The 124,625-nt window shown below is 44.1% G+C and overlaps 1 protein-coding gene and 1 long non-coding RNA gene across 2 annotated transcripts; one reads left to right on the top strand and one right to left on the bottom strand.

Annotated features, from left to right (window-relative positions):
- Positions 1–30,625: 30,625 nt before the first annotated feature.
- On the bottom strand, positions 30,626–41,178 carry LOC101289532 (cytochrome P450 1B1). Its single transcript, XM_004265043.3, has 3 exons — positions 38,895–41,178; positions 37,280–38,317; positions 30,626–34,424 (listed from the first exon to the last, which is right to left on the bottom strand). The coding sequence occupies exons 2-3, from the start codon at positions 38,314–38,316 to the stop codon at positions 33,836–33,838; spliced, it is 1,626 nt and encodes a 541-aa protein (XP_004265091.1). The 5' UTR covers position 38,317; positions 38,895–41,178; the 3' UTR covers positions 30,626–33,835.
- LOC125960932 (uncharacterized) lies at positions 38,260–90,526 on the top strand. The gene is made up of 2 exons (XR_007471126.1): positions 38,260–38,350; positions 85,118–90,526. It is a non-coding gene; the product is annotated as an uncharacterized LOC125960932 (long non-coding RNA).
- Positions 90,527–124,625: the final 34,099 nt, after the last annotated feature.

The following is a 124,625-nucleotide window of genomic DNA, read 5'->3' as shown; positions in this document are numbered from 1 at the left end:
TTAAATTTACTGTTTGCTATCCCAAATGCACACTTACACACTTACACACTTACGCACTCAATTTCAAGCCTTGACTTAGTGATACCAGTTAATCAATCTGAGCTAGTTTCTCCCTCTTGTCTTTTATAATGGCCCATCGAGATACCGAAATCAATCCAACTGATTCTTGCCCAAACTCTGACAATTGGTCTAACACTGAAACTACTAGCTGGAAGGGACAAGAGTTTTACAGGTACCCTCATGGATACACAGTATCCGCAAGGCCATGGCTACCTCTAGCTTTCTCTAAACAGCTAGGCGAATGTGCAAGTCGAGACAGGTGATTCTAGCAGCAGAAAATAATGTAGAATCAACCACATTGTAGGCTTTGTAGGAGCAGCCCATTCCAGCAGAGAGTGGTTCAAAGACTTCCGCTAAGAATTCTGAGAAACAGCGGGAACACTCTTTGGTGATGGTGGGACTTGGGATCATAACTGAAACATAACAAGATCTAATCAATCTTGTTTTAACAGAATTCCCATTTGGTCCCTGTAGTCAATACGTTTTCAGTGGACAAGTTGATGTCCCTTGATTGAGTGATCAGTTTCTGAATAAGGACTTAACCCAATAGGAGTGTAACATTTCTAAAAGTTACTTGAATCTTTAAACTCTTGTTAATTTCTGAAACATTGGACAGATTTTTCAGTAGGAGGTTAATGGAGGAAATCTCCCTCCTCACCATGGTAATACCATATCCCCTTCAAATTAACATCAAAGCTGTGTTCTGTGCTCCGTTCCAGGGTCACGCCTGGTCATAGCTAGTCTTCATCAAGTCATAAAATCAAAGCATCTCTGTGTGATGAAGCCAGCTAAAGACGGTTTCCACATTAAATCCACCTCCCCACCTTTTAAAAGCTGAGTAGTGTTTTCGGATGGCAGCATTATATGTAAATTATTTCACTTACTCCAGTGAATTTCACACAGAGTGAACCACTGTGAACTCCTTCTGTAGTTGCTTCACTCACCACTCATTCTGCTGACCTGGGAGAAGACAGAATGGCTGCCGAGTGTTTTTGAAACGATTTCTCCTGGTGGGTCACCAAGGCCAAGCCAGTGGTACAGCCTGCACCACAGACAAAGTACACAAACTCCTAAACTTTCAAGAGAGTTCATGCACGGCTTTGGGAAGGGAGAGTTCCGATCCAGAACTTCTTGAATGTGTTTGATTTCAGAAGATAATAAGGTGCATGTTAAAATTTCTCATAAAACCTTCAAGAAGTAACGCAGTGTTCCACTAAAATTTTAACAATTGTCATGTCCATGTAATTTGCAATGTTAGTTATCTTTCAAAGTACTGAATATCCTTCATTGTAACATGAAAATCTCCGTTGTGCCTAAAAGTTGTCAAAAAGCTTTTCATCTGATAATTTTTTCATACTTCTGAATTATAAGTGGCCGTATAAACAGGTGGATGAGACCGTAGAGACAATCGTCTAGACCAGCCTTCTCGTTTTACCGGTAAACAGTTTAGTCTCTGATATCTAAGAGAACTGGTGAGTGGCTGAGCCAGGACGAGGTACCAGGTCTTGGAATCTCATGCCTTCGGAACATGTCTTTGAACCCAGGGCCTTTTCCATTTAACCGAGTGGAGTCCAATATGTTTGGCATAGATGGAGGGGGATGGGAGGGAAGGAAAGAGGTCTGAGAATGGTAACACTTGCATGGTTCTACCTGGTCTAAGTGTTTTGCCTATGTTAGCCCATTTATTTTATTTTTTTTAACATCTTTATTGGGGTATAATTGCTTTACAATGGTGTGTTAGTTTCTGCTTTATTAACAAAGTGAATCAGTTATACATATACATATGTTCCCATATCTCTTCCCTCTTGCGTCTCCCTCCCTCCCACCCTCCCTATCCCACCCCTCCAGGTGTTCACAAAGCACCGAGCCGATATCCCTGTGCCATGCGGCTGCTTCCCACTAGCTATCTACCTTACGTTTGTTAGTGTATATATGTCCATGACTCTCTCTCGCCCTGTCACAGCTCACCCTTCCCCCTCCCCATATCCTCAAGTCCGTTCTCCAGTAGGTCTGTGTCTTTATTCCTGTCTTAATCCTCACAGCAACCCTATGAGGAGGGAACTTCTGTTATTATCCCATTTACAGATAGGGAGCTGAAGCACGGGATATTAAATACCATGCCTAACACAGCATGAGATCTGAACTTGGGCAGTCAGCTCCAGAGTCCGAGCTGTGGTCTGAACCACCATGCAATCCTGCCAACAAATGGGGGGATGTAGGGAGTAAAAGACAGAAGGTGGAAGGAGAGCAGGAAAAAAAAAGAAGGAAGGGAAAGGCAGAAATGGTATAAAAATGGGGGGGGGGTTAGAGAGGGATAGTAAGGAAAGAAGGAAAAGAAAAGTAGAGAGCAAAGAAAAATCTTTCCTTTTCTTTTTGGATATTGATACCCATTTTCTGGTTTCACATCATAAATTCCCAACAACCTGTTGTGTATCTTGCCTTGTATTAAATCTGTTTTTATATTTCCACCTTCTCCGCCCAAGATAAGGAAAGAGAAAAAAAGGAGGATGGTGAAACCTGTTGTAAATGACTAGTTCCACTTGATCTGTGTGTGTAGGGAGAGCCTCATTATGGACTATAAGACCTACTGTTGGGCAATTAAGAAGAATATTTCACTGCACAAGTAAAGACAAGGTCACATTTAGAACCAAATATAGTTAATATCTTGATGTTCTATGATTTTTGCAGCTCCCAAACCTATATTTTGCTCTAGATGCCTAAAGTCAAATCATACGTTTTAAAAATAGCTTTATTGAGGTATAATTGACATACAAAAAATATACAGTTAAAGTGTACAATTTGATATGTTTTGAGATATATGTATATATCTCCATGAAACTATCACCACAAATAAACAGCAAAGTTTACTCCTTTGCAACCCCTTTTTCCTGACTCTCCCTGCACCTCCCATCTCCAACCTCAGGTCTGTTTTCTGTTACTAGCAATTGCATTTTCTAGACTTTTATATAATTGGATTGTACATTATGTACTCTCCTTTTTGTCTGATTTCTTTCACTCAACATAATTATTTTGAGATTCATTCATGTCATAGTGTGTAATAATAGTTCATTCCTTTTTATTGCTGAGGGGTGTTTTATTGCATACACCACAGTTTTTTTCCCCTCCATTCACCTGTTAATGAACATTTGGGCAGTTTCCAGTGTTTGATAATTACAAATAAATATATGAGTATTCATATAAATTATTCAAATTGACATACGCTTTCATTTCTCTTGGATAGATACTTAAGAGTAGAATGGCTGAATTATATAGTTGATTTATGTCTAGTATTTTTAAAAACTGTCAAAACTGTTTTCCAAAGTATGATTTTACATTCTGACCGGCAGTGTATGAGAGTTCCACTTTTCCACCTTCTTAACAACACTTGTTATGGTCAGTCTTTTTTTTTTTTTTTTAATTGAAGTATAGTTGATTTACAACATTGTATTAGTTTCAGATGTACAGCAAAGTGATTCAGTTACATATTTTTCATTATACGTTATTACAAGATATTGAATGTAGTTCTCTGTTATACAATAAAGTCAGTCTTTTTCATTTTTGCTGCTAGTCTATGTGTGTAGTGATATCTACTTGGGATTTTAATTTGCATTTCCCTAATGACACATTACGTTGAACATTTTTTCATGTGCTTATTTGCCATTCATATATCTTCTTTGGTGAAGTCTCTGTTCAATTTTTTTGCCCAATATTTTAATTGAGATACTTGTTTTCTTTTTTGTTGAATTTTGAGAGTTCTTTATATATTCTGGATAGAAGTCTTTTATCAGATGTGTAATTTGCCAGTGTTTTCTTTCCATGTGGCTTGTCTTCCCTAACAGCGTCTTTCACAGGACAAATGTTTTTCATTTTGATAAAACAATTCATACGTTCACGTATCTTGTTCTTGGTGCTGTATCTAAATATTTTGCCTAATCCAAGGTCATAAAGATTTTCTCCTATATTTTCTTCTAAAAGTGTTATAATTTTTGGTTTTACATTTAAATCTGTGACCCATTCTAGGTTAATTTTTGTATATGGTCTGAGTTATGGATTGAAGTCCATTTGTTGTGTATATGGATATACAGTTGTCCCAGCACCATCTGCTGAAAAGGGTGTCATTTCTCCACTGACTTGCCTTTGCACCTTTGTCAAAAATCAATTTTCCATATATATGTGGGTCTATTTATGTACTTTCTATTTTGTTCCATTGATCTATTAGTAATAATGCCAATACCACACTCTGTTGGTTACTGTAGTTTCCTACTGTCTTGAAATCAGACATTCCTCCAGGCGTGTTCCTTTGCTAACTCCTCTTGGCTATTCTAAGTTCATTGCATTTGCATATGAATTTTAGAATCAGTTTTTAAATTTCTAACATAAAAAATCTAGATGGGACTTTGATTGGCATTGTGTTGATTAATTTGTCTCCTCAACTGAAGGAGATGGTGGGACTCCTTTATGGTTTCCCTGCTGTGCACCGTTGCCTGGAAACTCTCTCCAGACAGTGATCTGGGGCAATTGTAGGGCTTAACTTTGTTCATTACCTGTCTCTCAGGGATCACTGTCCTTTCTTTCCTGCTGACCAATATCTTGAAAACAATTGATTCATATACATTGTCCATGGTTTGGATTTTGAAAGACAGAAATTGTAATTTGGAGAGTTGTAACTGCGGCACTTTCCAGTCCCATAAACCATGATTTTGCATGTAGCAAACTCTAACATATTGAGTTTAGTTTTTAAAAAAAGTTTCTATAATATTAAAATATATCCATTCTATAAAATAAAGCAAGTTGAGCAATTGCACTATGAAATTAGCTACTTAATTGGACTTTGGTTAGAACTCTGAGGTAATTTTTTTGTTTGCTTTTATATAGCATTCTTAAATTTTGGCCAATAAAGTTTGCATACAGAGAATTAAAGTATATCTTTCCTCCTTCTTAATTACTTTGTATTGCCATATCCTAACTAATTTAAATTGGGAAACCTGATTGGGAAAATAGTCTGCTGAAACTTACAGGTAGAAATGGCATTACATACTTTGCCTCTGGCAGAGCCCTCATTGGACAGCCCCTAACAATCGGGCAGACTGTGGTGCAGTGTGGAAATCGTCTGGCGCGTAACACTGTCTGTCCTAATTTTTAAAAGGTTCCAGTCATGAAGATAGTGATTTTCCAGCCAAGCTACCAAATCAGTTATTTATTTTGTCTCTTTGCTTGAAATGCATTTTATGTCCTTAATGTTCTTCAGTCCTAGGAGCTCAGGGTACCCAGCAGTCGTAAATAATCGCATGTATATTGAGCTAATATGGAGTCACCCAAGGACGGATCCGAGTTTGTGAGCCTCAAGCTTATACAATTTGGAGTATTGGTTAAGAAAAAGAATACAGAATTAGGTATGAAAGTAACTTTATTTCGAATGAGAGACATCACAACCGATTATAAAGTTTTAAAAGCTGACAGATGCCACAAACATTACAAAATCGAGAAAAATAACATATCATTATTACTTATTAACTCTGAGGCACACCTCTAGGATACTTTTTTCCTATGTTTTCTCACATACTCTTTGTTCACTTCATCTTAAGACGTTAATTTTGTTAACATCATTTTCTGTAGAGAGGATATCGGATAGATACATTGGTCTTTCCCCTAGCATGATGGATTGACGTTTAGTTTTCATTTCGAATGGTTTAGAAAAGCTCCTCTCAGCCTTGCTTGCTGTTCCTAACGGTGTGCAGTGACTTCCCCGGCTGCGCTGCTTCCCCAGGGTGAGTGCACCTTGGGAGGACCCCAGTCCCTGGAGCCCAGCTCTGCCCAGCCTCGTCACCTCCAGTTCCCAGCCACATCACACCCCAGGCGTGAGGAGGTCCCAGAAAGCCTGGAAGCCCAGATCGTGGTGGGCCCTGAGCAGGGGACCAAGCAGCACCCTGTTCATGTCCTTCTCTTTGGTGTCCAAGTCAGGGTGTAAAGCTCAGTGCAGGCCCCAGGAGCGAGCTGTCCCTGGGGCCACTGATGTGGAGGTGGAAGCGGCTCACTGGTCACCCTGCCCACCACATCCACTGCAGGCCGAGGGGCTCTTCAAGCCTTCCTGGTGCAGGGGCTGGGGTGCTCTTAGGGGGCGGGGAAGGACAAGGAGCGGGGCGTGGGGGGCAAGTGAGTGCCCTGAATAAGAGCAGACTAATACCAGTATCTCGCCGTATTCTTCCAACTGCCTGGAGCATAAAGGCTAGAGTCTGCAGCAAGGCCTTCAAGAATGCCCTGTGCCCCCCTGCTCCCACCTAGTCTGTCTTTCCAGCAGGCCTCCCTCACCCCTCACCGCATACATGCACTGTGTTCCAGCCAGACTGGACTGATTGTTGCTCAGACCTGCCTGGTGCTCTTCTGCCCTCTGGCTTGGGATTTTTCACCCTCTAGGGCCACCTCCCCTCCCCCGTGCCCACTTGCGGAAATCTCTCCCCGCCACTCCAGGCCTGGCTCAAGTGATGGAAGTTCTGCCACCAAACCTTCCTGAGCCACATGACTAGATGTGCTCTCTCCCTCCTCAAAACAGCAGGGCACTTTGGGGCTTCTTTCTTAGCCCAACCATCAGATCTTCAGCCAGGCGAGGCAAGGACCATCCATCCCTCCCCTTCGCGTTGCCTGTCTAGCTGTAGGGACTCGCGTAACAAGTGTTAAGCTAAATCAAACACCTCAAGAAAGAGAAAAACACTTCTCATATTCCCAAGGTTCCCAAATGAGAAAACGGAGAGTCATTTCTATCCTCAGATGTGATGTGACAGGGAGAGAGCAGAGAAAGAGAGAGAGGAGAAGTGAGCAAAGGGAAGGGAGAGGCAGAGCAGGAGATGGAGAAGCCCGGCAGGTCAGGGGCCAGACAAGAGACAGCAAGCCTGAGGCAATGCGAAGACCAGCCCTTCCACTGCAAATTCAAGATGCTCTCTTACTCGCCTAAAAGCAATACAGACGTCTTTTTTTAATTTTAATTATCTTGTTGGCAAAGCCTTCCTTCAATGAAATACAGACCACATACTAGGGTTAGTCATTGTGACATTTCTATGACTCAATTACTTTTTTTATTTTGAAATTTTATTCCATTTCTAGACTTTAGTTTTCAGTCTGTTGTTTTAGCAATAAAGTAACTCCTGCAATACTCTAGTGTGAAGCTTAAAATGATTTAAAGGACCATCCCTGACAACCTGGTAGGGGTGAGTATTGCTTTTGGGGGATACTTAGCCCTTGCGCTCATTGTTAACAGATTGGAAAATAAAAAGATAACCGAAGATTTTTATTGCTTGAGAGACCTGGTCCTACAATGTATACGTATAGTGACAGCACATATATCATGTTTCTAACATTTTCAAAGTTTTCTTTTAAATGCCAAACAAAGCCTGCTTTATATTCGTATTAAACTTTTAATTTTTCTAAGTGTTACCATGCCTACTATTTCAATGAACGCTTTTTACTTGCTGAGACGGGTTGAGAAAGTGCTGCCATCCTTCTCTGACCATCGAGGGGACTAGAACAAAGGTTAGATTTGCTGGAGGTCACATACCTAGTTCACGAGAGAGCAGGGACCAGACCCCGGTGTCCTGACTCCCAGCCCGGGACCTGTGCAATGAAGAAAGAAATCATATTCGGAGCCATACAATCAATCTTAAACCATGTAAGATTTTATGTCCTTCAGGAACTAACTCTTTGTTTCCTTTTCTTTTGTTTTCATTTACCTAAAAAGTGCTTAAGGCAGCTAAACAGCTTGACTTCTACAAACAAAGATAGACTTCTTGAAATTTGTTTGTTAACTTAGCCAACATCATACATGTGTCTCCCACAGTGGGGGAAATGGTTCATTGGACGGGAAAACAGTATTTAAGATGGGCTTTGGAGGGCTTCCCTGGTGGCGCAGTGGTTAAGAATCTGCCTGCCAATGCAGGAGACACAGGTTTGAGCCCTGGTCCAGGAAGATCCCACATGCCACGGAGCAACTAAGCCCGTGTGCCACAACTACTGAGCCTGCGCTCTAGAGCCCACGAGGCACAACTACTGAAGCCTGTGTGCCACAACTACTGAAGCCCACACGCCTAGAGACTGTGCTCTGCAACCAGAGAATCCACCGCAATGAGAAGCCCGCACGCTGCAACTAGAGAAAGCCCGCGCGCAGCAACGAAGACCCAATAAATAAGTAAATAAATAAATAAGATGGGCTTTGGATAGGGAGTTTAGGATCTGTACAAGACAAATTCATGGGAATGGCCTGGAAAGGTGCCTTTAGGGTACAATTTACTCACATCTGGTTGTGGTAATTTCTCCAAAAGACGTTGCTTATAGTCATACTTTGTTTCCCTTTTAATTTTGATGTAAATATGTGAATTTCCACTGTTCCGTAATTGTAATTTGTTTCATAACATACTTAATGGAGATTATGATCTTATGATCTATCTCACAGTTGAAAATCCCCCCTAAACGTGGACTGCTTTAATTGGCTCACAGAGTTGGCCAAAAAATTGCAGTGTGAGGGGAAAGTTTATATGGATTTTCCCTGACTCAGCTAGGTACGGTCAGCACTGGGCTCCTTCACAAAGGAGACAGCTCGCTGGGGCTGTGGAAGCGAGAGCTGCACATCCCCTCCTGACCTCTCTCCCCCATCTCGGGCTGGACATGCTGTCAGAGCAGGGACCCTCCTTGGGACACATGGGCCCCGGGAGGAATGCTCTCCTGAACACAGTTAGCTAGACCCCAACTGAAGTTCTTTTTTTTTTATTATTTTATTTTATTTTATTTTTTTGCAGTACGCGGGCCTCTCACTATTGTGGCCTCTCCCGTTGCGGAGCACAGGCTCCGGACGCGCAGCCTCAGCGGCCATGGCTCACGGGCCCAGCCGCTCCGCGGCATGTGGGATCTTCCCAGACCGGGGCATGTACCCGTGTCCCCGGCATCGGCAGACGGACTCTCAACCACCGTGCCACCAGGGAAGCTTCCAACTGAAGTTCTTGATCAAGAGAGGAGACAGTGAATGGAGTCAGGTCTCAAAAGAATCATCCAAACAAGCAGACTGTGCACCACATCTGCCAGCCTATGCGTCAGCCTCAGTCCCCTATTGGGGTATAAATTACACACAACCAAATGCAACCATTTCAAGTGTACAGTTCGATGAGTTTAGACCGAGGTTTATGCCAGTGTCACCCCTACCACAATCAAGGTATAAAATATGTGCATGACTCCAGAAAGTTCCCTCGTGTCCCTTCCCACTCAATCTCCCACCTGCACCCCAGGGTCAGGCAACCACAGATCTGCTTTCTGTCACTATAGGTTACTTGTTTTTAACAATTAATGAATAAGTGAGCTCATTCTTTAACTGAGCACATTTTGGAGATCCATCTGTTTTTATTAGGTGTATCAATGGTTTATTCCACTTCGTTGCTGTAATATTGCATAGCTGGAATATGCAACAAATTGTTTCTCAATTCACCTGTTTGGGGTTGTTTGCAGTTGGGGTTATTATGAATGAAGCTGATATGACTATTCAGGTACAAGTTCTTCTAAGGACATGTTTTTATTTGGAGGGTGGGGTAAAAACCTAGAAGCGGAATTGTGTCACTTGGTAAGTGTATGTTAGCTTTACAGGGAAGTGCTGTGCTGTTTTTTGGACAGTTGCACCATTTTGCATTCCCATCAGAAATGTCTGAGAGATCCACTTCACATCCTCACCAACACTTGTCATGGTCCGTCTCAGTCTTTAATTTTAGCCATTCTAATGGATGTGTAGTGGCATCTCATTGTGGTTTTAATTATGACTAATGATTTGAGCATCATTTCATGTACTCATTGGGTGTCTTCCTTCCGTGATTCAATTGCTCTGACTAGTTCCATGACACTAAATTCAATAATCCCACAGCCAAAAGCATCCTTGTCAGCTGCTGGCAAGTTTTTACTTTTTCTTTCTTGCCTTAACATGGGCAGTACATTAAAAAAATTCTGACAGAAGCTCTGATTTCCCCCCGTCCCATGGTGAGATCATCCAAACAGACCTTCAGACATCCCCTGCATCGAAAGTTGAGCAGGTAGATTTGAGCCTATGGCATTGGAACATTGCTGGGAAAAGGGAGCTGTAAACCACGTGTCCTTCCCCCTTCCTCCCTTATTCTTCTCCACTTAGAGGAGCCCCTCTTGATACAATCCCAATGACCAGTCCTGAGTTTTCTGACCTCTCACAACACAGCGTATGCTACTTATATTGTTATTTGTTTCTATATTTCTTTGAATTTTTAACTACTCCATATGCACATGTATTCATTCCCTAAATACATTAAAAGACACCTCATCTTATCTTGCTTCTGTGTCTCCATGGTGCTCAATAAATCCTGTTAAAGGTAAATTAAATTTGCAAGAGAGGGAGAGACGGAGACAGAGATTGAATTTAGTCGATTTCAGAGTAGTCATTTCATGTGAACCCAAACTTTTCATCTCTACGACTTTACAAGATTCCTCCCCACCCACTCCCTACTCTTGTTGACAATGTAAAACAAACCACAGTTAGCCTGGGAATTATCTTTACGAAATAAATCAGCATATTGTTTTGAGTTTTTGCCCTGCATGTATTAATTTTAGAAGAACACATGTCTTGGTTCAGTAAAAGTTTGCAGAAAGCCAGACATCCCATAAAAAGAGTTTGTTGGTTGGGATGTTTATCCCTCCAGCTATCTTCTCCCTTTTTATGACTACAGAGAACACTGGTGTTTCTTTACTTTTCAGAGTTATCTACTCAGGAAGACTTCTGGCAGTGGCCCTGACAGGAAGTCCCACTGTGCTGAAGCAGTGGGTCTTTATGAGGACTGGTTCCTTCCCGCCCTTTGACTGGTCTGCCCATAGGTGTGTCAACACCCACCCTGCCTCTGCCAGAAAGGGGATCTTTCAGTCAGGACACTCTACTTGCGCCAGGTGTGATCCAGAGAGGCTGGACGCAGGCCACACTGACTCATGCTCCATTCCTGCCTCTGTCATCCTGTGGTGCCTACGTGATGGGGAGTTGGGGGCCTGGGGGAACCCAGCATATTGCTGCTTCACTACAACTGTCTTACACAGTGGAGGACATTCAGAGGGCTACAAAGATCAAAGGTTTTCAGAGGAGAACTAAAGCCTTCTAATGACTGAGCCTCAGTTAACCAGTCTTCTATCAACCTGTAAGACAATCAGTATTCATAATGATGACCCTTAAAGCCTTCAAGATCCAGAAGTGCCTTCTGCATTAAAAGGGAAAGAAGAGTTCATCATGTGTGGTAAATGTTAATATTTTAATATAATTTTTTTAATTAATTTATTTTTGGCTGTCTTGGGTCTTCGTTCCTGTGCGAGGGCTTTCTCTAGTTGCAGCAAGCGGGGGCCACTCTTCATTGCGGTGCGCGGGCCTCTCACTATCGCGGCCTCTCTTGTTGCGGAGCACAGGCTCCAGACGCGCAGGCTCAGTAGTTGTGGCTCACGGGCCTCGTTGCTCCAAGGCACGTGGGATCTTCCCAGACCAGGGCTCGAACCTGTGTCCTCTGCATTGGCAGGCAGATTCTCAACCACTGCGCCACCAGGGAAGCCCTATAAATTATTTTATTATAATCTTCTAAGCCCATTGGTCTCCAAACTCTTTAATTGCATGCTTGAATTAGCTTTTAAAAATTGGCATCTCCCAATGTATTTACATTTATTTATGTATAAATTATATATATATATACACACACACACATATATATTCTACTAAAATGTTCATGATAAAGCACACAGCATGTAGAACATTTTAAAGGGTGAGATTACCTCCTTTCTTGATTAAAAAACTTCTTAGCAAAATGTAAATAAAGGGGTACTTTCTTAAAAGGATAAAAGATATTTATCTGAGCACATTATGCTATTAACACAGAATTTAGAATGATTTGCACTGAAGTCACGACCAAATAAGGATGACTTCACTACTATTACTTAATATTGTTTTGGAAGTACTAGCTGTAATTAGAAAAGACACTTCAATTACAATAGAACATTTGAAACTAATACATTAACAGGGCTAATAAATATCATTATTTATGTAGGTATATAAACTTGCGTGCATGAAAAAACCTGAGAGAATGAACTTCAAAACTATTTTCAAAAATAAGAATTTACTGAGATAGTGCAGTAAAAAATTAATGTGTAGAAATCAATAACCACTACAAATATAAATAACAACCAGTTAGAAGATGTAATAGAAAGTAATACCTCCTTTACCATAATCACAAAACAAAATCAAAACTCTAGCAGTAAACCTAAGTTTCATGCCTGATAAGCAGAAATCTAAGAATTCCAAGGGTTTGAACAAATAGAAAGACATAGTGTATTTTGACTAAGAAGACAGCATACTAAAAGTTAGCAAAAGTTCCTCAATCTATAAGGTTAGTGTAATTCCAGTTAAAGTACTAAAAAGATTCTTTATTGTGTTCTAAGATTCAAATGGAAAAACAAACAGCAAGCATCCTTGCGGAAATTCTGAAAAAGTCAAGTAAGGAAGGGCAACTGTACCACCCAGATGTGAAAAAATGTAGTATAAATCTATAATAATTAAAGTGGTATTGTGAATAAATAGATGTACAGATCAGTGAAACAGAATATAAATATCATAAATACATCCAAATACACATGCAAATTTAATATGTGATAAAGGTGGTGTGTAAAATGGATCATTCAAAAATGAACCCCTGGCCATCAACAGATGAATGGATAAAGAAGACATGAGATGTATATAACGCAATACTACTCAGCCATAAAAAAAAAAAAAGATGAAATCTTGCCATCTGTGGCAGCATGGATGGACCTTGAGGGTTTTATGCTAAGTGAAATAAAAGACAAATACCATATTATTTCACTCATATGTTGAATATTAAAAAACTTATAGGGCTTCCCTGGTGGCGCAGTGGTTGAGAGTCCGCCTGCCGATGCAGGGGACACGGGTTCGTGCCCCGGTCCGGGAAGATCCCACATGCTGCAGAGCGGCTGGGCCCATGAGCCATGGCTGCTAAGCCTGCACGTCCGGAGCCTGTGCTCCACAACGGGAGAGGCCACAACAGTGAGAGGCCGCATACTGCAAAAATAATAATAATAATAAAAGGATAAGTAGAAAAAGAGAGGAAAAGGGAGGGAGAGAATAGCCTAGCTGGGCACACACCCAGGGGACCCTTGTCGATGGAACCAACTTGAAGATGAAGAGGTGCCTATGCTAGACAACCATGGAGATCTCATCACGGAGAGATCTGATGTGTCATCCTGGACCATCCATCACCTGCAAGACATCCACACCAGGAGCCCAGTGTGGCTCCTGTGTGATCTTGATCTGCTGTGCCCAGCTCATAGGGTTCACATAAGAAGGACGTGGGTTTCCCTGGTGGCGCAGTGATTGAGAGTCTGCCTGCCAATGCAGGGGACGCGGGTTCGTGCCCCGGTCTGGGAGGATCCCACGTGCCGCGGAGGGGCTGGGCCCGTGAGCCATGACCGCTGAGCCTGCGCGTCCGGAGCCTGTGCTCCGCAATGGGAGAGGCCGCAGCAGTTAGAGGCCCGCGTACCGCAAAAAAAAAAAAAAAAAGAAGGACGTAAAATGACACATGTGGGTATACTTTGCAAACTTTGATCAGAGGTGATTGTTCACTTCGAGTTGAGTCTTACTTGTAACACGCACTCACCTCGCTGTTGTCACCTTTTATTTCCAAAGGAGCCACAGACTATGTATACCCAGCAAGAATCCAGATACCCTCCCCCAAAGGAAGTTAAGGTTAAGAGCCATGGAGTAATCAGCATCTTGCTGCTGTCCAAATGCAGGTCCTGGGAAGGAGCGTTTACCCTGAGAGCCCCCTGCTTCATTTGCCTTGATCTTGGCAGGCAGCAAGGCGTACCATGGAACTTGATGAAAGACACGGAGCTCAAGCCAGAACAGGGCAGGAGTGAGGGCTTTCCTGGATGCGGAGCGCACATCAAAGCGCTGTCCTGTGCTGACATATGTAACTCTTTAGCGGTCTGATAACACACACACACACACAGACTCTCAGATTCCTGTGGGGAGAAAACAGAGCCAGAAAGATGTGCTCTACTGAGCTGACACATGCGGTGTTCTTTCTGCAAAAGTCTGAAGGGAAAGCAACTAGGCAAAAAATCCACTGTGCTGACCGCAGTGCAAGGACAACCAAGGCTGCCTCAGGGATTCTGGTGGCTTTATTATCTATTTCTAGAGAAAGAGTAGGAAGGGATCAAGCACACAGCACATGGAAAAGGCACTGCTTTATCACTAGAGTTCATTTATTTCCCAGAAATGTAGGCTTTTGGGAAAGGTGGCAGGAGAGAAAAAAATCCTGGATTCAGACTCATTCAAATCCAGACCTTACTATGTGCCTGAACTTGGGCAAGTGACTTAAGCTCTCTGAGCCCTAGTTTCTTTGTTGTAAAATGGTGATAAAAATTCCTACTCTGCAGGATTTTGTTATGAAGATGAAATAAATGTGCTTAAAATAACGAGCATGTAGAAATGGAGAATATCTCTCAGCTTCCCTCCTGGAGGGACAGAGAATCTTCTGGCTCTTTATATCTTGCCTAGACGTTTCCACATTGCTTTCTCTCCCCACATCCCTGCAGCGCCACTGATACTGCTCACATATAAGAATCTGATAAGTGCTGGCTGACGATTCTGGTTGTTTAATGACTGTCTCCAGAGCAGGCCCCACCATGAGCTCCCTGCCCAGAATCCCAGAAGTGCATGGCAGCATCCAAGGAACGTCTCGTAAGTCCTGGGAGAGGAGCTGTCTTTCATTCCTACACATGTTTTATTGCCCCAATGCTGTGCTGCACACACACTGAATGGTGAACACGTGCCAGTTTTCTTGGCTTCACTGGGTCTTATGACATAGTTCCCAACCCGGGTGAGACTTTCCTGAATTCACATTTTTTATCTGGTGGTATTTTCTGTTTCCCACTGGGTCTGGAGAGCTTGGCAGAAACTCAAGGATGAAATCCCACAAACTGCTCGCAGAAGATACGGTGTGAAATTCTTTGCACCCCGTGGCTCTTTTAATCCTCCCACAGGGTCATTATGCCCATTTTACAGGTGATGAGACACAAATGCCCTGAGGTTAAATATCTCACACAACGTGACAGGGCTAGTGACCACACCCCAGCTGAGGATCATGTCCAGCACTTTCAGGAGATGGTGAGAGAATGAGAGTTTTAAGAAAATATAAAAATGCAATACTTTCAGGTGTTTGTAAGGTTCAGAAGCCTCTGGAACCTGGCAGTTGTTGACTTTCTTGCAAGCCTGATGGTCCAGGACTCTCCCTGCCTGCCTTCCCTCGTCCCATCTCTACTCTCGCTCGACCCCTTCTTCTCCTTCTTCCATTTCTTCCCCCAGTTGGACCCTCCCAAGCCCAGGGGAGGACCTTGGGGACTTCCAGCTGGAGGGTCTCGTGTTAGTGGCGGGCACCCGTCAGCAGCGCCAGGAGCATCGGGTGAGGCAAGGTGGCTGCTAATTCTACTCTTTCTTTGCACAAGGCTCTCTGCCCTTCTCTCCCTTGGGGTGTTTTCTTTGCACAAGGCTCTCTGCCCTTCTCTCCCTTGGGGTGTTTTCTGTTTCTCCCAACAATCAAATAAGCTGAGTTACCACTTCAGTGGTCTTGGTACCTGGGGGAAAGAGCCAAGGAGAAAACTGAAACCCGTGTTGTATACACTGTTTTCTAGGAAATTCAGGACCGTCTCCTGCATGGTGCAGGGCTGGTTACCACTGTCTGCGCCGCGGGGCCGTCTGAGCCTTTAGTGTAAGAGCCTCAGCGTTTGGGGACAGGATATGTGTCCTTTCATCTTCCTGAGCTGTGGTACAGCCAAGTAGAAGCCACACATCTTTGTATCCACAGCATCTATCGATAGAATAAAACCTGCCACATAGCAGGCACCCAGTAAAAGTCTTCTGGAATCAGTATGGAAGGTGAGTTGATTACACTGGGTGCTTCTCAGAAGCCCATAGGGTTGGGACCAACGGGTACATCATGGACAGGTAGGAGAAGAGGCACCTTGGTGTCCCCTGATCTGGAGTCCACACCTAAGGACATTTCTTGGCATCTCTCATACCAGCCCTGCCCTGAGAGGTTCTGCCCCTCCTCAGCACTAGGAGGGCCAGGCCCATGTTTCCCGTTAAGGTAAGCCCCCTAGATGCCAAATAGGGCATGGAGTTCCTTTGTGCTCAGCTTTGACTTGAGTTTCCTGATGATGAAAATAATTATACTTTGTAAGCAACCGTTAAAAGCCAGATGCTATTCAATACTTCATATATATGATTTTAATCTTGCAAAGGACAATCTTCACTTTAGAGCTGCCTTTTTAGGATTTTAGTCATTGGGATTTTTCTTATTTTACAAATGAGAAAACTATTGCCCAGAGAGGCTAATTAACTGGCCTAAGCTCACACAGCTAGAGAATCACAGAACTTTGATTTTAACTCAGGGCTGTCTGGTTTCAAAGTCCATTGATTGGCCATGGATGGAGGCTGACATGCAGTCTTTCAGGTTTTTCTTGAGCACCCGTGGGGGCACTGCATTTCCTTACTTCTTTGTTGGAAGCCCCGACTTCCTTTACTAAGAGGCATAGTCCCTCCTATCTACACACCCTGCTCCTCTGATATATTATTTCCATTTTGATGGAAACATTCACCCTCCCTTTCACTCCTATTTGTAACTAGAAGGTCCGGCCTCCACTCAGGGAGGAATTAGGTTTGAGGCCAGATGAGGGAAGATTCCTTTTCCTTCCTTACCAGAAAATCATCCTGTGTCTGCATCTCAACCATGGGTTCCCTGAGGGTTCAGGAAGAACAGCAAGAAGGGATGCTGGGCTGGTCCTGCCTTCCCATGGCCTTAACGTCTCCAGTGTCACCATCTGCCCCAGGATGCTAAAGATCAGGCCTTGCTGTGAGGATTAAATGGAACAAGGGACATGAGGGTGCACAGCACAGTGTCTGATCATACACACTGCAATCCCTGCTTGCCCCCTCCTCCCACTCATTAGCATCTCTGTGTCTCTGCTGGACCATCTTACCGTCCTCCCGGGCAGGCTCCCCTCTTTTCACTGCAGAATAATGTTCCAAGCAGGAGGAAGACCCCTGGGCTCTGGTACCCAGTGGACTAACAGAAAGAAGCAGGCTTTTTTTCTCTTTTTCCTGTTTCTTTTTTTTTTTTTTTTGGCCACGCCATGCAGCTTACAGGATCTTAGTTCCCCAGCCAGAGATTGAACCCAGGCCACCGCAGTGAAAGTGCCAAGTCCTAACCACTGCACCACCAGGGAATTCCCAAGAAGCAGTTTCAATTTTGGGGAAAGGCTATGTGGGCTGGGAAGACAGAGAATGCCAGGCCTAAAGCCCAGGGATGGGAAGGCAAGCTGGTAGTAAGATTCGGGATCTAGTTTTTTCACTGCATATGAATGACTGTGTGTGTGTGTGTGTGTGTGTGTGTGTGTGTGTGTGAGATTCAGGTGGGGGTGGGTGGGAAGAGAGAGGGAGAGAAATAATAGCTATAATTAACAGGCATCATTTTTGAACACCTATAATCTAGGTCTAGGCTTGAGCTCTGGCCCATTAATAACCAGCCATGTGACCTTGAACCACTCATTAAACTCACTAGGCCTGTATGATCTTATGCTTTACTGTTGTGAGAGAGGTATTAATATTCTGTGCTAATGAACAGACTGGTTGAAGTCACACAGCTAGTGTGACCACTATGATTACATACTATGTCCCAAGCTTCATAATGAGCATTTTTATGTACATTACTTAATTTCTTACTACATTACTTAATTTTCACAAAAATGCAAGAAAATGTTAATAGTCCCATTTTACTTGTTAAAAAATAGAGAGGTTTAGAGATATTAAGTAATTTGTCCAAGATCTCATATCAAATGAGCAGAAGACTTAAGGTGGAAAATGGAACAAATTATAATACCAGAGAATAATAACAATAGAATAATAATAGCGTCCACTATTTATATGCCTTTTGTAGTTGGCCTTGCAGTAAGCCATTTACACGCATTTTCTCACTTTGGCAATTGTGAGTAAAGCTGCTATCAATATTCGTGTGCAGGTTTTTATGTAGACATAAGTTTTTGGACTTTCCTGGTAGCTCACTGGTTAAGAATCTGCCTGCCAATGCAGGAGACACGGGTTCGAGCCCTGGTCCAGGAAGATGCCACATGCCACGGAGCAACTAAGCCCGTGTGCCACAACTACTGAAGCCCAAGCACCTAGAGCCCGCGAGCCACAACAAGAGAAAGTCCACGGGCAGCAACGAAGACCCAATGCAGCCAAAAATAAAATATAAATAAATTTATTTTTAAAAAATGTTTTCAACTCATTTGGATAAACAGCTAGGCATGTTGTTGCTGATCACGTGGTTAAGAAGGCAGTTTGATAAGAAACTGATGAACTGTCTTCCGAAGTGGCTGCACCATTTTGCATTCCTACCAGCAAAGGATATAAGATTGTCTGACCCAAAGTATTTGAGCACAGCATCTAACGCATCATTGTCTGACCACTACATTATGTTGTCACAGGGAAAACCCCAAGGAAACCAAGCTTAAGCATAAAAATAAGAATAATGTATTTTTTAATTAAGCAGAAATATCAGCAACAGAAAAAGGGGGAAATTATTTGAAGAAATAATGGCCAGAAATGTTCACAATTTGATGAAAAACATTAATCTACACATCTAAAAAGCTCAAGGTAGAGACTTTCCCCGTGGCGCAGTGGTTAAGAATCCGCAAGCCAATGCAGGGGACACAGGTTCAAGCCCTGGTCCGGGAAGATCCCACATGCCGCGGATCAATAAGCCTGTGTGCCACAACTACTGAGCCTGTGCTCTAGAGCCTGTGAGCCACAACTACTGAGCCTGTGCTCTAGAGCCTGTGAGCCACAACTACTGAAGCCCGCGTGCCTAGAGCCCATGCTCCGCAACAAGAGAAGCCACGGCAATGAGAAGCCTGCACACTGCAACAAAGAGTAGCCCCTGCTCGCCGCAACTAGAGAAAGCCTGCGTGCAGCAACAAAGACCCTATGCAGCCAAAAATAAATAAATAAATAGATTAATTTTTTTAAAAAAAGCTCAAGGTAAACACAAAGAAATCCACACCTAAGCACATCCTGGTCAAACCACTAAAAACCGAAAACAAAGAGAAAAATCTTGAAAGCAGCATGAAGAAAAAGACTCATTACATACAGAGGAACAACGATGAATATCAGATTCCTCATATGAAAGAATACAGGCCAGAAGGAAGTGGGATGACATAGCCAAAGTCCTAGATGGAAAAACTGTTAACCAACAATTCTATATCCAGAAAACTATTCTTCAAAAATGAAGGTGAAATACATTCCCTGTTAAACAAAGACAGAGAGAATTTATTGCTATCTGATCTTTCTTGCAAGAAATATTAAAAGAAGTCCTTCAGACTGAAAGGAAATGACATCAGATGGTAACTTAAGTCCACATGAATAAATAAAGTGCTCTAGAAAAGCAAATACCTATTTAAAAATAGGTTTATATAAAGGTGTCCACACATCAACTTCTATGGGAATGTCCATAGCAGCAGTATCTATAAGAGGTTAACAGTGGAAACAATCCAGTTGTCCATCAACTGGTGAATGAATAAACAAAATGTGGTATATCCATACAATGGAATGCTATTCAGCACTAAGAAGGAATGAAGTACCGAGAAGGCTCAGAACTGATTTATAAAAGCCTGAAACTGAGCTCCAGCTGTGAAGACAAAACTGATGACTCAAGTTTGGAGTCTACACATATGGGAAAAATAACAAATGATAGAACCACTGGGTAGCTATAAATCCTTCCAACTGAAAGTTGCTACCTCTGGGGCTGATCTGCATACGAAGCAAGTAGTAGAAACATCTAGACTACACCCTGGCCAACCCACATAGGTGATGGGGAAAGGGGGCTTTATTAGCACCAAACCCATTGCAACTTAAGATTCAGGGAGAAGTACAAAGCTATGAGTTGGCAGCCTGAGATCAATTTGCAGCTCAATAATACATTTTAATATATGGCCTTAATAGATTAACTCATTCCAATTATTCAACAAACAGGTAGTGAGGAGCTGCTTCCTCTCAGGCATGGTGTTAGGTGATAGGAATGTAAAGAAAATAAAATTTAGCTGATGATCTTAAGCAGCTTGCTTGTTGACATAAAGTACCTTGTGTGTTTTTTTCCTAGTCTGTAGAACGTGGAGAACACAGGTTCATCTCCTTTCTCAGAAAGCTGCTTATCAAATGGGGCTATAGCTCCTTCACACCATGAGAATTTTTGCTTATTATTCAGTCCCCTGGGCTTGAGCAAATCAGACCTGGAGGGAGTTCTCTGGTGGCCTAGTGGTTAGGATCCCCGGCTTTCACTGCCATGGCCCAGGTTCACTCCCTGATTGGGGAACTGAGATTCTGCAAGCCACACAGCATGGCGAAAAAAAAAAAAAAAAAAAAATCAGACCTGGAAAGTCAGCTTCTTAGGACAGCTGCCTTCTCCCTCTGCCTCTGTGGGGGACGAAGAAGGAGAGAGTTGGGGGAAGGAAGAGGAGTGGGTAGGGAAAGCTATGGCCATAGGTAGAGGCCTGGTAAGAGCCACAAAGCCCTGACAGTGGACTGACCAGTCCTGCTATAAAGGAGAAAAGAGGCACAACAAATGGGCACCTAGGGGCTCAGCCCAGCATCCTCAGGAACGACACCCACCTCCCCCAGGGTCCTCACTGGCCTCTGCATCCCTGCTGAGAGCAAAATGTGAAGGCTGTGGAAACAATGACTTAATTTTGCTCTGTATTACCGTCGTTTACCTATGTCTCTCACAATTCTCACAACTTTTCATTCCTTGCCGGCAGACACCATGATTAATATATTTTGTCATCTTGCTTCCCCAGCCTCTGTGCCTAATATTAGCAATAATAATAACGATTATTCCTATCGAAGCTAACGTCTGCAGCATGCTTACTCGATTCCAAAGACGGTGCTAAGCTTGTTGCATGCGTTATTTACTTGAATATTCGCAACCATCATTGAATTTGAGAGCTTATTCCCGTCATCTTACACACGAGGGAACAGCCACTTAAAGAGTTTAATTTGCATTGATTCCACACATTTCTACAAACTGGTAGAAACAAGATTTGAACCCAAGATTGGAGAAACCTGTTAACCTAACATTACATGCACTTCGTGTACTTAGTGCGTGAAAGCTGCTACCTCTGGCGCTGAACTGCCTAAGAAGCAAGTAAGTAGAAACATCTAGACTACACCCTGGCCAACCCACATAGGCGATGGGGAAAGGGGGCTTTATTGGCACCAAATCCATTGCAACTTAAGATTCTGGGGGAAGTATGAGTTGGCAGCCTGAGGTCGCTCAATGGTTGGCAAAAATCAGAAGACAACAATTAGTTTTAATACATGGCCGTGCATCCCACCCCCGGGGCCTTGTCAGGGAGTGACCCCTACGGTCAGTTCCTTTCTGCCCTGACTCACCCTTTCCTCGCTCCCTGTTGGACCATCATGTCCAGCAAACACACATGCCTAAGTATCGCCTACTTTGAAAAAATACCTCCCTCTACCATATAGCTCCTAACATGTAACCCCTCACATAGCCTCAACCTTTCTGATTCTCCTCGAATATTCCTGAAAAAGCCAGCAATATAACCAGCCCAGCACATTATTTTCAGATCTCAGATGTTTTTGTGGAGCCTTAAAAAGTCCATCGTGCTTCTGCCCTGCCTGCCTGGGATACAATCTAGTCTTTAGTTGGGCAGAAGAGCTGGCCTGGATATCCTGTCATGGCTCAGTTTCTAACAGAGCTCCTGGTCATGTCACTAAGAACTTGGAATTGAGAGAAAACATGATTCTGCATGAACTCCACATATATTTCTTTTTTTTTTTTTTTTTTTGCTGTAGCGGGCCTCTCACTGTTGTGGCCTCTCCCGATGCTGAGCACAGGCTCGGGATGCGCAGGCTCAGCGGCCATGGCTCACGGGCCCAGCCGCTCCGCGGCACGTGGGATCCTCCCAGACCGGGGCACGAACCCGTGTCCCCCGCATCGGCAGGCGGACTCCCATCCACTGCGCCACCAGGGAAGCCTGCACATATATTTCTTAATGTAAGAACAAAGGACCATTTCAGAGTATGGCTCTGAGTGATTACTTTAACCTCCTCATCTACTGAATTGGCGTAATAACATTCAATTTTATTGAATTATGATGATTTATGTTATTATCTGTAGGATCTATATAAATCGAAAATCAGGCAATAAAAATAAAAAGACCTTAAAAAGTTGGGAGCACTCTGTGAAGGCAAGGTATTGCTTAAAAGACATGAGCTTAAGAAATTGAAATGAGTTCTTATATAATGTGGGGTGATTTTTCCTACGGGTTTTATTTATGGTTTCCTCCTGATGTGCTCTAACAGAAACATCACAATTCAAATTTGGATAGTAATTCTTAACCTGCGTCTAGCTTCCTGGCTACAAGAGACATTCACTGAACTTTGGAACTCAAGTTGTGCCACCCCCTGTGGTTGAGAAGGAAATGAGAGAGCGAAGCAGCATACAAAGAAGGTTCTTGGGTAATCCTTTGCTTTTGAGAACCTTCCACCTGGAAAAATTACCTGGAAAGTGTTGTGAATGGCACATGATTTCTAAATGCCAGAATCGGAGTTGTGGAGAGGGGAGAACACATTGTAACGTGACCTCGTGAGGCTGGCTTGGCCCCAGGAACCAGCTTCTTCAGGAAAGACATCACCAACACCGGTGACAAGGATTAAGACTTACTTGAGGGCATGAAACCTCATTAGCTCAGGCTTCATTAACCCAGAATTTATGCCATTAGACTGAGTCTGGTTTGATGTTTATCTTTGATTTGCCAGTCCTTTCACGCAAAATCAAAATTGCAGGGGGAGTGCTCAAGGTACAGTCAACTCTTCATATACAATAGGGATATGTCTGGGGGCGTTTGTGAATGGTGGTGGGACTTTGAATTCCCTCCTTACGAGGCAGTCAAGTGGATATGAAAATTTTCAGTGAGCTTCATATTCTTAATGATTCTCCATAGGCATTTACAAACCTGCCTAAAGATCAGTCTTTGTCAAACGACTTCTTTCTCTTTTTACTGCCATAGCCAAAAGTTGCTGGTTTTTCTGGGTCCATTTTCTACAGACTTAAAAAAAAAAAAAATCAGTCCTTAAGAATTACAGGGTCTCTGAAGTCAAGTAGAAAACATTAACGCTACTTTGGATTCACGCCCACACTCTGGCTTTGTTATCCACGGGATTCGAATTTGTGCCTCAGTAAAATCGGATGGATCCCAAGTCACTAACTCCATGCTCGCCAAATCTGCAAACGTCAAGGCACTGTTGTAGCTCAAAGCAGTGCTTCTTAATCCCAGTTCTTGTATCTTAATTCATTGTGAGACTGAAAGTCATTTGTTACCAAAAATAAAGAGCCGACAATTACAAATAATGTCGCTTAAAAATAAATGAGAGTGATTGATTTAACGTTATCCCATGAATTGAGATATGCTTTTTTTAGTGAGAGAAAAAATCTTGCCTTCCAAATACAATTGCCAAAGACCCACAGCCTGTCTTACCTAAGACCAAACATTCAACAAGTGGCCACTATGACGTATCATTAACCGTTGGGTATTTCAATACAGTTAGCTTAAATGTCCTGGGAAGTTTTGGAGGTTTCACAGGAATGTCAAACACGTGCACGTTGTCTATCAGAGCAGGAGAGAGCTTCAGCAATGCTGCTAAAGAAAGAGTACAAGCTATTTCCAAGGACTCCAAGAAATGCCGTTTATATACCCACAGAGATCGGAAATATTAAACTAAAAGTCAATCTCGTCTAGTCCCTAGAATGGTACCCCAGTAGCATGTTATTGAGTGTCCATACACATACTCCCCTGCTCTTCCTGGATTATCGCCACCCCCAAGCACATCATATTCATTCATTCAACTGATAGCTACTGAGCAGCTATGAGATGCCAGCGCTGGACTGTGCACGGGGTTCCAGTAGGACCAAGGCAGACAGCCACGCCCTTCCATACCTCAGTGCCTCGTCCAGGATCTTCTCATCTCTCCTCCCCAGTTCTGTGTCTCTCTGGTCAACCCCTAAGCACCCGCCTAGGCCCAGCTCACATGGCACCTCTTCTGTGGAACCTTTCGTGATCCTCATCTCCCCACATTCTCTAGAAGAATCAGGTATGTCCTAATCTTTATTCCCATGGTGCTTGACACGTATGTCTGTTACAGCATCCGTCATGCTGTGTTAGGGGAGTTGAGTGTTTCTCCTCAAAGAGAAGATGAATGCCTCTGAATCAGGAAATGTTTATTTTTATAACAGTTTTATTTTTTAACAGTCTAACGGTGCTTAACGTTTAAGAAACATAAATCGGTTGCTGAATAAATGGTGATTTGGCTGACCTGAATATACGTGAAATTATACTTGATTTACTGTGCTCTGCATTTAAGAACTCTTCAAAAACACGTCTCAGAGTATCTCCTGTGACTGTATGAGGATGAATTTGTTTATTTGATTGTTGCATTTTCTTAGGCTATGTATAAGAATTGTGAAACTATGGTACACCCTCAAACAATATAAAATTACAGAGACCCAATGGTTCAGGAAGGAGAAAATAATTCAGCAAAGACTTCAGCTTCTGTGAAAAACACAATCTGTTTTTCAGTTTTGTTTTAGTGACGTTAGTACACTGTGTGGGTCTGAATTTTGACTGAATTTAACTGCTGTGTTCTCTAGTCTATGAGAAAACGCCCCCATTTTTCAAACAATTGGGAATAATGCCTTTGTGAAAAATGCCTCTGACCTGCTTCTACTTCCTAATGACCTCACTTAGGGTTTTGGTTTTGTGGGTTTGCGTCCCTCTGTGAGGCAGCGTCAGCCTGCCAGGGCCCTGGCACAGCCCAGGAGGACTCAAGGGAAGGGACATGGGGAAGGGCTTTGTCAACCACGAGTGCTAGAGAAGCATGAGGAGATTATTGTCATTATTAGTCAGTGCCTTGAGAAGCTGAGGGTATAGACCAGGGTTAGCAAACTTTTCTTGTAAAGGGCCAGATAGTAAATATTTTCCATTTTGCAGGCCATGTGGTCTCTGTCACAACTGCTCAGCTCTGCCGTTGTAACAGGAAAGCCCCATAGACATTAAGTAAATAAATAAATGTGGTTGTGCTCCTATATAACTTTATTTCTGGATACTGAAATTTGAATATCATAAAATGTTCATGTATCACAAAATATCAGTCTTCTGATTTTTGCCAACCATTAAAAAAAAATGTAGAACCCATTCATAGCTCACATAGCTGCACAAAAACAGGCAGTGGGCCCGATTTGGCCCATGGGCCATAGTTTGCTGATCTCTGCTGTGAACCATGGAAGAGTCGTCTACCAAGATGACCAGTGGCCAATAGAGCCCACTGAGACTATCTGAACAGCATCAGAACAAATGCTCAAAAGATACTGAACTTGTATTGGTGGCACTGGAAAGCCACCAAGCACTAGCTCTCAGCAATTTAATGTCTTTCTATGACAATAACTGTGCTCCTCATGTGCATTGTTTCTTCGACCTGAGTTTATTTTCCACTGAGAGTACTGGGTTCTCCAACTATGGGTGAAGGTCAGGTTAATATGAGTCAGCCCCTATGGGCTCAGGGGAAGGGATACATGAGCCCAGGTGGAGAATCTCAGGTGTCTGAAATTCACATTCAATCATTCATCATCCCTTAATATAACTCTTTAGGTGAAGATGTCAAGCTTTGTCCTACAAGGATAAGCAGCGTTAGGAGAAGATTCTCTTTGGATTGGAATTTCCAGACAGAAGGGAAGGATTAGAGAAGCAACCATCGAAATTTTGGTAGCCCCACCAGCTTTTCTCAGCTCTGCACAAGCAGAGGATGTCAGGACCAGAAGTCTGTATTTCTGCAGATGTGGGGACTAGTTGTCCCAAAGTGAAGGTGAGTGAGAAGTAAAAGCAGAACTCCAAAGCCATGGAACCATAGCCGTTAATCTCCTTGTTTGGAGTTAACTTTTCCACCAGAATATTACTTGGTACAGGTTCTCTCCTTTATCTGTCTTGCGGTGTTGAGTGTGTTGTGCTTCAGAACTGAGGTTATAGGCACTTTTCTGTTTCAGACTCACCTCCTCCAAGAAGCTTTCCTTGATTTTCTCCCTTGAAGTGGAAAATACAAATCTCTCCCTCCTTTGAATTTCTGCAGCACTTTATCTGTCTCTTCTCAAGGCTCTTGATATGTATCTTCATATTATATTTATCTTCAGACCCACTTGCTGAAGGAAGCAAGGTTTCTGAATCTTCCCTGCATAGCTATCACGGTGCCTTACTCAGTGTAGATACTAAATATTGAGTAAAAGTAAAAATCCATTAAGTTGACAAACTGATTCATCTATAGCAGTGCTGTCCAATAGAACTTTCTGCTCTGATGAAAGTGTTTTTCATCTGCACTGTCCACAACAGTAGCCACTAGCCACATGTGGCTACTGAGCTCCAGAAATACGGCTGGTGTAAGTGAGGAACTGAACTTTTAATTTTATTTAATCTTATTTAATTTAAATTTAAATTGCCACACGTGACTAATGGCTACCTTATTGGGTAGCTCAGGTCTATAGGACAATAAGTAATTTCTTTTTGGGAGTGGATTATTTAGGCAGTGATCACACCATCTGACTTTAAAATATAGTGCAAATCATTTGTTGGGGCTGTTGGGTAGGAAATGCAGCAGGATGATTGGATATTTCACTTGCCAAGCAACATAAAGATGCCCACCCCTGCCGCATTGACACCCTGGGAAGTGGGATCTCGTGAAGAGAGACAATAAACCATGAACCATGAATGAAATTAAAAGATTAATTTTATGTTATATTAACAGGAGATAAGTCCTATGAAAAAAAAACAGAAGAAGAAGAAGAGCAACGTAAGGGAGTTGAGAGTGCCTGGGGAAGGGGCCAGGCTGAGTATTAAACAGAGAGCTCCAGGCAGGCTTTATTAAGATGAAACCTGAGCTCTGACTACAGGGGGGTGATGGGAAGTTTGGGCAAAGAAAGTGAAAAAGGTACTAAACTCTGCAGAGCCAAACGGCAAGTCTGTATCATGAGCTGAACTGCCTGGCACACTGTCACAAAAAAAATGAGCCTGGTGGGGCAATGAGGAAGGAGAACAGTTTTTTGTTGGTGGTGGTTTATATTAACCAAGCTTCCACAGCAGTTTCCAGAACCATCTCTTGAAGTTAGGAATTAAAACTAAGTGGCAGACAGGCTCACCCTGCTTTTTACTGCAATAAGTTTCTGGAAACCACATTGGAAAACACGACAGTGAAAATTCAGCCTTATTCTCTCACTGCTTTATCCAGCCTGTTTCCCCACTTTCTCCCTCAATGTCAATGCCAAGTGCTAGGAAAGCAGAGTGCCAACTGGATCTGCTTGGGGGCTGTGGGAACTGCAGAGGCTTAAATTGAAAGGGTGATTGCTGGGAAGGGCAGTGGAAGGCCCAAGGTGCCTACTGAAGGCGAGCAGCAGTGAAATGTGAACGGGGGGGCGGGGGGACCACAGCAAAGAGTAGCCCCCGCTCACCACAACTAAGGAAAGCACACGCGCAGCAGCAAAGACCCAAAGCAGCCAAAAATAAATAAAATTAAAAAAAAAACATGTATACAAAACAATCATACACATTTCGTTGGAACGCGTACAAAAAAAGTACACATTAGGCAGTATTGAGATGGAGAGGGAAAGAAACAAAAGTAGGCAAATAGTAATAAAAGCAGAATTAAAAATCTTTTAAAGAAGCTGGAAGATTTTTCAGGCTGGTGGAGCGACTCCTAACCCCTGACCTGCAGGGCTCTCAGGGGCTGTTAGGTGCGTGCTGGAATATTGCGTAATTTGTGTAATAGCGTGCTGTTTATTTAACAAAATATATTTAGTTGGTTAGCTTATGTAGCCTTTCTATCACCTAAAGGGATCTCAAGTGGTCCGAAACCAGTTCCAGTAGCTCCAGTCACACTGTTTTCAAAGGTAGGCTTCCCGTCAACACACCTGTCTCATTCATGCCTTGGTTTTGCGCTCTCTCTCTCTGGCCTGAGAGTATCCTATTTAATCCTATTCAAGGTCTCTGAGAGCAGGAAAGGTTCTGATTAGTCACATGAGCCAATATCCAGTGTGGTGCACTCCTCCACTCCTATCAGAGAGGGTTCTCAAATCAGGCATCCGGTCCAACCTATGGATGGCCTTCAGGCAAAAATTCCTGGCTCACAGATTATGGGAGAGAAGTTTTAATATTATAAAAACAAAGCATGACACACACACCCTTCTTTTTTTCTTGCTTGAGGATGCTTCTCTCAGAAGGAAGGAGTATTGTGAGTCTTCCTAGCACTTCACACTGTCATTGTGGCATGTGGCCGAGACAAAGCAGGGGCACCGCTGCTGAAACTCCAGGAATCGCAGGAATTGAAAAACAGACGGACTAGCCTGTATACCCAAACATGGGCAGCTTGGTAAGTGACAAGCTCTCTAGTCCAAAGACAGCAGGCTTTGGAGTCAGTTCATCTCCAGGGAACATCCAGACACTGACACTTTTCAACGTAGAATTTTGGCCCGTGACATTACTGCCTCCCTCACAGGACTGTTGTGTGATGATGCATTCACGTGCTTAGCAGGGTGATGAAACATAATATTAGTTTAAAACATATCTGAGTTTCATTTCTTCCCCTCATACTTGGCCCCTGTTGAAAAGTGTTACTGAAGACCACGTAGCCTCTGTGTGAGTGAATAAAGGAGCTACAAACAAAGCTGTTGGTTACCCATAGCTTGCCCCTACCTGTTTAAACTAGATTATTTTCCTCCAATCTTTCCCATTAAAAATAATTGCTTCCAAATATATTTGAATATATTAATTTCTTTTCTTTCTCCTCCCTTCTCCAAGAATTATAACTAATAGATCAAAACTTGAGAGCAGAGAGTATGTGAGTCACTAAATCAAAATAAGGGCAAGTTAACAGCCAAAACTTCTGTAGCACTTGTGCAGGAAAACTGACCGATTTTGAGGTTATAGAAACAATCTCTATGAGTTTGCAACACTCACACCTGTTTTATGTCCAGAGCTGCATTCATTCCCCACCCTGCATTCTAGTCTTATATTCTACCAGATTGATTGGGTGGAATTCAACTCTGCTTAACATTTTTGCAAACACCTGACCCCAATTACAATTTTGTTAAAAAATATTTTTCCTACGAAAATATTTATTTCATTCATCCTGAACCTTTATGACCATTTCCAAGATCCTAAGTTAGGACATCTGGAAAACAAGTGAGTATTCTCTTAAACCAATTCCTAACTATACCTTTCGGCTTCCAAAATGATGTTCTCAAGTCAAAGGATCAATGACACTGTGTGCAATTATACCTTACAATTACTTTTCCTGATTTCACAATAATGGGAGCTAAACTCTGGAAGAAATAAGGGGCAGCCCCAGATTACTGCACGGCCCTGCCGTCTGTGAGGCTGGGGCAGTGAAAGCTTGGGAGTGCCAGCAGGGGCTCTGGGAAGTCAAGTCTTTTACCAGGTTAAAAATGTCAGCAGAAAAATATTTCCACATAGTGTATTAAAGAATACTCTCATCCATTCTATTTTATTGGACATTAACGGCACTTATTAATTAAGGCACACGGCCCTTACAAAATGAATGAATAAATGTTTACCAACCAAATTAAAAACAAAAGCTTTCCTGTCAAAAGAAAAAAAAAGAATGAATGAAATACTCAAGGAAAAGGACTGGTATGCTGCTGAGGGGGAAAAATATGTCCTGCATTTTTTAGATGAAGCAGAAATATAAGGTCAGAATCTTAAAATCTCAATCTATTCAATCTCTCAAAATTAGAAATTAATTGCCACTTTGCCAGGTGTTTGCCACTGATATTTAACTTCTGAGTTGGTTCTTATAAATTCAAAAATGTTACCACTTATATGTGGAATCTAAAAAATAAAACAAGTGAATGTATATAACAAAACAGAAACAGACTCACAGATACAGAGAACAAACTAGTGGTTACCAGTGGGGAGAAGGAAGGGGGGAAGGGCAAAATAGGGGTTGGGGATTAAGAGGTACAAACTACTATGTATAAAATAAATAAGCTACAAGGATATATTGTACAACACAGGGAATATAGCTATTATTTTGTAATAACTTTAAATGGAGCATAATCTATAAAGATATTGAATCTATGTACTACGCTGTACACCTAAAACTAATATAATATAGTAAGCCAACTGTATTTCAGTTTTAAAAAATAAGGAGAAATCAAGAATTTGGTAGGAGTCTGGATGTCGAAAGCCTATTTAAAAGAAAAAGGCAAGCTGCCTAAAATGTAGAATGGCCAAAGAAAATATTTACAATGCAACATTTTACGTCAAGCACTTATAAATAGTAGTTGAAATAAATAAATACATTAGACTGTATTTGCTATAACATAAAGTAAAACTTCCTAACAAGATTATGAAAGTGATTTTTATTATTTTGGTAATGGTGTCCTATTACAGGTAATTACAGGTGTAGAATTTTTTAAATTTGGCATATCAAACAGTAAAAGCCACAAATGAATGCTGTGTCCCCCAAATCTATTTCGGTTACAACTATGTATTACAGTTGCTATGTACAGATGGAAAGCATACATGATAAAATACAAAAACAAGAAAAGGTTAAATAAGAAGCTATCCTTGAATTATAAACATCTACTAAAGTATACCTTTGTATTACAAAGTTGTGTCATAGCTAAAAAACATACAAATTAATACATAATGCTGTGCAACTATTTGATCTAATATAGATGTGATATGAAAATATTAAGGCCATAATAGCATTTCACAGGTAAAGGCTAAGTTCTGAGACATGAAAGCTTTTAGATAATCCACAAAACAAACCTGAGACATCTTCCTCTTGTTTTGGAAAAAAAGCAGTTTCCTTACAAAGTCAAAGCTTTAATATATAAATGAAGCATTTAATAAACAATATACTTTAACTATTGTAATAACCTGGATTAGATGTTCTGAGTAAAATGGTGACCAGCAAGTACATTCTTTCTCTGGCAGAAATAATATTAGATTTTCTGATCAAGCTAGCAACCTGATTACCGTAGCCCCCGAATTTGGTTATTTTTATTTGTTTGTTTTTGGTTTTGCTTTCCTTCCTTTAACTGGGTTACAAACATATTAAATAAACCAGGAAATCTCCCACCTTACTTTCTTCTACCTCAGCCCACTGCCGAAAGTGCCAGATGAACCAAGCCTACGGACCTAAAAACCGGCTACAGCACGTCTGGACCCGGTTGACTTAAGCAGGCATCCAGATTGGTACATGATTACTTTTGCTGCCACACCATCTCTCACAGTAAGCAGGCTAGGGCAACGCCAAATTACTGTCTCAGCCCTGCAGGGGGTGGGGTGCAGGGAAGGGTGGGTAACAATGTTTTGAAATAGCCAGTACCCCCCAAATTGAAATGTATTGGGTAAGCCTGATTTCCACAGTTGACTTTAGTGCCTTTAAAAATACTGGCACAGTGTTTTCATATTCAAGAGGTACAGCTGTGAGATTTTATTAATTAAAATTATATCAAATTTTTATTAATAAAAATTCCAAATTATAAAATAGAGTTGCTATGTTGTAGATTTTTTAAAATCTACTTGGGATTCAACACTGGCACGTGGAACATCTTTCTTCTAAATATTCATACTTCAGACTAATTAATTTTGAAGGAGTAGGAGAATGTCTAACCATCTTTCTTCCTTTTCTTTTTATTTTCCACTCCTTTCTCTTACCAGACCCCACAACCATCATACACTCCTCCCTTTATAATTTTGATAAAAAGTTTCCTAAAAGCTTAATGAAATGTAACAAGCAGTAAGCTTTTAGGACACTGCACAACTTCTTTTGGACGTTTGCGAGCAAAAGACTTAAAACTCCAAACTTCACTTTGTACATTGTTAATCTTCCATCACTTTTTTAAAAAGGTTTTCAGGTTATTTACATAAACTGAACATACAGATTTTGTTCAAGCTTTATGTTTTCACAGTTACCAAAGTGACTGCTCGCTGGGTTGGCCATCTTAAATAGTACAACTGATCTGACTGGCTCCACTGAAATGCAATGCAATCCTCCAAACAATCTCCCAAAACTGATTCTGACTTTCCAAAACACAAACACCAATGCTATTTTTTGAAAATCATTTAAAAGAGAAACTAGGTCCATTATAATGGGAATTCCCCCCTTGTTATTTAATAAAGAACATGCAGATAATTCATTGCATTTTTTCGTTATTCCCCAGGCAGACACAGCTTCGATCTCTCTGCCTTTCACAGGCTAATGGTCAGATTTCCAGTAACTTCCTAGAACTCAATAATCAGAATGGCTTTAAAATAAAATTAAAATTTAAGCACGTCAAGAGTTTGGAATTAAAACCTATTAACTAGATCAATTTCAAAAAAGATTCTGTATTGTGAATATAATTTTAATAAGCATGTTGTAAAGTGATAAGGAACACATCTTGCAGATCTAATTTTGAGATTTTTCATTCAAATTTTGGATGAGAGAAGAGACTTTGTTTCAACTTGCTTTCCATGATGTCAAAAACAGTTGATTTAATCAAGTTCATACCATGTATTTGGACCAAAACTGGTTAAATTAGTTGTACTTTTCTATTTGCTGTGACATTATAAAAGATACTTTTCAACCCTTTCTTGACCAAAATAATTAATACTGTTTAATAATAAAATAACTAATACATATTGCTTCTGAATAATTATGTAATATATGTACCTATATTGAACACTACTTGGTGACTTTTTAACCTATGAGATTTACTGAAGTCAGTACATTACAATCACACAACTTAAAGCTTAGCTAAGCTGGTAACTTTTTTTTCTCATGATTGAAATTCTGTACTTTGGCAACCAAGAGCAGTATGACTTCAGCTTGGAATTTTTTACAATTTACACTTTAAAATTCATGAAATCACTGAAACCCACTAAATCAACTGCTATTAATTTCTTTCCAAGGAAATAACTTTATGACTCATCCAGAAAAGTAACAGGAAGCCCATCAGTTGGCAAAAAGATAAATCCATCCATAGATATTAGAGCCTAACCAAGCTATTTTATTGGAAAGGTGAGAAGGGAATTTCTGGTCTTTACTTTTTCCCTTATCACCCCAAATCACATGTCTTACACTGAAATTATTTGCCTTTGCATATTCAACAGTATTTCCTGAAACTTTGCTTAATATGGTTTTCGATGGAGCAGACTTCAGCACATCCATCTTGGATCCCACCCGACAAGGCATGGTTACTAATAGGCCTCTTTATTAGGTAGTTCTGTATACACGCACATGTGTGTTTTAACTCCAAAGAATGCTCCCTCAAGAAATTATGATTACCAACATTCAATATATGTATAAAAATTCTTTGGGTCCTTTAATTCTTTGACTCAAAATAGCTCCTGGAGCTCCTACACAGCCCACTGCTCATGAGATGCCATTCTGAGGACATGTGTACAAAGCACATCATCTGCGGGTCGGTTGGTTTATGCTCATTTTAGAGGCTAATTGAGAAAGTGGCACAGAGGAGCTAGGAAAAAGAAAAGCAAACCTTAATTTTACTCTCCATCCCCCAAGACTTGTGTACTTATAAAATTTCTGCTTGCCTCTGGCTTCTCACTGGCAGTCTTCCTCAGCTTGTAACTTCTGGACAGCACTATCAAGGAGCTCCATGGACTCTCTGAGAGTGACATTGATTTTAAATGACTTGGGTTTAATGGTCAGGCCGTAATTAAAATCCATTTTCGAAGGCTCGTCTGGATTGGCCCTGAAATTGCACTCATGAGCTAGGATGGAGATGAAGAGAAACAGCTGCGTCTTGGAAATCTCTTCCCCGATGCACCGCCGTTTGCCCACTGAAAAAATCATCACACTGCTGGCCAGGTCTTTATTGATGAAGCCATCCTTGTCCAAGAATCGGGCTGGATCAAAGTCTTCTGGGTTAGACCATTTCACTGGGTCATGATTCACGGACCACTGGTTAACAAAAACCACTGTGTCCTTGGGGATGTGGTAGCCCAAGACAGAAGCATTGGCCGTGGTGGCGTGAGGAATGGTGACGGGCACAAAGCTGGAGAAGCGCATGGCTTCATAAAGGAAGGCCATGACGTAGGGCAGGTGCGGTTGGTCGTCCAGGCAGGGCAGCCGGTCCCTACCCACCACTTGATCCAGTTCTGCCTGTACCCGAGCCTGCACTTCCGGATACCTGTTTGGTTTTTAATGCAGAGAGAGAAAATAAGTCAGGAACACTAATTCTTCTTTCATCTAGAAAGCCCATTACAATTTATTTTAATACCACTCTTCTTTAAACTGGCTATCTGAATCAGAAACTGAATTAAGATTTCCAGCAAAAAAAAAAATCTAAAATGGTTTCCTAATTTATCACTGCATTACAGGATGGAGTTTGTTATATTTCCTGTAATAAGTCTCCCATGGCTCAAGCTCTCTTTCCCATCATAAGTCAAAAAAAGGTCTAAGTTTTCTCAGCCTGAAAAAGCACAACAATGGATAAGGTCGACTTCTCCATGGGGCACAGCAGGGACAGTGCCTAGGACCCACAGCACTTTTGAGGGACTCATGAAAATTCATTTCTTATCAGAAGAAAATAAACTTTTAGGTCAACGAGAATGTTTCAATATATAATTTTAATATATTAATCTTTATACCAATGTAGTCATAAAATTTAATTTAAAAAATTTTTATTGAGTAAGATGTCTACAAAGGCAAAAGCCCCGGGGTCCACAAAAATTTTTTTAAAATGTAACCCTCAAAGTGAGTTCTTCTTTTCTCCTCATCTCCCTAGACAATTCCAGCAGACACACTGTTCTCATTTTATACAAAGATAATTGGTATCCTGAGAGATAAAGCTGCATATCTTCTAAATTTAAAAGCAAATCCCCAATGTTCACGAGATTACGGTACAGATTGTAATACTTATTCACTGTTGCCAATAAAACTAGTACAATCCTTTCGGAAAACAAAGCAAGATCTATAAGGGTAACTCCTCCCCACCCTTTTAAAACCCAGTGATCTAGAAATGTGTTTTCAGGAAATAACTTAGCAGGTACAAAAACATAACCACAATAGCTGAAATTTTAAAAATGCAATCAACATTAAAACACAAGAAATGATTGTACATAACAATCCGTTACTATGGCAAAATGTTATGTAGCCATAAAAAATTACTAAAATCAAGTTTAAAAGACAGGGAAATGTCCACTACAGTGAGTGGAAATGTCAGAAGTCAAAACATTTGTAAATAATTCTTGCGAATCTGAAAAAAAAAATTAAGCACACGTGGTGAAATTATGGGTGATTTTAAAAATCGCCTCTTTAGCTTCATACTTCAGGGGTCTGCAAACTTTTTCATAAAGGGCCAGATAGTATATATTTTAGGATTTGTGGATCAAACCCTCTGCCTCCCAACTATCCAACTCTGCCTTGTGCTGTAGTGTGAAAGCGGCCATAGACCACACAAGAATGAATGGGCATAGCTGTATTTCCATAAGACTTACATACAAAAACAGGTAATGTAATTTGCCAACCCCTGTCGTATTTTTTCACTAAAAAGAAGAAAAAAGGACTCATTAGCTATACCGAATTGAAAGTGATCCCAAAATTGTTTTACTTCTTTTTGCTGCCCAATTGGGGTACCCGGAGAACGATTTACAATTCGGTTTCTAGTGAAAAAAAGAAAGGCTGTTTCAAAAGATAACATGCTTATCGGGGGATGCAAAGGACTTATTGATCCCATTCTGGAATTGTCTTCTTCCTGACCTGTTATTATTGACTTCTCTTTATTCGATTTCTGCCCCTCCCCCATATGTGTTTCCATGATATTAATACTGAAAAGTGATTTTAAATATAACCAAAAAAAAGAAAGAAAGAAAAAAAAGAAGAAGGATTTGTGAAAAGCAGTTGTACAGTACATAAGGAAATATAGGATTCTAATGCAGTGGATTCTAACAACAAAAGAAGTTGTTTTTACCTTCCAGTTTCTAGGGGGCCAGCAAATTCAGCTTCTCCTATCGCTTTCCTGTGCGCCAAGAAATTGCACAACCAGGATTTCTGGTCTCTCAAGGCAATCAAGAGTTGCCTTGAATGAGACATTTACCCCTGGGGTAAGGTTGCCAGATAAAATACAGGCTGCCCAGTTAGACGTGAATTTCAGATAAACAGCGGCTAATCTTTTAATATAACTATGTCCTATGTAAATTTTATTTTTTATTTGCTCAATCTGGGGATACCGGGGACCTGTTTAATTCGTGCGTGTACAAATTTAGCAGAGGTCCGCGACTGGGGTCCAACTAACCGAGCCGAGCCCAAGGATCCTAGAGGGCTGCAGGTGCCTCCCGGATAACCAGTTTGCCTTTCTAGATGCCGCTCTGCGCTCGGTACAGTTACTGCTTCTCCCATTCTTTACACTGACACTTCTAGCGCGGCGGGTTTAGAAACCCAGCACAATCCGCTGGTTTCTGGCCGCTTTCCCGAAGTTTCGGATTAGCAGTCCGTGAGGCCCGACCGCCAATCGCTACCTTTGCCGGTGTACAAAGCCCTGACGAGAGGTTGGCTTTTGGCTCCAGGGCCGGGCGGCTTCCGATCCGCGCTGAAGACTGGCCGAGCGGATTAGGCTGCTGTGTTTATTTAACTTTTTTTTTTTTTTTACTGCGCTGCCCTTTCCTTCGGAACCGTTCCAAATTTGCTTCTCCTGTGCCAGTGCGGGAGATCGGGGATGATCATTGGGCACTGAAAAACAACTCTTGCTTTTCCAAGGGGTTTCACACAAATTTGCCCCCCCTCGGAGCCGGTAGCGACAAGATCAGAGATGCGGAGCCTTCCGGGCGCCGCTGGGTGGGGCGGGCGTGCGCACCCATCTCGGCCAGCACCGCGCCTTCCTGAGTCGCGCTTTCCGGACGCGGTCTCAGATTTGGGAGGTTGGGACCTGGAGCGAAACCCCAAACCCTCCCTGCGCGCTAGTCGCGACCTCAGCATATTCTAATTCCATTCTGCCTTTTACAGAGGAGGGGAGGAAGGCCATCCCAAGCCTCCTGGAGGCTTTACCTGGTGAAGAAGACGAGCAGCCACTGCAGCGCGGTGGAGAGAGTATCCTGGCTGGCGCCGAAGATGTCTGTGACGGTGGCCGGCACGTACTCTTCGTCCAGCCGCGCGTCGCCAGAGCCCGCGGCAGCTTCCTTTCCTGCCGAGAGCATGAAGGCGTCCATCATGTCGCGGGGAGCGGCCCCGGGCCGAAGGCTTTCACGGTGCCTCAGGAACTTGTCTAGGACGAAGCTGCTGAAGTTGCGATTGAGCGTCTCGAATTCACGGAAGGCAGTGCGCACAGGGTTGGGGAAGCGCTGCAGCCAGGGCAGCACGTCCACCAGGCTGCCCGCGCCCACCGTGCGCCCGAACTCCTCGTTGTGGCTGAGCAGCTCTCGGAACTCGGCGTCGTCGTGGCTGTAGCGGCAGCCGAAGCACACGGCGCTCATGACGTTGGCCACGGCCACCACGGTCAGCGGCCGCGGGTCGAGAAAGGCGCCGCCCGCGCTGCCGCGCACCAGCAGCTCCACCAACTCCCGCGCCTCGCCCAGCACGTGGCCCTCTAGCACCCGGCGGCCGCGCGGCTGGCGCGTGGAGAAGGCTCGCATCGTGCTGTACGCCGCGCGCCGCTGCGCCTTCCAGCTCTCCGAATACTGGCCGAAAGCCAGGCTGCGGCCACCAGACACCACGCGGAAAGAGGCGAAGGGCGGCCGGTCGGCGAACGCGGCGCCCTGCTGCACCAGGGCCTGGCGGATGGCGCGCTCGCCGTTCAGCACCACCACCGGGCAGCTGCCCAGGCGGATCTGGAAGACGTCGCCGTAGCGCCGCGCCAGGCGTGCGAACGAGACGTGAGGCGCCGGGCCCATTGACGCCGCATTTCCGATCAGCGGCCAAGCGAAGGGACCCGGGGGCGCGGACCCCGGCTGCCGCCGCCGCTGCCTCAACAGCCACTGGCCCACGTGCACCGCGGCCAGTACCGAGAGCAGCAACAGGAGCATGGTCTGCTGGGCCGACAGAGGGATAGGCGGCAGATGATCGTCCGGGCTGAGGCTGGTGGCCATGCTGGGGAGAGAAGGGCGAAGGCGTGACACTCAGGTAGGCAGAGAAAGGGGCGGGCGCCCTACGCCCCTACCCCCGGCCTCGGGCTACCGTGCACTGTTGGGTAGGGAGGGGGTCGTGCGTAGGTCAGGTCAGGGCTAGCTCACTGGAGACGCCGCTGAAGACGCCTCTTGCCATTCTAAACCTATTCCCCAAAAGCGAAGGGAAGGGTCGTGTTTCTACCTCTCTGTGACCCAGACTCCCCCCGACCCCGCCCCAGCCGCGTAACGGTTCCTGCAATTCAAGGCCTTGATGACTTTTCTCTCGGGGAAGGACGCTCAAGCCAGCGAGAGGGAAGGGAGGTCGTACGCTCGGGGCGTGGAGGCGCTCCCACCGAGAGCGCAGGGAGGTGCTTAGGCTGTGTCCCGGGGAAACTGTGCGGCCTCGATCTGGGGTGACTGCGAGGAAGAGTGCATCAAGGCTGTGGCGCTCAGTTCCCTCTAAGTGCCTACCACCCCGGCCCCTGCGCCCCCCGTCACCCCTGATCTGCGAGAACCCATCACAAGAGGCCGCAGGAACGCGGCTCCGCTGACAGACTGACCTGCAAGGCGGCGCGGTTTCCAGCAGCGCCAGACGGCCGGCTCCGAGGACGGATTGGGGCCTTTGTGGGATTCAAGACCGCAACCTAAGTGTCTCCAGGAAGTCGGAGGCCCGCCCTAGACACCTGTTGCCAGGTCTGGGAACTTCAGCGCCCACTCTGGAGTCTCTAGGCGTCGTCAGAGCCAGAGGCGCTTGGATTGGGATGGGGGCGGAGAAAGGTGTCTTCTTTGCAGAGCCCCGCTGCACCTGGGCCTCGGCAAAGTCAGGGTTTTCTCAGGGCGTGGGGATTGAGACTGCGGTCGATGAACAGAGTCAATTCCCAGCCCCCACGCCCCCCGCACGACTCTGACAGCTGGCGTCGCACAGGCGTGGCCCGTTTGCACAGTCACTAGGGAGAGTCAAAACGCGCCATCCCGCTTCTCTCTTTTTTAAGGTCTGTGTTGGGGAGGAGGCAGCGGGACCTGACGGGGGCGGGGCTTGCGGGGGGCGGGGCGCGCCGGGACAGTCCAAGCCTCTCGGACTACAGCTTGGGTCGCCGCGCGCGCGGGTAGTCACGCGAGGCGGCCCCGGAGCGCCCCGACGGCCTTGGCGCAGTAGCTGGCGGCTTTCCTGGAAGCACCGGTGTGAACTTTTCGTTTGCCCAAAAACCACTCTTCCTCGCAGTCACCCCAGATCGAGGCCGCACAGTTTCCCCGGTGCCTGAGCACCTCCCTGCGCTCTCGGTGGGAGCGCCTCCACGCCCCGAGGGTACGACCTCCCTTCCCTCTCGGTGGCTTGAGCGTCCTTCCCCGAGAGAAAACCGCTCGAGATGCTTGGGCGCCAGAACGGGGAAAGGAAACCTGTCAGTTTGGAAAAGCAAGTTCGGTTGTGGTAGCGGTTTGCCTTACTGCATCCCGAATTGTTTTATTTTTATTTTAACGTTCTCGCAAGCAAATCGGCCGGTCATGTCAGTTTTGACATGACCACGGCGAGATCGAGAATCCCTGAAGGACGCCGCTCCCCCGCCCCGGGGCCCAGAGTGTCCTTGGCACACAAAGGCCAGCTAGCGCTGGCGCACCGCAGCTGGCCCCAAGGTTTCCCTCGTAGAAACTCCTCCAGGTGGCGCCGCCCACTGGAGAGCGCGGGGCAACGCTGGCCGCGTCGGAGGCCCTGGCGCCCGGCGGGGGAGCCAAGCTGGGACGAACACTGGAGAGAGGAGGGGAGGGAGGGCACTCTGAAGATTCCTGGAGGGAGGAGGCGGGGGGTGGGGGGTAGAAGAGGAGGAGGCCAATCTCCGCGCGCCTGCGAACTTTATTGGGTTGAAAAATCTCTTCTGCTGTCGCCTCCCCCTTGCGTGCGGAGCTGTGCCTTGCGTGCGCCGCTTCTGGAAAGTCGGCTCCACTGATGTCCCTCGGCGCTTCTCACGGCACCTGACACGCCGAGGCAGCGGCGGGGGCGGCGGCCGAGGGCGGGGCGCGGACCGCCACCACCCTCCGCGGCGCACGCACAGCCGCGCCCGCCCGGGCCGCCACCCGAAGGCCGGATCTGGGCTCGCGTTGCTCTCGGAGTGGGGACTCTCTTGTCAAAGGGGAAGCCCAAGGCGCTTGGGGCCGCGGTAGCTTCCCCGGCCGCGGCGCCCTTTCCAGTCGGCTAGTACAAAGTATTTTAAAGACCCGAGAGAGAAATGGTCTTTTCTCCAAGGTTGGGGAAAGGACGAGCCCGGAGAAAGGGTGGGTTGTATAGTAGTTACCCAGGTAGGAAGTGTACTTCCGAGCCTCCGGGGTTATCAAGTGTAAGTAAAGAAGTTGGGCGTTTACCACGTGACAGCCCTGTGCTTTTTGAGCTTTACCGGCGCTGCGAATCTCTATTGTTTCCCGGTTTACAGTTGAGGAAACGGGTTCAGAGAGATTATATGACTTACCCAAGATCACACGCACTATAGTAATACATTTACAATCAAACGATATAATCTTAAATGATTTCTCTTTCCAAGTAAATGATTGAAATGCTTGCATGGGCAAAGTGGGGCGGTTTTCTACCCTCCCACCCTCCCTCCTGCTAGCTAGTAAGAAGTGGAGTCAGAATTTGAACCCACGAAGTCGCACTCCAGATCGATCATACAAGTTTACGCGGAAGGAAATCCTCAGATAAAAGGCACAAATGCCTTCTTTCCTACCCGCCTTAAAAAAAAAAAAAAATCAGCTGGGCAGATTTTTTTTAGTAGTTTCTGGGGTGTTTTGCTTTGTTTTGTTTTACAGAATAGAGGATTCTGAGGATCCTAAAGAAATAGTATGCTAACCTTCTGCAGGTGAATTGGTTTTGAATGAGGGAGGCCTGCTTCATAGCTGACTTTGGAATAACTGGTTAAATTTTAAAGAAAAATAAAGGGGCATCTTAAGAGTCTGACTTACTGAAAGGTTGAAACCAACATTAAAATATCTTATCTGATAAGAAAATGACTTTTTGTAAAATTCTCCATTCAGTAGCTTTTGAGAGGTTCTCTGGAAATGACTTTACACTTCATGATGGGGTACTCAGTTGCGTAAGGAAGTTAGTTTTTGAGCAACTGAGTAAATAAGCATTGGTTTCCCAGGGCTGTGCTGGCATATATAACCTTTGAAATGAATTTTGTAGCAACCTTACAATATCCAGCTTTAGTATGACCTTTGTCTAATCATTCAAGACTGTCACAATGTATCAGTCTCTTACTAGACTTCAGTAGATAAGAACTGTGTATGGGCTAATGCCAATTTTGAGCTATCGACATTCCTGAAAGCTTTTATCACAGTATCTCTACCAGAATCAGACGGATGGCGGTGCTTTTAAACCAAGTAAATTTCTATCTTAAAAAGTACAAACAAAGCTGTTCCTAAGATCTCCTGTTTAATTCCTGAATAATGTCATATAGTTTTTAGTAAACTAGATACATACCTTTCTGCCACAGCAAATAGTTCAAGCAAACCCTCCTCCAAGCCATAATGCCTTGGGCTCAGCACTTGTAGGACATGCCTTCAAAAGACAGAGGAACCAGTTGGGCAAATGCTGTCAGAAAGATAGACCTTATCAATTATGACAAGCCGAAGCCAAAATGACTGGCTATCGTAACGCTGGGCCTCAGGTTGTCCCAGGCTTTGCGGTGTAGACTTCTGTCAGAGGGTCCATCTGGTACCTGATGAAAACGCAGGGTAAATCCAAAGCGGCCTGTGGGTACCCCCGATCCAGCTCATGGTGGAGCCCTCACTCTAGTGAAAATCCACACCAGGCTTTTAAGTTATCTCAGTTCCTCAACCAAAGCCAGTGGCTGAGGCCTAGGGATCTCCTTTCAGTCAACAACACACAATATGGGGATTTTGCCTTCCCAAAACTCAAATTTGAATTGTTTGGTACAAATAACTTTCCAAAGAACAGCTAAGCTAGAGAGATAGTTCAAAGCAGAGGTTTAAAATACCCTGTATTGTATTGATTCCACAGAACAGAAATCCAGCTGAAGCTTGTTTAAGCAGGACAGGAATGCACTGGCTCATGTGCAGGGAAGGATAATGGTGGTACCTCACAGGATGGAAGGACTTGGGGCTGCTCGCCCCACTGTCTAGTATGCTGGTCTCTGTTTGAGCTTCGTTCCAGATACTCTCTCCATGTAGCGGGAAAGCTGGTCATGGGCAGCCTCAAATTAACCACCCCAAGAGAAAGAGAATATGTCTCTATCAAGGTCATGACCCAGGCCACTGGAAGAGCTCTGTTGTTCCAGGTTGGCATCAGGCCACCCTTGTGGCCAAAGGGCTAGTTCTGTTTTCAGAAAAAGAGAGATGGGGGTGGGGAGAACATGCTAGGAAACCAAAGATAAGAGTACCCTCAGTCCTCATGCATCCCACTTCTGTCCATCAGTCCCTTTTGGGTCAGTCCCAAAATAATAATAAATTAGCACATGAGACAGGTACCTTGTGCCTGGAACCCGTAGCCAAGAAAGCTCAGCCTTATGGGTTTTCTTCATGGGATTTCTCTCTAGCATAATCCCTGTGTCGATTTTATGGCTAAGCAATGTGCTCTACAGTGGAGTGGAAGCAGCAATCTCTGGCAAGTCTGACATGTGGGATGGGCAAGAATCAGCAATCAGACACGTGCTAGGAGGCAGAGAGACAGGAAGAAGGAGACACACCAAGTGGCTGCAGTGACTAAGGACATGGCAGAGGGGAGAGCTGTGGATACTGCACAGCTCCAGTATCCTAGAGCTTAAATATGTGAAGGGGAATTGAGAGGACAGAGGAGCTGATACCAAAACCCTGTGATCCAGCTGACTTGCTTCTGCATCCTTCTTCCTGGTAATACACAGGCTGAGAACCACAGCGCTAAAAATACATCTTATTTCATCTCATCTAAGCAGCTATCATTTATAGGATGCACCATTATTTTCTGTACTACTATAAAGGCTACAGGACTGCCAATTGTAATTACACCATTTGTTGTAAGACGTATTTTGATTTCAGACACGTTAAAATGGGTTTTTTTAAAGTGTGTTTTAGAGTCAGCAAAGCACAATGCATGTGAGCAACGATCCTCTGGATTCTCTGCCTTTGTATTAAGCCGTGGTGGCCCTGAGGTTTCTCAGATGGGGTAGTCCCAGGAGCGTGACCTTCCAAAGCCATCTCCCCTGCCTTTTATATTATTTGATATGGATAATTGATGTTTTCTCAATCCTATGTAAAGTGTGGGTATAAGTAGCTTTGGAAGATTTTGCTAATTTTATCAACCTAAATATTGGGTTGGCCAAAAAGTTCGTTCTGGTTTTTCCATAATCTTATGGAAAAAAAACAAACTTTTTGGCCAACCCAATAAATCTAAGAAGAAGATAGGCTCTTGCTAATTCAGTGTAGCTTAAGACAAGTTTCTTAGCCCTCCTCCCCTTCCAACCTGATTGCCCCATGAAGCTCTTTCCATATAGTCTGGTATTAGTGAAAGCCACAAAGCTATACTGTATTATTGTAGTTTCCCACCAAAATACTTTCACGTGTATTTATTAGAAGTAAAGGGGCATCAGTGTCTGCAGTGTACTTTCAAATGGTTCAAGGAAAAAAGACAAAGTGGGGGTAGGGAGAGAGAAGAAAATGATAAAGCAAACGTGGTAAAATGTTCATAATTGGAGAAGTTGGGTAAATGAAAGTTCTTTGTGACGTTCTTGCAACTTGTCTGTAAGTCTGAAACTATATCAAAATTAAAGTTACTACAAATAACAACATAAGAACGTAAGAAAGAAATATCTTCATAACATGATGATCTTTCATTATCCTTTTACTGAGAGTCTCTTAGAAGAAAGGACCATGAAAAGAATCTGGATTGCTATGTCGTTCAATGTCCCCACGATATGTTGCTGTTAGGAGTTCAAGGCTAAGAAAAAGTCTGTGCTCAGTTAACAGTAGTTTTCCTCAGCACTACCTGGTAGCACCTTTACCTTCTTTGTTGCCTTTGCTCTTGGAATGGTTCAAGTGTATCTGTCTTTTATTGTAAGCCTCCTTCAATTCCTTTTGAGAAGAGGAGGAATATAAGATGCAGACAATACCTGCTCTTTAGCTTCATTGTGTCCTTGTTTTAAGGAGATAATCCACTTCCAGTTTGAGGTACTTCATCAATGTAGCAAATGGTCCTGTTGTCTAAAGGCTTCTTCCTGCTTCTTTTAGTTTCCTTCCTTCCCTGCCTTTTGTCTTCCCCTGGCTCTTCCTTCTTCCCTCTTCCTTGTCTCCCATTCGCTTTCGTTCTCCCTTTCCTTGAGTCCACTTCTACCTCTTCCTCAACTGCACTGGCTGGGAGACCCCCACTCTTTTCTCTGCTTTCCATTGTCTCCCTTTCTCTCTCCATCCTCCTGCTGATCTTCTGCCTCTCACAGAAGAGTAAAGATTAGGGGCAAAGGAGACAAGAGAAGTGGGAGTGAAGAAAGGAAGAACAGGGGTCAGGGAGCCAGAACAACTAAGGAAAGAAAAGGGGGCAAAATATCAAACACCAAGGCTGAAAGACAACCTCAGTGATCATTTAGTCTAGTCGCTCAGCCACCATCTGAGTCCCTCCTGCGCCATATTTGTGGATGAAGCATTCACTAACTCAGTTGATGCTTTGCTTTAAAGCACTTCATCCCTTCTTTCAAAGCGAACACTATCATACTGCATTCTTACAGAGGATTTTGTCTAACCATATGCTGCCATGAATTAGCTCTCCCACCTTCCCTTTCAAGAATCAAAACCGGTTTGATTTGGGAATCTTTTCCTTTCCAAATGAAATAGAGATGCAGTACTTGACATTCTTGGTGTTTGTAGATATTGCCCTATGTATTCCCTTTAAAACCCCAATCTAGTTTGTAAAAAGATGGTGACGCATGTAAATAAGGCATCAATGACACTCAAAAATGATAATAATAGACAGCACTGTTTCTATAGGAAGGGAGGGGATGCCAGGTCTGTGGTTGCTTTTGCAAATATGTTCCACAGGCTCCAACTACCACCCCCGTCCACTTCCTGAAATTCACCTTTGTAGCAGTGGAACTGAGGGGCTGCTGTCCTCTACTTTGGTCAACAGAGAAAAACTTTACTTTCCTAATTCTTTGTTCAAGCACAGAAAATCTTTACGCAGATAAAGGATGTTGTTTTTCATTTTATTTCACAAAAATAAATATTTACCAGGTTACCAAGAAAATGCATAAAGCAACAGTAAGTACCAGGAAAAAAAAAAAGACAGAATGTACATTTGGGTTCAGCTAAGTCACAGTGTCTAGCCAGGACATGTTGACTGGTACAGCTTCCAGACTTGGGACGGATTCTTGGTTGAGCATCCAGGTTCCAGTCTTCTTTCTCTCCGTTAACTCTTATTTTTTAGGGTTAGATCTATATTCCCTTACAGGTTTTCTTCTCTTTCCACAAAGGGACAAAAATTCAGATCAAAAACTGTAGTCACATCCAGGGCTTGAGAAAATAATTGGTGGTTAAATAGCGAAAGCAGTTATTCCTACCCTACACATTCCCAAAAGAGAACACGAGGGCTGGATAATTATACATTGGCTTTTTGACCATCAACCCCCAGCAGGATTTTTCCATCCTACTGCTGAAGTGTTGATTTCTCAACACTGTCCTGTCGTGTTGTTGGACTGCTCTGGTTAGAAAGCTCTGAATGTTAGGAGGTTCTTTCCAACATTAAGAAAGAATCTGGAGTGAATGCTCTTGTCTTCTGCTGAACTTAAAGCTTCCGTTTGAAGTAACATAAACCAAGACTAGTTTCCCTTTCACGCAACAGCCATTCATGTGTTTGAAGATGGCTCTTGTGCTGCCACTGAGCCATCCTCCCATCAACTAAGAAATGCCCCAGTTCTTTCAATCATTCTTTGAATAACTTGATTTCTAGTACTTAATCCAGGTTATCTGTGCCTTCTAGACAAAGCAATTCTTCAATATGCCTAAGTGTGTACCTGAAACTAAACACAATACCCCAAAGGTGACATCCTGTCCAGCCCAGAGAGATGTGGTTACTTCCCACAGTGTTTCTTTTAATGCAGACTAAGTTTGGGGACTATTTTAAGGTATCTGCATCCACTGTTGTACCAAACTTGTGATGAACTAAAGTCTTTATCTTTTAAGACTTAAAACCATTCTGAGTCTTTAATTGCACGTATGCAATTGATTTAAAAAAACTAAATATGAGATTTTACATTTATTCCTATTAAACATATCTTGAAGCTTCCAGCCCATGGAGGCCATGTTGATACTGTCATGGGCTCTGAGGGCCAGAGACCAGAACAGGAGCAGGAAAATAATATGGGGAAAGCAAGTCTAGTGGCCAGGTGACCACTGGCCTCTGGACTACTTCTAGGCCCAAAATCTTTGGACTATGCTTTATATTATATATCCACATTATTATACATCCACAGTATTACATATATTTAATATATAATGTTATATATTATACAATTTGTATATATTATTTGTCTCTTTTGTAAATTCTAAAAACACACACATATGGTATATAAACAGACTCTTGTTGCAAAAGATTCAATCAGCATATAAGAACATATAGAAAAATAGGAAAGCCCATACTCCCACCCCTTCTCAGATGTAGCCACAGGAACCATGTGTCTTCCACTTATGTACAGCATATGTTTGTACATATGTATGTATTTTTAATACAAGTGAGATCATACCAAAATTACTGTTCAGTGATTTTTTTTTTCAACTTAACAATTGTCTTGGTGACCTCAACAGAAGGTATAGATCTACTGCATGCTTTTAAACTACTGCGTAATATGACTGTAACATAATTTATTTAACCATTTCTCTTCGATGGTCGTTTGTGTTGTTTCCAACTTATTGTAGACTCCTTTGCAGTGACTTCACTTTTCCGTGCAATTCTCTATACATTTGCAAGTGTTTCCCCAGTGGAGATGCTTGAACCAAGGGGATGTACATTTTAAAGTGTCTCGCTACCACCTCATTGCCTTCCAAGAAGGTGGCCAGTTTGCATCTTGAACCTGGGGTTTTGTACCAAGGAGCACGTGCCAAAATACTTTTCCTTCTACAAAGAACTGTGGCTGTAATTTAGCTTTGCAAATGGAGAATGAAAACAAAACAAAAATATTACTTGTCTTTCAGACCTGTACCTTACTTTAAAGAATATGTATGCTTGTATTCAGATCGTCTCCTCCTCTTGACAGATGAGGGAAATCCCCAGATTAAAGCCAGTAAGACATTAGGGGGAAACATTCAGGATTTTCACATTCTTGTGGAAGACATCACAGAAGCCAGGGTGGGAGAGTGACCTCAGCCCGCCTTGATATCCTCTCTGAGAGGATGACAGTCCTTTACAGGCCCCTGGGCCCAGGCCCAGATGCCTTCTGGGCTTGTCTAATCCTCCAGAGGAGATTAAAAGCAGTAGAGCCAGCGTAACACATCGTTAGGAGTTTGGCTTCTGGAGCCAGGTACTCCTGGGTGTGAGGCCCAGCTCTCTGACTTATCAGCAGTGACCTTGGCCGTGTGAGTTAACTCTTAGCCCAAGTTTCCCCATTTGTACGAGAGGGATAAGGCTACAGAGGGTCGTTGTGAGAATTAAATGAGATATCGTGAGGATACCGATCAGCATAGTTGACTGCAAAGGTTGAGCTCTCAATAGAAGTTAGCCGTTATATTGGAGACACGTGTATGTATGGCTGAGTCCCTTTGCTGTGCACCTGAAACTAGCACAACATTGTTAATCGGCTATCCTCCAATATAAAATGAAAAGTTAAAAGAAAAATGTTAGCCATTATTATTATTGGTACTACTGGTACTACTAGGTCCAGTACTACTGTTGCCCCCTTATTCCTGTCCAATACGTTTAGAGTCACACAAGGACTTGGACCTCACAGGAATAAACATAGTTTGCTTGGTTCCGTGTGAGGCTCCTGGGCTGACGCACCGTCACCCACCTGCCAGCTCCCGGAAGCCTAAGGTGATATGAGCCACCTCCTCGTTGTCTTTCTGAGGCAGCACTTGAGTGGTTAGTAGCGTCCCTCCAGAGCCTGTCAGGGTCCGAATGTGCCTCTACCACCCATAACTGAGTGACTCCAGCGCTGCAAATCTCTGGGTCCAGTTTGCACTTAGGTAAGATGGAGACCATACGGGGACCTATCTGAGGATTAAAGGAGCTAATACCTGTAAGGATTTCAGAACAGTGCCTGGCACCCGGGAGGGGCTCAGACAGTGTCAGCTATGATCATTATTCTGGGGGACGCCATTTGCTACTGCCTTTAAAAGGTCGACCTCAGCACCAACAGCCAGTGTGCGTTTCCTCCAGCTCCCAGAGGGCAGGCACACAGTACTTCTTCTTCACCTCGTTTCACCTCACCTGGACAGGCTCCACTTTAGGACCCTCAGTACAGAGGCAGCTCTTTAGGCAGGAAGATGCCATGTTCCCAAAAGATCCTGGGTGAGGCCATGCGGGGTTCCTTCCTCCAAGCCAGGCTCTGGGCCAGTCCCTCCTGCAGGAATGAGGCTCCGGGACAGCACTCAAGCAACTCGCTGCCAAGGAGAGTTGAGAAAACGCCACTCTACAGAGTGCAAATGGGAGAGGACCCAAGGGAGTGCTGTTGTGGGAGGACCTCCCGGGGATTCTTACAAATGAAGAAATGCTCCCTCGCTTCCCAGAAGATACCGCCTTCTTTCCTCCCAGTACAAATCTGAGTGAAAGTGGACTGTGGGTCAGACCAGGGGCATCCAGAACATCTAATAACCGAAGCAGCTCAGGCCATGTGGGGAGCCTGGACCAAAAGGCAGGGCAAGGAGCCTCTCAGCTCTTCTTTCTTAACTGCCGGGGAGGAAATGCTCCCCTATCCACTGTGGAAAGTCAAATGTGTACTTTGAAGGTGACTAACGTTCCTATTTCCTTTACACGCTGTGCTCAGTCCCTGGTGGCTTATTTATTTTAACGGTTTGATTGCAGAAGAAAGGATTTGATTAAGAAGAAAGGGGCTTATCAGGTTCTGAGCTGTGGCAGCACGCGCTGGGGCCTCTTACCAGGCCCCTTGCTCTCTGTCCGCCGTTTCAGGGAGCATCTGATGCAGTCACCTAAGCTCCCAGGTTGCCAGTTACCCAGTGGAATAGCTGGGGCTCTGGGGTAAAATGGAAATCTACTTCCCCAGCAAGAACACATGAGACGCTCTGGACTAGCGGGAATCCTCGTTTCTGTGCTCTCCTACTGCTGGGCTCTGAGTACGATACCTGAGGCTCCCTGAGGCAGATCAGAGAGGTGAAAGTCAGGTTACACGTATCATTTCATTTAACAAGGAATAACCACTCCAACGATTTTGAGTGCCATGTGCAGAGCACCATGCCCAGCGAAACGGGAGGACGATCCTTCCCTCGGACGTTACAGTCATAAGGCTGGGCCCATGGCCCATACTCCTCTACCCTCTTAAAGCACCGAACACCACAAAGCAAGTTGGGACAGAGAGAGGAAAGGAGTTAATATTCCCTCCAAGTGCCATGCACTGTGTTCTGGGCTTTACATCTACTACTTCATTTACTTCTGATCATCCTGAAAGTATAGCTATTGTTAGCCTACCTTATGTCTAAGAGGATTAAGGTTCAGGGACAAGGAACTATTTGCCAAAAGTCTCACGGGTTGCAAGTGAAGGGGTCAAGATTTGAACCCACGTCAGCAGGTTCCAAAGCCTATCCAGACCACAGCGGTAAACACTCCTTAACTGATTGCCTATGGTCATGAATTATACAGAAGCCCCTCCCTTCTAACTCTACACTGAGTGTACTCTTCTCTGGCACTAGCATGCCTGTTAAGGACCTGGGTGATCCCAAGCCTCTGCCCCTCTCCCCCACTCCCCCAGGAGGCCAGGACCCCAACAGGCAAAGCCATCTTGGTTTCAGTGCGAGATGCGATTCAAACCTGCCCTCTCCCCTCCCGGTGGAGAATACCTCTGGTATCTGTCCTGCACGGTTCAATCTCTGTAATTTACAATCCAGTCTTGGGAGGGTTTCGAAAAATTTCCTTTAAAACAGTGGCTGGGACATGCAGAGAACTGGAATGCAGCCTCCACATGGGCTCCATGACTAGATCTGCTACATTCAAATGCATTATATTGAACTTACTATAAAATTCACGCTATTCCAAACTCCCAGAAATGATAGTTTTATTTAGAAGTAAGTGAGCAAAGAGATGACTTCACAGGCCCAGTGCCAAAGTCTTAGCTCAGTGCTTCTCAAATGTTTTGTTTTCAGGACCTCTTTATACTCTTAAAAATTATTACAGAACCCAAAGAGCTATTGCTTAGTCTAAGTTATATCTAACAGTATTTACAGTTTTAGAAATGAAAATGGAACAAAGTTTTAAATATTTATTCATTAAAAAATAATAAACCTAATACATGTTAACAGAAACAGCATATTGAAAAATATCTAAATTTTCCAGAACGAAAAATATTTAGTAGGAGTGGCATTGTTTTACATTTTTACAAATCTCTTTAATTTCTGATTTAACAGAAGACACATGAATACTCATATCCGATGCTGCATCCAATCTGTAGTGATATCAGATGTCATGTAGCCCCTGAAAGACCGCTGGTAGACTTGGGTTTGTTTTTTTTTTTTCACATTCACATAACTTTCATTACAGTATATTGTTATAATTCTTCTATTTTCATTATTAATTATTCTTGTTAATCTCTTACTGTGAGACCCCTGGTAAACTTGTGAGAGTAGAACAGGGAGAAAGGCAAAGAATATCTTATGACCATGGTTTTAACCTTGTGGATTTCCTGAGAGGGTCTCAGGGACAACCCACCCTCCCAAGAAGTCCCTGGACCACATTTTGAGAACCATTTTTTGAGACAGATCCATCCAGAAGCATTTAAAGAGCTATGGTCTTGATGTAGGAAGTTGGTGGGAGTGAGGGTAGATTTCAGAGGCAGTCATGCCCCAGCGACTGATTTTAAGAGCAAAGCCCCTTAGACACATGTGGGCACATTCAAACAGTGCTGCAACCCTGCTGCACTATCACAGAGGTACCACCCCCAGATGGTGGGTCTGGTGGGGATGATGCACCTTAACCCCCACGCAGGGCCGGGAAGAAGGGGCAAGCAGAGTGGTACCCACACCTCTGCTGCCCGGAGCCCAGGCGGCATCTGAGTCAGTAGCTGGGAGAGCGTGGCTCAGGGGAAGAGGTTGGAGAGATCCTGCTCAGGCGTAGGGCCAGGAGGGCATCTGAGCCACATCCTGAAATTGCAGCAGCTCTTTTGTTAGCAGCTCTGCCAATAATAACAAGCGTGACAGTAATAATATACAACTAATAATGGAAGAACTACCGTTTATTGAACACTTTGAGCCAGGCAGTGTGCCAAGCACTTGACATGAATCATTTCGTGAATCCCTCACAACCAAACCTTTAAGGTAACTATTAACCATAATCCCTTTTCTGCAGACAAAGCAAGACAGGAGGAGTTGGCATTATCAACCAGGGTCACACGGCTCCTGTGGTAGCTGAGCTAAAATTTGAATTCAGGTCTACCAGATTCCAGAAACACTCTGCTCCTTCCCAGTCAGACTAGGTAAGCAAAATCCTAAGGGCAGGAGACATGAACATTACTGCTTGCCATTAGAGGAAGCATGGGGACAGAGTGGACACCCTTTCCCACTCCAACCAGCCTTCTGGAGGGTTCAAAGCTGAATTGTAGTGGGGTCTTCAAAAGAGTGAGGGAGGGCGTCCCTGGTGGCGCAGTGGTTGAGAGTCCGCCTGCCGATGCAGGGGACGCGGGTTCGTACCCCGGTCTGGGAAGATCCCACATGCTGCGGAGCGGCTGGGCCCGTGAGCCATGGCCGCTGGGCCTGCGCGTCCGGAGCCTGTGCTCCGCAACGGGAGAGGCCACGGCAGTGAGAGGCCCGCGTACCGCAAAAAAAAAAAAAAAAAAAAAAAAAAGAGTGAGGGAGGTGGGGGGGGGGTGACAGCTCTTGGTGCACAGCCCGTCCCCTTAGTTTCAGGCCCCATCCCATGCCCCTCCCCGTCCAACTCTGCCCCCGCAAGCCTTCTTGCCATTGTTGCCACCAGCCAGGAAGTGCAGGCATTGGCGTGCCCACCTCTACTCCCCTCCCTGAAGGTCTACGAGAGCTGCACCCCTTCAAAGCTCCGACCTGGAGTCCCGCAGAGCCCTGCTCCCAGCAGATCATCTGGCACAAGGCCACCTCCACATCCCGCCCCTTCTGAGCTCAGCTGCCCAGCGGTGCGAACTTCCCATAAGAAGCTCAGCCCTCCACCCTCATCCCTGAAAAAGTAAACACGGAGATTGTGTGAGAATTCTCTTCCAGGGCATCATACCTTCTCCCTAACCAGCGGCTCCGAGGAGTTCAGCTTTGCACGAGCTTTTAATTTGCGTGCAGACAAGCACAAAAGACCCAACCGGATATACCTGTTATTTCCCAATGACCTGAGAGCCCGGAGTTTATGTTAAGCCCCTGGGTTACGGCTCAGCTTGCACGCAAGGCTCCAGGACTCCTGCAGGCACTTGAGAGGTGGTGGTGGAGAGGACAGAGGAACAGCTCTGAAGTGACCGCACGTAATTTAATTCCCCCTAAGCTTTCCAAGCATGCAGACTGTTCCTTTTTTGTCAGCGTATAACCTAAGTGATTTGTTCTACTCAGGCAAGAAATGTCTAATTTAAACCATATTGCAGCTAAGCCTTTGGTGGAGAAAGAGAGCTCCCTGCAGCTTGGCTTGTGCGTGGTGGAGCCGGATGGCAGATGAGGCAAAGCAGACTCCCGCAGCCCCCGTCTTTCTCACCCAGGTCGTGATTGGAGAAACGTGCCTTCTTGGGCTTTAATCACCACACTCACTCTTCTGTCTCGTGCTTCATCCTCGTGAATGGGTTTAATTTTAGTAAGAATGTTTACAGGAGAGTGTTGGCTTGATGACTCTAATGTCCTTGGTTTGAGATCCATCTGAGCCGCCAGCGGCTGTGGGACTTCAGGCAGCCCTCTTAAACTCCAACCCCTGCTTCACTGCTTTTTCTTCTCTGAAAAATAGCTGGGAGGGTGCAGATTGACACATTTGACTGGAAAGTGATCTGGTTTAGGAAGAAAGATCTGTGCTCCAACCCTGCTTTGCCCCTAACTAGCTGTGGATTTGAGACAAGGGACTTTTCTCTGGGCATCAATTTCCTCATCTGTTTTTAAAATAAGTGGGTTAGAGGAGATGGGCTTCAAAGTTCCTTCCGCTCTAAAAGACTATGTGTGTCCTAAATCGCTTCCAGTTGGACCAAATCACCGCCATTATTAGTATTATAACTATTACTATTATTATTATCATTATCTATAGATTCCCTTCTCTAATTCCAAAGATTTCCTTAGCCAGGCAAATATTCTTTTAACTTAAAAAAAAAAACACAAAACTTTTATTTGCCTACATCCCATGGAGGATACTCACTGCCTTCCACCCCACCCCCCATAGGATTTGATGTGGAGGTTCTGTGTCTGTCTCACCCCCCCCCCATAGAATTATCGAATTCCCCCCCACAGCCATGCCAGGCTATTACAAAGTGGTCTCTGAATACAGACTCCATTTCAAGGCTGTTCTCTCAGCCAAAAATGCCCTCTCCCTTTCCCTGCTGTGAAAATTCTCCTTCCCTTTTTCCTCCTCTCCCCAACATGGAACGAATTCTTTTCCCCTCTGGATCCCTTGAGCAATTTGCACTATTATTCCATTGACTTTATTCTATCTGGTGTTATTTTTGTTTTCATATCCAACATATTTCTGCTTAGCTAGACCCTCAGGACCTGGAAAGTGGGGACTTGGTCACGTGTACAGCCCAGTCTCCCCGCTCTCCTCCTCCCCTCCCCCAGCACCTGGTATACATTCAGTGGTCATAGAGGAATTAAATTGTGGAAGCCTGTGGATTTCATCATAATGGGATAAGAAGCTCCTTGGGTTAGAAGTTCACAGCCAGAACTGAGCCGCGCAGATCCCCATCCCCCAAGGAAGCCCAGTTAGGCTAATGATCAGAGGGAAGCCGAGGGCTCGGGGAAGGCTTGGGGGTCCCAGGAGAAAGCGGGCTTTTTGGTGGTGGGCAACGTTGATCTCGCCTCACTTGCTAAGAGGGGCTGCATACTCCTTTCTCCTTAACCAGGCTTAGAACCAACCGGGTGACCCTCCTGTCACCGTGTTTTATAAATAGCACCCAGCTCAAAATTACTTGGGAGCTTTTCTGAAACCTTAAAAACAATTGCTCTCTAGTTGTAGTTGCCCAGACTCCGCTTTCTTCCAGTACTTGGTAACTTTCTTTTGAACATCTCCATCTGCCCTCCTCTTTCTCCACGGTGGACCCTTGAACGCGCCTTTGCTTTTGTTGCCTTTGGTGTAAAGTCCTGTTTGGAGGCATCACGTTCTGTGTGGGTTTGTCTTTTCTTACTGAATGTAAATTCTAATTTAAAGTAAACTCCTTGGTTTTTACTAAGTAGAGATTTTGCAGAAAACCTGATTCTCATTTTATTTATTTTTTTAAATTTTATTTATTTATTTTTGGCTGTGTTGGGTCTTCGTTTCTGTGCGAGGGCTTTCTCTAGTTGTGGCAAGCGGGAGCCACTGTTCATCGCGGTGCGCGGGCCTCTCACTATCGCGGCCTCTCATTGCGGAGCACAGGCTCCAGACGCGCAGGCTCAGTAGTTGTGGCTCACGGGCCCAGTTGCTCTGCGGCATGTGGGATCCTCCCAGACCAGGGCTCGAACCCATGTCCCCTGCATCGGCAGGAGGATTCTCAACCACTGCGCCACCAGCGAAGCCCCTGATTCTCATTTTAAAATGAATGAGGATTCGAAAAGTTAGCCTAATTAAGAAAAGTTTAGGTGCAGTGCTTTTAAACACAGTGGTAGAGAGACAAGGAAGAGCTATTTTATCGCAAAGGTGATTTTAGATTCAGCAAAGCTTTTACGACAAAATCAAACACAAAAAATTTGTCATGAAGAGTGGCCAAAAAAACCCCGCAAGAAAACAGGTTGTGAAGTCCAGCTTTGGTTGTGGCCCTCCCGTGGAAGATGGCGTTGAGGACGCTGCACATTTTGAGCAATGTCTTCAGAAAAGGATCAAGTTCATTGCAAAGCTGATCATCTTGCTAAAAATATTATAACTACTGAAAGAACCAAGGGCTAAGATAACTGTGTCCTCGGAGGTGCCTTTTTCTTAAAGTATGTGAATTATCTCACCAAAGATACCTGAAGAAGGATCTGCATGGTTGCTGCGTGTAGTAGCCCCCAGCTCGCTAAAAGCCAAAGGAGGAGAAGAGGTCATTTCTGGTGACCAGGAGGGCACTAGGTTGGGAATTCACTGGATGGTAGTTAATGTCCTTTTTCTTTAATAATTGGGATAAGCATGCCAAATGCAAATTTACAAAACAGTCTCACAGAGTGAGAAGACAGAGAAGGCTGAGACAAGTTAAATAAATGCCGGAGAAATGAAGCAGATAAAACCTGTTTGCTGCCACAAGTGCAATGGGGGAGCAGCATTCCTGAAAAGGAGAGGAAATGAATAAAATCTCAAGTCCCAGAGGGGAGAGGCAGCTAAACGCTGACCTTTCCCCTCCCAGCCTGGCTGGAATGCCGGCTTAGAGAAAAAGGAAGGGTTGGGGGGCAGTTTTACTTTTTACTAAGACATCTCAGAAATGATCACGAACATGGCAAAGTTGACTCTCAAAGATAAGCAGGGGAGTGAGGAAGGTAGTGGCGTTGGAAGCTGGTAGGTGGGGGAAGAAAGTGTCTCCAGCGTTTAGGTCCATAGACCAGAGCAGAAAAATGAAAGTGTAAGAAGAACAACCTTGGGGAAAAGGCAGCTGGTTGTTTTCCTTTCTGAATTTCGAGCCCGGGAAGGGCATGGGGGAAGGAGAGGAAAGAACCAGGAATGCAGGGGAGCTATGCAATATCTGACCTCATAATCTCCCCCAACAATTTCTGCAATGATTGTGACACCGAGTGCGCAGGTGTAGGTGTTGCTTCACCTCTGCTCTAAAGATGCCATGAGATAAGTGTCTGTTTATCAACACTAGGCGAAGTTGGCTTTGGTTGCAGAATTCCACGACTTGCAGGGTGTCTGTGATACAGGGAGAAGCAGAGCCTTCCCTGAGTCCCCAGGGCCCTGGAGACACTTCTTTGGATTTAAAACCTCTCCTTAAAGGTCTTGAGCATCGTGAAATGGGGAAGAACGTTTATCTTAGAGTCAAAATAGCACCAACCACAGCCCCAGTGCCCCAAAGGCTTAAATCCTCTGAGTAATTAGCCTAGAAAATTCTTGAGTCAAAACAGCCCCACAAAATCTGAAGGGGAGGGAGAGATGAAGCCAGAAAGCCAGTAGAATAAGTGTGTGTACAGGAAAAACGTTCCTCACCTGTGGTTGTTTGGGGGGGCAATAATCTATGCATGTGTATACGTGAGATCCTTCTACATATTTGGTACAACTGTGTGTTAAGATATCTGAAAACAACTCCAGAGCAACCCCCGGCCCCATCTTCCTTTTATCCTGAAGGCAGTGTTACACGGATATCCAAAAGTTCTGAGAGGAGGATCTTAAATACACGAAGCATTTCCCAGCTGATCACCACATGCCTGACGTAAATAATCACCTACAGTACGGAGTTGGGTAATCTCCTGTTCACGAAGAATTATAAGTTAATTCATGGCAGTGGTCTTAGATTTCAGACAGTAGTTGCAGCAGATTGTAGAGGAGAAGCAGGATGGTAGCATTCATAACCTAGAAAGAGCAGCGACAGCTTCTAATTTCCATTTATCCTCTGAGTCACGTGATATATTTCAGAATCTCACTTAAAGTTGAGAAAATAAGCCATTCCTAATTGTGCTTAAGTAAGGAAATAGCTCATTTATGAATCAAAGGAGATTAGAGAATCTTTCGTGTGTTTGTTTAGAATCCATGCCAAATTGTTTTTGCAGAGGCACACACACACACACAAAAACCTCTGATAAAGCTAAATGTTTAAAAAAAACAAAAGAGGGCTTTGCATGCAATAACCCATTGAAGAACCTTGACAGTGAACTCACATCTGCCTTGAGTGGGGGATTTTTGCACTTTATGGTATGTACCTTTGAGATGGCTCTTTTTTAAAAAGTGAATACATCATTGTATTATTGGAGTTTCATGTGACTCAGTTAAAAAAAAGAGATCATTTTCCAACTAGTCATTTGAATTCCCATAAAACTCAATTTCCACAGGTTAGCTCAAGAGAATTTTTAAACATTAAGTTCTAAGCATGCTGCTTGAAACTCGTTAACACATTCCCAACGAATTCACAATACATCTCCACCCCCTAACTGTGGCCTACCCCATCTAGACCCTTCCTACCTTTCTTCACGCACTGCTCTCCAGCCACTCTGTGGTCCCCTTGCAGTGCCTCAAATGTCAGAGTTCTTTCTTGCCTTGGACTTTCTGGGCTTGCTGTTCTTTTCTGCCTGGAAAATTCTTCCCTGATCTTGGCACGGCTGGCTTCATCAGATACGTTGTCTTAGAGCATCATTCCTTGACCCTCCTCTCTAGAGCAGTGCCCCATCCCCACCCCATTGCTCTCAAGCCTATAATCCTCTCTGTGTTCTAGCTTGCATCCATCTCAGTCTGCTTATCTTGTCTCTTGGTTATATCTATTGGTTGGCCAAAAAGTTCTGTCGGTTTTTCTGTAACATCTTAACGAACTTTTTGGCCAACCCAACATATCTGCCATGGGATTTTCAGTCTCTTGAGAACAGAGAGCTTGTCTATCTCATTCACCATTCTCTTCTCGCACTGCCTGGCAAATAGTAGTTGTTCAGTAAGTATGTATTGAATGAGTGGATGAAAGATATGACATTGATCTCTATCTATTTTTCTTTCTGGGTTGTCTGTCAAGTTTTGGTATTGATTTTATGTGCCAGGTACTGAGAAGGAGAAGAGGGGATGGGCTTAGAGGGCCAAGGACTGAGCCCTGGGGTGCTCCAACCTTCAGTATTCACGTGAAGTGGGAGGAGCCAGGAAAATAGTCTGGGTAGGAGGAGCCTGTAAGTTAAAAGGGAAGAGCGGGGAGGGTTTCAGGAAAGAGTGGTCAGTTGTAGACAATGCTGCTGCTACTGAGAGTCAATTAAGTGAGAACCAAGATGTGTCCATTAGATTTGGCAACATGAAAGGAACCAGTGATCTAGACAAGAAGAGTGCGGGTGAGTGGTGGGGACTCACTGGGCGTGGGTAGAGAGTGGATGGCAATGAGGAATTGGAAGCAGGGAGTGTAGGCACCTCGTTCAAGAAGTTTTGCTGGGAAGGGAACCCGAGAGAATGGAGTGAAGGCTGGAGGAAACATGGGCTCAAGAGAGGGTTTTCTTTCATTTTGTTACTTTTGATTTGTTTGTATTTTAAGATGGGAGTTGACAGATTTTTTTATGCTCTTGAGAATGATCCAGGAGAGAGAAAGAAAGAGACGATGATGAGGATGTGGGAGAGAAAGAGAACATTGCAGAAAAGTCCTTGAGTTGTTGGGCCGATGTGGTTCAAGGAAAGCGTTGACCATTGCTAGACTCTGCCATGGTGAAGGAGGAAGGGGTGTGTGTGTGTGTGTGTATTGATTGGGGGTAGACAGATAAGAGTGTTGCCCTTGGAAATTCCCTGGAGGTCCAGTGGTTAGGACTCTGCGCTTTCACTGCCGTGGGCCCGGGTTCAATCCCTGGTAGTGGAACTAAGATGTCACAAGCTGCATGGGGCGGCCAAAAAAAAAAGAGTGTTGCCCTAGATGGCTTCTATTTTTTTGGGTATGAAACTAGGACAACAGCTGGTCATGTGAGAGAGGGAAGGGATGTGGAAGGGTTAAGAAGAAATGAAAAGATTTAAAAGAATTATCTTAAAAAGTGGGAAAGTAAACGGTAGGGATGTGTAGAAGGATGGTAGTGCTGCGTGTCCATTTCAGTTTTATCATCATGAATTTGAACTGAGACAGCTGGACTTGGAGATTTTCCCAACACTTGGAGTGGGAATGTAGATTGTTACCACTTTTCTGGAGGGCAGTGTCCTTTGACCCAGCCATTAGGAATTCATCCTAAAGATAGTTGGACAGCTTTTGAGAAGATGTATATACAAAGATGTTCAACAAAGTACTTATAATTGATAGCAAATTATTGGAAAATATCTAAGTATTCAACAATAAGGGGTTGGATAAATAAATAATGATATATTCATACGATGGGATATTTTGTAGCTGTGAAAGACTGTAAGCGTGTATTCATTGATAGAGTCATAGACAGATAACCGTAGTGAGTTACTGAGTGAAGAGAAATGCAGTTTTCAAAGCAGCGCAAAAAGTAAAACCCCATCTGTTGAATTCTGATGCAGCTGATCCTACGGGGTGTTCTGGAGCGGGGATGGCCCTTTAAAATTGTCCAGAATCAAAGCAAGGGCCCAGGAAGGGTGAGGCAGATCCCTTGCATAGAGGACAGTTCCCAGTGAGGGACTCAGTTGCGGCCAGCAGCAGCCCACTCCCCACAGCCAGGGGAATGAGTTCCTCTCTCCTGAGGGCGCCTCTGAGTGGCAGACCACAGCATCCATTGCAGGCCTGCAGTTCCTAGTCTGTGGTCATCCAGATGACCAGGATACCGGTTCAGTCTTCCTCTTCAGGCTGTTGTGAGGAGCTGAGGTAAAGGAGATGAAACTGCTTTGTAAACTGTAAAGCGCTATCAACTGTGATGTGTTCTTGGTCATTATTATCTGTTATATTGGTTCCCATCCTGCCTTTCCTCACCTTCCCTAGGCTTACACAATTACATTTTCTCTTTCTCCCTAGGGTTATTGACCCAGAGAAAGAAATAAGAAGAAGAGAAAAAAAAAGGGGGGTAAAATTCTGAAAAAGAAAAGGTCCCGTGTTTTTCTGTCCAGAGTATGTACGATCCTCAGGGGGTCATGTCAAGAGCTTGGGTCTCCGTGACCCAGAGGTGGGCTCCCCACACCGACCGTCCCCGGGGCCAGGGTTGAGTAGGTTGGAACTGTGTGGGTCAGAAGAATGACCCCGTGAAGGACTCGAGCCATCTCTTCCTCCCTTCTTCCCTCACTAAGACATGGACCCATGGATTTTGGGGGGAATGAGAACCAGGGCAGAAAAGAAAAGGCACCTCGGGCAACTGCATTTCACAGTAGCAAGAGGAGGTTGTGAGGAAAATGTTGAAGCCCAAGGGAGAGACTGAGGCACGGTTTACAGAGGCCACAAATACCTTCTTGTGGAGAATCAGACAAGGGAAAGCAGAGAAAACGGAGAATGTCTTTTCAACTTTTCTAAGAAGATTTTTTTCCCCTGTGTGGCTAGTAAACATCTCTTTAGAGAATGTGTGTGGTCACAAAGTTGAAGGCCTGAGCAGATCGCCTCCCTGCCCCCAGATGGTTTTAAATGGTAGCAGATAGGAGGAGGGGCAAGTCACAGCTCAGCACCCACCCGACAGCTGCGCTTCCTCTGTCACTAGTTCTGGAAGAGGGAGGGTGGCTTTTCAGACCAGGGAATGCCTGCAGGCTGACACTCAAGAAGGAGAGGTTTGTAGTTTCCCTGAATGCTGAAGCTATCCCTTCCTCCCCACTTCCCTGTTACTGCTGTGAACCATTCAGAAATGCTAAAACAACACACATGGGGGTTCCTGGCAAACAAGTGAGCAGAGAGAGAGAAAAGAAATCCAGGCACAGGAGAGAAGAAAATGGTCTCTCCTCCCAGAAACACTCACAAGAAAGACAGGCAGCCCTGTATACATAGAGCTGATTCACTTTGCTATACAGGAGGAACAGACACAACATTGTAAAGCAACTATACTCCAATAAAAATTTTAAAAAAAGGCAGCCCTGCTCTGCGCCCCCAGCGCTCAGTAAAATACTGATATCCTGGGACTTTGGGGGTTGCAGGGCCCGAGTCAAGATCTAATCAGTTTTACTTACACCTTGAGCCAAGGTTATGAATAAATGAGTTTATCCCTGTTGTAGCCGCAGCGTCTGGCTGGGTCCACGCAGACACGGAACGCTAGACCAGCGCTGAAAATCATGGGAACGTGGCAGCCCGTTCACAATATATCCTTAACTTAAAATAGGTTCACAGTACATTGTTAACGTAAAGAAAACAGTATATTGAGTACAATCCCAGTTTTTCAAAACAACGTAAAGAAATCCCAGTCTGCAGAGTGCCAGATACAAAATATTAAATGTTTCTCTCGGTGATGGGATTCTTTTCTTCATTAAACTTTTCTGTGTTTTCTGATTTTCTTTTCCTACCCTGATCAACTGTTTCTGAAATAAAACTGAAATTTGAGAAATAAAACACAAGAAGAGTGTGGCGAGATGCGCCAGTTCCGTGATTGTGAGCACTTGTCCACAAATGTACATTCACACGCATATGAATACACGTATGCACGCATGCGTGTGTTCCAAAGCTCTGGGCTCCTCCTTCTATTTCAACCAGGATCCTTTTTGTCTCTGGTGAGTCCTTGAGTCCTGTGTGACCTCAGACCACATTTCTGGAGAGACAATCTCCTAGTACTGCTACCAAGGTAGCCCGTACCTTCCACGAAGTTTTCCGGCAGGTGGCCACTTCCAGTCCCTCTCCCTCAAATAAGGCCATCAGGGACCCTGCCTTTGGTCTCCACTGTCACTCTCTGGGGATGGGGAGAGAAGGGGGAAGGGGACAGCAGGATGATTTGTTGACCTGCAGCTTTGCTCAAATGCCTTTTGGCAGAAGGGTTCACAGGTGACGTCACATTCTGTAGCATTTAGAGAGGACACCTCCAGAGAGCTTGACCCTGACACTGATGAGTCCAGGGATATGAGAGAGGAGAAACTCTGCCAGCCAAGCTCCCTCAGGCTGTTGGCATCCAGCCGAGGGTGGCAACAGGGACTAACTCCCTGATCCTGCAGAATTAGTTTTCATCCTCACTTTCAGAGGTCTGGATCTCTTCTGACATTAACTGCTTCCTTTCCTCAAAGGTTACTGCCATCCGTTTTGTCTAAGCATTTTAAAAGGCTTAAATGGAACAGTGAACTAGGCCAAGGCTTGTATGTTTATGTTCTCCTGCACCCTCTTCCTCTGTGTCCTGGTGGCACTGCTCCCATTCCGTTGTTATTCACTTTGTAAAAACCCATAAATTCTGAGCTGCCAGGGAGTTGTCTTTGGGGGCTTAACTCTAAGCATCACCACATACCAGTAAATGATTAATAAGCAGTGTTTGGTTAATAAATAACATTCAGCTCTGATATTAATAACAGATTTTTTTCAAGCAAGACACAGCTGGTGATGATTTAGTGACACAGGGTCACCTTAGTTTCTTTGAGCATTAGCTTGGAGGAGAGACTGAACGCTGTCAGATGGCACAAAGCTTAAAAAAAAAAAATCTGGGTCCTGAGAGAGAACCCTGGAGGATGCACGCACGCACGCGCGCACACACACACACACACACACACACACACACACACACACACACAGCAAGAGATTCCTGCTCTTTTCAATGTCTCATCTATTGTTACCTCCTGAGATGCTGTGGGTCCATCTCATGGATTATAGCTCTTCCCATCTCTAGAGCAAGCACATTTTCTGAACTAAAAATCGGTGTTCACTGGTTGGCCATGAGTCAGAAATTAAGAACGGTCTGGAAAAGTTGGGGGAAATGGGTTTCCCAATAGTGAGGCATCCAGCAGCATTCCCCACTGGCCATGTTTGTTCAGCCATATTGAATAACTTACTCGATGCTAAGTAATTCCAGAGACTGGAGTTACAAAGAAGAAAACTCTCTGTCCTTTGAAGCGTCACTCCTGTGTGAAGGTGCTCTGGATGGGAACTCCCTTCTGGCTCCTACAAATTACAAGTAGGTTTTTGAGCTCGCTTAGCTATTGTCCCAACTGATGCCTCCCCCACTCAATCCCTTCCCAGCACAGGCATCTCTCCTTCTCTTTCCTTATCTCAGTAGGGACTGGAGTTCTTGCTCTGAGTTCCTTCTACCAGAGAAGGAAGTCCTTTGCTTGCTTTCTCCAGAAAACTTTAACTTAACTTTTTATTTTATATTGGAGTATATAGTTGATTAACAATGTTGTGATAGTTTCAGGGGTACAGAAAAGTGATTCAGTTATACATATTCATGTATCTATTCTTTTTCTAATTCTTTTCTCATTTAGGTTGTTACATAATATTGAGCAGAGTTCCCTGTGCTGTACAGTAGGTCCTTCTTGGTTATCCTTTTTAAATATAGCAGTGTGTACATGTCAGTCCCATACTCCTTAACCATCCCTTCCCTCCCACCCTGTAACCGAAAGTTCATTCTCTAAGCTCCAGACCCTACTCTTGAGTTCAGCCCAACGGGAAACCTCTCCTGGCTTCAATGTTCACATAGGACCTTCCTCAAGTCAGGCCAAACGTCCCTCTTCCATCCCTCAAACTGGCTCTTCCCTCACTCATGGACCGGCTGCTTCTTCCTTTTCTAATTGTTCCCAGTGTGACAGTGACTTTGCAACCATCTTTCAGGTTTCTTCTTGTCATGACCTCCTTATCATAAATGAAGATCCAGAAATGTCTTTCTGTATATTAAGTACATAATACAGAGAGAGGAATCCCTGTCTTCAGTGAAAGAGAAAGAGGCACAGGGACAACGTATCTAGTCCACTTTGCCCACAAATGCTGACCTTTCAAACGACTCGGGTGGGGGTAGGAACAGGTTAGGGAAGGTCCTAGCCCAGAACCGCTACCTCACAGGCTGTCACAGTTTTTCTATTTGAAATTCAAAGCACCTGCAGAGTGACTGGTGTAGTAAATTACTTTCCTCTTTCGAAGAAGAGACTCTTCTTTAGCAAGATGGGAGAATTCACAAATTACTGCCCTAATTCCCCTTCCTACCCATGTGGAGTCCCATCCGGCATCTCAGAGAGCTACTATCCCGCTGCCAGAGGAGCAGCCATCGCCATGAAAAAAATGCCTTGTGCCTCCCCCGTCCCTATTGCCTTCCTCCTAGATCAGCACCCCTTTTCTTTCCTTTCCACGTGCTTCCCCTTCCTTCTCTTAGGAGAGCACATGATATTTGATGGGCATGTTGTCAGGCATCTGAGTTTCTAATTATAGCTCCATCACTATCAATCTGTGTGAGTTGGGGAACAGAACTGTAGCCAATAAGAGACGACAAATTTCATTGTTTAATTTAGTTCTTTATATCAGTGTGTCATTCGGACTCCTTTCTATTTAACCAGATGTTTTGCCAGAAATTATCATTTAACCATTTGAAGGACTGTGAATAAAGGCATGACAGAACCCTTTCCCCTTTGGCCTGAGCATTTGACTTTTGGTAAACTTCCTAGCACTGTTTCCCTGAAGACCTGATAAAAGAAAGTAAACATGGCCCTGATTGGTAAACTCTATCTGGACTGGGACGACTATAAATACCAGCTTGAAAGCTCTATTTCTGGGTTTCCCTAAGTACAGTCACTCTTGTAACTGGCATGACCCTGTGGGGACCACAGAACCTACATCTGTGGGGTTCTTCCAAAAGATATTAGTTGCTGTGGAGCAGGGGGCTTCCAATCCAGGCTGGCTTCCATACCCTCCTGATGTGAGTCTCACTGCTTCACATCTGCGTCATCACCTGGGGCTCAGGAGAATAGCTTGTGGATATAGTGTGGATGGTTTTGTGGTCAGCTGCAGGAGAGGAATGCCAGATGTTTCCTGCTGGCACACTCTGCATCCTGGCCTGTGCTTCCTTCTGAGTCAAATGTGCCCTGTGTGGCAAGGCAGTCTTGTGGGTCTGTGCATTTAGTAGAGCCTTAGAAGAAGACCTCCTGGTGGGCATTGCAGGGGGTATGGTTTGACTTGTAGTGAACCAAGAGTATTTGCCTGTGAAGCTGTCTGCCTGAGTCAGTAGTCCAGTCATATGAGTGAATGGGGTCAAAAGGTACAAATTTCCAGTTATAAAATAAATAAGTCATGGGGATGTCATACACAGTTTCAGTTTTGCAAGAAGAAAAGAATTCTGGAGATTGGTTGCACAACGTTGTGAATGTACTTAAACCTCCTGAACCGTACACTTGAAAATGTTTAAGATGGTAGATTTTATGTGATGTGTATTTTACCACAATTGAAGAAATATTGACAGGTTCCTCTAAATGTCACATTTAAATCATGTTTTCAGTGGCTGGGCTAATGCGAAATGTTTCCAGTTTTTACTATAAGTAGTGTAGGAAGATTTTTGTGTCACTTTTCCACTTCTGTCTTCCAGTTGTGGTTAAACAATCGTCTATATTTCACTTCTTATCATTTGACCAATAGACAATTTCAGCCATTGGTCACAAGTTCCCATGTAAGTGCTGACCACACCCCTTACTAACACAAGAACACCGTCTAGGGGTCAATCCCGGAAAGACAGGCTACACCCAGAAGAAGGAGGAAGACCTCTTCCCCAGGCCTTCCACTCCTTGGAAGGACATCTGGAAAGGCAGACAGTTCTAAGTACCATCTTTTTCCTATCATTCTTCCAGTCAGCATAGTTTCCAAGACCTTGTTGCTATGAAAACAAAGATCTCCCAATATTTACAATACTTGAGGTTGAAATAAATAATCTTTTTATGAGATAGAGCACTAATATCTTGCTAATAAAAGCTTCAACTCCTAATCCTTTGTTATTCTCTTAAAATATATAACATCAACAGTGCAATTAAGGCTAAAAATTCTTGCATAAATTCATGTACCCACTTAGGAATGTAATAGAGCAGTTTGTGAGAGTCACTGAATGATTTCGCTTTGGGTAAATCACAGAGAACACTAGAACTTAAACAGCTTTAGGGACCAGCTGGTTTAGAGACCTTCTAGAGACCAGTGGCTCTCAACCATTAGAGGGCCATAGACCTCTTTGACACTCTGATAAAAATTAGAGGGTTTTGATCCTATAAAATGTTATTTTACACAAAACTTTGAATACAATTTTAAAGGGTTCCTGGATGCCCAACCTCCACCCCTAAAGTTCTTCGTACATTGAGAATTCCTGCTCTAGTCCCACCCCATAATTTGGAAATGAGGTTTCTGAGAAATACCACAAGTGGAGAAGCCACCTAGCCTAGCTGGATGCTAGAGGGAGATGTGGTCCCACACACAGCAGGATGCTGTGTCAGACTAGCCCTGGCAAAACCCACTCCTGGAGTGCACGTGTTCTCTGTGCAGGACCAGGCTGAGTAAGAGGGGCAGCAGCCACCCCGCAGAGCTCCAGCTCCGTTGGGGGAACCCAGTCAGAATCGGCAGCCATGAGAAACAAGCGTTGTCTTATTGGCTGGAGAGGAAGAACACGAGTAGCTGGCAGTCCAGGGGCAGTCAGAGAGCATGGGCATGACCCATGGGCTGAATGGAGATGATGTTGGTGGGCGTTTGGCAGCAGCATGGACTGTGACCCAGGAATACAGAGAAATAATAGCGTAGCAGATGGGCAACAAGAGGTGTAGCCCAAGAGCAGAGGCACTGTAGAACTGCAGGAAGAAGTCTGGATTATTTGTGCAATCCCTCCCCAGGGACTTCTAGAAACCATCACTAAGGGGGACTAAAAGAAGACTGGACTTCCAGTGTGGTGGACAGGAGCATTGCTCTTGGGTTCTTACTGTGGATACAATTGGGATGGTTTGATTTGCCAGGACACAAAGGGTGTGAAGAATCAATTATGGTATGTTTTTGCTTAAATTCCCCATTGAAACATGGCAGGAGTCAAACTGACACTCCAGGTAAGGCTCTTGCAGCTGCTCCCTGGGGAGCACCCAATGGTCATGGACTTCGTAGCAAATCATTATAAATCTTTCTGAACCTCAGTTTTCTCAACTATAAAACAGAATCAGGGGATCAGGATCTATTGAGCCCTAAGTTTCCTTCCAATGCGAAAAAAAAATCTGATTCTGTGACCAAATCGGAAAGCCAGGGTTGGGCTATTTCAGCTCAGCAGATTTCATGAGTCATTTCTGAATTGCTGGCCTAAGCGCTATCCTCTTCAGTCAAATATTCCCTTGAGACATAAATAATTTCTAAGGAAAGGAAACCTATAAGAGATTATTAAAAAACATTTTCTATAATTAAGAAAGAAAATGAAAGAAACGACAATCAGAATTGGGTTATATTTCAAATTGACTGATTCCAAGAGTGCACACCACTGAAACTGGGTCTCAGCAGAGTAGGCAGGGTGGCCTTTAAGGTTAACTCATCAGGAGCTGCAGTCCCTCTTCCTCACGATGCACAGGTTTGCCTCATCTGTGTTCAGTTTTATTCTCAGGCTGGGGGTAATACGGCTATTGTAGCAACATGACCAAGCTTTACTTTTGCAGGTGACAATGTCCAGGGGAGATGGACTCTCCCTTCCTCTGGCTCTCCTAAGGATAGGGTATTTTCTAGAAGCCCCAGCAAACTTCCCCTTGAATCTTATGAAATTGAATTGGTTCATATGCCTATTCCTGAACCTGTTGCTGGCAGGGGTGATGCGATTACATGTAAACAGTTTAGGCCGGGACTTCCGTGGTGGTCCAGTGGTTAAGGCTCTGCACTCCCAGTGCAGAGGGCCTGGGTTCGTTTGATCCCTGGTCAAGGAACTAGATCCCACATGCCGCAACTAGAAGCCTGCATGCCGCAACTAAAAGATCCCGCATGCCACAACGAAGATCCGGGCACAGCCAAATAAATAAATAAATATCAAAAAAAAAAATTAGGCTAACCTGAAATGTACAAGGACCACGGGGTGACTACCTGGCACCTATCGAGGTAGTCAGGGATGGTGAAGAACGGCTGCTGAGCAGATAACCATTAGTGTCTCCCACATGCTATATTTCAAAAGTCTTACCACATTCTTTTCAGAATCATCTTTTGAAATACAATGGGGCTGTGGGACCGTGTTCCCCATTTTACAGATGGAGTAGTTAAGCTCAAGGTCACACAGTTGGGTTAGAGCTCGGACCAAAGACCTTACTCATCAAAATCCAAGGCTTCTCTTTGTACGTTCTGAAAGGTTTAAATATGGGGCTTATCTTTTTACCCAGATAGTCTTTTTCTGGGGATTATTTTAATAAAATAATGAATGAAAAAAATATGAATAAAGAGTTAGAGACAAGAATGTTTATCCTGTGTGTGTGCTTGAAAAACTGGAAACAATCTGAGAGCCCAATAATATACAGTTAGATAGATCAATTTTTTTTTTTTTTTTCGGTACGCGGGCCTCTCACTCTTGTGGCCTCTCCCGTTGCGGAGCACAGGCTCCGGACGCGCAGGCTCAGTGGCCATGGCTCACGGGCCCAGCCGCTCCGCGGCATGTGGGATCTTCCCGGACCGAAGCACGAACCCGTGTCCCCTGCATCGGCAGGCAGACTCTCAACCACTGCGCCACCAGGGAAGCCCAGTTAGATCAATTTTGGTACATAGATACAATGGAATATCTACATATGGAATATGCAGCTATTACAATTTTATGGTAGAAGAAAAAGCAGTGGCCTGCAAAAATGTTCACAATATACTATTACATTAAAAAGTAGGCTATAGGGCTTCCCTGGTGGCGCAGTGGTTGAGAGTCCGCCTGCCGATGCAGGGGACACGGGTTCGTGCTCCGGTCCGGGAAGATCCCACATGCCGCGGAGCAGCTGGGCCCGTGAGCCATAGCCGCTGAGCCTGCGCCTCCGGAGCCTGTGCTCCGCAACGGGAGAGGCCACAACAGTGAGAGGCCCGCGTACAGAAAAAAAAAAATGCAGGCTATAAAACTGTTGTAAAAGAAAATCAGATCTAGAAAAATGAAGAGATGTAGACACCCATATTTTATCAGTGCTTATCTTTGCATAGTGTAGAAAAGATGATTTTCATTTGCACTTACCTCTATTTGCTAAATTTATTTGGTGAGATTGTATAGCAAAGGATTTCTTTGGTGAGAACATTATAATCAGAAAAAAATGTCTGTTGGTTTTAAAAATATTTTCACTTAATTAAATAATTTTCTTTTCACCAGAACACTGGTTTTCAGACATAGATGCCAGGTATCAGAGGGTTCCACTAGGGCAGTAGAGTCAGGGAGTAATGGCAACAGCCCTCACAGTGGCCCCTGCAACAGTCTTCTCAGACCTATCCTCAGTGCTGATGAAATCTTAGGATAAAAAGCATCGCTTGGAAGGATTCTAAAATTTCTGCCCTCAGCTGCCTTCAAAGAGTGGTCACTGTATCCATGGCCAATAAGTGAAGCACAGTACGTGCTCATGGGGAGAACAAAAAGCTACAGATCCTTCTTAAGACAATACTTAGGATAATATTTATTTCTGAAGTTTGAAGTTCCTGGCACGTAGTGCCTAATAAGTATTGGGTAAGTAAAGAGATGTTAGGCCAAGAAAAATGATTGGAAAATATTAAACAGTGAAATTACCAATTTGAATACTCAGCACAATGTCTTCTACAAATTATTTTATGGTAGAGGACAGAATGACTCTCATACACTCTGCTTTTTCTGGAATCATTCCTGGGTTTCCTGACCACCCAAGTCTTGTGGAGCTCTCCCACATTTATCCCTGTTATCACAGAGGAGACGCACTTTCTCTTCTGTTGACCTTCCAGCCTCTGGTGAGTCTGTCTCCTGCACATATGGAAAGTACCCAGGAAACGGCATGACCAAAAAATTCACATTTTCAGTCTCAAAACAACCCCCCCCCCACAAAAAAAAGCCCAAAGCCTGCTGGATTTTTTTTTTTTTTTTTTTACACTTGACTGTGTTTTTTGGAAAAGGTGCCCCAAATGAAGTTACATAAGCAATCAGGAGAAGTTCCTTTAGCATTTGTTGTAAAGCTGGTTTGGTGGTGCTGGATTCTCTTAGCTTTTGCTTGTCTGTAAAGGTTTTAATTTCTCCATCTAATCTGAATGAGATGCTTGCTGGGTAAAGTAATCTTGGTTGTAGGTTGTTCCCTTTCATCACTTTAAATATGTCCTGCCTCTCCCTTCTGGCTTGCAGAGTTTCTGCTGAAAGATCAGCTGTTAACCTTATGGGGGTTCCCTTGTATGTTATTTGTTGTTTTTCCCTTGCTGCTTTTAATATTTTTTCTTTGTATTTAATTTTTGACAGTTTGATTAATATGTGTCTTGGCCCATTTATCCTTGGATTTATCCTGTATGGGACTCCCTGTGCTTCCTGGACTTGACTGACTAATTTCCTTTCCCATATTAGGGAAGTTTTCAACTGTAATCTCTTCAAATATTTTCTCAGTCCCTTTCTTTTTCTCTTCTTCTTCTGGGACCCCTATAATTTGAGTGTTGGGGTGTTTAATGTTGTCCCAGAGGTCTCTGAGACTGTCCTCAATTCTTTTCGTTCTTTTTTCTTTATTCTGCTCTGTGGTAGTTATTTCCACTATTTTATCTTCCAGGTCACTTATCCGTTCCTCTGCCTCTGTCATTCTGCTATTGATTCCTTCTAGAGAATTTTTCATTTCATTTATTGTGTTTTCATCATTGTTTGTTTGCTCTTTAGTTCTTCTAGGTCCTTGTTAAATGTTTCTTGCATTTTCTCTATTCTATTTCCAAGATTTTAGATCATCTTTACTATCATTACTCTGAATTCTTTTTCAGGTAGACTGCCTATTTCCTCTTCATTTGTTTGGTCTGGTGGGTTTTCACCTTGCTCCTTCATCTGCTGTGTGTTTTTCTGTCTTCTCATTTTGCTTAACTTACTGTGTTTGGGGTCTCCTTTTTGCAGGCTGCAGGTTCGTAGTTCCTGTTGTTTTTGGTGTCTGTCCCCAGTGGCTAAGGTTGGTTCAGTGGGTTGTGTAGGCTTCCTGGTGAAGGGGACTGATGCCTGTGCTCTGGTGGATGAGGCTGGATCTTGTCTTTCTGGTGGGCAGGACCACATCCAGTGGTGTGTTTTGGGGTGTCTGTGACCTTATTATGATTTTAGGCAGCCTCTCTGCTAAGGGGTGGGGTTGTGTTCCTGTCTTGCTAGTTGTTTGGCATAGCGTGTCCAGCACTGTAGCTTGCTGGTCGTTGAGTGGAGCTGGGTCTTAGCATTGAGATGGAGATCTCTGGGAGAGCTTTTGCCGTTTGATATTACATGGAGCCGGGAGGTTTCTGGTGGGCCAATGTCCTGAACTCGGCTCTCCCACCTCAGAGGCACAGGCCTGACACCTGGCAAGAGCACCAAGACTCTGTCAGCCACACGGCTGCTAGTGTTGGAGGGTCTCCTGCAGAGGTAGGTGTTGGCTGTGGCTCACCACAGGGACAAGGACACTGAGAGCAGAAGTTCTGGGAAGTACTCCTTGGCGTGAGCCCTCCCCAAGCCTGCCGGATTTTAAGGACCAAAATTATTCAGGTCAGAAGCTAAAATGAGGTGGCCTACCCCACATTCTTTAAATAGGTGAAGTTTGGAGGCTCCCGTGTCCTGAGCAAGTATCATTACAGAAGAGCTCGTCCAAGGGTACCCCACTGTCCACTCTGCTTTGAAGACAACAGCCCCTCATAATTAGAAACAGCTTTAGTCGCATGCCAGATGTCCATGCTTCCCTTCCAATTATTTTCAGAAACATCATAAAGAACCATTAGTGACAGTGTGAAATGTTCTTTTGTAAAAAAAATCTGTCCAACCTTATGAGTTCAGTTTGATATGAAGATTGCAATCTGCTTATTCCTAATGGTCGGGTTTTTTTGTTTGTTTGTTGTTTTTTTGGAGGGAGGGAAGGATAAGGATCTCTTTGACTTGAACTCTTATCACCAGAAATACTACCACATGTTTGGTATAATCACAAAGAACAGACAGTCTTACAAAAATTTTAACCAAATGTCTTCTTATATTACATACACAACTGCATGCGTGTATTATATAATACTGTGTGTATTAAATTACATACACACACTACATTAGTATACCCTGAGCACTTCCTAAGACTAATATGAACAATCAAAAGTTCTGGGAAGTGCAGGATCCATATCATGAAGTAATATTTCTTCTGAACTCTGCCCTGTCAGGCCACTGGGGAATATAGTGTCAAGTTCTGGAAACCACATTTGGAAAAGGGTATTGACCAATTGGAGAAACTCTGGAGAGTGAGAACAGCACAACCAACTTTAGGCTTCTTTAGGGCAGAGTCTGGGTCATGCCCTCCCTTGAACCCACTGTCCCTGACACAATGTCATATATTGAACATGCTCAAACATATGTGTTGGATGAATGAATGAGTAAATGAAGCCATATTTTATGCATAATTTTTGAAGGAAGTACATATGTTTAACCTGGAAAATAAAAGCTATAAAGACATGACAGCTCATTTCAAATACTTGAAGGTTATCTTAGAGAAGAGGGCAGAGATTTATTCTCTCTTGTTCTTTGGACCAGAACTAGGGCTACTTAGTGAAAACTACAGGAAGGCAGCTTTGATCCAGCATCATTGTTGATTTGTATAGCTACCTTGAAGAACTACAGGACGCTTGGGTAATTCCCAGCACTTGATTTTAATTTGAGCATTGTAGGGACATAGGAAAATTTGGGCTTGTGGCCAACTTAATAACTTGATCATGAAATCTTTATTGTGTGCGGCACCAGATGATGCTGAGGGCAGGGTGGGTAGGTTAAAAATTAAGGACTTCTTCCCTTTAGAGGCTTATGGTCTATTCAGGAATTCAGACAAGTAAGCAGGTCATCATAGTACCACAAGGTGAGAAAGGCTACCATAGGGGAAGAAGGTTAGGCACCTACAGCAGTGGGTCCCCAGGGACCCCAGGAGGCTTAGATCAAGTGATAGTGAGGGGATGGGGGTGTGATACGGCATGCATAAAAAGTCCGAGGTGGAGACTTCCCTGGTGATGCAGTAGTTAAGAATCCGCCTGCCAATGCAGGGGACGTAGGTTCGATCCCTGGTCTGGGAAGATCCCACATGCCACAGAGCAGCTAAGTCCGTGAGCCACAACTACTGAGTCTGCACACCAGAACTACTGAAGCCCATGTGCCTAGATCCCATGCTCCGCAATAAGAGAAGACACCACAATGAGAAGCCCGCATACTGCAATGAAGAGTAGCCCCTGCTCTCTGCAACTAGAGAAAAGCCCGCACGCAGCAACGAAGACCCAACACAGCCAAAAACATAAATAAAATTTAGAAAAAAAAAGAAAAAATAGTCCGAGGCATAGGAGAATGACCGTGGGAGATTCCTCCGCCACCTGAACACTGTGTCTTTATTTTATCTTATATTTTATTTTATTTTACTTTTTGGGGGGTGGGAGGACAGAGAAAGGTTTATTGCAGGACCAAGCAAGGAGAACGGGTGGCTTGTGCTCAAAAACTCAAACTCTCCGATGGTTTTCCACCCTGTGTCTTTAAACCAGCCACACTTCCCGCTTGTAGTTCTCCTCACTCTTGGCCTGGGACATTTCCTCCTATTTTAGCCTTGGTGACTGAGTTTTGCTTTTCAGGTTCTGATTTTCATTGTTAGGGCTTAATTTGAGGTTCAGTGCCTATATCATTCCTCCTCCTGGTTCATCTCTGAGGGAGTCAGGCCTTTAGTAGACGCAGAGCTCTCCAAATAGAGGGTGATCTTAGGGTATCTGGTTGTCTCTGTCAACATGAACACAGGGGCCAGACACCATGTGCCTGAGTCAACAGCCCAGCCTCTGTGATGCTACACACGGCCTGACCAGAAGGACACTCCAAAAGCAGCAGCATAAAAGAAATGTTCTGGAAGCAGATAGTAGAGATGGTTACCCAGCCTTATGAACACACTAAAAACCAATGACATGTACACCTTAAACTGGTGAGTTCTATGCTGTGTGACTTGTATCTCAATAATAATTTTTTTAAAGCAACAGGAGATGGCTGCTGGGGGAGGTTGAGCTTAAATATCTCTGGTTAAACTTCCTGCTTTCCTTGTATTTACTGGAAGGGGAAGGATTTGTCTTTAGACAGAATATCTTTGCCATCTTTAGACATTCCCAGCAATTGGCAGCCCTGTGAAGGCATGAAAATAATGTGATAAGTGCTGACTCCATACACAATCTATTAATTAATACCTAAATAATTCCATGTTGCCAGTTTCGTGATTTATAATGTTAAGCAGTCTTCCCTATTTATCATCACAGGCAGCACTGAGTGGGGAAGACCTGAAGCTTGGTACCAATTTTGCCATTAACCAAAACGTTTGTGACCTCAAGGGCGAAGGGGATTGGGGGGGGTCACAGAACCTCTTGGTCTCTGTTTTCTCAACTCTAACATAGGGGGGTTAGATTCAATAGGGCTAATTTGTCTCCATGATTCTGTGAATTTCTAACTTTCAAAATCTCCAAAACAGCCCCGAAAAGTAAGTAGACAGCGATTACTGTCCCTATTTCACCCACAAAGAAACTAAAGACCAGGGAATTTAAAGGACTTCTTAGTGTTTGAACCAGGACCAGAAGTGAATTCGCCTGAGTTCTAGTCCAGTATTCTTTCTAATGTGAAAGAAATGTGGACACTCTGTGCCAGGAATTTACCATTTAAGTTTATTCAGCTGATAAGGGTTTAAGGCAAGATTGTAGGTTCTTGCAAAAGGTAAGTATGGGAGGCAGGAACATCGGAAAGGGCCGGTGGGTCAGAGCTGGGCCATGGCCACCGTGGAGGAGGTGAGTCAGGAGAGGTTGTTTGCTGAGGAGTGTGCATGCCCTAGAGCGTAAGGAAAGTAGGAGTTGCCAGGAAACCCTGAGTTTTCCAACTTGGCAATCAGTACACAACTGATTTTTTATAGGAAATTACCCAGTTCTTTGGAAATTTCATGTGGTATAAATATGACCTTGAAATTATATATATTTGCTTAGCAAAAGGCAGAAACGTTTTGGAACCCCTGGATTTGAGAGATCTGTTTGTGTTATTGTTATGATGACTTTCAGCAGGACTGAATAACATGAAATTATATTGCTAAAAACAATTTAATTTTCTGATCTTTGAGACTTCTTAATAACAAGTAAACCTCAAGTAGAGTGAAGGTGGAGTGGAAAAAGCAATTTTTCCTGAATCAAAAAAATTAGATCTTGGCACTTCATCTACCTAACTGACTGTGTGTCCTTAGACAATTCACTTAACCTCTCAGATCTTCAATTTCCTCACTACAAATAAGGAGTTAGAGGAGATCATCTTTAAAGTCCAGCTCAGCTCTAAAATACCATGACCAGATATCATATATTTCACCACATTCTTCTCCCTGAATCTTGGGTATTTCTGTCTCTTCCAGAAATGGAACTTCCATGTCACCCTCATTTCTCTTTGCCCTAGAACAGAAAGCCCAGCCACAGTCGGGTACCACCTCCAAGAGCTACCTATAGCAGGTGACACCTAGTGACTCTACCATGACTGTCTACACTGCTAGGGAAAGTTACCATGGATGGACATACTATGCCTGACCTTGGCAAGAAAGGCAATGTAGTATAGCGGTTAAGAGCATAGGCTCCAGAGACAGAGAGACCTGGGTGGAATCCTGAATCTGCCATATACCAATGACTCTGGGCAAGCAAATTCACCATGCCTGGTACCCAGTGAGCACTCAATAAAGGTTAGCCGTGTGGGCCTCTATTCTGGGGTACCAGTACGGCCTTATAAAACCATCATGAGATGGTTAATGTCTAAGAAGAAATGCCATCCTTCTTTTCTCCAACACCTCTGGCAAAATTGTTACCCAAAGGTAACAGCCCACCCAGCCAGTCTCGGAAAAGAGGAAAGTGATTTCCAAGAGGAAGAACGTGTGACTCAGCATTATTTAAATGAATGGCTCAAATTCTTACGAAGGAGTAGAATGAGAGAAGAGGCAAAGAAAGAGAGGGGATGGGGGAGAATTTAAGGAATAAGAGAAGAAACAGTAGGTAGTGAATGAGAAGGTTATTCCTATTTTGTGATAAAAGGCATTTTTAAGCAAAATTTGACCATTTTATCAAGAAGAAGGAATGTAATTTAGCTAACTTATATTTCCACATAAAGAAATGTGCATGTGCATTTTCTGTGTGTAGAGTATGTCTAAAAATTAGGCGTTGCATGTTTTTAAATATATAGATATATTTGGACACACACATTCCATCTGATATAATCTTCCTTCTCTTCCACGTGTCATTGATTTTCTTACCAACTTCAGGTTCAGAGCAGATACTGTACCTGGTAGTTTGGCACCAGCTGCCAGTGGCCTCGTGTGAACCTGTTAACCACTGTGGGATGGCGGAGCAGCTCTGAATCTAAGGCTAGTCTATGCAGGCCTGCAGCTGCTGCATTCTGATGCATTAAAGCCACAGCAAGTTGCAAAAACAAGAGCTCTGGATCCAGATGCCCTGGGTTCAGATTTTGACTCCATCATTTCCTAGATGTGTGACCTATGGCAATTCCCTCTCAAAGGCTTAGTTTCTACATCTGTAAAATGGGGAATGCGCTTGCTTCAAAGGGTGGAGGATTGAATGAGCTAGTGCATGGAAAGCACTTAGCCCAATATACACCGGCAGGCAATGGTCAATATACACCGGCAGGCAATGATCAATACATATTTCATTCTTATGTTCTTTCTCTGGGAACCGTGGGATGTAGGATCTTATGATTGGTCCCAAGTTCAAGGATATGGGCTAATGTAAATATAATCTTGAGTGTGGAGGAGATAGGTTTTAGAGGATCTGCACCATGGCCCCTGCCCCATATCAACTTAGTACCTATTTTCCAGTGTAACACACTGAATCTCAGAAGACAAGGAAGAGAATTTTTGGTTACAATCAGAAGCATGACAGAAACATCAAAATTATTTTCATTGAGCCATGTAAATTACAAAAACATAGGTAATAGTTCTTTTTATTTGGCCTCAGTTAAAAAAAATAAATTTCCTGCAAGAAAAAATAAATAAAAGCAAAGAAAAACATTGAATGCCAGGACTTCCGGTGGTGCAGTGGTTGAGAATCCGCCTGCCAATGCAGGGGACACGGGTTAGAGCCCTGGTCTAGAAGGATCCCACATGCCGCGGAGTAACTAAGCCCATGTGCCACAACTACTAAGCCTGAGCTCTAGAGCCCACGAGCCACAACTACGGAGCCCGTGTGCCACAACTACTGAAGCCCACGTGCCACAACTACTGAAGCCCGTGCACCTAGAACCCATGCTCCACAACAAGAGAAGCCACCGCAATGAGAAGCCTGCGCACAGGAACAAAGAGTAGCCCCTGCTCACCGCAACTAGAGAAAGCCTGCGTGCAGCAACAAAGACCCAATACAGCCAAAAATAAAAAGAAATAACATAAAATTTATTTAAAAAGAAAACATTGAACGCCATCTCTGGAAGAACCACTAATTCCGTATTTTTTTCAAAATTTTCTTATTGTGGTAAAATACACATCACCTAAAATTTACCATCTTAACCATTTTGTGTGTGTACAGTTCAGTGGTATTAAATACACTCATATTGTTGCGCAACCATCACCACCATCCAACTTCAGAACTCTTTTCACCTCATAAAACTGAAACTTTGTACCCATTAAACAATAACTCCGCTCCCAGCCCCGGGACAACCACCTATCTGCTTTCTCTTGGATTTTGACTACTCTAAGGAACTAAGTGGAATCAAACAGTATTTCTGCTTTTTTAAAAAAATTTATTTATTTTATTTATTTATTTTTGGCTGCATTGGGTCTTTTTCTCTAGTTGCGGTGAGCAGGGGCTACTCTTTGTTGCGGTGCGCAGGCTTCTCATTGCGGTGGCTTCTCTTGTTGTGGAGCACAGGCTGTAGGTGCACGGGCTTCAGTAGTTGTGGCATGCGGGTTCGGTAGTTGTGGCATGAGGGTTCAGTAGTTGTGGCTTGTGGGCTCTAAAGCTCAAGCTCAGTAGTTGTGGCACACAGGCTTAGCTGCTTCACGTCGTGTGGGATCTTCCCGGACCAGAGATCGAACCCGTGTCCCCTGCATTGGCAGGCGGATTCTTAACCACTGCGCCACCAGGGAAGCTCTCTGTTTTTCTTTTAAATAGATCTTTATTGGAGTATAATTGTTTCACAATACTGTGTTAGTTTCTGTTGTACAACAAAGTGAATCAGCCATATGCACACGTATATCCCCATATCCCCTCTATCTTGAGCCTCCCTCCCACCCTCCCTATCCCACGTCTCTAGGTCATTGCAAAGCACCGAGCTGATCTCCCTGTGCTATGCGGCTGCTTCCCACTAGCTAACTGTTTTACATTAGATAGTGTATATATGTTGATTCTACTCTCACTTCGCCCCAGCTTCCCCCTCCCCCCACCCCGTGTCTTCAAGTCCATTCTCTATGGCTACAACTTTATTCCTGTCCTGCCACTAGGCTCATCAGTACCATTTTTTTCTTTTTAGATTCCATATATATGTGTTCGCATATGGTATTCGTTTTTCTCTTTCTGACTTACTTCACTCTGTATGACAGACTCTAGGTCCATCCACCTCACTACAAATGACTCAATTTCATTTCCTTTTATGGCTGAGTAATATTCCATTGTATATATGTGCCACATCTTCTTTATCCGTTCATCTGTCAGTGGACATTTAGGTTGTTTCCATGTCCTGGCTATTGTAAATAGTGCTGCAGTGAACATTGTTGTACATGTCTCTTTTTGAATTATGGTTTTCTCAGGGTATATACCCAGTAGTGGGATTGCTGGGTCGTATGGTAGTTCTATTTTTAGTTTTTTAAGAAACCTCCATACTGTTCTCCATAGTGGTTTCTGTTTTTGTGATTGGTTTATTTCACTTAGCATAATGTCCTTAAGGTTCATCCATATTGCAGCATGTATCAGGATTTCCTTCCTTTTTTAAGGCTGAACAGTATCCCATTGTATTTATATACCACATTTTGCTTATTCATTCATCCATCAATGGACATTTGGGTTGCCTCTAAGCTATCGTGAATCATGCTGCCATGAACATGTATGTACAAATATCTATTGAAGACCCTGCTTTCGATTCTTTTGAGTATATACACAGAAAGAGAATTGCTGGAATCATTTTATAATTCTATTTTTAATTTTTTGAGGAACCATCATACTGTTTTCTAAAGTGGCCAATCCAATTGTTTTTATCCTGCCTACCCCCATTATGTTTTTCACAACATGCCTATAAAAAGTAGAGTCACCATAGATACAGCAAGCAGTGTGCTAAGTGCTTTTGGAGCCCTGTCTCATGTAATTATCTCAATAGCCCTACGAGCAGGTATATTAGTGTTGTGCCCATTTTACAGATGAGGAGATGGTCCAGGTCAGAGAGGGCCATGGGAATTCACACCCAATCAGCCTTGCTCCAGGACCACTGTTCTCATCACTGCAGGTGCCACCTCTGATCTGGGTTGTCAAATCTCAGGGACCGAGCACCCTTGGTTTGGGTAGAAGGGAAAGGTGGTGTGCTGAGAGAAAAACCTAACGCATACCTAGGGCTGAAGTTGGAACAGGGTCTGTGTGCAGAGCCAGGGTTTGAAGCCAAAGCTGTAAAGCGACCATGACAAAAACCAAAGTCGGTCAGTTTTGTCTTTAAAATTGCTAGGAGGAGTAGGGTGTAAATGCAAATCTCAGTTCTCTCACCTTCCCACCCCATAGACGCGTTTAGTAGCTTCGATAGCTTCAGAGCTACCAGAGACGTTATCTGAAATAACAGTGCACCGTTTAGATTTGAGTCCTCTTTTTTTTTTTTTTTTTCTTTTTTTGCGGTACGCGGGTCTCTCACTGTTGTGGCCTCTCCCGTTGCGGAGCACAGGCTCCGGACGCACAGGCCCAGCGGCCATGGCTCACGGGCCCAGCCGCTCCGCGGCGTGTGGGATCTTCCCGGACCGGGACACGAACCCATGTCCCCTGCATCGGCAGGCGGACTCTCAACCACTGCGCCACCAGGGAAGCCCTTGAGTCCTCTTAAGCAGCTTGATACTGCATGGAGTCAGGTGTTCTCTGGCCCAAATCATTTCCCCCCAGATATAGCAATACGTCAAGCCTTCTCATTATGTGAAGTTCCTGTATGGCTTTTCCACCTCCTCTCTAAGATTCAAAGTGCTTTTATATAGAGGCCCTAGTGATCTAACCAATTCACCCAAAAGGTATGCAGTGGACAGCTATTACTATTTTCAAATTATGGACTGAGAAATTGAGATACACAGAAAGAAACAAAGCCACTCTGCAATTTGGAAAGCCATGTGTGATGCTACAAAAATGTTTCAGTGGACTCTTGACCATATAGATCATTATTTTTATTGCCCTCTCCCTAGATGAGATGCAGCTTAGTTTGAGAGTTGTTTATAGTTTGGCAAGCTATTAAGTAAAAGAACCTAATTTCAATTCTCCATTCTGGTGGGTGATAAGAATAAAGGGAGTTTAGTTTAGGGGAAGAGGAAATGATAAGAACAGGGAGGAAAGCTTTTATTTAGAAGTCTTTTGGATAATCCATGGATTTAATTTATCCAACCACGGGCTGGGGGTCAGATAGAGTGGGTTGAATTCCTAAGCCACAACTATGAGCACACGGTCAGTGTCGGTTCCCACATCTCCCTTTCCGCAGGAGCCCATGACTGAGATAACAACAGTTCGATGAGTTGATGTACCACTGGGGTATCACCAAGGAGAGGGCCCAGAAGCAGAGGAGACATAAACAGCTTATTTCTTTTATCCTTCTCACTGTTTCTTGCTCCCTCTCTGTTGTTGTCATCCATTTTTCATTCCATCCCATTTCCTCTTTTTTTCCTTTCATTTCCTCATTTTGGGACAGTGAGAGGTCACGGTCTTGCTGCCAACAGTTGCGACACCCTCAGTAGTCATGGCGGCCACGAAGCCAGGGTTGGACCCCGTCTAGCGACCTTGAGGGAGCGTCCGGTCTTCAGCAGGAGGGAGTCTGTAACAGCACAGGGGGTCTGCAGCTTTCATGTAGACCCTTCACTTTGAATTTTGTTGCTGATGTCTTTTGTCAAAGGCCATTTAGAATTTGAGGATGCGTAGTCTCACCTGTTAGTCTTTTTTTTATGGTGTCCTGGTTTTGTCTTATGTAGGAAGACCTGCCCAATGCTAAGATTATATATTTAAACAGATATGTCATATTTCTCTCAACAGAAATTCAGGCAAGCCAGCACATTGGAAATAGGGCTGTCTCATAAAATTTGGAACGTGTGGGTATTATGCATGTACTGGGACTCTAAAATTTATTCTCCCCAGAAAAGCGCCCAGAGTTATCTTTCCTCCTGGTTCCTTCTCTCACTTCCTCTCCCCACCCGCCACCCCTCACCTACACCCTAGCCATTTCATCTCAGGGTGGGGGGAGCATTCAGTTGCTAGAACCAGAAACCCATTCAGACTAACTTAAGGAGATGGAGATTGCGTGTACATTTATAAGGGAATATTATGAAACCCAATGTTGACAATTACTCTTGGGGCCCTGAAGAGTCCCAGGCAGCTACCCTTCCTCTTCCCTTTCTCTCAGTTTTCTTTGTCTCTGAGCATCTTCTCCATCTCCTCCCTGTAATCCAGTGTCCTTCATTTGCGCATGAATTAAGACTTCTACGTGCCTCACAGGGTCCTGCCACAGGATCGTATGGGTCCAGCACCCACAGAAAACTAACAGTCTCAGGCTCAGTGTCCCAACTCCAAGCTCTATAGGAAAAGATCTGATTGACTCCAAGTGGGTCAGATGTCCACTCCTGGTTCAATCACTGATGGCCGGGAGCATCGGTCATGTAGTTGCCCCTCAGAGACAGTGGGCGAGGTTAGGCTCTTGAAGAAGGGAATGTGGCAGGGAGGAAATGACTGGTGTACCTAGTCCAGTTACCATCCCCATGTTGCTCTGGGACGTCTGTTCCCCTTCACGTTTGCCCTTAACTGTCTCTAAGTGGATTTGCGTTTTGCCCATAGCAGGATTTATATCAGATCCAGGACGCTTTGGGGATGGACTGTGGTCCTGTTCCTTAGGGGAAGTTCTGATCTACAATTGCATTCTTGTGGATGTTAGGGAAAGGGAAAAAAATTCCTGGGCTGTGGATGGAGCAGGATAAGTAATTCCAGCAGCCCTGGCCACAGGGCAACGGTCTAGTGTGGCCACTCCCCACCGCGCAGGCCACCACTGAGGGTGAGCGGAGGAAGGTATGGAAAGGCTGTTGTTGTCCATATCTGGTTTTTCTTCCTACTGCACATTACTCTTGTCATGTGGCTGGTGGAGTGTGGTGGTGGCAATACACAGAAAAAGTTGAATCCAGGAGTTGCTTCTGGAGTTCTCTTCAGAGAGTCAATATAGTCTAAAGAAGCTGACTCTTTAGAAAAGAAATCTTTTTCATTTCTGCAAGCAGACTTAGGATTTGGGGGTACCTAGAAAGAGAGGATATGGAGGGGCCTTGACTGGTTACACAGCCTCTGTGATGCTCATTTCCTTATCTGTAAACAAGGAAACAATTTGCCTGGTGATGGAGGATCTTTTGAGGTCCCACTAAACTCCAAAATAATGTCATTATATTTTATTAGAGTGATTTATAACATACAAATAATTTAATCAGCATACCACTTTTTAGCACACCAAAAAAATATTCATTGCTAAAATGCTCTGTGGACAAAAAATCATGACGGCTACATGTTGAGACCAAATCAGTATTAAAATGTTGTTAAAATATCTCTCTTCTTCACTTCGCCTGTCTTTAACCAGCCACCTTCGTCCAGAATAGTCCCGCAGAGTATAAAATGCCGCCTCAGCATGAGAGAAATGCGTCCGTTGATTCTCCATATGGAGTCTGTTATAGAACCACCACAAAGGCACAGAGCTGGGTTTGAAAACATCTTCCCATGCCAGTTTTAAGCATTGACCCAGACTGCTGTTGCTGCCACAGGAATAAGCACTGATGGCTTTTGAGAAATCAGTCATCCTCTTCTAACACATGATTCTTTTGGAAAAGTATGACACAACAAATGGCAATTACTCGCAACGATTTGGATTTAGATTTTTGCCTCAAGGTTCGGGCATGGTAAATATGCAGGAGCCTAACAACGTTTAAGGTTATTTGACATCTCCTGAGCCGCTGTAGATGGAAAGGATTTGCAGTGTTGTCGTTTGGGCTCTACCTCTGACTGAAGGAACAGGCCTGTTTCAGGGAAGTTCTGAATCACACTTGCCCGAATGTGATCATAGCTGTATCTACCTCAGAGGGACTGCCAATCCATCACTTAGCAGTATTGGTAACTGGATTCATTTTACATGGAACACAAACGTGAATCCCTTGTTCTTTTTACTTTTTTGTGTGTGTGGTCCCCAAATAGTTAAGATTCCCTACTGTGAGGACTGTCTATTCCAGCTCCATGGAATGACTGGGTGGGCAAGATGGAGACAGTTGCCCCAAACATTAAAGGCTACGACACCCCACTTGGACCACCCTGGTATTCTCATCGGAATCAACTGGATCAAAGGGACTCCCTCTCCTACCTTTACTAGGGACATTGACCAAGAGCAAGGATAACTCCTTGCCTCCAGAAAAATTGGTCTTATTCTGACTCTGGGCCAGCAAAGGGCTTCTGGAAAGGGCCAGATACTACATATTTTTGCTTTTGTGGACTTTTCCGTCTTTGTTAACTCAACTGTGCCCTTTACAAACAGTCATTAGACAATATATTTATATGAATGGACGTGGTCAGAGTTCACCTGCAACCCACAGGACATAGTTTGCTGGCCCCTGCAAGAGTCAAGCCCTTTATGACCTAGAGAGTTCTATGCTAGAAAATTGGTCCAGATAGTAAGGGAAGGCTAGCTCCATACAGCTGATATCGAGTGCCTCCTAAATGACTTGTGTCACTCTTGGTCCCCAGGAAGGTCTTGGACACAAGCTGCATATTGGCCCAAGAATAAAAGGGCTTTGGAGTGATGGTCAGAAGATGGGTACCTAGCCCTCCAGAGCCCTCACCCTCCAGACTGGCACAACAGATCACAGTCTCCTAAGTTCTCTGGCTTGAAGCATGGGAACCACAGATACCCTGCCAGGCTGGGCCTGGCTCTTGGGTGGGGCTGAAGTAGCAGTGAGTGGTGGGTATGCCCTGTGGATGCTAGCTTGGGTCTAGTACAAGGAAGGAGTGCTAGGTGGCACTCAATCAGCAACTTTCAAATGTTGTGTCTCTTTTTTCTTTTTTTTAACATCTTTATTGGAGTATAATTGCTTTACAATGGTGTGTTAGCTTCTGCTTTATAACAAAGTGAATCAGTTATACATACACATATGTTGCCATATCTCTTCCCTCTTGTGTCTCCCTCCCTCACGTTGTGTCTCTTAACTGTGTCACCAGATGTGTATTAGCGTCCTCTCTTAAAAAGAAACAATATGAGCCTCTTCCTGACACAGGAAGACGGAAGTTTTCAGACGCGTGGTCTTGGCATTATGGCACACTGACAGCTGTCCTTTCGGTATCTCTCCTTCAACCTTCCTGACCCTGGCCCTGCCCCGACATAACCTGTGCTCCCCTGACCACTTATCTCCAGGAGACCTAAGGCCTGTCCACTTGGCTCTGCCCAGGACCCACACCCAGGCTGCCCCCATCCTTCCTCCGAGGGCTGAGGGAGCATCCCCTCTTTGGGACCTCTCTTCCAGGGGCTCACATTCCCACTCAGTTCAGAAAAGCAACGAAAGCCAGTATATAGGCCAGCTTGGCAGATATCCATTTAAAGAATGTCCTTGAAGCTTCCATGTTTCAAAACATTTTCAGCAAGTTTTCATTGAATTGTTTTAACTATTGCTGCAGGGAAGGCCCTGAAACTAAGGCTGGGGTTACAAAGGAACTCAGACAGAGGCCTCCTTTAATGTGTTTCCTTTTCCAAACAGGTTGAAGAAACAGAGTCCCGGCAGGTAGTGTGGGAACATGCCTAGAGATGCAAAAAAACACAGCAAACCTCTAGAGTATCAGAGCAGAGATGAGAGAGGGTGGAAATTACCTTCTAAGTTCATTTTTTAAAGCTCATTATTTACTTTTAAAGTACTGTTTGTGCAGAACCCGAGGACAGGAACGTACTGACCCATCCTTCCTCTGGCCGGCTGCCCTCCTGCTGATGGTAAATGTAAACGCCCGGAGTACTGGTAAACTGCCTGGTGGAAGCACGAATTGGAAAAGACAAAAAATAAGCTTCCTTGAGACCATGAGTGCTCCAGGATCCTGAATATGTAAGATGCATTAGTTCGTTAGTAAGTTCCCAGACTCTGCAGATGCTGGGCGTGGGCGGGCGCCACTGACGCAGAAGGTGGTGTGCGCAGACACTCTGGTAATCTCTGGGGACCTGTCTGGTCTGTGGCACATATGTTGGGGCCTCCATCAGGGATAGGCAGAGGCCAGGGCAGGACATAGTGGCCTGGGTTCAAGGGAACGAGACAAAACTCCACAGGGGTTTTGGAGTTCATTCAGCAGAACATTGCATGCAGAGCAGTGCGTGTCTGCACTAAGAGTCCCCTCCAGCTAAGGGCCTGGAGTCCCCAAGAAGTGGAGTGATGTCAGCAGAGAGCGGCCAAGAATGCCATTCTTCCTACGAAATTTGACAGGTTGTCCTAGGCTGAGGCTCTCAAGATTTCAGGCAGAGAGGCTCAAAGAAATGCAGTTCACTATAGCATGAGTCAGGTGCCTTGTCCCAGGACGAGCGTAGCATGAGACTTCCCTGAGGTCCTTTTAACGGTGCAATTGTCAAACCTCTTTTGAAGACCTGCCTTTTAATGCCTTCCCCTGCTCCCTTCTCTTGGTTTTCAAGGGAACAGGGGTTTATACCTGCACTTCTTTTAAACTGCAGCATTGGCTCTAAGGGGATGCTAATAGTCTCTTAGTATAATGTCAGCGACAAGCTAGAAGAACTCAGAGATTACAGGGAGGGGGAAATGGTTCCAAGAATATGCCCTTAACTCTGCCATAGATCTGACACCCCAGAAACATTTGGAAGGCAGAATGGAGCTGGATTCCATAACTCAGGCGGTGTTGTCTTCCTACCAGAGGTCCAACGCTCTTTCCCACCTCCACTCCCCAAGTTGACCGAAGAACCCCTTTCAAATTGCCCCCACCCTAAATTAATTGTATCTGATTAACCACAGTGTGATGTTGCAGCAGGGGTGCAGTCAGAGGCCCAGGATGTCCTTTGCTGTCTCTCATTGGCTGCAGATGTTGAAGCCTCGAGTTGCCGACAGAGATTTCAGAGAGCTCTACCTCTGTCCTTCCTGATTCTCCAGTGAGGTCTCTTATTTGATGGGCGTTTGGGGAAGTGGGCGGCAAGAGAGCTTTAGCTCTTTTGGGAATCTTGATTTCCTCAGCGTAGATTGACTAAACTTTTCCAGAAAGTTAGATACAGGCAAATTTACAATCTCACTCTATGTGGTGAATATTTGTGGAGTTGAGGAGCTCAAAAATGGCCACTATTCTGGGCCTTGGGCTGATGAAGGAAAATGGTGTATCACCACAGAGTAGCAAAGATACGCTGTGTTGGTGTCAAACACACTTACAGCTTGGTTCCTCCGCTTATATTGAAGTGACCTTGTGCTAATTGTTGACTGCACTGTGGCTCAATTTGCTCATCTATAAAAATCGTGCCTCCTTCTGAGTTGCCATGAGGACTTACTATAAAGTCACCAGCGGGCAGCCAGACATAGTAAGTGACTGATGAAGAGTAGCTGCTATCAGAATTAGTATTGTTAAAATGACTATACTACCCAAGGCAATCTGCGGATTCAATGCAATCCTTATCAAAATACCAGTGGCATTTTTCATACAAGTAGAACAAATAATTCTAAAATTTGTGTGGAAACATGAGAGACCCTGAAAAGCCAAAACGATCTTGAGAAAGAACAGAGCTGGAGGTTTCACACTTCTGGATTTCAAACTATACTACAAAGACAGTAATCAAAACAGTATAGTAGGGCTTCCCTGGTGGCGCAGTGGTTGGGAGTCCGCCTGCCGATGCAGGAGACACGGGTTCGTGCCCCGATCCGGGAAGATCCCACATGCCGTGGAGCGGCTGGGCCCGTGAGCCACGGCCGTTGAGCCTGCGCATCCGGAGCCTGTGCTCCGCAACGGGAGAGGCCACAACAGTGAGAGGCCTGCGTACCACAAAAAAAAAAAAAAAAATGGGACTACATCAAACTAAAAAGCTTTTGCATAGTGAAGGAAACTATCATCAAAACAAAGAAAAGCCACCTAGTGAACGGAAAAGACATTTGCAAATGATATATCCAATAAGGGGTTAATATCCAAAATATATAAAGAATTCATACAACTCAACATAAAAAAAACATGGGAAGAGGGCCTGAGTACACATTTTTCCAAAGAAGACATACAGATGGCTAACAGGCACATGAAACGATGCTAAATATCACTAATCATCAGGAAAATGCAAATCAAAACCACAATGAGATAACAGTGTAAAACCTGTCAGAATGGCTATTATCACAAAGACAACAAATAACAAGTGTTGGCGAAGATGTGAAGAAAAGGGAACTCTTGTGCACTGTGTGTGGGAATGTGAATTGGTGCAGCCACTATAGAAAACAGTATGGAGGCGCCTCAAAAAATTAAAAATAAAACTACCATATGATTCAGCGATTTCACTCCTGGGTATTAATCCAAAGAAAATGAAAACGCTAATTCAAAAAGATATCTGCACCCCTATGTTCATTGCAGCATTATTTACAATAGCCAAGCTACGGAAGCACCCTGAGTGCCTATCGATAGACGAGTGGATAGAGAATATATATATCACTCATCCATAAAAAAGAATGAAATCTTGCCACTTTCCACAACATGGATGGACCTAGAGGATATCATGCTAAGTGAAATACGTCAGACAGAGAAAGACAAATACTGTATGGTTTTACTTACATGTGGAATCTAAAAACTAAAACAAATGCCCAAACATAAAAAAAAATAGATACAGAGTCATAGGTGGTTGCCAGAGGGGAGAGAGGTGTGGGGAGGAGGGAACTAGGTGAGGGAGATTAAGAGGTGCAGACTCGTAGTTACAAAATAAATGAGTCACAGGTATGAAACGTACAGCATGGGGAATATAGTCAATAATTGTGTAATATCTTTGTATGGTGACAGATGGTAACTAGACTCATCGTGGTGCTCATTTTGAAATGTATAGAAATAGCCAATCACTGTTGTGCACCAGGAACTAACATAGTGCCGTAGGTCAATATACTTCAAAAACAAACAAACAATTACTCAGCCATAAATAGAAATGAAACTGAGCTATTTGTAGTGAGATGGAAGGACCTAGAGTCTGTCATACAGAGTGAAGTAAATCAGAAAGAGAAAAACAAATACCGTATGCTAACACGTATATAACACGTATGGAATCTAAGAAAAAAAAATGGTTCTGATGAACCTAGAGGCAGGACAGGAATAAAGACACAGACGTAGAGAATGGACTTGAGGACATGGGGAGGGGGAGGGGTAAGCTGGGTCAAAGTGAGAGAGTAGCAGCTGCATAGCACAGGGAGATCAGCTCGGTGCTTTGTGACCACCTAGAGGGGTGGGTTAGTGAGGGTGGGAGGGAGACGCAAGAGGGAGGGGATATGGGGATATATGTATACGTACAGCTGATTCACTTTGTTATACAGCAGAAACTAACACAACATTGTAAAGCAATTATACTCCAATAAAGATGTTAAAAAACAAACAAACTCGTAGAAAAAGAGACCAGATTTGTAGTTACCAGAGGCAGGGTGTGGGGGAGATAATTGGATGAAGGTAGTCAACAGGTACAAACTTCCAGTTATAAAATAAATAAGTACTAGGGATATAATGTACAGCATGGTAAGTATAATTAATGCTGCTGTATGTTACGTATGAAAGTTGTTAAAAGAGTAAAACCTAAAATTTTTCCTATTTCTTTAATTTTGTACCTATATGAGATGTTGGATGTTCACTAAACTTTCTGTGATAATCATTTCATGATATATGTAAGGCAGATCATTATGCTGTACACAAACTTACACAGTGCTACATGTCAATTATATCTCAATAAAACTGGAAGAAAAAAAGCTTTCTTCTCTTGGCCTCTGTGACTCAATCATCTCTGGGGTTTTCTCCTACTTCTCTGGCACCCTGTCCATCTTCTTTAACACTCATTATCCTCTCCCTGACCCTTAAATGTTAGAAAGCTTCATGGCTCAATCCTATTCCGTGTCTTTTATCAACATTACATTTTCTCCCTAGGCAATCTCATCTACACTCTCTCTTCAATCAGCATCTATACACTGTTGATTTAAAACCATTCAAATTTAGTTGAGACCTCTTCTCTGAGCTCCAGAGTAATTACTACCTCTTTCAATGGCAAACTCAATATGTCCAGAATGAAGCTCGTATAAATTTTAATGACTGATACCACCATCAATTCAATTATGCATATTTGAAATATAGGCACCTCAACACCTCTCTGCTCCCCACCTCCTATATACACCCCATCTCCAAATTTTGTTGATATTATCCTCCCACTTCCTTCCATTGCCATTCCTTCCACTACACCCAGCTTTTAGCTCCCATCTCTTCTTACCTGCATTACTGAAATAGCTCAAAACTCATCTGTGCACATCTAGTCTGGCCCTGCAAGAGTCCATTCGCACCATGGCCAGGATGATATTTTTGAAATGTGAATCTGCAAATCTAATCATGCAAATTTAATTCTCTCCCTCTCATTCTCTCTCTCTGTCTCTCTGTCTCTCTCTGTCTCTCTGTCTCTCTCTGTCTCTCTCTCTCTCTCTTTCACACACACACACACACACACACACACACACACACACACACACACACCCCACACAGCTTAAAAGAAGGCTTAGGATGTAAACAAAAATTATCAACATGGACTGGCCCTCCCTTGACTTATCTTACCATGCTTTCCTCGCTCTCTGCTTTTCTGTCATCCTGGTCCTGTCTCAGCCCTTTAGCTTTCATCCTGCCTCTGGTCTTTGCCTGTGCTCTTCCATCTGTATGAAATGCTCTTTTCTCTCCTCATTACCTGGTTAACTCCTTCTCTTCCTCCAGATCTGAAATCAATTGTCCTTTTCTGGAGGAAACCTTCCCTGAACCCCTTGACCAAGTAAGTGTCACTCTGCTATGTTCACATTGGCACAATGTATCTCTCATTTGTAGTGCTTATAGCAGTTGTAATCTTACAATAGTTTCCATGATTATTTCATTCATGTATGATACCTCTGCCAAGTTTTAAGCTCCATGAAATAAAAAATTTTGTCTGTTTTTGCTCACTCTTACAACTCTAGCATCAAGCATAGTGTAGGTGTTTAATAAATATTTATTAAAGTGAATAAATGAATAAAAATTACTCTTCCATGCTTCTCTTTTCTAATCATGCTTAGGTCTATCTCTACCTGTTTAACAAATTATCTAAGCAGAGGAGTATGCTGAAGGGAATGGTAAGGCAGCAAGAAAATCATGTCCCACAGAAACAAAGTAAATTGGTTCATTGCAATTAGGCTTCTAAGAAGAATTCTTTGCTTCTTCCTTGAAGATGAAACTGGAATATTAAAATTGATATTTTGGTCCCAGGAAGATAAACTATAAGCTATCATCGAAAATGTCTATTGTTGGAAGTTCCCTGGTGGTCCAGTGGTTAGGACTGAGCACTTTCGCTGCTGTGGCCTCAGATTCAATCCCTGGTCAGGGAACTAAGATCCCACAAGCCCTGTGGCAGGGCCAAAAAAAAATGTCTGTTGTTGAACTGGTGACTCACTTTGACCTTCCTACCTCTAAGCCATGAGAAGCCATCAAAACGGCTCTACCATCCAGGGGATCACAAGCCCCGGTCTTCACCTGTTCTTTACTGTCTTAAAGCATGAGAAGTTTCCGTTTCAAGGCATTGCTCCCTATATTGTCAAGCCTCTGGCTGGGCTGGGCTGTAGTTGTCTTGGTGGCACAGGGTCAGTGTTTCTAAGAGCAGGATATGGTTTGGGATTATACTGAAGAGGGTAATCCTGGGGAAGTAAAGGTGATTATTAAACCAAGTATGGAACCACGACTGGTAGCCAGGAATGAGTTGATGTCAATGATTACTACAGAGATGGTGGTAGCTTCTAAAGGTGGGAATCCAGTACATGATCCAGGTATAAAAACTAATGGTGAGGGTCTTCCCTGGTGGCACAGTGGTTAAGAATCCACCTGCCAGTGCAGGGGACACGGGTTCCAGCCCTGGTCCGGGAAGATCCCACGTGCTGTGGAGCACCTAAAGCCCGTGCGCCACAACTACTGAGCCTGTGCTCTAGAGCCCGCGAGCCACAACTACTGAAGCCCATGTGCCTAGAGCCCGTGCTCCGCAACAAGAGAAGCCACCGCAATGAGAACCCGTGCACCTCAACGAAGAGTAGCCCCCGCTCACCGCAACTAGAGAAAGCCCACGCGCAGCAACGAAGACCCAACACAGCCAAAAATAAATGAATAAAATAAAAAAATAAAAAAAAAACTAAAGGTGAGGGAAGATGCAAGGGATGATCCAGAATTAGATGGAGTCGACCTGGTGGATGTTAAAGAGCAGAAAGGTATCATGGGGCAAGTAAGGCCAAGATGTGCTAGTCTGGAACACAAGATGTTGGTAAGTTGGCTTTGTTGACTATTAAACTAGATAGATTTGAGGTGTTTTAATCAATGCTTGCTCCTCATGTGATGTTCTCTCCCTGATTCTTATGTGATTTTTGTCATCTTAGACACATGTAAGTAGAAAGACAAATAGAAGTAAGTTCTTAGACAGCTTATTAGTAAAGAAGCAAAGAATTGGAAGAAATTGATCTTTCCTTCCACAAAGACCTCATTCCTCACAAAAATGGAACTCTCAGTCAAGGATTTGGTCCTTTAAAAAAAAACAGAAAAGAAAGCATGAACTCTATCCCTTTTTTGACTAAATACTGCCAACTGATGCTGTTTGGAACTAGAAACTTCCTCTCTTTCCACATGTTAAATGCGTATTTTTTTAAAATGCAATTTGGCTCCTTGGTTCCCCTGTTCTCAGTAGAGAAACAAAATGGTCAGTAATTCATTTCAACATTCGAATTTAGCTGAAAAGCTCTTGGTGATTCAAGCCCACAGATGTAAGGTGAAAGGTTCCAGAGAGCAAGTGGAAGCCATGAGTTTACCAAAAGTCTGTGACTTTCTTCAAAGCTTGCAGGATCCCAAGGCTTAGCCTTTTTGAGGAAGAATAACCAGTGGACAGCTGCGAGGTTTTGAGCCCCTAGAAGATGAGGCCCACCACGAGAAGGGCAGGGGCAGCTGGGCCCAAGCCACATTTGGCCGGTCTCCCGCCTGCCTGGCAGCCGTCCCCCGCTCCCCGGAGACATCCTCTGGGTGGGAGGAGGCCCACTGCCAGAGAACACAGTCTGATGTTTTCTGTTCCTGCTGCAGGAAGTCCCCCTTCCCCTGCCACCCACCACATCCTCAGCCTGCAGACAACGCTTAGAGAGGAGAAGGGAAGCGAGGCTGTGAAAGGCAGATCTCCGTGGTGGGGTTTAAAGCACTTTCCCCCAGACCTTGAAAGGACACTCTAGATTCATTCATTTTCGCTTTGCTATTTCTTCGGTATTTAAGAAGCCGCTAAGAGAATTGACCCTGGAAAGACAGATTCTTGAATGCATACAGCTAGCTGTTACCACAAGAACCGACTTTGAGTCCCCTCTGACTTCCCCTCCTACACGCCTCTCCTCGCCTGACTTGGCTGCGGCCACACAAGCCTCCTTACTGATGATCGATCAGTCAAATGCTGTCCTACCTCATGGCCTTTGCCCACCCTGGTCTTGCCCACATATCGCTATGGCTTGCTCCCTTGCTTCATCTGGGGCTTTGCTCAGATGTCATCTTGGCAGACAGGTCTCTCCTGGCCATTGTGCTCATACTCTTATCCTACTTTATTTTTTTTTTCATAGCACTTTTTTACCACTTGATATGTTTAATGGTTATATATTTGTTTGTAGTACGGCTCACCTGAATAGAATAAGAGATCCACAAGAGACCTTTCTGCTATACCCTCGGCACACAGTAGGGGTTCAATAGACATTTGAGAAAGGAAGGAAGGAAGGAAGGAAGGAGGGAGGGAAAGGAGGAAGGGAGAGGGAAAGGGTTGGAAGAGAGGGGGTAAGATAGATGAATGGGGAGCTAAATGTAGTCTATGAAAGTAGACATGGGAGGCACCAAAAGAAACATTCCTGCTTCACTGTTCCCTGTGCCTGGGATAATTTACTCTGGATGGTAAACAAATATCTTGATTGTGCATTAAATCCATGTTAAATGAACTATTGGTGATGCTATTCTCTCCCATTCCCTAAACCCATGTTATCCTCTGCCTGGGTGCCTATTCTTTTGTTCTGGCCCATTAACCCAAACTATTCCGTAGCCCCTTCAGGACGGCAGCCCTGCCCTGGTACTCGGTCTGATGTCTAGAGACCTTTCTGCCTTGCTGTTCAGGGGAACAGTGTTCAGGGGAACATGTCTGATGATGTCCTCCCTTGTCCCCTAACCCAGCCCAGCAGCAGCCCGTGCTGCTCCAAAACCCTTTCCCGATATCAGCTGATGGGAGCCCCACCAGACTCCTGTCTGCTGCTCAGACAGAATGGCCTTTCCCTTCAGAGCCAAGCCAGCTGCCCCTCTGGAGTGATTCAATCTCATGCTGGATTCCAACCTCTTCTCTTGCCCACCTTTGCTACTGAGGAATGGACCATCTTGCCTCCTACCAAGTCATGATTAAAAATTATAGAAAAGAGAATTTTCAAATGACCTGGCCCATATATACTTCAGAAGGCCTGGCCTCGTTATGTGTCACATCAAGGCAAAAATGACCAAAAAAATAAATTGTTTTCCACTTACCTTCCTAAAGTGGGCTCAGCTGGCCTGGTCAGGGTCCTGATCATGTCCTACTCCCAAAGCTGCCCACCCCACCCCCACCTTGAGCCTGTCAGATCCAGAGCTGACCCAATGGACTCATGTGGGGGTCTAAGCTGAACCAACAATAGGTGTTTCCCTCTGAGACGCCAGGAAAGGACCAGAGCTCCCCTGGACTCACACCTCTGGGTAAGCCATAGCCCGCTTCAGCCTCTTAGAGGCCTAGCGAGACCAACAAGTCCTCCCTGGTCTGTGCAGGCCCCTGTCCCAGACACAGACTCCCAACATTGACCTAGAACTAGCACCAGGTGGCTTTGGCCTGGAGTTTTTCTCAGCTAGACTGACTGCTCTGGGAATTTCCCAGAAAGTCTTTGCCTGAGGAATCCTTTGTCCTTCCCCAGCCTTCCCCCCAGTCCAGTGAGACTGTTTATGAAGAAAAGTTGATCAATGATGTCACAAGCTACAATCAGGCTGTTTCTCTTAAAGGCTAATCACTCGGTACTATCATCACGCAGACTGAAATTCAGGATAGAAAGTGGAAAAGAGACAGTTTGGCGTCCTTGTTACTAAGGGATGAATAAAAGGTCTAGTCATCCATAAGTCCCTGAATCAGGTCTTCTTGTTCAAGAACAGCAGCAACAACAAGAATTCACTTTTAAGGTGCAAAGTAGACAAATTGAGCAAGAAACAGTTGTTGAGTGAATTTCGGTTTCGTCTCCCGTTCTTTCTCTTGATCTGGGCTTTTCTAACATTCAGTATGCAGGGCAAGTGGAAAAAAGCTGTCTGGATCATTAAAAACTGGACAAGCAGACTGAGGAGGAGTGGCCATATTTTAGTAGTTTCCTGAGTCATTATTAAATATGATAGAACATTGTCTACTTTGTTACAGATTGGATAACTAATCCCACTTCCAAGAAAGGCTGATGGTGAACAAATGGTTTCCCTCAATTTCTCACTTTCCTTTTCTATAGCCCACTTAGCAGAGGCCCAGGAGTGGAACGGGTCAGGGGGTTCAGTAGTTCTCAAGGCATAGTACAGACAAAAGGATGGGGTTAAAAAAATACTACTCTGGGGACAAATGTATGGCCTGGCAGGAAGGATGCCTTCTTAACAGTTGGGGGTCCAAAGAATCAAGCAAAACTGGAGGCAACAGACCATCAGGAAATTCTAAACAAATAGATTGGGGTTGGTGTCAGAAGAACCAAATAAACAAGGAATGAACAGGTGGGCAGTGGCTGTCATACCAGAGGCATGAATGACATCCTTGCATGTATTGGCGCGTCTGAACAAGCGGTACAGTGGACTTTGGTCCAAGGATGGGGGATGGCTCCCTCTATGGTGCCTCTATATACTCTGCTGGGTAGACAAGTCTTGGCAGGGCTGTCCTGAACAGACTTGGCAGACTTCTTCTCCTAAATTTTGGACCTCTTCTTCTCCTCCTTCGCCTTCTCCTCTCCTTTGCCTTCTCCTCTCCTTTGCCTTCTCCTTCGCCTTCTCCTCTGCTTCACCTTCCTCTTCCTCCTCTTCTACCTCCTCCTCCTCTTTCTCCTTCTCCTTCTCCACTGCTCTTCTTTCTCTTCTTTCTGTCCTTCCTTCTAGATCATTCCTATGGTTTTAATAGCATCTCAAATCTCAGGCTTGAGGTCTGAGCTCCAGAATCATTTGTCCCAGTGACAACTGTCCATCTCCACCTGAATGTCTCACGGGCATTGTAAACATGAAATGCACAAATCTCTCTCGCACTTCCCTCTAAAATATCTTTGTCCCCTCCTTATCTTCTCCACCTCAATAAATGGCATGCCCACTTACCTATTTCTCAACCCAGACATTCGACCCAAGTTTGGTCAATTCTACTTCCAAAATAGTCTCAAAACAGGCCACTTCTTTCTGTCCTCTCTGACACTTTCCTGTTCCAAGTCACTAACATCTTTTGCCTGGATGAGTCTCCTTTTAGCTTTTCTTGCTTCATCCAGTTCGTCCAGAGTACTTTATCAAAAGTTGGATGGTCACAGCATCCATTCAGTGGCTTCCCATGAATTCAGGAGAGTTCAAACTTCTTCCCACGGCCTAAAGACCCTTCACAATCTTGCTTCTGCTCATCTCTTCAGCCTCATCTCATGCACACGTTCCCTTCCACCAGATTCTGTGGCCTTCAACGTGACAAGATTTGTTTGTTTGTTTGTTTGTTTTTTATAGGATTTATCATCTTTCTTGCCCACCAGACTTTCTTGTTATTACTGTAAGTCCTGTTCTTAAAATTGTCCTATAGTAGGTGCTCAATAAAAATTTATCAAGCAAGTGTTGATGAATGCTACAAGCTAGAGAGAAGCAGCAATCTTGCAGCAACTTGAATAGTTCTAGTAGTTAACTGTAGTATGCAAAACTGTAGTTGATTGTAGTATACCAGACTATGCCCTCAATCAAAATATGCATGTCCTGTGTTCCCTTCTCTCAAAGTCTGGCTTAGCAATACCAATGAATTTAATAACCATCTGTTCTGGTCACTTACTGTAAAACAAACTACCCCCCCCCAAACATATAGCAGCTTAAAACAACCATTTTATCATGCTCAGGGATCCTGTGGGTTAGGTATATTCAACCAGGACACAGTAGCAATGTCTGTCTCTGCTCTACAATGTCTTGAACTTCAACTGGAAAGATTTAAAGCCTGGCAATTACTCAATGGCTGAGAGTTAAAATCATCTCTTGGCTCCCTCCCTCACATGTCTTGTTCCTAAGCTAAAATAACTCAACGACTAGGACTGATAGCCAAGCCCTTTTCCATGGCCTCTCCACATGGGGTGGCTTGCTCACAATATGGTGACCTCAGGGTAGTCAGACTCAGGGCTCCAAGAGCTAATATTCTGACAAATAAAGAGGAAAGTGCATCACTTTTTATCATCCAGAAGTCAAACAGTGTCATTTTCACCTACTTTACTGTTTAAATCATCACCAACCCACTCGGATTCAAGGGAGAAGAAAATAGACTCTCTGTCTTGATGAGAAAGGGGCAAGGTCACACTGTGGGAGGATATGTGGGATGGGAGACACTGGCCATCTTTGGGAAATGCAGTCTGCTACCCATCACATGCTATTGTTCAAATGAGGAAGTGCTGTTTGCTCTTCTCTCTTCCTTAGCTCTCCCGGCCTTCCTGACAGCATATGTTCAATATAACAAGGATGATTTGAATCCCCAGGGAGTGAATCCTCTGGTGGACTTTTCACACCAGGCTAAAGAAAAATAGGAAAAGACGTTAAGACATGCAGCTCCAAGGAGCTACCCAAAATACACCAGGTAGAGGCCCTATAGATCTTTAACCAAGATTTCTAGAGGCCACATGTCTGATGATGTCAGAAGGTCAAGTTTATACCCTCAAAAACATACATGCTAAGCATATACAGCCAAACCTCATAATTCATGAATTCTACATTTGCAAATTTGCCTACTCACTAAAATTTATTTGTAACCCCCAAATCAATATTCACATTGCTTTCACAGTCATTTATAGACATGCACAGAGCAGCGAAAAATTTCAGTCACTTGATTTGCACATTGACAGCTGAGGTCGAACAAGGCAATGCTTTGCCTTCCTCACTTTTTGCATCCTCTAATACTGTAAACAAGTGTCCTTTCAGGTCCATTTAGAGCATGTTTTCACATTTTTGTACTTTTTGTTGATGATTTCACTCTTTAAAATGGCCCCCAAGTGTAGCGCTGAAGCGCTGTCTGGTGCTCCTAAGAACAATAAGTCGATGATGTCTCTTACAGAGAAAATACCTGTGTTACTTAAGCTTTGTTTGGGCATGAGTTACAGTGCTGTTGGTGTGGGTACAATGCTAATGAATCAATGATACATGTTAAGTAAGGTGTCTTTTAACAGACTAAGACAAGGTTATATTTTGATCAGTTGGCAAAAATGTTGTGACCAGAGGTTCACAGGAACCTAAGCTTGTATTTCTTTTAGACGCAGTCATTTAGGATTTGCTCATTCAGTATTTGTGGCAGCTTTATAGAGCATAGCTATCATGAATAATGAGTATCCACGGTACCAGGACTGTTGTAAGCCCTGGAGATGCAATAGTGAACAAAATGGACAAAAAGTCCTGCCCTCATGGAGTTTACATTCTAGAAGTGAGAAGAAAACATAAGCGAAATAAATAAGTCACTGATACAGTAATGTTAGAAGATGATAAGCACAATGGAAAAAACAAAGCAGGGAATGGGAGATGGAGAGTATCCTGGGTAGACCCAGCTTTTTGTTGTTACTGTTGTTTTTCTGGGTTTTTTTTTTTCCAAAATGCAGTGATCAATATAGTCCTAACTAAGAATCAAATGATGCTTGAGAATGTTCATGAAAGAGGTGAGGGAGCAAGCTTAGCAACTTCACGGGGAGGGCAGAAAGAATAGCAGTGCACAGGCCTACGGTGGAGGCATTCCTGACGTGTGGTAGAAACCAGGAGGGGCCCATGCACCTGCAGTGAGTCAGGAGGAGATGAGGTCAGGTCAGAGAGGCTGGAAGGGTCAGCTCAGTAAGGCCCAGTAGCCCATTGTAATGAATGGAACTTTCACTCTCCCTGAGAGACTGTAAGCAGGCAAGGTGGAAACAGGAGAGCAATTAGAAGAATATTGCAGAAATCTAGACCTGGAGGGTGGTTACGGTCAGTTATGAGAAGTGGTCAGATTCCGGATATACAGATTCTGAAAGCAGAGCCATTAGGATTTGCTGGTGGATTAGATGTGAGGTTGTGAAAGACATAATGCAGTCAAACATGACTTCAAGGGTTTTGGCCTGAGCAGCTACAAGGATGAAGCTGCCATTAACTGAGATGGAAAAAAGCTGTAGATGGAGCAGGTTTTGGAGGGAATCTCAGGGCTTCAATTGAATTGAGATGTCCACTTCGAATTGAGATGTCTATTAAATATCCAAGTAGAGATACAGTATAGGCAACTTGGTATGCAGGACTGTAATTCAGAGAAGTCCAAACTGGTAATAATATACATTTTGAAGTCCTCAGCACACAGATGGAGTTTAGAGACATGAACCTGAACGAGACCACCAAAGAATGAGTGAAGGTAGGGAAGGGAAGAGAAGAGGTTCAGGACTGAAATCCCTGGGTCACTCAATGTTAAGAGATCAGAGAAAAGAGAAGGAATGAGCAAAGCAGATTGAGAAGTAGGGTCTCCTGGAAGCTGAGTGAAGACAGTGCTCTCACAAAGAGAGTGATCAACCGTGTTGTCATGTCCAGACGTCAGGTAGGATAAGGACTGAGAACTGACTGTTGAATTTAGCAACATAACAGTGATGTGCTGTTATGTGCTCTCTGGAGGCGTTGCGGGGAGGGGGGGAGCCCTGCTTTGTAGAGTTTGCTAATCTCCATATTGAAAATACTCATAACTGATTTCAAGCTATTAATGTGATACCACTGAATGCAGAATATTTTTTAAATTAATTTATTTAATTTATTTATTTTTGGCTGCGTTGGGCCTTTATTGCCGCATGCAGGCTTTCTCTAGTTGGGGCGAGTGGGGGCTACTCTTCGTTGCGGTGCACGGGCTTCTCATTGCAGTGGCTTCTCTTGTTGTGGAGCACGGACTCTAGGCGCGCGGGTTTTAGTACTTGTGGCATGCGGGCTCAGTACTTGTGGCTCGTGCGCTCTAGGTGTGCGGGCTTCAGTAGTTGTGGCATGTGGGCTCAGTAGTTGTGGCACACGGGCTCTAGAGCTCAGGCTCAGTAGTTGTGGCACACGGGCTTTGTTGCTCTGCGGCATGTGGGATCTTCCCGGACCAGGGCTCGAACCCATGTCCTCTGCGTTGGTAGGTGGATTCTTAACCACTGCGCCACCGGGGAAGCCCTCGACCCACATTCTTTATTGGGAGCAGCCCAAGCACCTTGCTGGAAGCACCTGGGACCAGAGGAGGATGTCATGGTCTCTGCAGCCCAGACTCATGCTAACTTTTAAAGAGAACATATTCTGACAATGAAAAGGCAAAAGGCACATACCCTATAACCGCAAAAAGTGCAGATCGGAATTAATGCAGCTCTAAGCTAAGGAACACCAAGAACTGCCAACAGCCTCCAGCAGCTAGGAGAGAGGTATGAAACGGATTCTTCCTCAGAGCCTCTGAAAGGAGCCAACCCTGCTGGCACCTGGATTTTGAACTTCTGGCCTCCAGAACTGTAAGAAAATAAAGTTTTGCTGACTTAAGCCACTGGGTTGTGGTAATTTGTCATGGCAGCCCTAGGAGGCTAGTATAGACTCTTCAGATAAGAGCACTTTTCACAGACACATGAGGGAAGAAGGAAAGCAAAAGAAGATTGATAAGTATGGTCCCTGAAGCTGACTGAAGATGGCATTCCCAGGAAAAGGGGGTGATGCTCTGTCCGCTGCTTCTGCCAAGTCCTGGACATCTGATCTTGGTCCGATCCTGACTGGTTCATTGTTGACTACGAAGTTTACCTCAGAGCTGCTAACTTCTGTTCGGTTTCCTCAGCTTCCTGGTTTGACTGGTTTTTGTTGATGGGAGCAACTGTTTGGGCAGGTTTGATCTATGTAGACAGAGTTCCTGGAATACGTGTCCTCAAATATCAGAGAGTATTGAGTCATCCAGTTGTATACAAGCTGAGGAGCTAAGCTTCCAAGACATGATACTGATATTTTTGGTCATGACTACTGTTGGTCAAAAGGAACTTCCTCAGTGGCTCCTAGTGGTACCTAAACTTGCCCTGTTAGTTTTGTCTCTATATGCAGGCATCAGATAAAATGCAACTGCTCTAGTAGAATTAAACCATCGCCAGCTATTGACATATCAGCTCTGAGGGAAGCACCTCTCTGGTGATGAATTGTGGAGTGAGAAAGGAGAGAAAATTCTAGAGCCTAAGGAAACTATTTGGGAATGCTGGGTCCTTGCAAAGAATTGAGGAGAGAACTATAATGGAGTTGATGAGGAATGAGAATAAATCATGCTATGTCTATTTCTTTTCATGTTGGCCCTTCAGGGACAAAAAGGGACCATTTACTAAATTCCATAGAGCCACTTACTGAGGACCTACTAAGGACCTATGAGCTGTGTACCAAAGCTACAAGCATGAATGGATCCATCTGTCCCTCAAAGAAGAAGGCTGACTCCCAGTGCTGGAAGGGAGCATACATTGTTGTGAGTGACAGTAAAGAGAAGATAAATGAAACCGTGTCCCTCAGCTTCTGGTTGGTGATGCTCCCAAGGGTGCAGCAGAGTTTTTAACATGGAGACCTCCAAGAAGTTCTACCAGAAGGAAGCCGTGGACACCAATAACAGACTAAAGAAGATTCACAGGAATCTGGCTGCTCAGAGATCCAAACACAGGTCAGGGACTTGCCAAAGGGGGAAAGCTGTGTCACCTTTACATAGACCACGACCCACCTACATAGGCTTTTGCCATTTCCTGGGGAAGGAAGCTTCTCTCATTTAGAGAAATGACAGAAGCTTGATGGACAGAGGATTGGTGGAATCTTTTGGTTTATGTGGCAAAATGTTATAGGGTCTTTATCAGGCAGAAAATCACAGTGTCTTCCTGAAACCTCCTGGGTTTCACTGCGGGGATGCCTCCGGCCTCCCCTCACATTCTGAACAAAAGTTGTGCGTAAAAGAGTTCATTTGGATGGAGAACCCATTGGAGGAAACTTTCTTTGAAGAAAAAGGCAACTGGAGACAGACCCCTTGGAGTCATATATTTTGCTCAGTTTTTCATTATTTGGGGATAAAACTGCTTTTAGGCCTAAAGAGCTCAGCTCACTGGTCAGTTTTTCAGGAGTGGGCACAGCTTTGAGAGAACAGCTTTTCCCCTCCCAGTCCTCTCCTTCCATCTCAGACAAAAATGTATTCAGAAAATGAAGCCAAGTGAAGCAAAGTTCAGGAGGGGGAGAAAAGTTGACATAATAGCTTCAGCGACTGCAGCTGGCCCAGGGACCAGCACCTGATAACAACAGCTTCAGGCAGAAGAACCTGAGATGAAGAGGATGTTAGTGAGTGAAGCTGAGCCAACCACACAGTGAACTTCTGCAGGAAAATAAAAGAGGGAGTGGGGAATTCATTGTAATGAACTCCTCCTGAAACACTGAGAATTGGAGAGAATGCATAGGTTATTCAGAGGGTTAACTTCCAGTTCTGAAAGGTTTCAGAGAGCGTCTTACTCAAAGGAAGCTACAGGAACCTCTGCCGAGTGTACGGAATTGCCACTTTGAAGTCAAGAGAATTTGCTTCCAAGCCTCCTGCAAAAGGATATGTGGACACAGATGGCAGGTTTGCTTTCTGGTTTAGTAAGGAGTAAATTATGTTTGTTTGATTCTCTCACTAGTCTCTGTCCCCTGCTGGTATTTCCCTTGGCAGATAACGATTGCACTGACCAAGCCAAATGCAAGCTATAAATCCAGAGATGCTTTATATCGTATTAACTCCGGTGAGGGGTTAGAAACCCCAACACAAACGTGCCTATCACGATATTGGAGATTCATTGTTTGAAGGGCAGATCAAACCCCAGGGGGGCCTAGTGTGTGGAGCAGAGACTGAGAACAGGACCTGGCATTGGGGGGGTGGGGGGGGGTCACTCCAACTTTGCTTTTGGTCCCTCTTCTCAGAGGATGGTGGGCAGACCAGAAAAATCACTGGGGTTGGGGGAAGCCAAACGAATAAAGATTCAGTAAGGCCGAAAATGAAGGCCTTTTTAAATAGGCTAATAGGGCTAAGAAGAGACTGCCATATGCGGCTCACTCCAACCCCATTTTATTGGCAGTGAAGCAAGTCAAATACCAGCTGTGAAGACTAGCCCTTTCTTAGAAGTGACCGTTGTTGAGAAAACATCCTGTGTTTTGCTAAGTGGTCTGTCTCTGAAGAACACTGTAAAATAGAAACTCTAGCTGTGACTTTGGCCAAGGCAGGTGGTCTCACAACTCATGAGGGGGCTGAGTCCTAAGCATTCAGAGTGCAGCAGAAAATGAAACAGACTAGAGGAGAAAGTGTGGAATTTCATGCATGGGTTTTTGGGGAGACGATCTCTGGGCAGAAGAGATCTCACTCCCTAAACCTGACCTGGACTAGGCCATCACCTCTAAGCTATTTATACTAAAACTGAATTGGCCTTGGGGATAAGGTGTAAGGTAAATTCGATCCCCCATTGGTCCCTGGTTTTGGACCCAAAGTATTCTCTTGTGGACACAAAGGGGGTATGATGGAGTTGAAAGCATTCATTGAATAATTTCCCTTTGTTTTAAATCCAAGCACAGATTGTTAAAGTAGACCACATGTGCCAGAACAAACTCTCTGAACCCACATTTGATGAGATAGCCAACAGGGCTTCTGGGGCTCATCCTGGGACAGTTGAGGTGGTCTTGAGTGATACTTAGAGGAGGGACATGGAAGTTATGGATGTGGGCTGAAATGTCCCTCCATTGATAAAGTTGATAAATTGAAAAACCAAGGTAGAGAATGACTCTTACATTGGGGGATAATTTCTCATCTGTGCCCAATAAGAGAAATACAATTGGGTGGATTTCTGTTGAAAGTTTCGTATGACGATTTAATGTGAATTGCCTATTTTCAACTTCCCCATGAGCCACTGAATTATACATACAGCTATGTAAGCTGGAAATGCCAGGAGGCTGCTCATATTAGGAAGATGCTGTAGAGAAAGACCCCTTGCGGTTGGGAGTAAGGGTTAGAGGACTTGTTGGTAAAGCACAGCATTGTGTAATGCTCGTTCCTGGGCATGTTTCTGTCGCTCTCTCTGCCCTGCCCAAGCTTGAGACTCTCTATTCTCAGTGATTCTAGGAGACACACCTCTGAGCTATCCTCCTAAACTTTTGCTTTGAAACAGGATTTAAGTCATTTTAGTTTTCGCTCATGGCATTCAGGATACAGAAAACTGAGTATATTTTTCACACTTCCTGTCCTTGTACTTGTAGGTCACAAGTCTTTCATGCCTGAGGTATTTGGTTATAATCTTTATGGTTTGGTATACCATACCTCACAAGCCACTGAAGTTTGTTCTTTAAAAATTCTAGGCAAGAACATTGCGGGACTTCCCCGGTGGCGCAGTGGTTAAGAATCTGCCTGCCAATGCAGGGGCACGGGTTCAAGCCCTGGTCCGCGAAGATCCCTCATGCCGCGGAGCAACTAAGCCCGTGCGCCACAACAACTGAGCCTGCGCTCTAGAGCCCGCGAGCCACAACTACTGAGCCCGCATGCCACAACTACTGAAGCCCGTGTGCCTAGAGCCTGTGCTCTGCAACAAGAGAAGCCACAGCAATGAGAAGCCCGCACACCGCAACGAAGAGTAGCCCCTGCTCACCGCAACTAGAGAAAGCTCGCGTGCAGCAACGAAGACCCAACACAGCCAACAGTAAGTAAAATAAATAAATAAATTTATAAAAATTTTAAAAAAAGACCATTGCAGCCCATCTTCAGCTCTGAAGGGAAGGTGAGGTAGTTCATAAAACAATTCTGTCTTAGTTTCTCTGAGAATCTGGGTTGATACTTGGAGAGGAACATACTTGTACTTAGTCTAAGGCCTCACAGCTTAAACTGAGATGCAGCCACCCTGGGAGTTTTGCAGCCAGAGGGAACGCAAAGCTACGGGATAAACCCGGTGCGCGTTTATATAAGGAAGCCAGTGCAGAGATGCTGTGAACACACAGCTTCACCTGGCGATGTCCTCGTGTTTGGCGAGGCTGCTTTCTTCAGGCAGCTTGAGCCGCTTCCGCCTCCCTCGACCGTGAGGTCACCGTCAGCTTGACAGGAGACAGACCCTTTAATAAGCCTAATGGCAAGCGCCATCAAGAAGCAGAAATTCCGGATCTCAGCTATGGGATGGGTAATTGCAAGAGGTTTAACCAAAGCCGTGCAGCCACTGCGGAATAGCCTTTCTGCTCAGGTATTCTTGTTTTGTTTTTTTTAATAAATTTATTTATTTATTTATTTTTGGCTGCATTGGGGCTTCGTTGCTGTGTGCAGGCTTTTCTCTAGTTGCGGAGAGCGGGGGCTACTCTTCGTTGCAGTGCGCGGGCTTCTTATTGTGGTGGCTTCTCTTGTTGCAGAGCTTGGGCTCTAGGCATGCGGACTTCAGTAGTTGTGGCACTCGGGCTCAGTAGTTGTGGCTCGCAGGCTCTAGAGCTCAGGCTCAGTAGTTGTGGTGCATGGGCTTAGTTGCTCCATGGGATCTTCCTGGACCAGGGATCGAACCCGTGTCCCCTGCATTGGCAGGCAGATTCTCAACCACTGCGCCACCAGGGAAGGCCCAACTCAGGTATTCGTGTTTCATAAGAAAAACCATTTTTCTCCCATGCAAAGCACCATCCCACTGGATGCTAGGCAGACCCTACTCTTTGAACTACCATGCCTGGGTTCTAGAGTTGACTCTTACTCTTTCTGGGCCTCAGCTATAAAAAAGAAGCATTAAATGAGGGGCTCGCTCGGGTCCCTCACAGCTTTAACTTCCTAGAATTCTAAGTACATCATGAAGGAATTTCAGGAAATATTTTTTCTCTGCTTATTTTTAGTTTCCTTTCCGCTTCCTCTACCTTGCCCTAGATCAGGGGCGAGGATGGCAAAGGTGCTGATCTATAGAGACAGCCTCTCCCTGATTCAGCATTCCAGAAAAAAGGGTTTGTGTGACATTTGGAATTCAACCACAAAGCTCTAGACAAACTAATTGGCATCGCAATGTAAGGCAAACTTTCCCTTGTTGACTGCTACCTCCGTTTTGGAACCCCTTCCCAGCTCTCCCCTGCCTTGCTTTCAGAAGACTCCCCGCCTCACTAAGGGATTTAGTCCCTTAAATCTACTGCAAAACACAACATTCCTCCTTTCTCCTCTCAAGCCCAGGCAAAATTTCTATTCCCAGAATTTTATCTCAATCAGCGGAGGATATTATGTTCCAATGTAAAGCAATTCATTTTAAACACAGAGCTCAATGCCAATAAATCTCTAAATGGTCTACCAAGAAGGTAGATATTTCTGAGGAAGAGACTTCCTGTCTCTTCTTGCCCATCATTGTGTCATCAGTTCAAAGCCCATCAAGGCTCTCCTCACCTACCCAAATTTTGCAACTGGAAATCTACACCCTTACAGAGCCAAGCAGAAGAAAACCTTTCACTTACGGGATATGGAGGACCTCTGCTGTTATTTAACATTCATGAACGACATCCCCCAAGATCAGAGAGCAGAGCATGTCCGCATAGGTCACAGAGGAGATGAGTCTGCACGGGGTGGAGGACTGAAGGAAAAATCTGGAACAAGAGTGCCACCTGGCACGGTCCTACCTAACAGCCTAAGTGAGGAGCCCTGGGAAGCCAGGGATGGCATGAAAACAAAGGTAGAAAAATAGAGTTTGTCTAATTCTTGGGTTTGCCTCAGGTCAGCTCTGCATGTCAAAATAACCCCCGTCCTCCAGGTTACCAACGCTTGTCCTGTCTCCACCTGGACTCCAAGATTTCAGTTGTCACTCCTGCTTCCCTCTTGGGAGCGCTATTGAAGCTGAGGAAAAGTTTTTGCTCTCTTGTTGGTTCGATTTCACACGTACTTATTACATCCCTGCTGTTTGTCCAGCTTGATCTCTGACTTAAAGGAACTCGAATGTAACTCGTGGCACAATTTAGTTACCACCAAGGAAAGCTTTCAGGGGCCGTCACACCCGCGCCAAACTGCCTGTCAGCCCAGTATGTGCCCCTTGCTTCTTCCCTGCGGTCTTCGTCAACCCAGCCCTCAGTGTCCGTTTGGCCGAAATTATGGCAGCAGCATTAGCAGCTGGTAATGGTTGAAGCCCTCCTCCAGAAATTCCCCCAGGGTGGCCCACTCTGGTTTGGATCTGCTGAGCAGCATGTGGAAATGCAAAGGCAAGCTCTCTTACCGAGCACAGTTGGCTGTCAGCAAAACACCACCCACTGGCTGCAGAGCTGCAAACGAGGGAAGGCTTGTCTTTCCTGACATATTTAAAACTAGTCAAAAGCTTGGCTGGCCAATGGGTTAGTTACAAAGATAGATAGATAGGTGATAGATGAAGGTTTTGTTCGATATTGATGCTTTGTGTACCTTCCCTGGAATGTGGGCCCTGGCCCTGGGTGCCAAGGGGCCTCCCTTGCTGCTCCTGGGATACTGCTTCCTCAGCACCCTACTCCTGTCTCCTCTCCAGCACCTCACCCCTTGCCTGGGCTCAGGTCTTCACCTTCTCTTGCGTGGATTTCCTGTTTCAACATCCTTGGAACGTGTCTGCTACAATCCAGACTTTTCAGAGAGGTGTAGTGGACCTATTTACAATGTAAAGCTGAGCGTGTTTGTCCCCTGCTTCCTGTTTCCTAGAAGAAAACATCTGAGAAGGCTTACAAAGCCTTGCCTGCCGCTTCAGTGTCACCTCTACCTGCCCTCTGGCTTACGGTTGAGCAAGACATCCATCACCCACCCCAAGCTATTTCTCTGTCTGTGTTCCTGCTGTCACCTGTGCTACGCCACCTCACCTTGGCCTTTACTTGGCCAACTCCTACCAATCCATGAAGACTCAGCCCAGGAGACTGTTCCTTGACCTAGCACCCTTTCTGCTCCCTAAATACCCTGCATACGTCATCACAACACCCCCTTGAGGTATCATACCTGTTCGATGGGTCTCTCCTCACTTCTAGACCATGAGATACTTGAGAGCAGGGAATGGATCTTAGTCATCACATCCCCAACATCTAGGACAGTGCTTCCCAACTGGGAGTGGCTTTTTTCCCCAGGGGATATTTGGCAATGTCCATGTCTGTAGACATTTGTCAATGTCTGTAGACATTTTTGGTTTACGTGACTGGAGGGCATCCTACTAACTCCCAGTGAATAGAGGCCAGGGATACTGATAAACATCCTCCAATGCACGGGATAGCCCTCCCACAACAAAACGTTACCAGACCCCAAAATGTCAATAGAAACCCGGACCTAAGACAAAGAGTACATAATTAACGTTTAATGGGGGGAAAAAAGTGAATATATGTCACTGAATCAAACTCTGCTCTCAGATAAGGTCCATGTGACAGTTACTAGGTCCTGAGATGGAATTCAAGTTAATGTAATCCTTCTTTCAGGACAATTTAGTTTAAGCCTGATCTCTCATTGTGGATTCAAAATTTGGCTCCAGTAACGGTATTTCAGGTATCAGCTGAACAGATAGGAATGATATCTTGAGACAGTTCTCTACTGAGACCAAGACTTCCTAACCTGGAATAGAACCATTAAATGCTGGAAATAAACGGGGCTGTAGAAACCACACAGCCCAACCCACTGATTCTGCAGATGGAGAACACAAGCCCTGCCTGATTATGTGCCTCGCCCAAGGCCAGCTGGCTAGGAAGACAGTCTGGGGGCGAGTGGAAGTACCACCTGGGTTGTGACTTCACCAAAAATGAGCAGAGGACTTTGGGGTCCATATCTGAGTCCCTAATAGAGACTGGGGCCAGGGTTAGGGTGAAGGAGTTAGAATTGCCTCCTTGGAGAGACAAGGAGAAGAGAGAAATGTAGATATCTGGGAAAGATGCTTTTTCACATATCTTGGCTTCCTGAACTTTGAGACCTTTCCTCAAATCTAATGACCACTGACCTTGATGCCTACCTGGTGCTAAAATCTCTACCTTGATACTTCAGGTCACACACAATCCAAACCATTTCACTTTCTAGTGTCTCTCACTGGAAGCACTGTTGATATTTGGCCAGGACAATTATTTTTGTAAGACAGGCTGTTTGGCATCCATGGCCTTCATTCACTAAACATCTGCTGCAGCTTCAACCATGATCGTTAGAAGATAAGCCTAGATACTTCCAAATGCCCCCAGGAAGGTGGTACTGCTTCCGCTCCCCACCTCTTCAATCGAGAACCACCAAAGACCAGATGGCAGAGGTGCATTTTTGTTGAGCAAAGCGCATCTTGGTCAGCATGCGAAAGCAATAAGAACGATGGACAAGAGTGGCCTTAATGATCACCTTCCTCAAAATCACCTGCGGGGGCTGTTATAGGCCCACCCTCTGGGGATAGAATGCAAGAATATATATTTTTAATAGTCTCACTGGGTGATTTCTATGTATGCTAGAAGTTTGAGAACCATGTCTTAGTAGCTCTTGATCGTGGCTCAAAGGAGAATCAATACTTTATAACGCTACTGCTCATATCCAACTCTAGAGACCCTGAATTAATTTGACTGCAGTGGGATCCTGGCATTGGATGTTTTAAAAGCTGCCTAGATGATTCTGATATTCAGCCAGGGTTAAGAAACACTACCATTAAGGAGTCTTGCCAGGTACGAGGTGATCACAAATTCATTTCCTGATTCTCTCTTCTGAGTTACATTAAAACAGTGGTTTTCAACCTTGGCTGCATCCCCCTGGGGAACTTTATAAAATCCTGATGCCTAGATCATACCCTATACCATTGAAAGCAGAATCTTTGGGGACAGGATTCAGGCATCAGTATTTCTAAGGCTCCCCAGGTGACTCCAATGTGCAGCCAGCTTTAAGAATCAGTGATTCAGAATATTTGCCTGTCTTCTCCCATAACTCTCTGCTCTTGACTTTTATTTCTCCTCTAACCTCCTCGTTCAAAAGAGCTTGTGGGGTGGGGTTTAGGGCGAGACTAATTAAGGGATAAAGGGCAAGATTCAACCTGTTTCTCTTTGCCACTTAATTCCTGGCCATCACTTAACCAGCACTCTGGGAGTAGTTAAAGGGCAATGGAGAAACCTCTAGACCTATTGTTATATATTTCCAAGAGGAAGATTCTTGGACCAGCATCAAGCTCTTTTTTTTTTTTTGAATCTTGACCTTCCCTGAGGTTTCTAAATATTATTCCAGGTTAGGCATTTCAACTTTTATTCTTTTCCGACATTTCATTTCTGTGGCATGTGGGGTCAAAGAAGCAATGGAAAGTTGGCAGCCGTTCTCTTCTAATTAGCAGACATATCAGTGGTTGAAATTATTTACCAGTAACAGGCCAGCACAGCTCCAGGAATGTTAATGACTGTCATTGGTCCTCAAGTCCGATTTCATAACTGATAAGGGTTGTTAATGTGTCGTCACTGTAGTTAAAGGCTCATAAAAGACATTTGTCCTATTCAGTGTCATTGGGTAATGACCCCCAAATTTGCCTTTGGGTGGGTTAGAAGGTCAGATGTGCCCCCCTTTTTAAAGAAATGTTAAATCTAACCTCAGCTGCTGCAGGCAGAAGGGAAAGATGAAATTCCAGACAGAGCTGCTGCTGCTTTGACGTGTTTCACAGTCATGTCAAAGCGGGGGCTGCCTGTAACCTCACTTCCAACAGCTCCAGCCCAATCTTGCTGGAAGGGAAGGTTGTTCTTTCTGTGCCAGGCTAGGTCCCAGGCGTTCAGAGTAAAACTGTGGACGTCTGGAGTGCTCTGACTCCCAAGTGTTAAATTCCTTGAGTATATGCATGTGCGTGCGCACGCACGCGCGTGCACACACACACACACACACACACACACACACACACACACACACACTTGTCTAAGACACATCATTTGCATTGGGCTGGTGGACCCCAGTGTGAGTTGGGAGTCATTAGTCCACAGTACCCTCCCGTCTTGATCAGTAGTCCTTCCCTGCTGTGTGCCCTCCCTTGGGTCCAGCTCTGATCATCAGATAGTTTAATAAATTTGAACCGCAAATCCTTCTTCCTACGAAGGATCCCTTCTTCTTTTAAACTTATGTTAGCAAATAGATATGGGGTTAGAGAGGAAACAGCACAGCCTGACGATGTATGACGACAGCATCTAAACCCCAAATCAAAAATTCCTCCAAGAGGTAGATAATTGCCTTAAAACTGCAGACCCCAAAGGGACCACTCAGTAATTCTTCCCAGAATTCCAGACATTATTCACCGAAAATGGCCTCTGAGAACTTAGAATGACAACTTCAAAAATTTTAACATCTAGTTCCCACCAGCTACTATTTACTGAGTGTTGTGCTAAGCTCTTTTACCTCTGAGATATTATTCAGTCCTCACACAACCCAAAGAGGGAGGCACAATATCATTGTTCCCACTTAGAGGAGGAAGTATGCCCAGGTTTACACAGTCAGGAAGTGTGAGGATATGAGTCAAGGTGTGTCTGGGTCCAGAACTACTTGCCATTAGCTGCTGTGCTTTATGCATTGGCGCTGCTGCTACACTGGCTGACCTTGCTGTGACACTGGAACCTGGTCTTACTATTTTTCTGTGCTTTCATTAATTCTATCCTCATATCTGTTGACCTTATCACTCTTATAGCCTTGGTTCAGCTCTCTCTGAGATAAGAGAGGTCTTTGCCAACCAATCTCATGGTTCTCTAACCAGGTTCCTAACATGGTGTCTTTGTGCTCTAGTCTTTTTATGGCGCCCTGGTATTCTGTATATGTAGAAGCTAAGCTTCCAGATCTCTTACAGGTGCCCCCTTTGCTCCCCCTCTCCGCTTCTCTGAACTTGTTTCTCCAACCACAAACTTACAACAAATTCTCTAGAGGTTCGGTCAGAAAAATTTTTTTTTTTTTGGTACCAAGAACATTAAAAAATGATAGGTCTGCCACACACCTGGATTCTCTCCCACCTCAAGGTGAGTTTACTTGTCTGTCCACACTGTTCTTAGAATGGCCATCTAAATGTTTTCATTACCAGTTGAAGTGGACAATTGTTTTGTGCCTTCCTGTCACCCTGATTGTGCTTTAGCGGACCATTCTTACTCCACTTTTAGTCCATACTCAATCAATCTGTGACTCCAGGGGTGGACATGTTACCCAGACTTTGCCACTCAGAACATTCCCTCTCCTGGGCCAAAGGACTGGCTCAGAGATGTAGACAGGAACCAAACAGAGCCAATCAGAATTAATTCTAGACTCGTCTTTAAAGAACTGGATAAGATTCCAACTCTTTACTTCTGGACTTGTAGCCACAAGGATGTAATTGTGAAGTTGCTGACGGCCACTGGTCCATCAGGAAGGGAGAGTCTATGTGAAAAGAGAGTCCACAGAGGATAAAGCAGAACCAAGAGTTGGAAAGAGACTGGGCCCTTATGATATTGTCTGAAACTGTGGATCCAGGCATAACTGAAACATACCCATGGACTTTTCAGTTACATGAGAAAATACATTATAGTTGAGTTGAATTTCTGTCACTTGAATGAAAAGGTTCACAACCAGTACAGCAGTCTTCCCATGGATCATTGGTTGGTTCCTCGTGCAGAAGATAGCCCAGATGCTCTTCTGGGACAGATCAACACAAAAACACTTCTTCACTAGAAATCACCCCTACACCCAGAAGCCTGTGAGAAACAGTTTTGTAAATAGTAAAATGAGCACCATTAAGAGGTAATATTCATATACCTCAGTGTGAATTGACTTTCTCAATATGAGAGTTAACGGCGGGAGGATAGAAAATATGTAAGGCTCTGGGTATAGGGTCCTGAGGTATACTAGAATGATTAAGGGAAGAGGCCGGAATAGGTGAAGATAGAGGAATTGATATGTATTGAAAATGAACATCTTGGCCAACAGGCACATGAAAAGATGCTGAACATCACTAATCATCAGGGAAATGCAAATCAAAATCACAGTGAGATACCACCTCACACCTGTCAGAAGGGCTATGATCAAAAAGGACACAACTAACAAATGTTGGCAAGGATGTGGAGAAAAGGGAACCCTCGTACACTGTTGATGGGAATGTAAATTGGTGCAGCCACTCTGGAAAACAGTATGGAAGTTTCTCAAAAAACTAAAATTAGAACTACCGTATAACCCAGCAATTCTACTTCTGGGTATATATCAAAAAAACCAAAAACACTAATTCAAAAAGATACATGCACCCCAATGTTCCTAGCAGCATTATTTACAATTGCCAAGACATGGAAGCAACCTAAGTGTCCATCTACAGGTGAATGGATAAAGAAGATGGAATACTGCTCATCCGTAAAAAAGAATGAAATTTTGCCATCTGCAGCAGCATGGATGGACCCGGAGGGCATTATGCTAAGTGAAATAAGTCAGGCAGAGAAAGGCAAACACTGTGTGATCTCACTTACACGTGGAATCTACAAATTACGACAGACTACTGAATATAACAAAAAAGAGGCAGACTCACAGATACAGAGAACAAACTAGGGGCTACGGGGCAGGGAGGCGCCGTATAAGGACAGGGGAGTGGAAGGTACAAACTATGGGGGGTAAGATAGGCTCAAGCATGGGAAATATAGCCAACATTTTGTAATAACTGTAAATGGAAAGTAACCTTTCAAAATTGGACATAAAATAAATTTTAAAATTAAGAAAAAATTTTAATTAATAAAATGAACAGCTTAATTTTGCCTGAGGCCATGTTTCCATTAATTGGCCTTTCCACCCAAATCAAGAGCAGAACTGAAAAACCTAATAAAAACAAAACCCACGGAGAAAAGAAAAATTTTCACAATAGCCCAAGTGAAAGTAATGACATGAGCTAATCCAATTTGTATAAACAAAGAAATTACTCCACGCAATGGGACTGACTCATTTTGTGTCAGAACTAAATACCAGGAAGTAGAGGGTAGATAGGGAACCTGGCCTAAATATACAGAGGTGGGGGAGATGGAGACTAATTACTCCATTGGAGGAGAGAGAGAAAAGAAACAAAAAGTTTTGCCATGGCAACTGACCATAAAGTGTTCAAAAAGAAACATTCAAATAGCACTTCAACCCACAATGTATGTTCCAAGAGGCTCACTGGGGAAAATATTGTAGATTTTAAAAATTCACTGGCAAGTAGTCAATTAAATTTTATTTTCTAGTTCTGATTGATGGACCTGACTTTTTAGGGCTAGGCATACAAACTGGCTGTCAGATATAAAATTCAGTGGAAAGAGGGAACATTTAAATTTTCCTTTAAGATAATGATTTACAACATTTTCCATGTCATTGTGCACCCAGACAATGACAACAATTTTATGGTACTAAGGTAAAAAGATTAGGTCATTTGAGGCAGAGGTTACTGACCTGTGTCACCCCAGGTCCACTCAAGTTCCCAAAGACTGAGGAAGACCTCTCTTGCGCACAAGTGAGCTGGGTCCACCAGTTAGGAAACTCAGTCAAAGACTGGGCCAAGCCTAGACTGAGCCCACATGGGGAGGAGGACAAGGCACTGGAATGAAGGCCAAAGACCAATACTTTGGTTCTAGCTCTGCCACGTGTAGGACGTGGACACTGCCCTTAACCTCAGTGTGCCTCAGTTGGCTTACGTATAAAACCAAGTTAAAGATGCCCTTACCTTCTCTACCTTACAGGGTCACTGTGAGGATCAAGAGTGCCATGTTCATGAACATAATTTGCAACCATAGAGTACTATAGAAACATACGGCATGATAATGACAGTGGGTATGATGGTGTTTTCTCCCCAACCCTGCCCCATCTAGACCACTCTCACTTTCAGGAGTTACCCTGCTATGGGCAGCAGTTGACACTGAGGAGAATAATGCAGCTGCTGTACGAGAGTGACTGGGGCCTAGAGTGTGGGAGGCTATTCTGCAGCTGGGCTTTTGAGTTGGGCCAAAGAGCTAATGGGGTTTTGGCTTCCTGAGCACCTCTGTTGAAACTGCCTGGGGAATTTTGCTTTATGAAATTCCCAGCAACTTGGGATCCCATTGGGTTGGTGATTAGGAGGCTGGAGGGCTCCCTGTTGGATGAAAAATATGTGTTTGAAGTCTGCTGGGAAGAGCTGTAGGAGTTGAGAGTTCTTCCCTGACTGCCACTGTGCATTGACAGCAGCTGCCCCTACCACTGTTGATTGCCAATTACTTTTGTCTCCAGAGCCAAAGAAAATATGTTTGAAGTGAACCCTTTGAATTAGACCTATTTTGCACTAGGATCCACAGCTGGTGAAATATTAACGAACAGGTGGGTTGCACAATACTCCCAGATTGCATTAGAATTGAATTTTATAGGCTAAACTGTTAACGCTAGAGGTGCTGACATATATCCTGCTAAGGTTAGCAGACCCAGAAGCCATTAAAATCAACACAGAGCACGTTCAGACTTATCAAACACAACGTCTATTTTACCGAGAATGGAGTAAGTAGTAGGTAAAGAGATTGAGATTCCACATAATCTGTCTCAGAAATAGGAAGAACTAATTTTGTAATGGATGGCTAGCAATGCCTACTCTGGAAGGCTCTAAATATTTTTTCTGTCTGGGAAGGGAATTCTATGATATTAACTGGAATAAGACGGGATGGAGGAGGTAGACTAGTTCTTCTGGAAGTCATGTCCATGAACAGAACAAATCCTGGATTCCCTCAAATTTCAGTCTCTGCAGGGAGTTACATTTAAAGTAATGTAACTACTGTCTAGCAGCTGAATAGTTTCAACCTTTACTTGTGCCTCTTGAAGATCATGATTCAAAAGCCTTTCCCCCAGTTCACAGTACTCTCCCACCCTTCACCTGCTTCACCTGCCCTCCCTTACCAAACCCTAAAACTCTTCTCCAGCCCCGAACAACTCAATAAAATGCATGGACCTTGCTTAGATCCTGATATGAGCAAACCAAGTGTAATGCAACACATTAAGAACAATAAGGGAAATTTGATTTCAGACTGTGTGCTAGACGATACCAATAAACTCTTGTTGGTTTTGATAGGTGTGATAATAGTATGGTGGTATGTAAGAAACCACCGATATTTTTGCAACACACATATAAATACATAGGGGTGAAATGACATGATTTGGGGATTTGCTTTAACATACTTCAGCCAAAAGAAAGGGAGAAGAAAGATAAAGGTATAGATGAAGGAAAAGTGAGGAAATACTGATAATTCTAGAATATGAGTGATTGATATTTGAAGTTCATTATTCTGTTTTCTCTACTTTTATGTATGCTTGAAATTTCTCCTAAGAAAATTATTTTTAAAAAAGAGAAAGAGGAAAGCAAATATAAATATACTCAGAACATCATAAGCAAAGGTAAAAATAAATCAGAGAAATGAATTTCAAAACAATAATAAAGGAAGTATGGGGACTTTCCTGGTGGCACAGTGGTTAAGAATCCACCTGCCAATGCAGGGGACACAGATTCGATCCCTTGTCCGGGAAGATCCCACATGTCACGGAGCAACTAAGCCCATGCGTCACAGCTACTGAGCCTGCACTCTAGAGCCTACGAGCCACAACTACTGAGCCCACATACCACAATTACTGAAGCCCACGTGCCTAGAGCCCATGCTCCGAAACAAGAAAAGCCACTGCAATGAGAAGCCCGTGCACCACAACAAAGATTAGCCCCTTCTTGCCGCAACTAGAGAAAGCCCACGCACAGCAACGAAGACCCAATGCAGCCAAAAATAAATAAATAATTTTTTTTTTTTTTTAAGTATTTTGTAGACTGATAAGTCCATCAAGCAAACCTGACATGTCTGAGTGCCATTCGTGGAACCGTGGGTCAACAGAGCAGTGTGGTATATTTCAATGCAAAAAATTAAAATTATAAAAGCAGGATCATACACACAAACATGTTAAGCTTTTATAATTCTTTTAAGCCTGAATGGCCTAGCCTCATTCATAAAATATTTCCTACATTTATATTCCTCTTAAAACTGAAAATATCTTCTTGATTTCTTTGTTTAAATTTTTTTAACAGATTTTTTTAAAACACTCTTGAATTGAGCAAAAAATAATATGAAGTGAGGTAGGGCTCTGGGGGGAAGGGAATTTGTGTTAAAACTTTTCAAAATGAAATTTAACCTCATATTTTTAAAGCATTGCTTTCTGGCAGGATTCATACTTTTCCTCCCACACCCTCCCATCTGTGGTCAGTGTCTGGAAGAAAGTACTGCTACTCATAATTTTAAGGATTTTATTGTAAATTTAAGGGTTTTAAAGAAACTAGCGTGGATTCTGAAAGAAGCAGTCACTGGAAAAACAAATATTTTCTGAGAGTCCTAAAAGAGTTTAAAGAGAACTGACATTTATATCCATTGTTGCTAAAAGCACAAGTTTCATGTGAAAAACATTCAAGAAATAGGAACTGACCTACCCCATCCTGCATGGAATCTTGCATTCCTAATCACTAAAGCAGAGAGCTTAGAAGCAGGGGATGAAATGGGGTGAACAGAACTTTGCTTAAGCTAGAACAATCGGATCATTTCCCTTTCTCATAGTCTCAATTATTTTCCCAGCCTTGGCTCTTATTTGAGCAAGACCTTTTTCATCAAACATTTATCTAGCCAACTGATGTGGTGGAGAATTTGTTCAAATTGGTTATTTTGCATCTTGTTGGCAGAAGGGGGAAATGAATGCTTGAATGTTCGAGTTATCACCCTGACATGTAGAGACTTGAGGTCGGGGGAATGGAGGTTCCTCCAGCTGGAGAGGTTAAGATGAACACACAGGCAACTACAGGACCAGGAAGAAAGTGAACCATCCTGTAGAAAGGTGTGATTATATGCTGAGACTTTAAAAGGAGAGAAAAAGACATTCAAACATAAGAAAGAAACTAATTTGTGTTAAACCTTGAAGGATAAGGAAGGAATAAAATAGAAGATATAGCACAAGCAAATACACACAGGCTGTAGTATAGAGATGGTGTGGGGAAGGGCAAGAAGGTCCATTTGACTGGAACACAGGGAAAATAGAAGGAACTAAGGTCAGAAGATGGAACAAATACTTTATGGAAAATTCTGGAATGTCAGGATGGGAATGTTAGGTATTAGGTAGATAATGAATGTGGGCACTGAGAGTTTTTTAAAAATGAGCAGCGCTGCCTTGTTGAGGGTAAATCTAACAGTGGTGAGTAAAATGAATTGGAGTACTGAGAGAACAGATAGTGATAATCACTACTGTTACTGAGTACTTTGCTGGTACCACTTTATATACATATATACTCCAATTGAGTACTCATAGCAAGAGGTATTATTATCCTTTTTTTTTTTTTTTTTTGGTGGTACGCGGGCCTCTCACTGTTGTGGCCTCTCCCGTTGCAGAGCACAGGCTCCAGACGTGCAGACTCAGCAGCCATGGCTCACGGGCCCAGCCGCTCGGCGGCATGTGGGATCTTCCCGGACTGGGGCACGAACCCGTGTCCCCTGCATCGGCAGGCGGATCAACCACTGCGCCACCGGGGAAGCCCTGTCCCATTTTATAGATGCAGAAATTGAGGCTTAGAGTGTTTAAGCAACTTGCCTGAGCCATGTAGTTACTAAGCAGTAGAGGCAGTATTCTTACCTACTCTTAATCACTATGTGTGACTATTTCTTACGGAGGCTAGAATGGATGGGAGGTAAGGAGGACTTGAATTAAGAAGGTGGTGATAGTAACCAAAAGGAGGGATCAAACTCTTGAGAAGCAGGATTGGCAAGACTTAGTAAACAATAGCCTTCAGAAGCACTTGATATTGAGTCTGGGTGAAGGGAAGGGCAATACCATCACTGACCTAAATAAAGAAACCAGAAGAAAAACCTGCCATGGGATAAAAGATGACTAATTTGCTTTTAGCTATGTTGAATTTGAGATGCCATTAGTAAATGCCAGTGAAAATGCCTATGGGGCAGTTGAAAACATAGTTTGGTAGCTAAAGGGAGAAGATGGAGCTAGAAAGAGAAATTAAGACGCCATGAGGAAGCAGTGGAGAGGTCAACAGGTAAAGGAGGGTGGTGGTGGAAGGAAATCATCCCAGGGTTTTGCTCTTGGTTTTGTTTTTTTCTACTCTCTCAGCTGAGAATAGAGATGCCTTTTGAATTTTGTCAGCCATTCCCTCCCAAACTATCTACCCATCCACCACCACCCCCATTCAGGAATGAAATGGAGAAATGTAGGACAAAATATGGAATAATTCGTTGGCCTTCCATTTTGGGGGAAGAATAGAGGCAGCTTAGTAGAAGTGTGAGGATTCTAAATAAGAGTATAAGGGGCAATCCATTCTCTCTTTAATTTGTTTTCCAGCAGGATAAGACAAGGGCATCCATCTTCAGACCTGAAGTCCTGGTCAGTGTCCCAGGGAGCCACTGTGCATTGCTGCACAGGGCAGGCTCGGAGGGGCTAACACAGGTCAGGCAGCACATGTGCCTTGTTTTGGGAGGCAAGATGAGGCTTAAAGCTGGTAGGATATGCCCTGCATCCCCTGAGATTCTCCATCTAAAGACTCAGTTCTTTCCTAAAGCATCCTAAACATAGAAAGTGTAGTGGAAGGGCAAGATTCCACTGTTGAATTCCCCAGAAGGCCCAACAAATGAATGACTTGGTGTCAGTGGGGTGAAAGTGAAACAGTAAACATAGGAGTTTGTGCAGTCCCACATGAGTGAAGGGAGTCACCTCATCACTCTCCTGCTGATGGACAGCTTCTCATCTCCTAGTTTACCATCTTCCTCACAACTTGCCTCAGCAATTTTTGGGTCAAATTGCATGTTCAGAAGGATATTGCATGTTTCTGCTGGGGGTAAGTAGGGGTCACAGTGACATGACTCACCTGCTACGAACTTGGAACTACGGGAAATAAGATCACCTGATGAGACTAAATCTTTCAACTCAATGCTGATGAATCAGAGAAGAAATATGGGAAACCACTTTAAAGAGCAAATGTGTCCTTCGAACAGTAAGACTTGACTGGACCTTGATTGGTGAGATTAATATATCTAAAGAAAAAACATGCATCCATGAGAAGGGGAGCTCTGCTCAGTTATCAACAAGAGAACTGCATTCAATAAATATTTGCTGAGTACCTACTATGTGGCAGCAATCAGCTCACATTCTAGTTGGGGAGACAGAAAATAAATGCAGGTATAATCAAATGTCAGGCAGTGCTACAGTGTCCTACAGAGAGGGTCCTCAGAGCAAACAACAGAGTCTAGTGTTCAGCTGCAGCAGCAGAGATGTGCTCCTTCAAGTTCTGTGCCGGATTTAGGAAGTATGCTTGGACCTACAGGCCCAGACCTGTGTCTCCAACATTTACTAGTGACATTTTAACCTGCTAATAGCCCTTCTTTTGATTTCCTCCTATGCAACTTTCATGAAAACATACATAGAGAAAAGAGTACATATCAAAAGTATACAGCTCAATGAATTTTCCAAACTGTGCATACCTGTGTAACCAGCACGCTGAATCCCTCCTCATGTCCCTGTTCAGCCTCTCTGCTGTTACTGAACCAAACTTGGCTCTGCTCCCCCAGCTCCACCAGCACGTAGTAAAGCCAGTCTACTGACATGCAACTGTTGTGAAGGAAAGTGCAGCATTTATTGCAGGGCGCCAAGCAAGGAGTACAGGTGGCTAATGCTTAAAAGACCCGAACTTCCCGGTGGCTTTCAGGGGAAGGTTTTTGAAGACAGGGTGAGGGAGAGGATTGCAGGATGCGTGATCAGCTCGTGGACATTCTTCTGATTGGTTGGTGGTGAGGTAATCCGAAGTCAGCATCATCAACTTTCTGGTTCTACTAATTGGTCTAGGGTCTACGTGCTTGTGGTCAACAAGCAGTTGACTTCTTCCCATGGTGGGGGTTTCAGTATCTGCAAAACAGCTCAAGGATATGGCTCAGAATATTACCTATAGCCCCTGAGGAGGAACTAAAGGTTCTTGACTTTTGTTTAATGCTTAAACTATTATTTTTGTCTTGCTTTAGTGTTTTCCTTTGTTTCTGCATTCTCACTTTTCTAATTAAATTTGTTCTTTGGAACCCAGGGAAGGTCTAGGAGGCTAAAGAGTTTCTACAAACAAGAGGCACACAGAGGACATGGGGGGAGTCTCTCCCAAGAAGGTCTCATAGGGTCCTGTTCAGTTACACCACAACAAAAGATTAACCACTGTCATGACACTAACACCATAGATTTATTTTGCCTGTTTTTGGACTTTATATAAATGAAAATATATGGTACATACTCAGTACATAATCTCTGGCTTCTTTTTCTCAATATTATGTCTGTGAGATACAGTCATACTGCTCTGTGTATTGATGGTCTGTTCTTTTTTCATTGTATATTTCATTGTACGACTATATCACTATTCATTTATCCATTCTATTTAAATGGACATCAGGGTAATTTCCACTACTCTTTTTTTTCTTTTTTTTGCGGTACACGGGCCTCTCACTGTTGTGGCCTCTCCCATTGCGGAGCACAGGCTCCGGACGCACAGACTCAGCAGCCATGGCTCATGGGCCTAGCTGCTCCGCGGTATGTGGGATCTTTCCGGACCGGGGCATGAACCCATGTCCCCTGCATCGGCAGGTGGACTCTCAACCACTGAGCCACCAGGGAAGCCCTCCACTACTCTTTTAATAAGTTATTTTTCTGCTTAAATTTGTTAGCTAGTTTCCAATGAGTGCTGCCTAATACCCTTTTGTTTTAATTCTAAATTTTTATCGAGTGAGAAAGTAACCAGAGAGTTGTGTTCTTTTGTAGAAATTCTTCCTTTTTAACAATGCTTTGGAAGATACGGACATTTTCTTCATCAGCTATTTGGCAAGGAACATCAACTCACTCTGTTTCAACAGTGAGCCCACATGATCAAAAACAACATTCTGTGCAGATAAAGCTCTGAATTCCTGGCTTAAATACAGTACTTTCTGGAATAACAGCTATAACTTGGGGTCTCTTGGGTTGCTACACAAGTTGGTTAGGTTTTCTCTGCAGGAGCCAACGAAATGACCGCTTCTGGGTATGTGTCTCAACAGTTAGGGTAGTTTACATCTTGATTGCACAAGAACAGAGGTTTTGAGGCTGTGGTTTTTCCCACATTTCCCATTGCCCTGGTTATCGCTCTCAGGAACTCAAGAACATCGTTACTCGGCAAACAGCATCCAGTGAAAAAGAAAATGACAGACTAAATTAAAAGACAGTCATATCAGTTATTCAATTCATCAATTACTAGGATCTGTCCATTTTGCAAGCGTACGTGAACACCCCTCTTGTGGGAGTCTACCCTGTCTGAGCAGGGCTCTAGAAGAGAAGGATGGGCCACTCCATCTTTTCATCCTTTTCCTCTTTGGCCAGACTATATAGACTGCTGATGCAATTATTCGCTGCCTGACTTTTGAGCTATAAGTTGGACCAGCCAACTGTTATTTCCCTTCATTATTCAAGGAGACACTTGTAATAACATTGGCAAGTATCTACTGAGCTCTTGGTACATGTGCCAGGTACTATGCCAAGGACTCTGTGTGTGTGCCTACTTCATTAAAGGCCAATCTCTCCACTTCTGCTCAGGATTCCATATCCTCATCCTTCCCAAGAACTTTCCTCCTGCAATTAACCTCTCTCCCCTTCACGATTCATTTCTCTCTCCCTCCTGAATCATTTCCACGAGCAGTCAGACGTGTTCTAGTGCTTCCTTTAAAAAATAAAAATCCCTTGATCTCATATCGCCCTCCAGGTACAATCCCATTTCTTAGCTCTTTTATAGCACAACTTCCTGAAAAGTTGTCTGTAGTCAGTGCCCACTTCCTCATCTCCTAGTCTTAGCTCAGCAGACTCCAGCCAGGCCTTCCTCCTCTCTATGCTAGTGAATCTGCTCGTTTCAAGGTCATGAACAACCTCCTTTGCCAATCCAAAGGTCCCTTCATTGTCTTCATCTTACTCAACTTCCCAGTAGAACTTGACACAGTTGACCACTCCTTCCTTCTTAAAATCCTCTTCTCTCCCAGCCTCCAGGATGCTATGTTCTTCCCTTTTCCTCCTGCCTAACTGGCTGCATTGCCTCAGGGCTTTTTTTTGCTGGTTTCCCCTTCTCTGTCTGGTTTCTAAATGTTGCAATGACTGGAGGCTCTGTCTTAGATCTTCTTATACTATGATCCATCTATACCCTATACCTAATCTCATGTTTTAAATACCATCTACATACTGATGACTCTCGGATTTTAAATTTCTAGTCTTGATATTGCTGACCTCTCCCCTGAACTCAAGTCCCTACAGGCCACTGTACCACCTGCTCTGTATCACCACATGGACATCTAAGAGGCATCTCAAATTTAGTATAGACAAACAAAGCTCTTGGTTTCCCAGTCCCCCACTTTGCCTCCCCCATCTCAATAAACTGCCCCAATATTCACCCTATCGTTGAAGGCAAGCTTTTAGAAGTCATCTTTAAGTCCTGTGTCCCTGTCTTTAACAAATGAATCATTGTCGAGTCCTGTTGGCAACAGCTGCATGTCAGTAGTTAATTAGAAGAGTCTTTTATTCTTTTTAACTTGACGAATTAAAAGAAAGTTTGGAAAATCGGAGGGAAAACACCCATATTTTCTCATAACCTCCTTAATTACCATTTATAGCTGTACCTTGTCTTATGGAGTAGAAGCATCCTAATTTACTTTACAAGCTGCCTGATGTTGCATCTTCAGATTCTTTTCACATTTGACTTCTATAAACAAGTGTGCAATGAATATCTGCACGCACATATAGGTATTCTATTTTTATTTTTAAAATAGAAAAGCTGACATTTTTTGTTCAATAAAAGATCACTGAGTGGTTGCCTTAGTTGTGCAATAATGGGGAACATACCCATTATTCCGGTGTTCAGGTATCATAGAACTCTTTTAAAACAGTTACTCTCTGAGAGCTGTCAGAGCACAAAGCTGATCACTGAAGATGTAACATGGTGGATGCTTGGACTCAGCGTTCAGCTGAGGCTAGAAACTCCTCTGGACCCAGCCGCCCTGTTGCAGTGTCTTGTTCTGGGAAAGATGACTGAACTTGGCAACGAAGGCCTCCAAGCTGGAACCTTGGGAGCCAAACTGTGGAGACTATTAATAAGCTCAGCCCTGAGACATGAGATTATCGTGCTTCAAAGAACCCCTGTGGTCTGTGCCGGAGCTAACAGGGACTCCAGTACAACACTGGACATGGATGCCCTAGTCTGTCTCCAATATTGAAGTAGATGGTAGTGACAGAACCAACAGTGACTGACGCTGGAGGAGCTGCTGTGGACCAGTCCAATTTTCTTCTTCTCTGTTCCTCTTGGGACTGAATAAGCACCCAGTATTCTTGACCAATAAAGATGAGGGGTAGGAGGACCCTCAAAAAATCAACACTTAACTTCCTGCTAATAGAGCATCAGAAGTTCACGCAACAACTAGGAACTCCACAGTGTGGAGCAGACTTGCAGGTTACATATGGGACCCTTTCCTTAGGCTATATTCCCAGAAAAGGAATTACTAATTAAAGGGCATGAACATTTTTATGACTCTTGGCCAAAAGTACAATTTTTTTCTGAAGGATGCACTAATTTCTACCATCTATTTTCCCACACCCTCTCCAGTGATGAATAATAAACTTGATTTTTTTTTTTTTTTTTTGGTCACAACCAAGAATTCTTGGGAAGAATGATCAGTGTGAGAAGTGGTGGCCCACCCTCAGTGCCAAGGTGAGGTCAGCAACATTTTTAAACCCACCCATTGCCACTCGTTCTGAAGCGAACATTCCCAGGCTCCCTGCTATGTCCCTCATCCATTCTCTCAGAGGCATCCCTTTGGCACCGCCCCCCTCAGATATTTGTGACCTTGCCCTCCCTT

This window comes from Orcinus orca, chromosome 13, assembly GCF_937001465.1.
Source record: "Orcinus orca chromosome 13, mOrcOrc1.1, whole genome shotgun sequence".
Taxonomy (NCBI): Eukaryota; Metazoa; Chordata; class Mammalia; order Artiodactyla; family Delphinidae; genus Orcinus; species Orcinus orca.
The sequence above is the reverse complement of the archived record's forward strand: the minus strand, read 5'-3'. Positions and strand labels throughout refer to the sequence as shown.

What these genes read in the sequence shown, in the direction of transcription:
- LOC101289532 (XM_004265043.3), bottom strand. Translation starts at nt 38,316, where the DNA reads ATGGCCACCAGCCTCAGCCCGGACGATCATCTGCCGCCTATCCCTCTG. An exon ending in CTGCTCGTCTTCTTCACCAG is followed by an intron (nt 34,425 to 37,279) that starts GTAAAGCCTCCA and finishes AAAACCAAACAG; the next exon opens with GTATCCGGAAGTGCAGGCTC.